Genomic DNA, 113,366 nt, shown 5'->3' on the forward strand with positions numbered 1-113,366 from the left:
TCTCTACTCTAAAAGGAAAGCTAAAGTACAAGGGTATTTTAGCTTTCCTTTTAGCTTACCTTAACTAAGTACAGTTAAACTGTACTTAGTTAAGGCCCCTGTGGTACAAACCAATAATTTTTAAGAGCTTTTTATGCCTATCATTAAAAAAAAAAAAGTAAACTGCAGCCGTTATCAACCCACTGCAGGATGGAAACCTGCAGTGGGTTGAGAGAGAGAGAGAGAAAGATTAACTAGAGTTTGCCCTTTTTGTGGAATGAAAATCCCGAGAGACGCCTAGCAGCACGTCCACACCCACCAGAAAATGTTCACCAACTGAAGATGGCGCTGAACAGAGGAATGGACGATGTTACCGCAAGAACTTATCAACAACATTGTTCTGAGTATGGACAGGCGGTGCAAAGCCTGCATCGACATTAGGGGTGGCCATATGTCCTACTGAGGACCACCTCTTCCCTTTGTTCCATCTTTGGGAGTGATGCATCTGTATCATGGCAGCCAGGGCTATGTTGCCATTTTTGAATAAAGTCCCTCTGTACCGTTTTGTTTCTGTTGTTGTGTCGGTGTTGTTTCTTTCATAATTTCTGTACCTCACGACGTTTCTTTGCTATGCGTTTCCCATATCCAGGCCACTCCTATGAGAAGCTACAGGTGAAAACCTGGCTGGTCCTTAAATTTTGCACACCAGTGTAGATTTAAATGAAAGTGCACATTCAAACAAATCAGAAATTGTCAGTAACAACTGAAGAGTGTTGGGAGAGTTATTTTACTGCTAAAAAGAAAGATGATTGGATCAAATCTATCAAGTGTGGAAAAATGACCCTACGAAACATGTATACTACGAAAGTGTATACAATACTGCTTAATTTCAACATGTGTGGAGATCGGTGGTGTCCATAGCCTTTCCCTTTATTTTTCCAGAACATTTTTGTGTGTTATAGCTTATACCATATACTTATGTGATTTGTATTTTTATATGCAAACCCATGTGTGTAGATGTATCAGGGTTGCCTGTAGTTCACTTTTATTTGGGAAATAAAGCGAATTTATATATACATATATAACTCATGTGGAAGAGAAAATAGAAATAAAAACATTTCAATAAGATTGTTGTGGAATATTCCATTAAAGGAGCGAGAATTCTCCAACAGGGTGAGGGAAAGACTCCCAAAAGCATATGTTTTTGTTTTATTTTAATTTTTGACTTTTAACGCATAGCTTTTCTTTATTATTATTATTATTATTATTATTATTATTATTATTATTATTATTATTATTAAAAACACATTATATATATAATTATAAATAATACAGTTTTTTTTTAATCGATTGTATACAGTATCTGTTTTAAGTGCGCTTGAGATTTTGGCCGCTGTGGCGCTAGTGCTACTTAAGTTTTGCAGCAGGAGTAAACAAGTTGCTGGTGAAGAATGTAAGGTGGCAATTTTGAAAAGTGTTGTTTTTAAAAAATATTACTGCATGAGAAATTAGTAATTTATATTACCTTTGTGCGCTATTAAGTTTGTATGTTTGTAATGACATGCAATGTAGTATTACATATTCATTTGTGGAAGTTTGGAACGTTTATGTAATTAAGCTGCTTACTCTGAAAAGTGAAACCAGGATCGTCTGCTCTTAGTGACTTTGGCCAAGGTCAATTCTGTTCGGTAAATACGGTGACAGTGACTTTCTGATTTAAAAATTTCTGAGTGGATCTTTAACCTTTTACCATGATATACATGGATATAAATGGAAAGAATGTTTATTTGATGCAGTATTTTTACGGAAGACAACAGGTAAGAAATTTCTTTGAGACATCATTAACTTCGGTAATTATCAAGTAGGAATTTTTAATTTTCTTTTTAACGGAAAACTTTTGTGAAACACCTACAGCTACAGTAAAATATCGTTACAACGAATACTGTTATAGCAAAATTTCACTATAACGAAAATATTTCCAGGTCCTGAACGACTTTTATTAGTGCTTTGTGATTCGCATATAAAAATTATACTAATCACAAAACTAATAATAAAATATACCTATGAAATTTGACTACTCCCAGTCGAGTTTTACATAAAAAGAACTTTATGTAAAAAAATGAGCAATACCATGAATACAGCATATTGAAAATACAGCTATGGAAAGAAGTTTAAAAAAAAAAGTTTTAAAGAACGCGGCAGAGCACTCTTTATTACGATTTCCACATTTATGAATGATTGTGCTTTAAAAAAAAGTATGTTCTCTCTCTCTCTCTCTCTCTCTCTCTCTCTCTCTCTCTCCCTGCGGTACGCAGTGGTATAGCACTAAAAAGAATAAACACACAAGGCGCAGTACTATAGCGTACCAACACATTTATACACGCACATAGGGAAAAAAAATCGGATGATATGTCTACGAGATGGCAAATTTGCATACAGGTACCTTTTCTTTTCCTTTTTTTTTTTGTCAGTAGAAATTTTCAAAATAAAAAAAAAAAAAAACGTTAAATGGAAGAAGATATCTCATCCGAAAAGCAGATGTGGAACCATAAAAGGAGGCCTGGTGTCTTTCGCTCTAGAATTTTTCCACAAGCCGTTCGGGAGCATTAGAATTAGCAAGTACTGTACCGTACTCACAGCAGGTCTGGTGAGGCCCAGCTTTTGAAGCCCCGAAGCTATAATAAGCAAGTCAGTTAACGTACGCAGTGTGTTATATTTCAGGCGTGTTAGCAAATAGTAATTCATGATTCGTAACTTTAAAAAAAGAAAAAGAAAAAAAAAAAAAAAAAACACGAGCAAAAAGCAAACGACTTTTCCTCTAATTAACGCACGGCAAAGGAACTACGATATCCACTACTTCCGCTACAACGTACAAAGAAGGCCAGTCTGTGTGATATGTGTGAGGAAAAATAAATAATTTTAAGAATTCTATTGATCCAATTTTAATGAAATTTGGGGAGTTATGACAAATCATTCCAAAAGAGCGAAATATAAAATTTCATGAAAATACATGTCCGTCTCTCCGCATATAATAACTCTACTCCCAGTCGAGTTATTACATGCGGAGAGACGGACATAGTGAAGACAAATAGGTGCTTCACATATATTTTATATGTAAAGCGCCTATTGCTAAGCCACCTAAAATGAAGATAGATGAAAACATAATAAAACACAAAAACGTGAGCCATAATTCGGTGTATATTTTTTTATTTACAAATGCTTTTCTAGCCTTTTTCGGTACAAACTCATAGAACAAACCTCCATCTGATGTTATGGCGGTGGACAGTATGAATAAATTTAAGGAAGGATTTGACAAATTATTAGAGGGGATTGATGAGGGCATAGAAGAAAGATGAGGTGGGTGGTGTTCTTCCGCATTTTGGTTGATGCTGTATAAGCTTGCTTCTTCAAGTGACCAGATCCAATGCGGGACGTCTGGGGGGAGGGAATTTTTCAAACCTCCTCGCAGAAACAGTTGCATTTTTTTTTAAATTTTTATATATAAAAAATATTTACATACAAAATATATATTAAATATATTGACTTCTTCGAACTAAACGTATAAAATAAAATATCAAACTTCTTAAAATATATATATATACACTCGTGTTCAAAGAAAGTGCAACACCCCTTAAAATTGTAATCGTCCTCCGAATAACGTAAGTATATGGCAGATTGCATCGGATAAGATTGACACGTGTCGGTGATGACGTAATATTGCATCAGCTTTATAAGCACGCTCTGCAAGAGATGTAGTTATTCCTTGCTTGTGTCAGGATGGCGAGTTACGTGCAGTTGACGCCACGAAGAAAGCATGCTATTGTTTCTTTACATGCAGAAGGATGCTCTTCCCATTATAGTGTCTTGTAATCAGTCGACAGTGAGTGCATTTCCTTCCAAACTCAAGAATACTGGTTCTGCTGATAGGAAAAAAGGAACCGGACGCAAACGAATTTACACCAAAACAGGACCGCGTTTTGAAGCGCTTATGCCTTAAAAACCGCAAAGCTTCTTCGTCTGAGCTGAAAAAAGAATGGGAAGAACATACAGGAGTGGTTCAAGTGCAGTAACAGTCAGAAGACACCTCTTCAAAAATGGACTTTTAGCCCGTCCTAAGAAAAAGTCCCTCCTCACAAAAAATGAAAAAGGCCCGATTAATTTGGTGTAAGGAGCATATAAAATGGACCACAGAGCAGTGGAAGTCAGTTATTTTCTCGGATGAGAAAAAATTCAACCTGCATGGCTCTGATGGGAGACAAACGATTCACTGTAAACGTGGTATGGTGTCTACAGTGAAATTCCCTACCAGCCGAATGATATGGGGGTGCAGTTCGTATCACCTCCAGTTTATAAAAAGTTCCTTAAATTCCAATGGATACCTGGCTATTGGAAGGCAAATTGCTGCCAACCATTAAAGACCATTTCAACCTGCCGAGTAACTGCATCAGGACGATTCTGCTTATTGTCATCGGGCGAAAAGTGTAAGTTAAGTAACTACAGAAGTGCTTCTGTTAGTTACTTTAGCTTCATTTCTGCATTAGAGGTACGACAGTAATGTGTTTACATTTGTTACAGGTGAAAAATGGTTGGAAGAATGCTCCATTACAACTTTTAGCTGGCCAGGAAACAGCTCGGACCTGAATCCTATAGAGAACTGTTGGCTTCGTGTGGAATCTGCAGTCTCCAGATTCCACTCGATGACCCTTCGTGAACTTCAGGAAGCCATAATTCGTGTTTGGAACCACGAACTATCAGTTGATTATCTTCAGAAATTGATCTTGTCAATCCATCGACGGTGTGCTGCTGTTATCAGGGTCTCTGGCCCTGATGACAATATTACTTTGCACCCGGTGAACTTTTCATTTTGTTTTCCATTTAAAATGATAAACTGAAGCAAATCGAGGGCTTCTGATAACATTTCAGCCATAATCGTCGTGTTTAAAACTGTTGTATAAAGGTTGCAAATGCTCATTTTGGAATATTTTATTACTTATCAAATATTACTTAGCTTTGCCATTAATAAATATCTTTTGTTTATATTTCTATTTGTGATGCTAGTAATTAATGTAGCATACCATCGCAAAAAAGGGTTAGAAATGTGAAATTCCTAGATGATGCACTTTCTTTGAACATCAGTGTATACAGGGTGTCTCAAAAATACACGGCATAACTTCAGGAATGAGTTCCTCATATGTAGACAATAAAAATATTTTATATCAGCATAGTTCCGGAAATGCTCGGTTCCCGAGTTATTAACCGGAATGTCTTATCTCCCGCAGGTGATTTCCTTCATCACAAGGTATTGACAGAATCTGGTGGTTTTCCATTCCGACCATGTACTCAAATCAGGAGCAAGCGGATATGCACTTTATGTACGATTTGGCGGACGGCAATGCTCTGGAGGGTCGTCGTTTGTACCACGAAAGGTTCCCAGAACGAAGATGTCCAGACAGGAAAACGTTTGAAGATATCCATCACCGCCTTTGTGAACATGGATCCATCGCCGCCTTTACACCCCGTGCTGCCGACAGAGGACGGCCAAGATCTACGACTCCTGAAGTAGAGGAGGAGATTTTGGATGCTGTGCATGCCACTCCTGGAATCAGCACACGCAGAATAGCAGTGCAACTGGCTGTTCAACGTTAGACTATTTGGAGAGTGTTGCGAGAACACCAACTGTATCCTTACCATCTGCAACGGGGTACAGGCCTTGTCACCAGCAGATTACCCTGCGGAGTAATGTTCTGCCAGTGGTTCTTGTAGCAGTGTGATACAACTCCTCACTTTCCTGCCTTAGCGATGTTCACAGATTCTTGTGGGCCACTTAAAGTCATTGGTGTATTCGACTCCGGTAGCTGATGTGGAAACTTTCCGCAATCGAATTGTGGCAGGCTGTGAGACAATACGAAACATGCCAGGAATATGGCATCGTCTTCGCGAGTCCATGAGACGTCGATGTGAGGCCTGTATTCAGGCAGAAGGTGGACATTTTGAACAATTACTATAAGGTGATGTGAACAGTTCAGTGTAGACAGACCTTCAAAACTCGGAAACCAAGCATTTCCGGAACTATGTTGTTATAAAATATTTTTATTGTCTACATATGAGGAACTCATTCCTGAAGTTATGCTGTGTATTTTTGAGACTACCTGTATATATATATATTTTTTATTATTATTATTATTTTTATTTTTTTATTTTTCACAGAAAAGCTGAAATTCAGCATACGGTAACACTCGTGTTATGCTACGTAACGAACAGAAGGTTGCGCGAAGGATGTGAACTGAGAAAAATAATTGTAATTAGAAGGAAAAAAAAAAACACTTATTAGAGTGGTCATGTTTTTAATCGATTTTCATTTTTGTTTAGTGAAAAACGGTTAGGTTTTTTCTGAGAAATAATAATAATAAAAATAATAATACATACATGTACATACTTCTTTTAATAATAAAAACAAGAGAAATATATTTTTCTGCTGAGTGAATTTTTCTTAATAATTCTTCCTTATTTGCTATTTCTTTGTAAAATTCTTCACAAGAATTAGCAAAATTGTACTTAACTTGTATTGCTTTCAGCTTTTCTACTGTCAGCTGTGTTTTTGTTGGCATCCACAGCTTATTCACTATCGAAAAAACTTTCCGTTGTATCATTGGTTCCCGGCAAACATAATACAAACGATTTGCATTATGTTTGCCATTAAGTATGGAGGCTGCATGTCCAATCCGGGACATTTTCCCCGACAGTTTACAATGCGGGGAAAATGACTGAAATCCGGGACCTCTGGTCACTTTATTCTTGCATCATTCTCCAATATTAATATTACTAAATACTAAGTGTACTAATTACTGAACCCTCATGGTTAGCATAGCAGTTATAATCATCATCCGAATCTCGTCAATAACAGGATTCGAACTCAGGGAATTTTTTACACAAGGTGGCTGACGCACCTAACCTTATTAATTAAGGAAAAATATATTTTTTTATTTAACAAAAAATTTTATTAAACAAAATTCAAGTAAAAATATATTTGAAAAGCTATCTGAGGTTCAGGCCAAATAGCTTTAATGGCTTCCAATGTCATAGGCTTTGAGAATTAGTAATCTACCTCACACATTATGAATTTGCATTAAAATCGAATTTTCCTATTAATGAACAAAAAAAAAGTTAAACATTAAATTAATATTTGAAAGTAATAGTAAGTTGTATCAATTGTACAATATTTTAAAATGCGGGGGTTTATTAAAATTTTAATCGATTCTGCAGTCTTAGAAAATATGCATTCAAAACAATTTTAAAAGAGATATTTTTAAAATAAATAAAATTTTGTCATTTTATTTATTTAATTTTTTTAGATATTAAAGACGCTGTTTAAGTAAAATAAAGCTTCTGCTACACATCAGAAAAGTACATCAGAAGCTGAACAAATGATGGTTCTTTAAAAATAATTTTCAGTGATATTCATGCATATCACTGAAAATTAACTTGAAGTTTATTGTAATGGCATTTTATTGTAACAAGGCTCAAGAAAAAGTTAAAGACGTTCTCTATTCTGAAGTTTGGATGCTTTTAACATCAAAATTGCCTAAGTTTTGATGTTAAAACCATTATATAGTTCATACCATATAATATATAGTTCATTAGTATTGTTATTAATTATCGTAATTAGTATTTAAAATAATTATGACAGGTAGATATTTGTATTATGTATTTTCCAAGTTTATTGAATTAATATGCTGCTAGTATGTTTTATCTTAAGCATTTGGCTGAACTTCCTTAGACATTCTTTATTAGAATATCAACTCTTAAATTCACATGTACAGTTAAATTTCATCATTTTAAAATATGTTAAAGATTGAATTAAATGTGTTATTAACCTTGCGGTTCATACATTAAACAAATTTCAGTTGTTTCTTTTTAAACCGAGAAGCATATTTACGAATACCGTTAAAGGTCATTACAGCTAATGTTTCTGGATGCTTAAAATTCGCATCACTTAACGATTTTTCCATATAAAATCAAATGGGAATTGGGAAGTGGGGAGGGGGGGGTATATCTGCAGGGCTCTTATTGATCGGAATGCCTTTCCGGTTTATCACATGCATTGGTAGTATCGTGTACCTTCTTGGTAATTTAAAAATATAGATATTTTATTATTAGTTCACAGTTTTTTCCACCTTCTATACTTCTCTTTTTCTCCGTAATTGGGATCTTTGCGATAGCGCATTCGCCTTTACTGTCGTTCGAATTCCGTCAGTGACACGAGGAACTTTTATAGACTTTTTCCACCCCTCAGACCTGGAAAACTCAGGGATTTGAAAATTATAAAAATCAGGGGAAAATCTTAATTATGTATCCATTTTCAGCTATTACTAATTTAATGGTCATAGAAAGAGTCATCTCGGGCCCTTAATTACTTTTTTTCAAATATTGGGAAAGACATTTTGGTCTCTTCTCAACCGATTAATATTGATTAATGAAAAGTAAAGGTTTGTAAAGTGTAGAATTTTTGCAACCAACAACAAAAGTTGAATGAGAACTGTCCTCTGAAGTATGATTTTCTTAGCGCTTCCTCCTCCTTGGAATCGCGCCAGATACTATTCTTACACGAGATTCTTATTCTTAGATCTAACGTTACGTTAGACAGAATACGAGAAGCGGTGAAGAGATCGGCACCAATGAAGTCAACTATAATAACCAAGGCTACGAAACACATATCAGTTTTTACAGTACATGCGTTTTTTCTTCCTTTTATGTTTTCTTTTCTTATGTTCCACTCCGGCTACGTCACCTCTGGCCCCAGATAAAGTTTTAATTGAACTAATTAAAATATATAACTATTTTTCTCCATTCTTCTGAGGATGTTATGTGTTTTTTTGTAATTTTAGCATATCAGGGATATAGTAGCAGTATTATATCAGTCATTCCCGATTCGTAAAACTCAACTTACGGAAGAAGACCTGTAACGTACTCTTACGTATGTCGGGGACTTCCTGTATTTTTGGATTAACCAGGAAATTGATTATCCGGGAATTATTTTTTACCATCTGTCCCGGAAAATCGAGAGTCTACTGTAATTGCATTTTTTCTGTAAGTAGAGTTCGATTATTAAAATGAAATGTTTGAATATTCGAAATATGTCAAATATTAACAATTTGAAATAAAATTTTAGAAGAATAAAGATGTAGATGGTACAGTTATGGGGAAATTGGAAGAGGGAATGATTATTATTGCTATTATTTTGTTTATTTAATTTATTTATTTTATAAAATAATTTCAAAGATTTAGGGAGAAGAATTAAGTACTCTGGAAAACTCAGAAAAATTTTAGGGAAAAACTTTTTCTGAGTTGTGTGGATCCCTAAACTTTTATCTTTTTGGCAAAGTGGCTGAGTTAGTCGGTCTCGTGTAAACGCCCCAGGCCTTAGTTTCCTTGACGCTTAACACAACATTACCGTTTTTAATCAGCATTGAACCCCATTTAACTGAAGAGGGAGACCCAAGGAAGGAAGGGAGGAGGAAGCAGAAGGCGTCTGGCCTCTAGTAGCAGATGCATGCACTTCGTTAGAAATGCTACTTAAAAAATTACTGGCCTGTTGCATACATTGCTCCATTCACTATTTGAGTAAGTAGTAGTCACATTTAGTTTCGAGACGTAGGAGGTCATCCCCGTTAGAAGTTGGTAACCCTATAAATAATGAAATATCCAGCATTCAAATTGAATAACAATTTAAACAAGCATAAACGATATTTTGCAATCAGACAGAGCAATATATGTCCCAAAATAGGTTTGTGTGTAGCATGTCTGTAAATACATTATTCCAGTTCGATCCATACGGAGGAAAAATAATTTTGTTGCATTACAAACTGGGTGGACTTTAATAGTTTAATTTTGTATAAGAAAAATCCTTAGCGGTAATTAATTTCAATGAAGAATAGAAAGACACTGTTTTTAATTGGGCATTCTTGAACTCATGTTTTTAATACACTATGTGGTTACTTATGAGGTACACCTACCAAATAGTGTGTAGGTTCCCCCCTCCACACACACACACACACACCCCAGCTCTCAGAACATTCTGGATTCATCGTGGCATGGACTCAGCAAGGCATCGAGAGCGTGCTAGGAGGTGCTGGTCTATGCTGACTTAATAGCTTCCCGCAGTTGTAAATTGGATGGTTGTGGATCTGCTGCGAAGAGCTCGTTCCACCTCATTTCATGGGTGCTCAACTGGATTAAGATCTGGTGACGGGGGAAGTCACTGCAGTAGGCCGAATTCACTCCCATGTTCCTGGAACCAGTTACGTGAAATTGTGGCCTTGTAGATGGCGCATTATGTTGTTGAAAGAACCCATTTGCAGATGGATGCAGTGCGGCCATGAAGGGATGCGCTTGGTCGGAAACAGATTCCAGATAACCTATGACATTGTCTTCCGTGGTAACTTAGTCTTCACACATTGCCATACGTCACTCGTTTGGAGAGGTTTGCGATGGCCGAAGGAATTTCTAAAGTCCTTTTCAATCGAGGTTGTAGTTAGTCACTCTCAGACGGAGGGAGTAGGGTTCTCCCCTTGAATTATTCTGGAGTTTTCAGCCCGCACAACATGGAAATCGGTCCGCGAATACATGCTCAAACCTGCATGATATGCATGCAGTGTTTGAGCGTACGCTTGGGGGCCGTTAAGATCAATATCAACTACTCGCAATTCAGTGTATGAAGATATACACCGAATTGAGAGTGGGCATATCTAATGAAATGGCTATTCAGTGTATGTCGTAACATTTTTTCAATGTTGATAGTAAATCGTACCTATGTCCATTAATTTTCATCTGGAACATTTCATACTCTAACCAAAATTCAACAAGTCCATGACTAATGTATATGACGTCATGCGGTTCAACAATATGTCGTCAATATTTATTCATAGTTCCAGAATTGAAAATAAACGTTAACAATGAATGTGCAATTGCTGATTTTAATGCTTTTCAGCCATGAGGTTGGAGTAGCGTTCTGATGTGTTTGTATGTTATACTCATTTTTGTGCTGTGTAATCAGTTTTATCTTTCGGTGAAAAGTGAAATGAGCGCTGATTTCCGAATGAGAGCCCACAAGAAGCCACAGCAGGCCCATGTTTTGAATTATTTTGCACCATCAGTAACAAAGGTAGGCAGTGTCTCTGAGAAATCTCAAAACTCCACCCTTGCTCGCATGCTTCTACGTCGCTTTGCAATTGCCAAACGAATGTTATCAAGTATCAAACACCGTTTAGAAAGAGAAACAAGTGACCACAACAAAAAGAAATTTAATGAGTTCTTTCCATCAGCTCTAGCGCATAGGATATTTCTAAGAAGTAGAGAAAGGCATCATAAGCCCCCGATAAGTATTTCCAAATCTTTCGCTGTCAAAAATGTCACTGATATTCGTAACATTACAAATGCAGAAGCTTTAAGAGAAACTAGAAACAAAACAATCGCTGCACAGTCCTCCAGACATCGTGCAAGTAGAGAATTACAAGCACGGGCAGGTAAGCCTCATAAACGGTGGCACATTACGGGCACTAAACAGATTAAAAACAAATCGCGCAGTAACAATAAAAAGCGAAAGTTTCGTCTATTAAAGAATCACGCATTTGCTGTTACAGAGATACCCATAGCGACGAGGAACCTATCCTATCTGTTTCCCGAGAAATATGGAACATCTTCCATTGAAAATCTTTCAATAAAAGTCCCAACGTTAAAACAGCATACAAATCTATCCCCCATAGTTCAAAAAACCGAAAGAACTGCAGAGGCATCCTCATACCTAGCAGAGATTCCAGATAAGAAATTAACTGCACCCTTGGAGGCAATGGAAAATATGTATCTTTCCAGTTTGAGCAAGCCAGATCAAGGCCAATCAGAGATATCTACCGCGGATTCAAACAAACGGTTGGAAATGTTAGTGAAAAGCTTTCACAGTGATACATTTAAGAATTTTATGAATAAAGAGAATGAAGAAAGTCATCCCAAAGTAGCAGAGAAGCCATTGGCTTTGTTCAGGATAGATGCCAAACATGAGGCTAGAAATGGAAGTCGCCCTGCAGAAAAAAGACCCGATGTGCTGCATCTGTTTCCGCGAAAGAGCGAGAGAACACGGGAGTCGGAAAAGACAAAAAATGCAAGTGTTTCTCTTAAAGTAAGGAATGCGGCAAACGATTACGACTTGATGATCCGTACTTACGAAACTCTTGTGGCCTGTGCATTCATTACCGTTGCTTTCTACACAATGGTCAACTCACTGATTAGGAAATTCACTAATTCTGCAAGTGCCAAAATAAACGAAGGAAATTCCACCTCTTGTAGTATACAAGAGGGTGATCAGAAATCACTAGAATCATCAACATCTCAGCTAACTGAGCCATCGTCCCCGGCGTGTCATTTGTTTGATTCAAAATCTCTGGACTCTCAGGCATCTCTGCCATCTTACGTGATAAACCTGTCCAGCCCAACTTCGGAACTCTTTGCAGATCTGTTGAAAACTGTGTGGTCCAAACCAGTAGAAGCGGATGTGAGTAACAAGTCGAATACTGAGGAAATGCAGATATTCGAGGCTCGTCGCACCTCTGTAAATCCACTGGACATTATCTTTGCTCACGTTGACGACTACAGCTCGGATTTCAGCGTGCCTCAGAACAGCAAAGGACCTTTCTCGACTATTGAGTTCTGTAAAGATTCCTCATTAACTCGAGAAGCCACCAGTGAATGCCTACATCTGGATTCAGAAAGTTCTACGAAATGAAACTTGGGTAATTTATCCATTTGAATTACTGGTGTGGAACTTTTTGAGTTATAGATCAAAGGACAATTTGCATCTTGATTGCCTTTGCTGTAAATAATCATAGTCATACTCTCATTTGTGCATTCAAGCGTAAGAATGATGCTTCATCATAACTGAAGCTATTGCGAAAACTGATAACGGGCGCTTGTTTATGTGGACTAGTGTGGACTGTAAATTTTTATGAATTTGGGAATAATTTGAATTCCAGAATCACATGCATGAGTGATTGTATTAATAAATATTCGCAGGTTATGTAGATGCTTTATAATCAAATTTCCTTTTGCATGTCACATGCTCAGCACTGCTGCTGCCATTCTTAGCGTCATTTTAAAGAAGTGTACAGTCAAAAACATATCTCCTGGAAGTATGAATATCTGCCTATTAACCTAATAATGTGTTGTGCATCCCCTTATTCGAATAATTATCTCAATCCTAGTAGAATAGGGATAATACTAACGAGATATGTTTAGACATATCCAAGTTCACCCTGAAATCTTATTATTATTATTATTATTATTATTATTATTATTATTAGCCATATGGTGCAAGGAAGCCTGAGGCTTATGCTGCACCAGCCAAAAAAAAATAAATAAAATTTTCTGAATTACCCTGAGAGAGAGAGAGAGAAGGGAATCACCAAGAAAAAGAAGAACGATGATATCCAGCTCAGGACCCTGGGTGTTTCACGCCCATACTCACCAGATGTGAGCCCCTGAGGTTATCGGCCATAGTCACGTGAACATAACATGACTAACGTGTCCCCTACCATGGCCGTCACACACTTTTCATCTTTTTATTATTATGCATTTATAAAAAAATAATTGCTAAAAGAAATTGTTCATTGATAAAATTATAGGAGGTTTGGAGCTCTGAGTACCGAAGTGAATCAACAGGCGGCATTACTTTGAATATATTACATCAAAAACTACATATTATCAAAATCAACGACACCGTCTCGCTCACAGAATACAAATCCTAAAAGCTAATGAATCTCTTAATTTCTACTGCTTTACACATTGCAAAATTGAAAGCGGTCATTGCAAACTTCATGCGAAAGCACTCGGAGTATATTGTCACTGAACTCCACAGACACTTTTCAGATGTAGTCCTAAGATACTAGATAAATTCCGGGTCGACTTAGACCTGCAGCAAGTGGATAGTGACTTTCGAATCGATACTGTCAGAAATTATACCGGTATAAGGAAAATTCTTGTGACATTTAGCCCTCGCTGTAGCATTGTAGTTATAATCACCGTCCTCCTACACTGACTGGGTGGAAAGGCCTGGATTTGAATCCCGTTAATTATATGAGGAATTTCTAAAATTAATAAATAAATAAATTTTATTGACTTTATTCACAGTTTGGCTGGGTTGATCAGTTTCAGGCGAAGGTTATGTTTTTTATTTCCTTCCCCCGGAAACTTGGGTTTTTTTTATTTATTTTATTTATTTTTTTTTATTGTCCAACAAAATTCAAACTGACCAAAAAAGTGCGCATTACAGACACAGTATATTAACGCCTCATAGCCTTAGTTGCTTTTTCACTTAGTGTGTGCGCGCGCGCACACACACACACAAAACATAGCCAACCGGGCTAGCCAGGTGAATAAAGTGCCTGCCTGGCAACCCAAAGGTCGCGGGTTCGAATCCCGCTTCGGGCTTGGATCTGAGTAAAATGCAAAACCTTTGGGAGGTGCATTATGGCCACAGAAGCTGATGTGCCAACAACTAACAAAAAAAAAAAAAAAAACCACAAAACATAACCTAATCTAACCGTGTGACAATTGCTTGTCATATGGTCAAAACAGCCCATTCTGGGTAGTTCCACATCAGGCATCCAAAGAAAAGTCTTCGTTCTACGTTTTAAAAACTTGAACTGAAATACTGTAAAGTTGCGTTTAATCAAGTCCTTAATCATTATTTTGTAAATTTGCTAAAGCGTAAAATACACTGGTGTGCAAAACTTAAGGACCAGTCAGGTTGTCACCTGTAGCGTCTCATAGGAGTGGCCGGGAGGTGCATTATGGCCACAGTGAAAAAGTGAAAAAGCACTAAGTGAAAAAGTAACTAGGGCTATGAGGCGTTAATATACTGTGTCTGTAATGCGCACTTTTTGGTCAGTATGGGTATGGGAAAAGCATACCAAACGAATCTCGTGAGGTACAGAAATTATGAAGGAAATAACACCGACACAACAACGGAAACAAAACGGTACAGAGGGACTTTATTCAAAAATGGCAACATAGCACTGGCTGCCATGATACAGATGCATCACTGCCAAAGATGGAACAAAGGTAAGAGGTGGTTCTCAGTAGGAGATATGGCCACCCCTAATGTCGATGTAAGCTTTGCACCGCCTGTCCATACTTAGAACAATGTTGTTGATAAGTTCTTGCGGTAACATCGTCCATCCCTCTGTCAGCGCCATCTTCAGCTGGTGAACATTTTCTGGTGGGTGTGGACGTGCCGCTAGGCGTCTCCCCACAGTGTACCATATGTGTTCGATGGGATTTAGATCGGTAGAACGGGCAGGCCAATCCATACGAACAATGTCCTAACTTTCCAAAAGCATATCAACAGCTGCAGTGCGATGGGGTGTGGCGTTATCATCCATAAATTCGAACTCGGGGCCAGTGGCAACTCAGAACAGACGCACATGGGGAAGGATAACCTCAGTACTGTAACCGGTGCACGTTATGCACCGGTTACAGTACCGCCTTCCAGTATCTGGAGTTATATACGTCCATCCAAGATAACGCCTTCCCAGCCGAGAGCACCTCGACCGCCATATCGATCCCTTTCAGTGATGTTTGCGGGGTGATACCGTGTACCAACCTCTCGCCATATTAGCTGACGTCCAGAATCGCTGCTGAGACTGAATCTACTCTCATCAATAAAGAGTACCTTACCCCATTGCGCTGCTGTTCAGTCCTTGTGTTCGATGCACCATTGTAAACTGTGTCTCCGATGGGCAGGTGTTAAAGGGACACAGCGTACTGGCCGTTGGGCAAACAGTCAACCTCTGTGGAGTCGCGTGGCCACAGTAAACCGCGATATCCTGCGTCCTGTGCTCCTGTGCAGCTGGTTTGCAATGGATCTCGCTGTCTGGTGTCGGTCCCTCTTGGCCTGTAGGAGTATATAGCGTTCATCATTGGACGTTGTTTTTCTTGGACGACCACCACTGTTCCTTCGAACAGCTGTACCTGTCGTTCTGAAGGCCGACGACGCACGTGCTACGGGCGATACCGAACTCTGAAACCACACTCCTTGCACTGCCGACCTTCCTCGAGCTTCCCAATTATTCGACCATGGGTAAAGTCATCCAGATGTTGTCTATTGGTCATTTCGTTGTCTGCAGCACTCTATGAAACAAATTGAACGTCTGTAACTATCGTGCTCACCTACCATTCGATAATTTGCAGATAACTGCTGAACTGCTGCTTTTATCTGTTTATGTGAGCCCTCTCATCACGATTCAAATTTTTGCATGTACACCAGCTTTCTACTGAACGGCCACAGTTATGCAAATCGCCACATTTCGTTTGATTTTGTGGTTGTAACCTTTAGAAATAGTGTTGGTCCTTAAGTTTTGCACACCAGTGTACAACATTGTTATAAATTGCTTTTTTGCGCATCTGAAGTGTAAAACCATTTATCTGCGTTCTTTTTTGGAGTAAATTTCGTTTTTATTTGTTCTGTTAACTAACACTTCACTTAGAACTGATATTGTAAGATTTCTTTGGTTCTCCGTTTTTCATTATCAACACTACAGCATATATTTACAGTAAATAAATACTATTATTGTATCCAAATGGACTCTCTTGGAAGAATTTCTGGAGTATTTTTTTTTTTTTTTAATCCAACTTTTTGTTGTTCGCTGTATTGTCGCAGGAATTTATTCTTGGGGATACCGCAAAACCTTTTCTGAAAGAAAAGGAAGCAGAGAAAACAAACAAACACCTTTTCCTACAAATAGTTTTCAAATTTCGATTCGTAATTCATTTTGGTCCTCAGCTATGGATGATAACGGAATATTACACGCGAGAAGAAGCAAAAGAGAAACGCCCTTGAGCCTCTGGTGAGAATCGAACTCACGACTCCTGGTTTACAAGACCAGTGCTCTGACCGCTGAGCTACAGAGGCAGTTATCCAGGTGGCTTTAAAAACTATTTTGTTATTCTTTCGAAATCAGCAAAAGGAAATTATAAATTAGATATAATGAATCAAAAACTTTGTGAATATGTATTGCATTCGAATTCTTTATTTGCTGCTGCTGTATGTGTAATATTGGACAGGCTTTCGTGTAATTGGACACGTATGAATAAATTTTTCTTTAGTAACTACTAATATTAAGATAGTAAATACACATTCAATTCTTGACGTTTAAGATAAGAACTTTTTATGTTAAAATATTGCTTTTTATGAAAATTGCGATGGTAACTTATTAAAATGAACTTTGTACATCTACTAGACAGCAATATTATACGATAAAGAACAGAAGATTACAGAGAGAGAGAGAGAGAGAGAGAGAGAGAGAGAGACCTTTGGAAATGTGCTGTGTGTATTTAAACGTCTGACGTAACCACGTCAACACGAAGATACAATAGTAAAACACGCGTTTCAGCTCACGTGACTTATAAATACGATAATGTTCTTGTATCTTGTAAACTCGTCTGATCCTATCAAAATTTGTTATTATTATTATACTGGTTCTTGAGTTTCTTAGAATTAAGACTAGTTCAACTTTAAGTTGGCTCTAAGATTTAAAGGGGAGGGGGGGGAATAACTATGCAAGCGGGCCGTTGGGGAAAAACGTTTTGTTATGCTGCAGGGCGACTGCATAAACCAGAGGAGTTTATAACTAGTGATTTTTACAAGAATATAATTTCCATCGTATTTCTTGGTGATTGGTTTGAACCGCGATCAACTCAAATGCGTGCATTAACGCTGAAGTACGTTGTTGTTGTTGTTGTTGTTATGGGGGTTTGATGGCGCATAAGCTGCTTTGGCTATAATGCGCCTATTCATTTATTGCAGAAATAAATGAGAAGTTTTCATAATGTCAGGAAAGGCTGAGATCAGAAATTATTAAAAACTCCAATTTGCTTCAGAAAGCTGAAAAATTCAGAAACATTTGCATTGTCACCGATTAGATTCTCCAGATTTATTGGTTTCCGAAGGTTATTAAGAAGTAGATCCACTGTGGTAGATCATCTCCTGATAGTAAATGAAGATGGGTCAGAAGTGTATGACCTATTCTTGCTCTTGAAAGGACTACTCTTCTCGTCTAGATGTACGGACACTGGACCGCCAAATTTTGGGATCCTGTTTGAACTGCAACAGCTCGTTATTAGTTTGAGAGCGCCAGATTGTTGTTAATTCTGATAGGCGTGCGACATGAATGATTTGAATCTGGAACAGGGATATTGGTTAAATCTAAGGTAGTTGGATTTTTTGCAGCTTTATCAGCCAGTTCATTACCAGAAATTCCAGAATGTGCCGGAATCCAGCAGAAGGTGGCCAGTTGGTGGCGTTCCTCAATCTGCAGTAATAATCTTCTAATTTCGTTTAGAACACGGTGAACTTTACCTGAAGAATTAAATAATGCTAAGATTGAGATGAGGGAGTCAGTGTAAATGACAAATTTTAATGAGCAGTCAGAACAGAGATTTTCTAGAGCCAGTTTAATTGCATATAATTCTGATGAGAAGATACTGAATTCAGGTGGAAAAGATGCTGAAATAGTGGTATTTCGGAACACTGTTGCAGCTCCAACATTTGAGTTCGATTTAGAGCCATCTGTATAAATTGGAGAAAAATCAATATATCTACTAGTGTGAACTTCATGAATTGTTTCACATTTGATGCTTGTAGAATATTTTTTCCCCATTGGCAGAGGTAAGTGTCACAAGGCGGTAGAGGAGGTTGGTGGTTGAGCGCACGTTACTACCTGTTGTACAGAATGAATGGAAACATCCCAAACCTGCATCAGTTCGAGAAGGCGGAGACCAGCTGGTTTTATTATGCTATGCTTATTTCTGTAGAGGTTTTCTAATGGTGGATGACTGAATTGGATGCAGGTTACAACTTTGAATTTTGACAGCATACTTCAGTAAGAGTGTTTTCCTATGTAAAGTAAGCGGGGGCTCGTGAGCGTCAATGTAGAGGCTATGTGCTGGTGATGTTCTGAAAGCCCCAAGTGCAATCCTCAAGACACTGTGCTGAACTGGATCAAGCCAGCACAAAGCACTTGCTCTTGCAGAATCATAGACAGGAACACCATAATCGAGTCGGGACCGGATTAAAGCCCTGTATAACCAAAGCAGGGAGGTGCGATCTGCACCCCAAGTTAGGGCGGATAAAGCTCTGAGTATATTTAATTTTTTTAAGCAGGATGTACGTACATTTTTAATATGGTCTAAGAAATTTAATTTGTTGTCAAGGATTAATCCGAGAAATCTGATGTTAGTAGTGATTGGGATGGAGACATTGTAAATTTGAAGTTCAGGATCCAGATGAAGTTTGCGTTGTCTACAAAAATGAATAGCAACTGTTTTCTGTTGTGAGAGTCGATAGCCGTTAAGGTTGACCCATTGTATTTTATTCAATGATATCTGAAGCTGCCTTTCAGTAGATCTCATGTTTCGGGAATGGCAGGAAATGGAAAGGTCAGCCGCATAAAGGTACGTCTCAACTGTGTTTGGAAGCTGTTTAGTGATGGAATCAATTCTAAGAGCAAAAAGAGTGGCACTCAGTACAGATCCCTGAGGAACACCTTCTTCCTGAATGAAAGTTGTAGAGAGTTAATTTTGGTATTTTACTTGAAACGATCTAGTCTGTAGAAAGTTTTGAACAAATATGGGGAGGTTGCCCTGTAGACTGAGAGAATAAAGTACACTAAGTATGCCATGACGCCAGGTGGTGTCAAAAGTCTTCTCTATATCTATAGAAACCATTACTAGATGTTTGTGTTTAACGAAGGCATTGCGAATGGCAAATTCAGCCTTGATCATGAGATCCAAGCATGACCTGTTTTGTCGAAAGCCATGTTGACTATTGCTCATTAGATGTTGTGACTCAATGATCCAGACGAGACTACTGTGGACAATTTTTTCAAGGATTTTGCTGAGGCAGCTTGACAGAGATATTGGTCTATAGCTGTGGGGGTTGGATGGATCTTTTCCAGGCTTCACGAACGCCAAAAACAATAGAGTGGTGCCAAGAAGCTGAATAAACATTTTCTAAAAAAATACAGTTGTAAAAGACCAGGAGGAGGCGCAAAGCTTTGTCATCAAGATGTTGCAGCATGACATAATAGATCCCATCTGGTCCGGCGGCACCATTATGAGCTGTTTTAATGGCATGCAAAAATTCAGACTATTGTAGAGGTTTGTTATACGGTAGAATGTGGGCAGTTTGAAAGTTAATAGAATACTGTTCTCTACTGTTTTTAATTCGCTGGAAAGATTTAGTATAAGCAGATGTTGCTGAGATTTCAGCAAACGTATTGCCCAAGGCATTAGCTATATCCGAGGGACTAGATAAATCTCGCCCATTCCAGGAGAGGACTGGAGAAGGTATTGTTGGAAACTTACCAGAAAGCTGCCTAATTTTTTTCCACATTAATTTGCTCTCTATATTTCTGTTAAATGTTGATGCAAAACGGGTCCAGGATTCTTTTTTGGTTTGCCTCTGTATGAAACGTGCTTTTGCCCTTAATTTCTTATAATTTATCAGATTGGCTGTGATTGGATATTGCCGAAACAAATTCCAGGCTTTATTTTTTTGCTTTTTTTGCTTTTGTGCATTCCTCCTTCCACCAGTAGTTATAATGCTTTCGGCCCGGGAGATTTGATAATGGTATTGTATCTTTGGCCACATTTAGGAGATGCGACGTGATGTAATTTGTCACATCATCAATAGGCTGGAGACGAATTTTTTCCTCGTCGATAGAGATTGATGACTGAAATTTTGCCCAGTTTGCTTGGGCAAATTTCCATTTCCTGCAGGGTTTAGTTAAAGAAGCCTGTGCTATCAATAACTTCATACGATTGGCAAGTGATCACTGCCCATAGGATCATTTATAACAAACCACTCTATGGTCGAGACCAGTACTGGAGTACAAATGGAGAGATCTATTGCTGACGTATGTCCAGTTGGGAGCTGAATGTGAGTGTGCAAGCCAGTATTGAGTATGGCAAGGTTTAGTGCATCTAAAAGGCTTTCATTGAGTCGACCCCGTGTATCTATTTAGAAGCGCCCCATAGGGGATCATGCCCATTAAAGTCCCCTAATATACAGAGAAGTGGAGGTATCTGTACGAAGAGGTCTTCAAATTCTTTTAAACAATAAGTATGGTTTGGCTGTAAGTAGATTGAGACTAGTGTTATTGCAATATGGAGAGTTATACGAACAGTAACAGCTTCTATTTCAGTTTTGAAGTGGGATATGCTTAGTTGGGATCTTTGAATTTATCAGGATTGCTACACCTCTTCGATAATGGCAGTAGTTCTTTATCGAAGGAGAAATTTGCGAGGTTAAGTAAGTTTCTTGAAGACAAAGAGCAACTGGAGAATACTGGTTAATAAAATCATGGATATCATCTGTGTTGCAACGAAAGCCTCTGCAGTTCCATTGTACAATGAATGCCATTATTTGTGTTTAATTGTTGGAGATGTATCTGACTGCTTTTTGAAGGTGACTGGCTTATGACGTTCCAATTTTTGTTTGTCTTTTTTTAGGAAAACTGGCCAACCAGTGTCCATTTCTTCTTCTTCGGCATGAATTTCTAAAATTGGATCTTCCTGTATAGATGTACCATCTGTGTCCATGGTTGTATCTTGAATATTTTTCATTATATTTGAATTTGTAATACATGGTGTGGTAGCACTCATTGGAGGAGGAGATTCCGCTGGTATTGTGAGAGGAGTATTATTTGCTTAGTCTGAGAGTTTGGGTTGTTGTTTACGTACATTTGGTTGTTCCTTAGAGAGGACAGTTCTAGCCCAATCTGAAATTGATTTATTAGTAGGAACTGTGACATCAGTTTTGAGTAGAGACTGTTTGGTATTTTTTAACTGCATTAGCATAGGAAATATTTTTGTTCATAGTAGTCTTCTCGCTTCTGGGTAACTGACTTTGTTCTCAACTTTGTATTTTACTATTTGTTTCTCAGTTTTCCATTTTTCACAAGTCCTGGAATAAGCAGGATGATCACCTTTGCAATTTGGACGGGTCATTTTTGTAGTCGTACAGTCACTTTGTATGTGATCCGAGGAACCACAGTTGGGGCAGACAGGAACTCCTCTGCGTACAGTTTGTGAGTGGCCATACTTTTGACATTTAAAACATCTTAAAGGATTGGGAATGTACGGGCGGATACGGCAAAGGAAATAACCTGCTTTTGCAGAGGAGGGTAAGTTGGGCGTATTGAACGTGAGAATAATGTTTCTGGTTGGTATAAGTTGATTATCTTTTTTTAGTCATTATACGTTTGGCTTGAATTACATTTTGGCCCTGCAGCTCTTGGGTTATTTCTTCCTCTGTGACATTTAACTGGTCCCAGCTGGATATGACACCCTTAGATGAATTTGCGGTTGCGTGAGGAGATATTTTTACTGGAATGCCCGCAAAGTTTGTTAACTGTAAGAGTTTCTCCGAATGCCTGTGGTTCGTAGTTTCCACTAGCAGGTCTCCTGATTGCAATCTCTTGACAGTCTTAGGAGATCCTGAAATACCTTCGAGATGTATTACGAAGGGAGACAGTTTGCTCATTGGCTGACTAGTAAGGGAGTGAAAAATTAAAAATGATGGGCAGGGTTGCTCCATCTGATTAGTCTTAGTCTTCTGGCTCTTTGGATGATCATTTTCTAAGTCGTGATTGGAGTCGGTTAATATAAATGTCTGTTCTGGAGCTCGAAGGCTCTAACGGTGGATAGTTATTTTTATCCATAATGGCTCCTTTTCGCCCTGGGGGTTTTCTCCTTACCACCCAGGTTACCGGCCCCGCCACGGGGAGGCAGGACCAGTGCCGCTTTGTGGCCAGGCCTAGAGTTAGTACAGTTAGTAAGTCTATCTAAATTAAAGAAAAAGGTGATTTCCTTCTTCTGGGCTCTCTTCTTATTCCTTATAAGAAATTAGAGCTACTTAACAGACAATTTTAATAAGTGCAAGAGAAAACAAAGGAAAACTTAGTCGCTGGGAAGAAAAACGCTCGAAAGGCCGCCGTAGCCTAGTGGTCAGGCGCGCTGGTGCATAAGTACACGTGCCTTGAGTGACCGGGGTTGAAGCCCGTGACTGCTGAATACGGTGCTGTTGCTTGTATTCTGTCTATCTTGTGAACTCCTCTGACCGTTTGGTCGTCCCGGAAAATAAACAGAAAATTTATTTATTTATTTATATACGCACAATAATCACTTGGCCACGGCAACGCTTGGCACCCGGGGCCGCAGAAGTACTAGATGCCTGTTCAATGCTTGTACAGTACTTCGTTTGCTCACTCGCTTCGTCAGTCGTTATATGTCAGCAGACTAATCAGAGTGGGATGAAATTACGAAGCAAAGACGAGTCCAACTCAAGACCACGTGCTGCGCATAGGGTTGACCCAGAAGATAAGAAATTTTGTGACAGTCTATAATGAAAGACATGCTCTCCAGCTAATTCAGAGGTGTCCAACCGCAGCCGTGTATGCAACTTACAAGTGTTATGCATCCCCCGAGTTTAAAACTAACGTGTCACAAAATATAGTTTCACATTTGACTTTTGAAAAGTCAATGTGTATGTGTGAGAGAGAGAGACCTTTGGATTTTTTTTTAATATTATTCGTTTTTCTATATTGCTTTCTCCTGGTTTATATACCTTCCTCAGAATTTATCAAAAATTTGTTTAGAAGAAATACCGCCTTTAACATTGCATATTTGGCCCCCTTTTTTTTTTTAAATATTCATTCTTATAGAACTGCAGAGATGTTCTACCATAAAAGTCGATCCTGCACATTCTGCAATGAACGAGAACATTGTTCGTCACTGCCTACAGTATTTTGGATAGCAATGATAGCTTCATAATCCTGATTTTCAGTTCATCAGTAGTCTTATGAACCTTACTTTTCGATAATTCTCAATGAACAATTGGGGAAAGAGAGAGAATGGTGTTATTGCATGGAACATTACTGTATCTAAATTGCCCCGCTGGAAATTCTCTCAAGTAGCAAGAACACTATTATATTTAAAGTTACGTCAATAATTTTACTTCATGTTGGAGTTTGTAACGATTCATCTAAAACCTCAATGGTCACCTATCAAAGACAAAACATGAAATTAATCGAGTTTGCAGTTTTGTTCAGAAATAAGAAATAACAAAGTGTGTCAGATATAAATGACCCACCTTGTATTATAAAACGTTGTGGTCAGCCAAAGAACTTTTTTTTTATATATTGTTTTATCGTTCCATGTATTAATTATTTTGCTTTTCTGTATAACATCCTTTTAGGAGCTTCTACAAATAAGTAATGCACCTTCGTTTTAAAATGGGACAGAAATTCGGATTTTTTTTTTATAAAATTTTGTTCTACTCGTATCTCTATATAGCTTACCGCATAAGTAGATACGAGGGGGATATCAAAATGTTCGTACCCTTACCTAGAAATAATAGCCCTAGAACTTCACAGGAACTTTAATCCTTTTCTATGTACTTTCCACGTATAGTAACACATTTCTCCCATCTATGGATCAGTTGGTTAATGCCTTGATCAGGAACCCATACTAGAACTTCACTCAAACGACACTAAGAATACCGGACGCCCCACCTTCCCAAAAAAAATTGAAAAAAAAAAAAAAATCGATCCTCAAACAAAAAACAGTCAGAAGAATCATCCTCAGCTAAACTTAAATGAACCACAGCATCTTACAATGGAATTGCAGATGCTTTCGTTGCAATACTGACGATATTCAATACCTAATTAACCGATATTCTCCAGTCACCTTTTGTTTACAGGAAACTTACCTAACCTCACATATTTCTCCTTCAATAAAGAACTATTGCCTTTACGAAGAGATCGAATACAACTAATGCTGCCCATGGTGGTGTGGCGATCCTAGTAAATTCAAAGATCCCAACTAAACATTTCCCACTTCAAACTGAATTAGAAGCTGTTGCTGTTCGTATAACTTTCCATATTACCATAACACTTGTCTCAATCTACTTACCGCCAAACCATACTTACTATTTAAAAGATCTTGAAGATCTCATGATACAGATACCTCCATCTCCCTGTATATTAGGGGATTTTAACGGGCACCACCCCTTATGGGGCGATCCTAAATTAGATAGACGGGGTCGACTCATTGAAAGCTTTCTAGAGGCCCAAAACCTCATCATGCTGCATACTGGTGCATCCACGCACGTACAGCTCCCAACTGGACACACCTCAGCAATAGATCTCTCAGTTTGTTTTCCAATACTGGTCCCGACCATAGAGTGGTGCGTTATAAATGATCTCATGGGCAGTGACCACTTCCCAATCGGATGCAAATTTTCGATAGCACGGACTCCTTCAAATCAACCCTGAAGAAAATGTAAATTTGTCCGCCCAAACTGGGTAAAATTTCAATCATCAATCTGTCTTGTTGAGGAAACAATCCGCCTCCATCCTACTGATAATGTGACAGATTACATCAAGGCGCATCTCCTAAAAGAGGCAAAAGACTCAATACCATTTTCAAATCCCCCGAGCCGAAAGCATTATAATAACTGGTGGAATGAGGACTGCACAAAAGCAAAGAAAGCAAAAAATAAAGCTTGGGGTTTATTTCGGCAAAGTTCAACCATAGCAAATCTTATCAATTTTAAGAAATTAAGAGCAAAAGCACGTTTCATACGAAAGCAAGCCAAGAAAGAATCCTGGACCCGTTTTGCATCAACAGAAACACTGATCCCAAAATAATATGGAAAAAAATTAGACAGCTTTCTGGTAAGTTTCCTACCATACCTTCTCCAATACTCTCCTGGAATGGGCAAGATATATCTAATCCCTTATATATAGTTAATGCTTTGGGTAATACTTTTTCTTAAATCTCAGCAGCTTCAGCTTACACTAAATCATTCCAACGAATTAAAAGCAGTAGAGAACAGCATTTCTATTAACTTCAAACTGCTCTCCTTCTTCTATATAACAAATCCCTGCAAATTCTGAACTTTTGAAGGCCATCAGAACAGCCCACGATGGTGCTGCCTGGCCAAATGGGATTTATTGTCATGCTACAACATCTTGATGACAAAGCTTTTCATCTCCTTCTGGTATATTACAACCGTATATTTTTATAAAATGCATACCCAGCCTCTTGGCATCATTCTACTGTTTTGGCGTTCCTAAAGCCTGTAAAATATCTAACTAGCCCCCATAACTATAGACCAATATCTCTTTCAAGCTGCCTCAGCAAAATTCTTGAAAAAATTGTCCACAGTAGACTCATCTGGATCATTGAGTCACAACATCTAATGAGCAATAGTCAACATGGCTTTCGACAAAACAGGTCATGCTTGGATCTCATGGTCAAGGCTGAATTTGCTATTCCTAATGCCTTCGTTAAACACGAACATCTAGTAATGATTTCCGTAGATATAGAGAAGGCTTTTGACACTACCTGGCGACATGACATACTTAGTGATCTTTACTCTCTTGGTCAACGGGGCAATCTTCCTATATTTGTGAAAATTAAATTTTCCTGCCTACTAGATCGTTTCAAGTTCGATACCAACATGCCCTTTCAGAAAGGTTCATTCAAGAAAAAGGTGTTCCACAGGGATCAGTGTTGAGTGCCACTCTTTTTGCTCTTAGAATAGATTATATCACTAAAGAACTTCCAAATACAGTAGAGACTTACTTTTGTGCAGATGTCCTTTCCATCTCCTGCCATTCCCAAAATATGAGATCTATTGAACGACAGCTTCAGATATCACTTAATAAAATACAGCAATGGGCCAGCCTTAACGGCTATCAACTCTTACTGCACAAAACAGTAGCTATCCGTTTTTGTAGACAACGCAAGCTTCATCCGGACCCTGAACTTCATATCCATAATATCTCCATCCCAATCACTAATAACATCAGATTTCTAGCATTAATCCTCGAAAAAAATTTAAATTTCTTAGATCATATTAAGATGGTACGTACTTCCTGTCTGAAAAAGCTAAACATACTCAGAGCTTTATCCGCCCAAACATGGGGTGCAGTTCGTACCTCCCTTGCTACGGTTATACAGGGCATTAATCAGAACTCGTCTTGATTATGGAGCTCCCGTCTACGATTCTGCCAGAATGAGTGCATTACGCTGGCTTGATCCAATTCAACCCAGTGCTTTGAGGATTGCATTGGCGCATTCAGAACATCGCCAGCACAGTCTCTACATTGATGCGCATGAATCTCAGAAGGAAAACACTGTTATTGAAGTATGCTGTCAAGTCATGATAAAAAGTTGTGCCTCGCATCCCATTCAGCCATACCTGTTCAATCCGCCATTAGAAGTCCTCTACAGAAATAAACCTATTGTAATAAAACCAGCTGGTCTTCGTCTTCTTGAACTGATGCAGGTTTGGAATGTTTCCATCCATTCTGTACAACAGGTAGCAACCTGCACTCAACCACCATGGGTTCCTCCTCCTATTCCGACCTGTGATACCTCTGCCAATGAGGAAAGAATATTTTGCAAACATCAAATGTCAGACAACTTCATGCAGTTCACATTGAAAGATATATTGATTTTTTCCCAATTTATACAGATGGCTATAAATCTAATTCAAAATTTGGAGCAGCTGCAGTGTTTTTGATTTCAGCATCCCTTCCATCCACTATTTCAGCATCCCTTCCATCCACTATTTCAGCATCCCTTTCATCTGAATTCAGTATATTCTCAGCTGAATTATATGCAATTAAACTAGCTTTATAAAATCTTTGTTCTGACTGATCTTTAAAATCTGTTATTTACACTGATTCCCTCAGCTTAATTATGGCATTATGTAATTCCTCAGACAAGGTTCATCCTGTTCTTGATGAAATTAGAGACTTATTACTGCAAATTGAAGAACGCCATCAATTGGTCACCTTCTGTTGGATTCCGGCACATTCTGGTATTTGGAGCAATGAACTAGCCGATAAAGCTGTAAAAAATGCAACCACCTTAGATTTAACAAATATCGCTGCTCCAGAATCAGACTATGCACCAATCATAAACGCTGCATGCCTATCAAAATGGACAAAACTATGGCACTCTCAAACTAATAATAAATTCTCAATTTAAACAGGATCCGAAAATTTGGCGCTCCAGTGTCCGTACATCAAGACAAGAAGAAGTAGTCCTTTCACGGGCAAGAATAGGTCATACCCATCTGACCTACCTTCATTTACTCACAGGAAATGATCCACCACTTTGTCCACATTGTTCTTTAAATCTGACTGTTAAACATATTCTCATTGACTGCCCCTACCATAAAGAAAACAGAACTTCAACCCTGCTATCATTGGTTAATCTTCGCAAACCATTAACGCTAGAGAATCTGATTGGTGACAAAGCAAATCTCTCCGAATTTTTTAATTTCCTCAAGGAAACTAGAGTTTTTATTTTTTTTTTTTGATTACAGATTTTTCTGACCGTACGAGAATATCTGATTTCTTTATATAATAAATGAATAGGCGCGTTACAGCCAAAGCAGCTTATGAGCCATTAAAGCCCCACAACAACAACAAATAAATAAATATGATCTTTATTGTAATAGATAATACAATATAGGTTCATAGGTACACGCAGGTACGCTAACTCTGCAAATCCCTTCACGGCACTAAGTCAGGGGTTAACAAGCATCGACAGAGATACCATCTCGCCGGAAATATAATACAAAGTACAAAGCTTAAATACGAGTAAAGGAAATTGTGTTAATAACATCAAGCAGATTATATTAACTTAAAGAAATAAAATAATAATATTAATAATACATCAGATTACAAAAAAAAAATAATAATAATAAAATAAATTAGAATAACATAAAGATAGTTTTCTTCAGTCGGGTTTTCCATGAGACTGTTGTTGAGCCGGAACGATCTCAGATCAGTTGATGGCTGTGGAAACAACGTGCGGATCTGAGATGAGACGTCTGTACTTCTTGTCCTCTGCGATTTTACACATGTCGGCATCCAGCAGTTAAACTAGATGGAGCTTCTGATAAGGGAGGAAACGATCTTCGAAGAGAGAGCAATAAGCTTGGGAGTGGACCAGGTTGGGGGATCCGCCAACTCACAATGTCCCAAATTACCACTGCTCTAGAGTACGAAGCCGTTCGACTTTTTATAATGCGAGCTATGCGGCATAGCTAAAGAAAGAGAGAGAGTATAGAATATGGAGAATTATATATACAGTATATATAATTATGCAAATTAGAAATAAAAGTGGAAAACAGGCTAGTTTAATACTGAAAGAAAAATTAGTGTGCCCTAAGCTATAAACAAAAGAGAAGCCTCAAAAAACTATAATAATAAAATAACAAAAATTACTAAAATTTTTATAACTAATTATATAAGAATACATTGAATGTACGTTATCAAAGTTTAGCACCATTAAATACATCAAAATAATAATCAGCAAAGGCTATCTGTTTTTGATTGCTACCTTGGGCCTGTGAACATACATTTATACAATCAAATTTACACTGGTGCAATCAGTGCCGAACCAAGGTATTCCGGGCGCTAGGCAGAATGATTTTTCGACGCCCTTTACTAAGGATATATTTTTTTTGTCTCATTGTTCTTCTGTTTTTTGCGCCCCTTAAAGAATGATGCCCAGGGCAAGGGTCCTGCTAACCTGTGCCTTAATCCGGCACTGGGTGCATTATGGCCTAAGGTGCTGATACATTGTGCAAACAGCAATGAAAATCAATTAGGGTCTGACTAGGATTAATTGAAATAATCTCGTGGGCCACTCTCAGTCGTCTAATATGTCTCTTTTGACGATTGCCGACCGACCCTTAAATTGTCCTCCTCCCGTTGAACGTACACTTACGTACCTATCGGTAGGCATTGAGCCATGTTGTACTCATATGCTGACCTCCTATGCCAATAAGTTGATCCATGATTTGCCTTATTCCTGGTGTCTCAGGATTGCCATCAGGATCAGACTTACCGGAAAGATATGAAATAAAAATTTAAGCGATCACGGCTTTTTATGGGGCCTCGCTAAGGACTTCGGTACAACTACTCACAGATTCAAACAAAAATGCGTTTATTTTCCCCGAGTTGGGGGGACCTTTTCTTTGAAGTCCGATCCTAATTGGCATTTCAACTGTTAGGAGGATTAATATTTTATCTTATCTTTTATTTTATTTTATCTTTGTCTTATTAAATTATATTAAAATATTCCAGTAGATTTTATATTCCAGTAGTAGTTAATATTTAATTTTTTAATTAAAATTTAATGTGTACATGTTAATATAATTTAATAAATGTCATAAGGCTTAATTTGATTTATGAAATCGCGTTACTACTGCGTACTGCTATGAGTTTAATAAGAAAAAATTAGACATCCCCCCCCCTTATCTAAACATCATTGACAGATGGAAAGAAATTTTAAGATGTCGTTTGAAAGAAATACGGCGTAAACAGGGCGAGAGAACAGCAAATGTTTATGTTCTTTAACTGCATTTTGAAATACTTCTGCACAATCAACACCAATAGAATAATGAAGAAATTAAAATTCCCATGATCAGAAATATCCCCTTTTATGCATTAATATGTGTCTGAAGAATATCTCCCACGATTCTGCTTTACACCCCCTCGAGAATTGAATCCTGCGCAATCACGGATGTCCTGCTTTTCCCAAAACTTGAAACTTTCAAGTCTTGGTAAATTTGAAACTAAACATAAAACATAAAACTAAACATTAACTGCGCTCATATTTTAGCCCTTTATGTTTCAAGCTCGACAATTAATCCGTTTTCAACAGTCTATTTTCTATTAGTAAGAGGTGTGACGTCATCACCATCAAACGTATAAAGCAAGAGGGCGTGCTTACTTCTTTCGCTCGTGTCGAATCCAGTGAAGATGAGTACCATGATTGTAATCCTGCTTGCTTTGTTTGCCTTTGTAAGTTGCGAGTCGAAGTGTGACAACGAACTATGCTTGCAAGAGCTTGTGAAATTAATGGAGAAATGGGTAGCTACTCCCGAAGTAGAAGAATTGGAACAGATGTGTGAAGAAATGTCAGTTGTGTCCTGCTACAAGGATTACAGAGACTGTCTATCGCCCTATCAGGCATTGGCTACAACATCTTACTTAGCTATGATTGCAAAACTGAATGCTGACTTGTGCTACATGAACAATTCGGTTGCGGCAAGACGCAGTTACATCTCTCATACCGAGTGCTTGAACAAAACCCTAGATGACATGCTGGAATGTGTGCTTCCCTTGGAGGATCCAAAACTGAGTATTAGCGAGTTGTCGCAGTGCTGTGCCATCATAACTACTAGTGAATGTCTAGAAAGAGTGGTTTCTCGTTCATGCGATGAAAAAATGGCAGCTTTCTTCTCTCATTATATTTATTCTACTACAGTAGAAGCTTTGGGAATTGATTGTCCAAGATCTGCATGCAGAAAGCCTAGTTCAGCAAGCTACTCTCATCCTGTACAGTTGTTTATCGTCGCAACTGGTATCGCATTGAGCACTTTCAATTTCTGAACTTTACTTTAATTTGAAAATCTAATTGACTTTTATGATTTGAATCTTCGGAGGAACTTTGAAAGACCTTTTTGGTGACTTTAAAGGTTGATTTTTAACTAAATGTTAATCTTTAGAATAGTGTAAGCTAACCTTGTCTTACTGCTTGCTATATACTTGATGAAAGTTCTTATTCTCTAACATTGTGTAAACTTTAGAGTTCGCAACGACTTAAATAAATAAAACTTCCGTTTATTGAATGAATTTTCTGTTTATGGAGTCTCTTCATGTAATTTTCTTCTAAATCCAAACACTTGAAATGTGGGGGAGATAAGAAGGGCAAGTATTGGCGATAGTGCTATAATTTGCTGCAAACTAAGAAAGTAAATTCAGTAAGTACTTTTAACTTTATTGTTAAATTCACTTAAAGCTAAGAATGTTATGGAAGATTTTAGTGTATTTCATTGCCGTACCGAAGTTTGCGAGTGAACAAAGTGCTTGAAAAATTAATACAGACTAGGTTTGGTATTAATCTGTTCACGCGACAAGTCTGGAGATGGAATAAACTGTTCTCGGGCATACCCGAAGTCTTAAGATCGCTTCTAGTAGTAAAGTGTGACACTTAAAATGCTTTAATTTGATCTAACCTAGTTAATGGTCCCTTCTATTTTGGCTAAATAGCTTGGGCCAAGGGGAGGAAAACAAAGTTCATAAAAATCTTATTTGCATTCTAACACTTAAACAATAAACTCGCCATTTAGGGCATGCAGTGAATATCTAATATTTGCACTTAAGTCTCTTGCTAGTATTATGGACCAAATAGAAAGCCTTGTAACATTTGTGCTGCCTCCACCCTTAACGTGACTTTCCTTTCACTGCATAATTTGTCCCCCTTTAACTGCTAATCTTAGGAGAGCTTTCTATTAACTAAGCGTCATTCTGGCCAGTTATGGATTGCAGAAAGATGCTGAGCGATTGTTCAATGGTACACGCTCACCCCTACTGTTGGAGTATGGTTCCTGTGATTTATTCTGAATCTACTAACCCCATGTTCATAGGCCAGTGAATAACAAGTCCCTATAAATACTCCGTACAGATATTGAGTGGAAAAGTTCTGCAATTAATCTTGTTAGCTTAATCTCCGTATTTCAGTTTAATGCAGCAAATAAGAATACGAAGATTTTTTAAAGAAGCTCAATTATAACTTACGAGTGCAAAATCTAGATTACTGTGAGTTTTCCAACAAGAAGCCTGCTCGATGTGAAATGTTAAACAGTATGAACGAACGACTGTTCGCAGTTCATGCTTATTAGCATTTCGTCTAAGTCACGTTGGCTGTACTAACGCCACTTAGGTGGCGATGAACAACTATCACAATCCATTATTACTTTCAACTGGGATGTAGCTTACTTGCGAAGCAAACTCGGTCTTTTTTTCTGAGCAGCAGAAAACTAGAATGAGAGCAGCAGAACCACTTGTATATTGTCAGCGAACGTCTTTAGTTTGAGGGGAGAATGCTTAGGAAAGCAGTATAAAACTAATGCCCAAACTATGGGGAACAATACCATTTGCGTGTACACAAGAAGTTTCTTGTGTAAACCTTTTCACTCTGATATTCAGTGTGAAATTCGTGGGCAACGCTGATATTCACACTCAGTGAATATCAACGTTGCCTACGAATTTAAAATTTTTTTGCAGAAGTGTTAACAAATCGCACTGTTTCCGAGTGTACTATAGTTTCTTGACACTTCTGCCTCGTGCGACGTTGGTATAACTGGCTCCGCAATTCCTCTTCATTTAGATTCGAGAATCTTCTCCAGTTAAGATTCTTGCCCATTTTTGAAATGGGCACTTCCAATATTTAACAATTAGTGCCGAAATAAACGTAAGTTTTAAGTTCGTAGGGAAAAAAGAACTTAATATTAAGTGATTTTTGCTCATACCTTTGCTATTAATTTCAGTTCAAAGCAGACGGTGGGAGGGGATACTTGAGACATTCCCCCTAATGTGACTATAGTGAATAACGCGCTCGATATAGTAAGTTAATATTGCCTCCATAATGAATCGTGCAATATTCATTATAGTATAGGAACAGACACTTTCAAAAACACCGAATATGATCGTTGCTAAGTGCAGTCCCCCCCTGGCAAATGTCTCTATGTGCGGAATTGTAATGTGAACATGTAACGCTTTGAGCAAAACTGTTTGGCTGAAGTAACCCAATGTGGTAAAAGACAAAACATCCCATTTGACGAATTCACTCTAATCCAATTGTCACAGGAAAAAGCAATTCAATCTTGTTGCTTCATTTGTTTCTGAATCGTATATACTGAAAGCCAGTTTTTAATTACAGGCACTCTACTTGCGTACAACTCGCAGATACGCACAAAGCTGTTGCTATGTTTGGTTATAAGAACCAATTTTGAACGCCTTCGTAATATTTTTCTAAGGCGGAGGTCACTACCATAAAATAATTAGCAGTTTCCGGTTTATTGGGCTTTTCTGTTAGGGAAATCTGCACTGGTGTTCAAAGTAGTGCATCACCCCTTAAAATTGTAATTGTCGTCCGAATAACGTAAGTATATGGCAATATTTCTTAGATTGCGTCAGATAAGATTGACACGCGTAGGTGATGACGTAATATTGCATCAGCTGTTACTTTCAGCTATATAAGCACGCTCTGCAAGAGTTGCAGTCATTCCTTGCTTGTGTCAGGATGGCGAGTTACGTGCAGTTGACGCCGCGAAGGAAGAGTGCCATAGTTGCTTTACGTGAGGAAGGATGTTCTTCCCGTCATTGCTTGTCTTGTAATCAGTCGACAGCGAGTAGATTTCTTTCCAAACACAAGAATACTGGTTCTGCTGATAGGAAAAAAGGAACCGGACGCAAACGAGTCTCTACGCCAAAACAGAAGCGCTTATGCCTTAAAAATCATAAAGCTTCTTCGTCTAAGCTGAAAGAACGGCAAGAACATACAGAAGTGGTAGCAAGTGCAGTAACACTCAGAAGACGCCTCTTCAAAAATTGACTTGTCGTCCGAAGAAGAAGCCCCTCCTCATACAAAAAATGAGAGGCCCGATTAATTTTGGTGTAAGGGGCATGTCAAATGGACCCCCGAGCAGTGGAAGTTAGTTATTTTCTCGAATGAGAAGAAATTCGACCTGCATGGCTCTGATGGGAGACAAACGATTCACTGTAGACGTCGTGAAGAATACCATCCAGACTGTATGATGTCTACAGTGAAATTCCCTACCAGCCAAATGATATGGGCGTGCATTTCGTATTAACTGCATTTTATAAACGGTTTCATAAATGCCAATGGATACCTGGCTATATTGGAAGGCAAATTGCTATTAACCATTAGAACCCATTTCAACCTGCCAAATAACTGCATCTTTCAGGACGACTCTGATTGTCATCGGGCGAAAAGTGTAAGTAGGCACTTCTGTAGCTACTTTAGTTTCATTTCTGCCTTAGAGGTTCCGACAGTAATGTGTTTACATTTGTTGCAGGTGAAAAAATGGTTGGTAGAACGGTCCATTACAACTGTTAGCTGGCCAGGAAACAGCCAGACCTGAATCCTATAGAGAACTGTTGTCATCGTGTGGAATCTGCAGTTGCCAGAAAGAAACCAAAGACCCTTCGTGAAGCCATAATTCGTGTTTGCAACCACGAACTGTCAGTTGATTATCTTCAGGAATTGATCTTATCTTGTCAATGCCTCGTTGGTGTGCTGCTGTCATCAGGGCCAGAGGAGGTTCAACTAAATATTAGTTTGCACCTGGTGAACTTTTCATTTTGTTTTCCATTTAAAATAAACTGGAGCAAATTGAGGGCTTCTGATAACATTTCAGCCATAATTGTCGTGTTTACCAAAACTGTTGTATAAAATTTGCAAATGCTCATTTTGGAATATTTTGAGAGCACCTGTCAAATATTACTTAGCTTTGCCTTAACTATTAATAAATATCTTTTGTTTATATTTGTGATGCCAGTCATTAATGTAGCATACCATCGCAAAAAGGCCTCTGGTGCCACCGTATTTTGAGGCCAAGCGATACTTGCGATTTATAGAGTGCTTTTGATAAGAGATTGAAGTTATTTCTTTTTAAGTTCCTACATTTCTATCAACAGTTTTTCTTTAAAACCAGTTCTATACTTGAAAGCCACAAGTTAGAACACAGGAAGGAAACACACCTTTATTTTCCTGTATTTCTAGTTGTACTAATTAACCAACACTTCAACCGCTTGGCCTCCGAGTGGCGGGGCCGGTAACCTGAGGGAAAATTTATCCTCCAGGGCTAAAAGGAGTAACCATGGATTCAAACGAGTATCCACCTCTAGAATCTTCAAGCTCCAGACCAGACACATCCACTGATAGTGACTGTAATCAACCGAAAAGGCTTCGGAGGGAAGCGCAGTACAACGACATGCCAAATTTTCTCGTAATATTCTCTCTCTGCCCAGCCTGTGGGCAAATTATCACCATTTGTAATACAGAGATATTTGGAATCCATTGCTAGAACACCAAAAATGGTAAAACGATTGCAATCCGGAGACCTTATTGCTCAGCCAACTCCAAACATTCCGAGTGGCTGCTGAAAACAACTACATTCGGTGGGCTGCCAGTATCTATTACTCCACACAACACCTTAAATTTCTCGAAAGGCTTCATAACCGAATGGGACCTACTTACAATATCTGAAGAGAAATTAGTTCAAGAACTTAATAATCAAAAAGTAATCGGCGCCAAACGCATAATGACTAAAAAAGATGGAAATCTCGTCCCAACTAGATCCATCATTTTAACTTTCAGTACCCCAGATTTGCCATCATCAGTAAATGCTGGCTATTTAAACTTATATTCCCAATCCCATTCGTTGTTTTAAGTGCCAGAAATATGGACATTCCCAGCAGGCATGTAGAGGTGATGCCATTTGTCCTATTTGTGGTTCCAAGGAGCATGCACAGGCAGACTGTTCAGCCTCAACGTTCAGTCTCAGTCGTTCTTATGCATCTCACACTCGAAGCACCCATTCAACAGCAGCTCAAACAGATGTATCAATACCCCCTAACATATCTCTAGTTAACTGGGTTAAAACAACACTATCAAACTCTGGAAAGGACATACCCCAAACTAAAACCAGTGAAGCAACTAACACTCCAATTAGCATTTCAGCTGGCGCTCCAGCGGTCTCGCACGATAGTGAAAAATTGAAACCTAAAGACAGCAAGAAAACCACAAACAGTATGGCAGTAGATTATGAGGAACCCATTCTAGAACTTCATGCGAATTACATTATGGATACTGGACGCCCCACCTTCTCAAAAAAAGAACGCAAAAAATGCTCCTCTTACAAAAAGCAGTCAGAAGAATCATCCTCAGTTAAACAAAAATGAGGCACAACATCATACAATGGAATTGCAGAGGACTAGTCAGTCATTCTGATGACCTAAAGGATTTACTTGCTCAGTTCAACCCCATAGGTGTATGCGTACAGGAAACTTTCTTGTCACCGCATGTTTCACCAACATTTTCAAATTATGTCATCTGCAGACAAGATAGGATTTCTGAGTCTCCTGCCCGTGCAGGTGTAGCCATTCTTATTAATTCTAACACACTGTCCAAGCACATCCAATTACAAACAACTCTAGAAGCTGTTGTTGTTGTGCTTGGATTTTTCTGGTGCAAAAGCTACAAAGGCCATATTGCACCTATCATAGTAGTTAGTACTAATTTTATTGGTTTCTATGGGAGCAGTTAGAAACGGTTATATAAACCTATTCGTTTCAGAAAGAGAAAGAATTCTGTAATGTTTGAGTTTTCGCCTATGATGTGGCTAAGTGACAATTCCTGTAAGTTTGAGAGAGAAGTGAATGAAATTAGACGGGAGTTGTTATACAAGATGCATTCCAAGAGTATGTGTTTTATTGTTAGTGGCTTGTGGCAATGTGAACACTGTGGAGGGTCATTACCTGATAACAGAAATAGATGGGTCAAATGGGTGTGGCCTATTCGGGCTCTGGCCAGGACGACCTCTTCTTGTCTGTTTGTACGAAAATTGGAGGCCCATAATTGCGGTATAGGTTTAATTTCAAGGAGTTTGTTGTGAATGTGCGTTTGCCATTGTAGTTTCCAGCGTTCCTTACATATATTACGTATATGTACTTTGTAATCCCTGAACGGGACCAGAAAATTCATTGGGGATGTGCTGGATGGATGCTTGGCAGCATCATCTGCAATTTCGTTTCCCGGTATTCCAGTATGGCCTGGGATCCAGCAGAAGACAACATTTTGCCGATGATCTCGGAGACGAATCAATTCTGATCTGATTAGCTGTAGTAGCGGATGAGTAGATGGGGAAATCTTTTGCATTGCTAATAGGGCACTTTGCGAGTCTGTGTAGATTATACTCTTTTTGATTGAGAGATGGGAAATGTTTTCCAGAGCAAGTTTTATGGCATATAATTCAGTGGTGTAACTGCTGCATTCTGTTGGAAGTGACACGGAAGTGATAGTGTCATGGAATACCACTGCTGCACCTGATCCATTCTCAGACTTTGAGCCGTCAGTATATATTTTCGCAAAGTCAGGATAACTTTGTAAATGTGCAGTGTGGAGCTGCTGGATGTTAATACCCGTTAAAGAGTGTTTTCCCTATTGGTGGAAATAATAGTCACAATACGGCAAGATGACAGACCATGGAGGAACGTGATCTGTAGATTCTTGGTGGACTTTATTGAGTTGTATATTCCAATTTTCTGCTAGTTCCATTAACCTAATACCTGCAGGCCTCGTTGCATGTGGCTTGTTTCTATAAAACATGGTGAGTGGCGGATCATTAAATATTGACCAATTAGGATGCGTCGACTGACTTTGAATCTTGGTGGCGTAGTTCAATAGTAGCATCTTTCTTCTGATGTTTAGAGGAGCTTCGTAGGCTTCTACATAGAGACTTTGCACTGGAGATGTTCTAAACGCACCTAGAGCTATTCTTAGAGCTGAATGTTGAATAGGGTTGAGACGAGATAAGACACTTTCCCTAGCAGAATCAAAGACAGGTGCGCCATAGTCCAGACGAGATCTAATTATGGATCTGTATAAGTGAAGCAAGGTGTAGCGATCTGCTCCCCAGGTTGTTGCTGATAAGGCTCTGAGTATGTTCATTTTTTTTTGGCAAGCTGTCCGGAGATGTTCAATGTGTTTTTGATAGTTTAACTTACAGTCAAAAATTAAGCCAAGTAGACGAATACTATTTGCTATTGGAATAAGATGGTTATCTAAATGGAGTTCAGGATCAGGATGCATTTTACGTATGGTACAGAAATGAATGGCAGTAGATTTCTGGCTGGATAGTCTGTAACCGTTTTGTGTCATCCAAATCTGGATCTGATTTATTGATATCTGCAATTGTCTCTCAATGTAGTTCATGTTTTAAGAGTGGCAGGAAATTGTGAGATCATCGGCATAAAGATATGAGTCTACTGTTTTCGGAATAAGTTCAGTTAAGTGATTAATTCTAATTGCAAATAGAGTGGCACTGAGAACGGACCCTTGAGGGACTCCTTCTTCCTGAGCAAAGTTTTTAGAGAGAATTCCTTGGTAACGAACTTGAAAGGATCTTTGTTCTAAGAAATTTTTGATGAAATATGGCAAATTTCCTCTCAGGCCAAGAGAATGTAGATCCTTTAAAATGCCGAAACGCCATGTGGTGTCAAAGGCTTTCTCAATATCCAGACAGACCATAACGAGATGCTCCTTTTTGATGAATGCATTTCTGATGTTTGCTTCGGCTTTAATCATAAGGTCCAATGATGATCGATTTTTTCTGAAACCAAATTGATTGTTATTGATTAAGTTTTGGGACTCAAGATACCAAGTCAGACGGTGGTGAACCATTTTTTCGAGGGTTTTGCTCAGACAGCTGGTAAGTGAAATTGGTCTGTAGTTTTGAGGAACAGAATTGTCTTTACCAGGTTTTGGGACAGCCAGAACGTAGGAATGACGCCAGGAGCTTGGGTATGTATGTTCAGTGAATATTCGATTGAGGAAGAACAGCAGTGATGACTGTGACTTTGTATTTAAATTTTTGAGCATTATATAAAATATCCCATCAGGGCCAGCAGCGCTGTTTCTTGTGTTGGTAAGAGCATGCTGGAGTTCAACCATGGTAAATGGTTGATTATATTTTAGTGCACATCTGTCAGTGAAATTCAGTTTGGATTTTTCAGTTACGCCTTTAATTTTTTGAAACGATTGGTCATAAGAAGTTGAGGAGGACAACTGGGAAAATACAGATCCTAGTGCATTTGCGATTTCTGCAGGAGTAGAGAGTTCCTGTCCATTCCAATTAATTAGTGGAGTAGATGTTGGAGGAATTTTGCCATTTAACAATTTTATCTTATTCCAGATCAGTCTGATGTCTGTATTTTTATTAACTGAGGAAGCGAATTTAATCCAAGATTCTTTTTTTGCTTTCCGTCTGATATAACGGGCTCTTGCTCTAAGTCGCTTGTAATTAATAAGATTGGAAGTGGTTGGATGTTTGTGGAATTGATTCCAAGCTTTGTTTTTCTCTTTTTTTGCATTGTTGCACTCTTCGTTCCACCAATAGTTTAATTTTCGCTTTTTCCTGACTTGGTATTGTGGAATTGCAGCAGTTGCAGCTGTTAATATTTGGTTTGTTATATGTTCAGTAACATGGTTGATAGAAGAGCACTGTATGATATGGTTGTCGAACGAGACAAGCGAGCTATATTTTATCCAGTCAGCCTTCGGAAATTTCCATTTTACTGGATTGTCTGTTGGTAATGAACGGGAAGTTTGAACTTTGCATATTATTGGGAAATGATCGCTGTTGTGAGGGTCGTTAAGAGTTACCCACTGGATACTTGGATAGAGCACTGGAGAGCAAATGGAAAGGTCTATTGCAGAGGTTGATCCGGTAGGAAAATGAACATAGGTAGGAGAGCCAGTATTTAACAACGTTAGATCCTGTCTATCTATTAACGTTTCAACAAGTTTTCCACGCCTGTCTAAGCTGGAAGAACCCCATAATGGGTGGTGAGCATTAAAGTCACCTAGTAGACAGAAGGGAACTGGTAGTTGCAACACGAGATCTTCGATTTCCTGGATAGAATATGGACGATTTGGTGGAAGATAAATTGAGACCAATGTAACGGTGATTCCAATTACTATGCGTGTGGCAACAGCTTCTAAAGAGGTTTGCAATGGAATGCATCTGGAAGGAACTCTTGAGTCCAACAGGATGGCTACTCCTCCATGAGCACTATTAGTGTCAGATCTATCTTGTCTGTAGATAGTGTAATTTTTGACTGTGGTGGAAACTTGGGGAGTCAAGTTGGTTTCCTGTAGGCACATAGCTACCGGATTGAAGCAGTGAATTAGTTCATTAATATCATCGATGTTGCTACGAAAACCTCTACAATTCCATTGAATGATGTGTTCCATTATTTGGTTTTGTTCGTGGAAGATGTATCTGACTGCTTTTTATATGTTGACTGTTTATGACGGTCCGGTTTTGGTTTTTCTCTTCGGGGAAAAGTGGGACGTCCCGATTCATTGCTGTCGTCCATATCATCTTCTGCATGTATTTCAAGCAGTTCTTCTTGACCGATAGAATCATCCGTATCCATGCTTGTTAGACCTGATACTTTCGTCTCAGCAGAATGCGGTTTTTGCAAATTTTCTGCTGCCTGATGATGCGGAAGTCTCTGGGTTGGAATTGTGAGTGGCGTGTTATTGCTTTGGTCTATTGAATTCGGTTTAGATGGATGCTGGATCAAGAGTACTGATCGTGCCCAGTCTGATATTGATATATTTGGAGAGATGGATACTTCAGTCTGACATGCTACTGATTCATGTTTGAGAGTGGTAGAAGCATAAGTGCGCTTTGGCATACTTAAGTTGATCTGTTTTTTCGCTTCTTGGTAAGAGACTTTATTTTCAATTTTATATTTTTGTATTTTTTTACCTATCTTCCATAGTTCACAGTCTTTAGAGTAGGCTGGATGTTTGCCACTACAATTAGGACACTGTGGTGTTGGAGCTTTGCATTCTGCTTGTGTGTAATTCTTGCAGCTGCAGTTTGGACATATGGCGTCTCCACGGCATGCTGTCTGAGAATGGCCGAACTTTTGACATTTAAAGCATCTGAGCGGATTTGGGATGTAAGGCCTAATGCGGCAATTCAAGTAACCTGCTTTGACAGAATCCGGTAGATTTGGCGTACTGAAAGTCAAGATTATGTTTCGCGTGGGAGTTAAGTTGCCGTCTTTTCTGATCATGATACGTTTTGCATGAGAGACATTTTGATCTTTTAGCTCCTGGACAATTTCTTCCTCAGAAACGTATAATAGATCCCATTCAGAGATCACTCCTTTGGAAGAATTTAGTGTGTTGTGTGGGGTGACCTGAATCGGTATTCCGCTTAGAGAAGTAAGTTTTAGTAGTAACTCAGAATGTCTTGAGTAACAAGTCTCTACTAGTAGATCTCCTGATTGGAGACGTTTAACCATTTTTGGTGAACCTGCAGCGTTTTCTAGGCATCTCTGGATGATGAAAGGTGAGAGCTTGCTCACAGGTTGGGATGACAAAGAGTGTATTATTAGGAAAGCTGGAGATTCCTGCTTCCTAGTGTCTTTTTTAAGTCTCTTTGAAAGAGAGAAGTCATGGTCGGTGTCATTGTCAAGTTCATGTTGAGAGCACTTTGGCTCTAAACGTGGAAATTCGCTTGTTTCCATCTTTGCTCCTTTTCGCCCCGAGGGTTGGTTTTTCCCCCAGGTTACCGGCCCCGCCACGTGGAGGCAGGAGCGGTGCCGCCAGTGACCAAGCGGTTGTTTAAGTTAGTGGATTTGGTTAGTGATATATATAAAGAATAAGAAAAGAAAGGTGGTCTAGAAGCTGTGGCAGTTCGTATTGTAGTTGGTGTTTCAGTTACCCTTGTTTCCATTTATATTCCACCAGCAATAACATTTCCTCATTCAGAACTGAACAACCTCATTAAACAACTCCCAACTCCAATTTGTCTTTTAGGTGATTTTAATGGCCACCATCCATTGTGGGTATCCACTACAATGGACGCAAGGGGCAAATTGATTGAAGAATAATTTTTGAAAAATAATGATCTAAATTTACTAAACTCTGGTTCTCCCACCTATATCCACCTACCTACAGGATCTACCTCTGAAATTGACTTATCAATCTGTTCACCGTCCATTTTTTCATTTATGATATGGTCAGTGTTAACCGATCCCTTTAATAGCGATCATTTTCCTATTATTTGCATATTACAAACAGGAGTAACTCCAAATTCTGATCAACGATCTACTTGGAAGTTTAAAAATACTAATTGGGATGGCTATTTCGCCCAAATATCTCTAGACAGGCTTTATGTTGAAAAACAGTCGATCGATGTTGTAAACACTTACATAACCAATCATATTCTGACTGCAGCTAAGGCCTCCATTCCAAAATCCACGCCATATCGAAAACACAGAAATCACTGGTGGAATACAGGTTGTTTAATTACCAAACAGAGAGAAAAAAACCGTGCTTGGAATTATTTCCCCAAGTATCCCACCACTAGTAACCTAATTTCTTTTAAAAGCAAAAGCTAGACAAGTTAGGCGGAAAGCGAAACGGGATCCATGGATTGCTTTTGCCTCAACCATCACCAAAGACACGGATACACGGGTCATCTGGAAAAGAATACGGGCATTAAATGGCAAATTTGCTCGGCTGCCCTCTCCGATACTTCATTGGAAAGGGAAAGACAGTTCTACTCCTGAAGAAGTTGCAAATGCATTAGCAGAATCATTTGCAAAAATCTCAGCTTCTGCCACCTATGCGTCCACCTTCCAGAACATCAGAGCAGGTGCAGAACGGTATAAAATCAACTTCTTCACGCGCCGCTCATTGCCGTACAACCAACCGTTTACATTGATAGAACTTCAAGAATCATTAAACAGATCTTCCAATAGCGCTGTAGGTTCAGATGGAGTTCATTACATTATGCTAAAGCATTGACTTGGAGGAGACTTGAGAACCCTATTAATTTTTTATAATCGAATCTTCTCTGAAAATGCCTATCCTTCTTCATAGCGCCATTCGTTCATCATCGCCTTACCAAAACCAGGAAAAAATCCTGTGTTGAAAATTACAGGCCAATTATCTCTTACGAGTTGCATGGGAAAATTTTTCGAAAGAATGGGTCATACTAGGCTCACTGACATCCTGGAGTCATATTTTCATTTTCATTTATTTACACACTCAAATATTATGTACAATCTCAAGAAACATATACAATAATCCATGTACAATTTTATGTACATTTTCATTCTCATATATAATTATCCTAGCATATATATTTTTTGTTCAGAATACAGTTGAGGAAACACAGTACAAAACACATGTGTGTCTTGGTATCAAGGGTGTTTGATGACTATCTTCCGATATGTTCTTCCCAAAAGTACGTTAATCTGGATCATTATGACTCCGCAGTAGAGTTTCTAGCCGCAAGTCTTTTCTTTAAAACTGCCACAAAGAACTGTTGAAATGTAGTGAAGACATCAGAATTTTCAATGAGCAAATGTACATTATTTTCTGAGAGATTATTTATTTTACTCAGCAGTACCTGTCTTTCATTCAGATATTCATTGCATTCAAAGAGAACGTGCTGTCATGTCTCATATGCACCGCAGTGACAGAAAGGGTCAGGCTTAATGCCCCTTTCAAAAAGTTTAGCCCTGAGCGACCCGTGGCTAGTCATTAAATATGATGTGGTCATGCTAGGCACAAACCATTTTGAGACTGAGGGTAATGATGCGAATTCAACATTTGAAATATATCTTCCTGTAACCCACCATGTTCACTTTGAGCCCATCTCTGCTGCCAAACCGCAGTGAGTTCCTTCCGGAGTCTTCGTTTTACATCTTTTATTCTGTTCGCAGGGTCTGTTACAATGTTAAAAATATTTACAGAAATTCCTTTTTTGAGATTGTAGATTATACCCCTGTAAGAGATATAAAGATCCAGAGGCAGGGTTCCTGCTAGAACGTGTAGAGCATTATTCGACACTCTCCTAGGAGCTTGAAGAAGACTGAGCAACACTGAACGCTGTAATGAAAGAAGTTTAGTCCTAATCTTAGTTTTTGAGACCCTCCAAAACCAAACACCTGCTGCGTACGCAGTAATCGGTAGGAAGATAGTCTTATAGTATAAAGACAATGTCTTTTTGCTAAAGCCCCATTCTTTTCGGGAAGTCCTTGCAATTCGAGCCGTGAAGTTTTTAATTTTCTCAGAAATTTTGGATACGTGAAGATGAAAGTTTAGTTTATCATCGATTGTAAGTCCCAAGTATTTGGTGCTGTATACGTAGGGGATTTGTGAACCCTTTAGGATAACTCTGGGAGGTCTGCCATAATTGAATTGCTTTCGAAAAACCATGAAATTAGTTTTTGTAGGAGAAATTTTGAGCTTATTTAGATTGGCCCAGTTGGATAAATCATCCAATATTGTTTGGATCTTTTGTTCCAAAATTGATCTCGACCTTCCAGTAACGCCGACTGCCAAGTCGTCTACATATGCAATTTTTAGGCAATCCCCATTTTCCTTTCCCCAATTTTTAGGCAATCCCCATTCCTGAAGTCAGAGAATCTCCTTCTAAATCATCAGTATGGCTTTCGAAAAAATAGATCAACCCTAGATGTGCTCATTAAATCCGAGTCTCATATCCGCAATGCCTTTGTCATGAAATAACTAGTCATGGTCAATTTAGATCTTGAAAAGGCTTTTGATACTACAGGCGTCATGGTATTATTATGGACCTTTTACCACCTGGGGCTTAGGTGCCATTTGCCGGAAATAATTCAAAATTTCCCGCAATTGCGTTCTTTTCAGGTCAGATATAAAAACGTACTCTCTACATGTCACATTCAAGAAGAGGGAGTCCCACAGGGATCAATACTTAGTCCAACACTGTTTTCAATCCGAGTGAGCAGCATGACACGTTCAAACTTATATGTATGCAAATGACCTTACCATTTCCTGTCAGTCTCAAAGTATGAATACAATCGAACGGCAGCTCCAACTTGCCATACCCAAAATAGAATCCTGGACTTCACGGAATGGCTACCGACTATCAGAAAAGAAATGCACTGTCACTCACTTTTGCAAGAAACGAGTTCTCCATCCCGAACTTGAACTACAAATAAACAATACTCCAATCCCGCTTGTTAATACCGTTAAATTTCTTGGACTACTATTAGACCGAAAACTAAATTTCCAAGCACACATCACTTATTTGAGAACTTCTTGTATAAAACATTTCAATATACTTCGATCGGTCTCGTCTATGTCATGAGGAGCTTATCGGCATACTTTGCTGCATCGTTATAGAAGTTTAATCCGTTCACGGCTAAATTATGGTTGTCCAGTGTATGACTCTGTCAGGAGCACTACTTTAAAACGGCTAAATATGATCCATCACAGTGCTCTGAGAATTTTCAGGACTTCTCCGATCCAAAGTCTATATATTGAAGCGCATGATCCCCCATTGCACCTGCGTAGGAAAACACCACTGCTCCACTACGCTGCTAAGATTCGTAGTCTACCATCGCACCCAAGTTGGGAGTATCTTTATAATCCTTCTATGAGAGCAAGCCAAATGGAAATAGACCTGCCTCGCTCAGGATCAAAGAGCTTGTTCAGACTTGGAATGTCAATATAAATGAAATTTTCCAAGACACAACTACACCTGTTGCTCCTTGGATATATGTGTCTGTCTCTGAAGATATACACTTCCTCCAGTGGGGCGAAAAATGTTATACCTCCCTGCAATATCAGACAGTTACATTCAGCTTGTGCTACTATGAACAACCATGCCTGTAAACTTTATACGGATGGTTCCAAAACTGAGAGTATGGTAGGTGCTGCGGCAGTTTTTTCTTTATGTACAAGTTCGGCCACACTACCGCTTGCTTGCAGCGTCTTCACAGTTGAATTATATGCCATTAAGTTAGCGCTTATTAAAATTATTGAGCTTTCCATCTCATCTGCCATAATTTACACAGATTCTCTCAGTGCTGTCTCTGCCATAAAGAAGAATTTCTCCTCTTCTCATCCTACATTGAAACAGATTCATTCCCAGCTATTCGCTTGCAGTGTGTCCAAGCAGTCAATCAGTTTTTGCTGGATCCCTGGCCATTCAGGCATTCCGGGAAATGAAAGTGTTGACTTTCTGCTAAACATCCTCAACCCACTCCCTCACAACATCCTCAGGTTCCTTACTGTAAGTCTGTCATACGCAAAGCGTGCTACGATAAATGGTCACAGACCTGGAAAAGTGACATCAAACTTTTATTATATCTAAAACATATTGGCTTGTACAGAAGCATATAATTTAACCTCTCTAACAACATACTTTTTGTGAATTAAGCCGAATAACAACAACAACAACAGCAACAGTACACCATTGGGTTGGCGCGGCTCTGTTTACATATATGTTTATCTCGCTATTTTTACACTCCGTGACAGTCATATAGGGTCAGAGAAGTTTATAAGGTAGAGACTCCAATAATTTGATCAATTTCGTGTTTATTCGAAAACGATGTAAGAGAAACTTTGTACCTTAACTTGATCTCAGACTACAGTCATAGCCTTAAAGATGGAAGAATGGAAAACATTTTACACCCAATGTAGGAGTCTAACCCACGACCCGAGGTTTAAGAGTCTCGTGCTCTTAAATACCGCCTTAACTATTCGGACTCTTCGATACATTTAGGAAAAAATAAAATTGCTTGTTGACATAAAACTTTGTCAATAATGTTGATATCTAACAGAAAGCGGTTTTATTTCTTCATTGACATCTGAATTTCAGATTTGTGTGGAAAGTAAACACATTATCGGTATTTACTTTGCAATTTAAATATACATTATCGGTATTTAAATTTTAAAAAAAATTTAAATAAGAAATAAAATAGAATTCTTAATTTTTGAAATAAAGTTTTAGAAAATATTTCCTGAAAGGAATGTTATTAACCGCGAGTAGTTTTTCATGTTCACGTTAGGCAATGATATCGAGACAGCGAACGCGAACAGAAACTAAATAAGAAGAATGATAGGGATAAAGAAAAAATACATATATTTTTAAAATTAATGTTAACTCAACTGAGAAAGCTATAGGGTCTCCTCATGTATTAATACGCCTTGCTACTCATAGCCGTGTTGTTCCACGTAGACGGTCACGAAAGAGAAATCACAACAGGCAATGATACCGAAACAGCGATCAGAAACAAAATAAGAATGATGGGGGAGGGGGGGGTACATATCCTCTGTTTCAACCTATGTTGACAAAACTGAGAAAGGTACAAGGTGTCGAAAGAGAGGTCGTGATGCATTGTATAATTCCTCTCTCTCTTTTTTTTTTTTTTTTGAAATACAGCTTACATTTAAAAAAATATATGAATAAGAGGATTACTTCAGTAATTTTCAAGAAATTATCTCAGACTCTACAATCAAGACGTTACTCAGACTACAATCACAACCTTAAAAATGGAGGAATCAAAAATATCTGACCGCCCAACGTGGGGCTCGAACCCACGACCCCGAGATTAAGAGTCTCGTGTTCTACCGACTGAGCTAGCCGGGCGCGTAAATGCGTTAATGGAAAAATAGAATTGCTTGTTGGTGGAAAAATTCGTTAAGGTCCAATAACGTTGATATCCAAGAGAAGGTGTTCTTTTTTTCCAGTGACATCTGAATTTTAGAAATTTCCGGAAAGTAAGCATGTTATCAGAATTTACAAGGTTTTCTTTATAAAATTTTTAAAATGGAGAAAGTTCAAGACTTTTAATATATTTTCTGAAAGGAGTATTATTAACTGCGAGTTCCTTTTCAGATTCACAACGGGCAATGATACCGAGACAGCGAACAGCGATCAGAAACAAAATAAGAAGAATGCTCGGGGGGGGGGGGGAGATACATATCCTCTATACTCTGTTTCAACCTACGTTGACAAAACTGAGAAAGGTATAAGGTATCGTTATTAATATGCCTTGCCATCCATAGCCATATTTTATCAGTGTTCTACTTTTAATTTTTTTTGCCAATACAGTATAACAAAAATATAATTTTTGATATCAATATATCAATATATTAATATACAGGGTGTCTATAAATGGTGGGAACACTTTCAATAATTTATTGCACATGGAGTAAGAGAGATACCATTTATTTATTTTTACCGTGTGAAAAAGAAAACATGAAAGTTTCCCATTTGTTACTCCCGAGGCGTGTAGTTCCATCCTTCACCGCCAGTTGGCGTTACCTGTCGTACCTCTACCACTGTAACTAGGCAACCCTACCTCGATGTGCTCCATCAATGGTTGATGCCTCAAGTTCAGGAAGATAGTGATGACTTTATTTACCAGCAAGACAGGGCCCCTCCCCACTTCCATAATGACGTTCGAGCCTTCCTTAACACCGAGCTACACAAGCGCTGGATCGGATGATGGAGAAAGGGACGAATGTTTCTTGAAATGGCCGCTGAGATCACCGGACTTAACTCCGTGTGATTTCTTCTTGTGGGGCTACATAAGGGATCATTTTATGTACTATGTCACGTCCAGGAACTAAAGCAAAGAACTGAAGAAGCTACCACCACAGTCACACAGGATATGCTGGACAGGGTATGTCATGGGTTCGATTACTTTGTGGACATTTGCCGTGTCACACGTGGTTCCCACATTGAATCGTTGTGATGTGATGTAAAAAAAACTTTTGACATTTTCTCTTTCACAGGATATGTATATGACACTGATATCTGTCCTAGTCTTTGTGCAATAAACTACTGAAAGTGTTCTCACCATTTATAAACACCCTGTACATTAAAAATATATCAATGTGAAGTTATCCCTTGTAATTTTTTTATCAGTACTAATTTTTAAAAAATGCGGGTGGCGTTGAGCGCAGTGCTGCATTCTCAATTTTATATAAGGATGGATATAAAATAAAATTAATAGGAAGAAAAGTTTCTAACTTTTATTGTGCCAGACCTTCCATAAATTTGCCTTACGTAAAAAAAATTAATAGATTAAAATTTACATAACTATTTTTTGTGCATCGGAGTTACATAAAACAGGTGTAAACTTTTTAAGTTAGGTTTTCTTTTTTTGAAACAGAATATAGATACCATTTTCTAACAGGGTAAAGTTCCACTGCGTTCAGTTACATAACTATTTGCAAGATGAGTAGCAGAAATCCCAGATTAATGTACTGTGTGGTACTGTACTCTGGTTAGTGGGAAATGAAAAAGACCTGAGGGTATTTGGCAGTCAGATGTGAAGTTCTCTGAGCAGTGCAGAGTAGTACATTATACTGTGAGCAGTACAATGGATGATTATTAGTATTAGTATTAGTATTAGTATTAGTAACGGCCGTATGGTGCAAGAAAGCCTATGGCTTATGCTGCACCAGCCAAAAAAAAAAAAAAAAAAAATCCGAACAAAACAATGATATAAACAAAAATTAAATAAATAAATAAATAATAATAATTAATAAATAAATAAAAATAATAAAATGAAATAAAAAATAAATAAAAAGGAAATTAATCCTATCATCCTATGCGCTTCCCTTACCCGAAAGTACTATCCAGATGACCTTTGAATTTCCCCAAACTGTCGGCCTCTACCACCCATGAAGGCAACTTATTCCAATAATTTATAACTCGCTGGCTAAAATAAAACTTCCTGCAGTCCAATCTAAACATTTCCCCCCGTAACTTGAATTTATGTCCCCTAGTTCTAGCATCATTTATAATCTTGAAAATTTCGTCCTCATTCATTTTACTGATGCCTCTCAGAGCCTTAAACACCTCAATCAAATCTCCTCTAAGGTGTCTAGTTTCCAAACTCTGCAACCCACATATTCGAAGTCTTTCTTCATAAGGACGCCCTTTTGCCGATCTCACCAGGCGAGTTACCCTTCTTTGCACCCTTTCAAGAAGCTCGATGTCTTTCTTTAGGTGCGGTCTCCATACTTGAACACAGTATTCCAAGTGTGGTCTAACATAAGCCTTATATAATGGGATTATCACGTCCCTATCTCTACTTGCAAAAGTTCGATAGATCATCGATAGGACACCATGGGCCTTCCTTGCAACGTGTTTACAATGCTCAGAGAATTTCATGTCTGACCGTATCGTAACACCCAAGTCCCTTTCCTCCAGTACTGGGTTTAGTTGAACTCCACCAAGTGAATAAGTTATTTTGGGATTACTGTTTCCCAGGTGTAATACCTTACACTTTGTTGGATTAAAGCACAGCTGCCATTTTTCTGACCATTCCTGAAGTCTATCTAGGTCTCTCTGAAGAAGCTCAGCTTGACAGTGATCATTAACTACTCTACCAATTTTAACATCATCTGCAAATTTAGACATCACGCCCTCTATCCCTTCATCAATGTCGTTTATGAAAATTAAAAACAACAGTGGTCCTAATACTGATCCTTGGGGAACCCCACTTCTTACATCAACCCAATCTGAGGAATAGCCATTTATCACAACCCTCTGCCTCCTGCCCTGAAGCCATCCTTCTATCCATCTAAGGATTTTCCCAGTGATTCCAACCTGTTCTAGCTTATAAAGCAACCGCTCATGTGGGACTGAGTCAAAAGCTTTGCTGAAATCTAAATAAACAATGTCGAAATTATTCCCTAAATCCAGCTCGTGAGTGACCCTTTCGAAATAGTGAACCAGATTTGTTAAACATGATTTTCCCTTTACAAAACCATGCTGAGTATCCCTGAGAATTTCAATTCGATCCAAATGATCCTGAATTCCACCCTTGATCATTGCCTCCATGATTTTCCCTACTACTGAAGTCAGACTGACAGGTCGATAATTTCCCACTTCACTTTTAGAGCCACCCTTATGTATGGGAGATACATTTGCACTTTTCCAATCCAAGGGAATCTCCCCAGAGTCTAGTGATGCTCGCATAACCAGCCTCAGTGGTTCAATGCACTCGCTTGCCGCCTCTCTCAAGATTATAGGGTATATTCCATCAACTCCAGGAGCCTTACTGGTCTGTAGGCTTGAAAGTTTTTTCATTAAATAATCTTGCGAAATTTCAATATCATTAATTACATATTTTTTAACTTCGCTCCCACAATTTCCCATTGCCACAAAAGGCTTTTCATTTGTAAATATCGATGCAAAATAACTGTTGAGTTCATCTGCAACGGCAGCTGGTGTATTTATTACTATCCCCTTTCCCTTACGTAAAGGTCCGATCTGGTTTGTCCTGCTCTTCTTGGCATTTATATATGTGAAGAATTCTTTATCCCCCCTCTTTGCTCTGTTTGCTAGTGATTTCTCATAAACTGCCTTTGCCTGTCGAACCTTTTCTGTGGCTCTATTACACATCACCTTGTAGCTGTTATAGGCTTCAGTACTTTTTATTGCTCTGTAACTTTTCCATGCCACCTTTTTCTGCTCAAGTAATGTGGCAACTTCACTATTCATCCAACTTGGAACCCTTCTCGTGGAGTATTTTTTTAATGGTATATACGCATTCAAGGCATCGGTGATTAATGTTTTAAAAGCGTACCACAGTTCAATTGTATTCATTCTCTGCGCGATATCTACCCAGTTAATAGAGGCCATGTAGTACCTTAAGGCATCATAATTATCCCAATGTACAAAGCCGGAGGCCTCATTTTAGGAAGGATGTAGATCTGCCGGGAAGGGTACAGAGAAGAGCAACGAGATTGGTGAAGGGAACAAAAGGGTAGGCTTATCAAGAAAGGCTTCAATTCTGCAAATTGCACCGTCTGGAGACTTGGCACCTGTGAGGTGATCTGATTGAAGTGTTAAGGCTTTGAATGGATTGAGCAAACCCATTGCTGATGGCATTTTTCCTCTTGAGCAGTCTACACACACGTGAGGAGGCTTAATTCAAATTGATGGTTGCAGAAATAGTTGTGAAGAAGTTTTCTTCAACCAACGGATGGTTCATTGTTGAAACAAACTTCTGTCTGTTGTTATGGAAGTCGGTAGTTTGAATTAATTAGCGGAATAACCAGACAAACTATTGGAGCGATGGATAGGAGGTATGGGAATGACGGGGGTTTTTTTTGTGTTTTTTTTTTAATAATGCCGTATAAGCTTGCTGTCTTCCATCATTTGCCGCTACTACTATTAATACTAAGTTTTTGAATGACCAGTGTTTTTACAGCTGAATTAGGAGACGTTTCCTTATGGTGGTATTATCTAATACTTTGTGTAGTCCTCACAATTCAAAATCTTCATGAATCGAAAGGCTTACCATTCATCAACTGTAGGACTCTTAGCTCTTTGAAATGAAGAAAAGATCAAAATTCTTACTGTATTTCTCGAAACTGAAATTATTCAACCGCGAGCTGCTTTTCACATTCACAACGAGCTATGATAATGAGACAAGGAATAATAAAAGAATAATTGGGGAAAAATAAAAAAGAAGCCCCTAGTGAGAATTGAACTCACGACCCCTGGTTTACAAGACCAGTGCTCTAACCACTGAGCTATAGAGGCACTTACGTTATTTTATTTCCTGATTTCCCCTCAAAAGATATGAGTCAGTTAATCCTTCATTCGGCTTTGATATTTAAATAAGATTATTTCTGTTTTTGGTATGATTTCTGAGTCTGATATTTTGGTATAATTTCAGAGCCTAATAGCGATGGCATACCTAGAGTCAACAAAACAGAATAAATAGCAATAAAAAGTAAATAGAAAAAAACAGGTTGAACAATTGTAATTTTGTTGAAGTTTTAACTTTGATTTTAAAGCACGCCATGCGCATGATGTCATTGGACTCATCGCTTATAAACGATGCGAGGATGTATTGTTTGTATCCTTACATTCTTTCATTTAAAAGTATCGCCCACTGAATCTTTCATTTAAGAATCATTTAACGACAGTTTTTGTTGTTAATTGTTCGTCGCTAGTAGAGGAATGAAAAAATGCCGCCCCTCGAATGGGAAAGGTTCGTCACCCTGTATGTAGGAATGTAAATTGAAATAGTGAACAGGTGAACCTTTTTTTTTCTAACAAAATTTCTGACATAAGTAAGATCATGTGGAAAAAAGTGCGGACAGCACATCTGATACAATCTGCGAGTTCAGCCTAAACCAATGGCCGCGGGACAACCGATTAATCCCCCTCTGGAATCCATTTCTTTCGTTTGTATTTTTCTTTCAAATATATACTGAATGGCCATTATATTAGGTACGCACCGAAAGATAGGGAATCGTCCACTACATCAGAGACGGTGTCAAATGTCCGTACCAGACTATACGTATAAAGTTGGGTAATGAGGGCGCGTGCGTGTGCGCGCGCACAATTCAGCCAGCGAATCTGCCAACAGCGCGATCTGACTGATATTGAGCGTGGTATGAATAATCAGCGCCAGACTAGACGATGCAATTAACCTGAACGCTACGGCTGTACTCTCAGGATGTTCTCGAAAATACTATGTATTTTACGAGAATTGTGTCAAAAATGGTCCAACAGTTATAAAGCATCCACCAACAGCAGTTGTGTAGCTGGAGACAACTTGTAAATAGGAGAGAGCAGTGAAAGGAAGAAATAATCGTCCAATATAACAGACGGCTACAATTGGTCAACAGCGGTGTGCGAATGAGTATACAGTATATCCTTTCTCACACCGCTGGGATGGGTATAGCAGCCGATGATCTCAGTAGATTTCGCTCTTATGAGCTAAACACTCAAAGCGGAACGTTACCTTTGTTATAGAATCTAGTGATTTTACTGCTGGGGGATTTTCATCCCTCAAACAGTGAGAGCTGCTGATGGTTTCTCCTTCTGCAAACCACCAAACTGCTGTGGCACCTATCGCTACTAGCTGTTGGGTGAATTCGTATCTTTGGCGCGCCAAAGATACGAGATCTAGGTATACTAGGTCCACCCAACAGCCACTGGAGGATTGGCCATTCTGGCGCAACTTCATCCCCCATACTATCTTTAATATTGATGTACTGTAATTGCTTATACGTATAATTCATAATGATTAGAATCAAATATGAATTAATAAAATCGGTATTTGTAAAAAGTTCGAGAAGTGGCTTGAAAAGCTTTCGAATCAGTCCATGAAATCAGACAAAAATTGTAGAATTTATCAGATAAGAGATTTTTAACGATTAACAACCGTATAGCAGGTTTAATTGATCATCAGAAACCACTACATCAGTGGTTAATGATGCACTGGAATTATAAACCACTGATTGAGAATTCGATTCTCACTGGAGACTTTTTTTTTTTATACTCAGTTTTCTGTTTGGTGTTCGCACTATCGACATACTGCATGTTGTGAACCTGAATTCCAACTGTAAAACAAATCGTATATTGCTGCTTTTCGCAAAGCAAATTTTAAGGAATAATTTTTATCATTTTAATTGTTTAGACCTGTTCTAGTACAATCCATTATTAAGGAATCAGATTTATGGGAAAAAGTATAGCGTTCTATAATACCACTGATTTTTAATGAGAAGTATAAAAATATATATATATACAGACGAAAAGGGGATTCAAACCCATGCGGGAACCCCTATGTCCGTGTCCATAACCAGTCAGTCACCTTGCCGTCCTTCTTTCTTTCCTTTCTCCGAGGTTGGCAGAAATAAGCCTAAAAAGAACACCTATCATAATCTTTTGTAAGTTTCCAAAGATGCTGCAAAAGAATTCATTATGGCACCCTTTACTACGCTTCCACTTTTTTCATTGATTATGCGTTTTCTTTTTTTTCTTTTTTTTTTTAAGTTATCTCTGGGGTACCCACATTTTTGACTGCATTGTACAGTAGTTTTGATTGCATTGTACTGAAGAGAGAGACAGTGTGGAAGGTTTTAAGAAACTTGGGGACGGAGGAACATCTTGCGGAGAGAATTGAGAATGTGTACACCAACAGAGTGAGCAAAGTAAGAACAGTGATGGGGTTGACGAGAGTTTTGAAATAACGTCAGATTTGAGGCAAGAAGGCGTCCTGTCACCACTGCTATTTATAGCTATCATGAATGATGTGCAATGTAGAGTGGCGTAACAACTTGGACAAGACCAGATGAAAGTCATGCTCTTCGCAAATGACCTCTGCATATGGGGAAGAGAGCAGGGAACAAGTGCAACGGCAAGTTGATATGTTGGCTAATATGGCCAATGAATTTGGACTGGTTTTCAATCAGCAGAAGAGTGAAGTAATGGTTTTAAAGAGGAGTGGCGAGCCTGAAAGATATTACAAAGAGATGAAGAAATAAGTATAAGGATACAAGCGGGCGGGAATTTCTATAAGCAGACAAGAGATCTGATCAGGAACAGGAACATACCACTGAAGTGTAAGAAGGCTATATATCACGCCTATTACGTGCCATTTCTGACGTATGCATCTGAAACTTGGACTATGAGGGAAAAGGATGAAAGCAGAATGCAGGGGGCAGAAATGAGATTTGTGAGGAGCATAGCCGGAAACACAAGACACGACAAAATCAGGAATGATGCGATTAGGCTGAGAATTCAGGTTGAAAAACTCCAGAATAGGATGGAGAGGTTAAATTTCAACGAAATTACACTTGTTCAACAGGTTTTTTTATTTATTATTATTTTAAAACTATTTATTCTGTTTTGTTGTCAGTCTCAGAAGTCTAAACAGAAATATTTTTAAATGAATATGGAAGAGAAGGATGAAGGGTTAACTGTCTGATATCTTTTGAGGGCAAATCAGATAGAAAGAACAAGAACGTCAGCGCCTCTATAGCTCAGTGGTTAGAGCACTGGTCTTGTAAACCAGGGGTCGTGAGTTCAATTCTCACTCTCACTAGGGGCTGTGATTTTTTTTTTTCTTTTATTTATTGATTTTTTTTTTTTTCCCATTATTCCTCTGTTTGCTGTTCGTTATCTCAATATCACTGCACGTTATGAATCTGAAAAGCAACTCGCAGTTAATCATTTTCATTTTCACGATAAATATAAAAATTTTGAACTTTTCTCGATTTCAAAAAATCAAAGAAATACTTTGGAAAGTACCGACCAGTGTTTACTTTCCACACAAACCTGAAATTTAAATACCTGTAAAGAAATAGAACACTCTTCCTCTTGGACATCAACATTATTGGATTATAAATTTATTGGACTAAATTTTCTGACAACAGAGTACTTCTGAAAATATCTCGCAGCGCCCGGCTAGCTCAGTCGGTAGAGCACGAGACTCTTAATCTCGGGGTCGTGGGTTCGAGCCCCACGTTGGGCGGTAGAAAAGTATTTATTATTTTTTTTTTTTCCTTTCACTGGAGAGGCAGGACAGTAGTCTTGAAAAGGAAAATTGTAATTAGCATTACACAATCTTCCCAGTGGAATTTTATTCTGTTAGAAAATTTTAGCTATATTCTGTTTCACAGAAGAAACCTAACTTAACAAGTTTACACGTGTTTTATGTAACTTCGACACACGTTCTGGGACAATAAACATTAGAAATGTTTTTCCTATTAATTGTATTTTATATCCGTCCTTACGTAAAAGTGAGGTCACTACCGTGATTGATGTCTTTCTCATTTAATTGGGCGAGAATGCAGCACTGCGTTCAAAACCACCCGTCATTTTTTTTTTATTTAGCACACCTTTTCAGTATTCATAAAAAATTACAAGTGAAAACTCCGCATTAATATATTTTTAATATATATATTAATACATATAAATTTATATCAAAAATTATATTTTTGTTATATTGGCAAAAAAATTGCAAAACACTCATAAAATATGGCTATAGATGGCAAGGTATATTAATAATGACACCTGAGGACAACCTTTCTTAATTGTGTCAGCAAAGGTTGAAACAGAGTATACAGGATATGTCTCGCCCCCCCCCCCCAGCGATCATTCTTCTTATTTTGTTTCTGATCGCTGTTTGCTTTCTCAGTATCTGAAAAGGAACTCGCAGTTAATAATACTCCTTCAGAAAATATATTAGAAGTCTGAAACTTTCTTCATTTTAAAAAATTTATAAAGAAAACCTTGGAAAGGAATTACCGATAATTAGCATTAGCATTATTAGAAGCATATAATGCAAGAAAGCAAGCTTATATAGCATCAGTCAAAAAAAAAATCCTGCCCATTTTACCAATCCATTCACTCCAAATGTTTGTCTAGTTCTGCCTTGAACTTATTTAAGTTGTGACCTCCACTACAACAAATGGAAGTTTGTTCCAATAATCAACCACCCGCTAGCTAAAGGCAAATTTCCGCACATCTCTTCTACAGCTGTTTTTCCTCAATTTGAATTTATATCTCCTCGGATGAGTAATCTGAGCAAGAGGAAGAATCCCATCAGCATTGAGCTTGCTAAAACCATTCAAGACCTTATATAACTCAATTAAATCACCTCGCAGGTGTGCCTAGTCTCCAGTCACTGCAATCTGCAGAACTTAAGCCTTTCTTGGTATCAGCAACCCTTTGTTCCACTCACCAATTTCGTTGTCTTTCTCTGTACTTGTTCCAGCAACTCTACATCCTTCCTAATATGAGGCCTCCAGACCTGTATGCGGTATTCAAGGTGTGTCCCCTTGTATAAGGCAATGGTCAGGCCATTGCCTTATACAAGGGGACAATCACCTCCTTATGCCCGTTAGAAACATTCCTGTATATCATTGACAAGACACCATGCGCTACACTTGCAGCCTGTCTGCAAGTATAGCGCATGGTGTTCACTGCACAGAAAACTTCATATCTGACTGCACAATTACCCCCAGGTCCTTTTTATTCTCCACTACCCTGAGTGTAGTACCACCGAGTTGGTACGTAACTCTGGGGTTGCTACTACCCATATGCAGTACTTTACACATGTCAATATTAAACTTCTCAGCCCATATGCTCAACTTTTCCAGATCCTGTTGCAGTAGTGTACTATCATTACTGTTATTAACAACACTGCCAACCTTCGTAACGTCTACAAACTTAGACATTAACCCTGATAAATACAGAAAACAACAATGGGCCCAACACCGAACCCACGCGGACTCCACTAATAACATTACTCTACGAAGAGAAGTGCCCATTGATTACCACTCTCTGTCTACTCCAAATCCATCGTAGCAGCTTGCCGTTAATGCCGTTCCGCTCCAATTTGTACAGTAGCCTTCCATGTACAACCGTATCAAAAGCTTTCCTAAAATCCAAGTATATGATATCAAAATTATTTTTTGCATCTAGCTGCTTTGTGACCACATCACAGTATTCAATCAGATTTGTCTGACAGGACTTCCCCTTAAAAAACCCATGCTGTGTCCGAATTATAACTGCAGTCTTGTCTAGATGATTCTGCAATGCTGCTTTAACCAGTGACTCCGTTATTTTCTCTGGAATATAAGATTAACTAACAGGTCTGTAATTACTTGTGTCACCCTTTGATCCCTCCCCCTTTGGGAATTGGGGACACATTTGCACATCTCAAGTGCATGGGGTCCTCCCCTGAATCCAGGGATTCTCTATAATTATGGCTAATGGTTTGCTTACTTCCTTCAGTATAACTGGATAGATCCCATCCACCCTAGGTGCCTTTCTTATGTCCAATTTCAACAATTTCTCCTCCACTTTGCTTTCAGTTATTACAAAGTCACTTAGTTCCCTGCCAGAGGTTGCTAAGCTTCTAGCCTCCACTTCCCTACAGACTTCCTCATGTGTGATGCAAAATGTGTGAATGTAGATGCAAAATACTCATTCAATTTGTCAGCTACCTCAGCAGGTTGATAATCTGAAATTCAAATGTCAGTGAAAAAATAGAAGAGCTCTTTCTCTTAGATTTTGGACCTTAACGTTATTGGACCTTAACGAAGCTTTTGGCCAACAAGCAATTCTAGTTTTCCTTTAACGCATTCACGGGTCTAGCTTGCTCATTCGGTAGAGCACAAGACTCTTACCCTTGGGGTGGTGGGTTCGACCCCCACGTTGGGCGTTAAACTTTTCCATTCCTCCAATTTTAAGGTTGTGCTTGTAGTCTGAGATCAAGTTAAGGTTCAAAGTTGACTTTTCTTCTCCACACTTCCGTGAATATCATTGTGCTGCCCATACAGTTCAATTATAAAGTGCTTTTTCTCTTTGGAAAGGTGTCAACAAAACGACATTTCGTCCGTGGTTTATGAATGTACTCTATAAGTTTTTTGACACTTCTGGCTCGTGCGATCTTGATCTGACTGAATCGGTAATTCCTCTCTTCTCTTAGATACATGGTGTAAGAGTGGTTAATGAACCACTCTTACACCATGAGTTTATTAATTATACTACTCTTACACCATGGTTAAAATTATGGTTATTATTTAGATCCAATATAGTTTAGGGAAGGACGCTACGTGGTTGTTTACAACCCCTATAAATGTCCCTTATACCTTTCCGAAATTTCTCGCCGTCTCCTCACTATTCTGTGGTACACCACCATACCAAATTTTGTCCCGCTTCATCGTAAGATGCACGAGCTACACCACGTTTTCTACGTGCTCTGTTAATTTTGCCGAGCAGTGTATTTACTAACGCGCCTGAAATGTACTGCACCGCATACATTAATTAAGTTATTTTTATTATGATAACAAAGGTTACTTGTATAAAATACTATTCTAGTGAATGGGTTAAAGAGAATATGTTCACACGCAGTAATCATAATATAAATTAAGCCGAACACCACATTCGTGAAATGAAAATACAAGCGCACACAGAAGTACCAAATACACACGTCGAACAGAAATTTGTGGCCAAAAAACTTTGCAATTTATTTAAAGCGGAATCGCACAAAACTACTGTGCCGAAAGGTGGGAAATACTGAAATAAGAAATAAATTCACCACAATTGAAATATAAGCTAATTTTTTGACAGGCGGGGTAGAAAGAACCACCGTATGTTGCGGTCATCCTTTCGTGACATTACAACGAAAGAGTAGCGCTAAGAAAAAATGAGAAAAGAAAGAAATCAAGCTGGTAAATTTTCCTTTAGGTTACCAAGGTTACTGAACACGATGTATATTTTTAAAATACGGTTTATATTTAAACATTTTTAAAATTTATTTCCTAGTTTAGTTTGCACGCTGGTGTTTGCATAATGTCGTCTCATATCAATATTTGAACAAATTTCTGTTCTACGTGTATAATTGATTTATCTTCTTTACTTTATAAATACCCCGTGTCAGCCATATAGAGTCAGAAGAGTTTAAAAGGCAGAGACGCAAAGAATTTTATCACATTTCGCGCGTATTCGAACACGATAAATTTGTACCTTAACTCGGATTCGATCTCAACCTTAAAAAAATGGAGGAATGAAAAAATTCAACCGCCCAACGTGGGGCTCGAACCCACGACCCCGAGATTAAGAGTCTCGTGCTCTACCGACTGAGCTAGCCGGGCGCGTGAATTGCTTTATGGGAAAAATCAAATTGTTTGTCATCCAATAACGTTGGTATCTAAGATTTTTTTCGCTGTTATCTGAACTTCATATTTCTGCGAAAAATAAACACATTATCGGTATTTACTTTGCAATGTCTTCTTTATAAAATTTTTAAAATAAAGGAAAGTTCAAGAATTCTAATTTTGTGAAGGGGTATTATTAAGTGCGAGATCATTTTCAGATTTACAACAGGCAATGATACTGAGACAGCGAATAGCAATCATAAACAAAATAAGAAGAATGATGGGGGAGGGGATTCAAATCCTCTATGCCAGGGGCACCCAAACTGTGTGCGGCGGCGCCCTGGGTCGCCGGGGATACTTTAAATTTTCGAGGGAAAGACAGTGATACGTGACTTCTGTCGGACACCGCGCGAACTACTAGCTCGATGTAGCTCACAGTTTCAACATTATCGCAGTTTCAATTTTATTAAGTTGTTTGGACCTATCGTTGTTAATATGCCGTGCCGTCCACTGCCATATTTTATCAGTGTTTTGCTTTTAATTTATTTGCCGATATAACAAAAATATAATTTTTGATATAAATTCAAGGCAATACGTATTAATTTTTAATACTTAATATATATTAAACTTTATATATATTACTTTAATATATATTACTTTAATATATATTAAAAATATCTCATTGTGAAGTTTTCACTTGTAATTTTTATCAGTACTAAATAAAAAAAAAATCACGAGTGGTTTTGAACGCAGTGCTGCTTTCTCTCTCCAGAAAGACATCAATCACGGATGGTGACCTCAATTTCACGTAAGGACGGATATAAAATACAATTAATACGAAAAACATTTCTAACGTTTATTGTTCCAGACCTTCCATAAGTTAGCCTCACATAAAGAATTAATTAATTCAAATTTACATAACGGTTAAGTGCTATTAATATCATTAACCTATTTTTATGCGTCACGGTTACCTGAAACAGGTATAAACTGGTTAAGTTTTCTTCTGTGAAACAGAAAATAGCTACAATTGTCTAACGGGATCAAGTCCCATTGCGTTCAGTTACACACAAGTTCGTATACAAAGACAGTAATGGTAGTAATTAAGGTATGCCACTACACCAAGATTACAAAAATTAGGCAGATGTGCTGAGAAATGGCAATTGAAGTTTAACATGGGTAGCATTAATCCCAGATTAACATACCAACTGTGTGGTACTGCTTTTGGAGGCTTGAAGTGGTGAAACCTGTGTTTAGTCATCAGAGCAAAGTTTCCGGCATCCCCTCCCTCCTTCCCCATCTCCTTCAACCCATTCACGGTACTAAGTACTGTAGGTCTTGATATCTTTCGTGTTTGGAGTCTTCATAAAAAAAAAAAAAATTAGGGTAGTGGAAAATGAAAAACACCTGGGGGTGAGCAGTACAGACAGAGACTGCTAGGAGAGCTCATGGGACGTTGTCGGTGATATACAGGAATTTTACTAGCAGTTGATTATCCAATTGTACAAGGCAATGGTTAGCCTGCATGTTGAGCACTACATAGAGACCCGGAGGCCTCATTTTAGAAAGGATCTATATCTGCTGGAACGGGTACAGAGAAGGGCAACGAGATTGGTGAAGGGAACACAAGGGTACTGTACTCATACTTAGTAAGAACTCAAACTACCCACTTCCACAATAGATGGAAGTTTGTTCCAACAATAAATCATCTCTCCTGCAACCATCCTTATCCAATTTGAATTTATGTTCTCTCATGTGTGTAGTTTGATCATGAGGAAGGATTCCATCATTGAGCGTGCTGAATCCATTCAAAGACTTAGACAGCTCAATTAGACAGTTTGAATAAATTCAAGGAAGAAATAGATAAACTGGAGTGGATGGACAGGCAACGTGAAATTATGTTGTTTTTTTTGCTGATGCTGTATTATAAGCTTGCTTTTTTACATCATTTGCCACTGATACTAATAATAATACTAAAATTTTGAATGGCTAATTTTCTTGCACCTGGATTGGGAAAGGCACCCCATCTCTCCACCACACTCTCGACTGATTCAATACGCATGTACGCTTTCTTTTGGTGGTATTGTTTAATACTTGGTGTAGTCCTCCCAGTTCAAGATTTCGTGTGTCGAGGGACTAACGTCGTGTTCTGTGATGACTTGTGACCGTCATCTTCACATTTTGCTGGTCAAAAAGCGAAATTCATAAACAATAAAGAAAACACCTTTTGTTCTTTACAATCACGAAAACGCAAGGTGAAATCATAACTATAATTACTTTGTTACGCCGTTAATTGTAATTGTAATTTTAATTATAATTATTATTTACAATTTCTAAAATACATCCTTCGATGTGTAGATGAAGATGTGCTGTTTTCCTCATCTTATTGATGGGCAGAGAAAAGCACCCGGCATTTGTTTACTTGCATCAACTGTCATCAAATTCAGATACGCGTGCACTTCTACGAAGTTTCATATTACAAAATAAACATTTGAAAAGCAACTCACGTTTACAGTTCGAGTTTCACTAACATATTATTATTATTATTATTATTATTGAATTATCTGTTTTCTGTTCGTTCTATCGACATCATTGCCTATTATGAGCCTGACTTTCAACTCTAAAAACAAATGACACATTGCTGTTGTTAATTAATTAATAGGGCAAAGCAATTAATAATGATAATGAGAAGAGGAAAGATGGTATGTATTCCTTGCAATTGGCAGTAACGAACTTATTGGTGCATACATCTTCACAATAGCGAGAGAATTAAATACAATTGCTTTCGTGAACTATTTAACGCAACACCTTAAAAAGTCCGAGACATCTCTCTCTCTATGTGAGATCCATATAATGACATCATTCAGATGTTAGAAAGTGGTTTACGCTATTTACTTGTTCGTCACCCTGACTAAAGAATAAGAAGCAGATGTCATGTTTCGACTTCGATGAAGAATTTTCTCCCCGTTTCAATTTAATGGCTTAGATCTATCTGGTGTAATCCTTATTAGGGAATCAGATTCTGGAAAAAATCATAGTTCAGTACCAATGCTTTTTAATGGGAAGCATAAAAACAAAAACGACGAGGATGGGATTCAAACCCATGCGGGTATAACCCAATGGATTAGCAATCCATCGCCTTAACCGCTCGGCCACCTCGTCTCCGATTCTTTCGTTTCTTTCTCCCTACGGAGATTGGTAGAAATCAGCCCAAACACAAAACCTATCATCTGAAACAGGTAACAGAAGAACTAATCAATAAATATCAGAACTTGCAATTTTGAAGGCACTCAACACGCTGCTACTTTTCTGCAATTATTTCCTATCATTACCACTACAAGCATTGGCAAATTACTGTTATCATTTACGGTAAAACTCCGTTATTAAACGAATAATGTTTTAACAAAACCGTCACTGTGATGAAAATATTTCTAGGTCTCAGCCAACTTCCCTTTAAGTCTCGTTTGAACAAAATAGTTTTGACGAAAAAGTAAATATATTCAATTATTTTTAAGTCCACTTATGCATAAAATTGTACTGGTTTTCAAAGAAAACAAAACTTTATTGGAAAATTATGAATGGAAAAGTGTAGTACATATCGTAAATAACGCGAAGGAACGAAGGAGAAGGAAAGAAAAAAAATAGACGTTTCAAAGGGTTCCCTTTGAAACGTCTATTTATTTTCTTGAAGGGAAAAAAAATGGATGTTTTGAAAGATGCGACAAAAGAATTCATTATGTTTAGGCAACAAATTCCATATTGTTGATTGATCGTGCTTTTCTTTCTTTTTTTTTACCCTGTAGTATTCACAGATTGAATTGCGCTAAAGTTGAGTTTTCTTAAAAAATATTGCTTAATGCTTGACTTTCGAACAAAGTTCCAATCATGGCCTGCATGTCTCACGACGTCAGAAAACTTAACATATTTAAACAGGAGACAGGTACTGCAATCAAAATACCATTCCTAATCCCACGTAGTAATTTGTTTTCTATCTTCCGTAGGACATTATTTTTTCGTTGTAGAATTTTAGTAGTTATTTCAGAATATATCAACATTTGACCTTGAAAGTAGGTGACTTCAATCCCACAGCTTTTCCACACCTGAATATTTGGTAACGATTTTTTATGAATACCGGAAATACAAAAGGTATCAAACCTTATAGTACTTAGTACCAGCTTGGGTTGAAGGAGATGGAGAGGGAGGGGATGCCGGAAACTTTGCTCTGTGACTAAACATGGGTTTCACCACTTCAAGCCTGCAATAAGCAAAGTGGTGGTATTGCACCGGTTGATGAGAACCATCTACCACCCTGCTCATATCTCTGAAAGATAACGAAAGTCTTCTGTCACATTTGTCTAGAACGTAATCAGGAAAAGACATATCTTCTGTCAGAGCAACAGCAACTAGAGTGCTAATCCCAACACCTACTTCACTGAGTGCAAAAAATATATTGTAACTATTTTCCTATTTATATTTTCACTATTAGTTATTTCTGAGGCGTTTGATCCCTGTATATTTTTGTACCAACCGACAGCCTGTTATTTGGAATTCGGGAAACACGCTAAATACTGCCTAATGAGCACTTCTTTTGAAATCCAAATGAATTTTGGCAAGGTTTAGCTCGTGAACAGCAAGTTCCGGACAAATTTCCATTAATTTGGTCTACATTTCAGCGTATGTATCTTTTCTTGACAACTGGTGAAAAGACAAGTGTGCGACTGGTGAAAAAAACAGTTGGGAATAAAGAAAAGGTGTCATCTGCAAAAACAACCGTTCCATTTATTAAAATCTCCATATTTTCTTTAGTGGTAAATATGGACACACTTTACTTACAACGCTTATAAGAAAACCTTTCTCCAGTGCGGCTAACAAACCGATTTTGTCTGTCATTATGGTCTCTGTATGGTCTCCAGTTTCACCATACAGAGTGGCGCTGTGATCGGTCTCGTGAGTACAGCACACGGATAGTTCAAAATGGTGGATGTTACAGATGTACGTATCAAGCAAAGAGTGATGGTTGAATTTCTGACAAAGGAAGAAGTGACGCCTATCGAAATCCATACGCGTCTTAAAAAATGTTTATGGTGACAATACTGTACATGTGATTACAGTTAGACGTTCGGTAAGACACTTTAAGAGTGGGGAAAGCGAGAGGGTAGGGGTATTCGTGAATCTCGCGGCAGTACCCGGAATTTATTGTTTTGCTACTGAATGTGTTCATATCTTACGATAATTACGAGTATTTTCTTTATCAGTAGTATCATTACATTTGAACATTCTGTTAGTGCACTGAAATACGTATTAAACTTTCGTAATGTTTTGCGTTCACTAAATTTATAATTTTATTTAAGAATGTGACATTTACCTCTTTCCGTTTCGAAGATGCCAATTTTAATTTCCATAACTACAGTTGGGAGATATTGCGTCAACCGGAAAACAACTCAACTTCGAACAGAGAAAGAAAATACTGCTTGTTTCGGTAACCCCCACAACCGTTGAAGATATTGTGATTTAGTTCTCAGCACGTGCTAGTCATTTTAATACTGATTGTTATTAAAAAGGGTGTGGTGACCAATCGTGCATCGTAATTCGAATTTCGTGCACCAAAAGATTTGAAGAGTGTGCTATGCAACAGCAGCCATTGAAAGGCAAGACTGTGTAATGCTAATTACAATCTTCCTTTTCACGACTACTGTCCTGCCTCACAAGTGAATGTTAAAAAACATTTTACCGCCCAACGTGGGGCTCGAACCCACGACCCCGAGATTAAGAGTCTCGTGCTCTACCGACTGAGCTAGCCGGGCGCTGGAGTGGACTTTCAGAACTCCCCTGTTGTCGGAAAACTTAATTATACTCCTATAATGTTGATGTCCAAGAGGAAGACTTCTATTTCTTTACAAGTATATAAATTCCAGGTTCGTGTGGAAAGTAAATACATTATTGGTGGGTACTCTCCAAGGTATTTCTTTTCGATCTCGTCCGAGGAGATACTTTCGATCTCTTCGCTCATTTCGTAAACCCCGACCAAAATCACCTACAATGTCAATACCTTTCCTTTGCCGATTTTAGCATTAAATCTCCCACGATGATATTTACTTCATTGTTTTTTAGTGTTACTTGTGATGTCTTTCAACAGAATTCTTCAATAACATCAACCACTCTTATCCGCTGCAGGTGCATAAATTTGTATCACATTAATATTAATTGGTTATCCTGCAGTTGTAACACAAGGATGCGATCCTAGTATGGAATAAAATTGGCTACTGATTTCTACAGTGAATCGTGGATCCAAAATGGTATGAGAATCATAATTCCCACACCATTTTGGTGGGTATTGTCTCCTGTCCCAGAATAGTATAAGACAGTACTGTCAGAATGGCAAATTCCTGAATTAGTCCATCTGGTCTCACTTAAATCGAGAATTTCTACTCCACGACGTTTTATTCCCATAGTTCCCCAGCTTCATATAAGGTTCCATGTTCCTATTTTTCCTAACGAAAGTTTTTGCCACCCGGGGATTCTTAGCACCCCTGTCTGTTTAAGACACGCCGAAGATTCGGGGCCATCTCTCTAGCCATGGCGATTGTTCTTGAGACGTATAGTGCAGTAGTTTCCCCTTGCTTTCTGCACTGCAGTACCTCCATCCGTTGGTTCGACTACACCTGAACTAATCCGAAAACGAGCCGAGTTGAAGTTCACTTCTCCGCCTACGTCCCGGTAGGTGATTACTGCTGCCCTCTACCAGATAATTTTATTTTGGAATTTTCTTCTCCCAGTAGGACTTATGGCGGTTCTAACTTGTCATGGTTGTAAGACTTGGGAACTTTTTAGGAGCGGATTAAGGTCGGTTGAGGCCCCGGGTGCAGAAGAAAATATTGGGCACCTTAAAAAAAGAGAGAGACAGGGAAAATAAAAATACATGTTAACCATTTTTTTAAATAAATAAAAAATATTATGTACTATTAATGTTTTATTTCCAATAAAATTTGAATATAATATATGTATAATATAATTAGTATTAGTAACGGCCGCATGGTGCAAGAAAGCCTATGGCTTATGCTGCACCAGCCAAAAAAAAAAAAAATAATAATAATAATAAAAATAAAAATAATAAAAATATAAAAAAATAAAAAATAAAAAATAAAAATAATAAAAATATAAAAAAATAAAAAATAAAAAATAAAAAATAAAAATAATAAAAATAATAAAATTAATAAATAATAATAATTAAAAAAATAATAATCACAAAGTTTTGAACTAATAGTTGAACATATTAGTTCAACTGTTAGTTCAACTAATATGTTCAACTAATTGGTTGGGGTTTTGCGTGGGCCCTTCAGAAGTCGGGGCCCAGGGCGCGCGCCCGGTGCGCCCGCCGTTAAATCCGCCTCTGGAACTTTTCATTCACGTCTTGATAGCGCCACCTTATTGGGTATTCGCAGCTAACTTCCAAATCTCCATATCCGAAGGCCATTCCACTATCCACCACCTGTGGATGCGCCCGGTGCCCTGAGCCCAGGCCTCAGGTGTGTTTCTTCTTCTGTAATTTTTTGAAATGAAGAAACGTTCACCCTTAATATTTATCGTATAACTGAAAATTATTAACTGTTAGTATCTTAAGTATTGAGACAACGAACAGCAATCAGAAGAATAATGGGGAAAAAAAAAACCCACAATAATAATTTACAAAAAGAAAAAATTTACAGCCCCCAGTGAGAATTGAACTCACGACCCCTGGTTTACAAGACCAGTGCTCTAACCACTGAGCTATGGAGGCATTGATGTGCTCCTTCTTTCTATCTGATTTCCCCTCAAAAGATATCAAACCCTTTATCCGTCTCTTCCATATTTACGGTTTTTAAAAATATTTCTGTTTTGGTATGACTTCTGAGACTGACAACAAAACAGAATAAATAGTTTTAAGATAATAATAATAATAATAATAATACAATGGTTGAACAAGTGTAATTTTGTCGAAGTTTAATTTTGATTACAAAACGTACCATGCGCATGATGTCATGTGACATAGCTTATAAACCATGCGAGGATGTGTTGTTTATATCCTTATATTCTTTGTCGTTTATTGTTCGTCGCTAGTAGATGAATAAAAAAATGCCCGCCCATCGAATGGGAAAGGGTCGTCTCCCTATATGCGGAAATGTTACTTGAAATAGTGAACACACAAGAAAACTAAATCAGAGCCGACATGTCCATACCAGACTATATAAAGTTGATAATGAAGGCGCGTGTGTGTGTTTTGGTTTCATTTTGTCTCTGTCCTCCCTCTCAGTACAAAAAAGAATTGCAATGTACGTAGGCACACCGATGGGGGCTAATGCCCCTCCCAAGAACGACTTTTTTTCTTATATTATATAATTCTACTCTCATGTGTTGATGCTTCTTTTTAAAGCGAAATTGATATCATTAACAGACGTCAACAGTCATGCGTTGTTTGCTTGTTTTATCTTTTTCGCAGGTGTCACCTCGAAATTACAAAACTTTAACACAACAACAACAACAACAACAAAAAACGATAAATGAGTTCCTGTTTCTTTAGTGTTATAAATGTTTGATAAAGGATTGCCACTGATGAGATCATAGGCGAGGTTTGGCGAAATGTAAGGTCTGCTATCCCTTTTAATGTTGTAACGAACTAGGTGGAATTGGGTATTCTTTACTCCAGCTTTGTTTCTAGGTTCTGTCCCATTTTGTGATTATGTTGTTGAGAAGTTGTTAAAAACATATGCTACAACTTCATAGCACAGAAGACTACTACGAACTGAGTGTGGTTCGAATTCCTTAGGTTTTTAAATCGTTTTTCAAATAATTTTTTTCTCAATAATAACGCATTTGCGCAGAAAAAGGCGAGAAAAACATTTGTTAAATAAAAATGTCTTGCACCCTACTTTCTTTTCATGGATTTTTTTTTATTATGGCTGGAGGCCATGAATTAAAAAAGAAATTAGGCCTCTCTGGATCTTTCAGCGTGCCTGCTCCTTAAATATGTATTGCCACTGCGTCTATGGACACAATGTGTGCCTTGAACATAAGTGGGCGCAATTTCTGCATTGAACATGAGTGGAGTGGGTTATACTATATGATAGACACATAGACACACATAGAAGAATTTATAAGATAGAGACTACAAGAATTTGGTCATATTTCGCGTGCATTCGAACACTATGTATGAGCAACTTGCACAACTCCATATACACGGAATGAGAGAGAGAGAGAGAGAGAGAGAGAGAGAGAGAGAGAGAGAGAGAGAGAGCAAAAATCTCCCAACGCAGGGCGGGGGTTGTGGGTTCGACCTCTACGTTGGGCGGCTAAAAGTCTCTTGCTGTACAGACTGAGCTAGTCGATGTTATTTTCCAAGCTTTTGTTTTTAAAATAAATACGGTTCAAGACTCTTATACGTTTTTGTTTTTAAAATAAAGAAAGTTCAAAACCCTTGAGAACAGCAATCAGAAACATGAGTAGAGTGATGGAACAAAAAATAAACACGGATGGCTTCCAGCGAGGATTGAATTCATGCCGCTTCATTTAGAATGACCAGTGTTCCTACCACTGAGCTATAGCGGTACTCATGCCTGAGTAGTTCCAGTTTTCCCTCATTGGCCTGTTAAACCTTGTCTGCCTTGTGCATAGAGAATTGTGTATGATTTGAGAGACTGATAGCAGTGGTGTAGCTGTTTTTCTGACTCTAGCTACACCACTGATAGCAGTGGTGTAGCTAGAGTCAGAAAAACAGATTGAATAGACTGAAAAAAAAAAAAAAAACGAAACAAAAAAGAAACTGGCTGAACAACTCTGATTTTGTCAAATTTTAATTTTGATTAAAAACCATTAAAAACCATACTGCATGACTTTATAGGAAGTAAAACTGCTTATAAATAATGCGAGGACGTATTGTTTTATATTTTTCAAATAAAATCACTCTTTCATTTAATTATAGTCAGGTGGTATTAGTGAAACCCTCTCACCTCTAAAACTGATAAAAAAAAAGGAGGTTTTTCCCCTTTCATTGAAGACACAAACAAAATAAAATAGTAATCATAATCGTAATAAAAAAGAACTTATTGGTGCATACGTCTTCACAATAGCGAGAGAATTAAATACAATCGCTTTCGTGAACTATTTAACGCAACACCTTAAAAAGTCCGAGACATCTCTCTATGTGAAATCCATATAATGACATCATTCAGATGATAGAAAGTGGCTTACTTGTTCGTCACCCTGACTAAAGAATAAGAAGCAGATGTCATGTTTCGACTTCAATGAAGAATTTTGTCCCCGTTTCAATTTAATGGCTTAGACCTATCTGGTATAATCCTTATTAGGGAATCAGATTCTGGAAAAAATCATAGTTCAGTACCAATGCTTTTTAATGGGAAGCATAAAAACAAAAACGACGAGGATGGGATTCGAACCCATGCGGGTATAACCCAATGGATTAGCAATCCATCGCCTTAACCACTCGGCCACCTCGTCTCCGATTCTTTCGTTTCTTTCTCCTTACAGAGATTGGCAGAAATCAGCCCAAACACAAAACCTATCATCTGAAATGGGTAACAGAAGAACCAATCAATAAATATCAGAACTTGCAATTTTGAAGGCACTCAACACGCTGCTACTTTTCTGCAAGTATTTCCTGTCATTACCACTACAAGCATTTGCAAATTACTGTTATCATTTACGGTAAAACTCAATGTTTTAACAAAAACTTCACTGTGATGAAAATATTTCTTGGTCTTAGCCAACTTCCCTTTAAGTCTCGTTTGAACAAAATAGTTTTGACGAAAAAGTAAATACATTCAATTAGTTTTAAGTCCACTTATGCATAAAATTGTACTGGTTTTCAAAGAAAATAAAACTTTATTGGAAAATTATGAATGGAAAAGTGTAGTCCATATCGTAAATAACGCGAAGAAAGAAAAGAAAGAAAAAAAAAAAAAATAGACGTTTCAAAGGGTTCCGCTTGAAGGGGAAAAAAAATGGATGTTTTGAAAGATGCGACAAAAGAATTCATTATGTTTAGGCAACAAATTCCAAATTCCAAATTCCATATGGAATCAACAAATTTCATATTGTTGATTGATCGTGCTTTTCTTTCTTTTTTTTTTTTTACCCTGTGGTATTCACAGTTTCAATTGCGCTAAAGTTGATTTTCTTAAAAGATATTGCTTAATGCTCGACTTTCGAACAAAGTGTCAATCATGGCCTGCATGTCTCACGACGTCAGAAAACTTAACATATTTAACCAGGAGACAGGTACTGCAATCAAAATACCATTCCTAATCCCACGTAGTAATTTGTTTTCTATCTTCCGTAGGATATTATTTTTTCGTTGTAGAATTTTAGTAGTTATTTCAGAATATATCAACATTTGACCTTCAAAGTAGGTGACTTCAATCCCACAGCTTTTCCACACCTGAATATTTGGTAACGATTTTTTATGAAAACCAGAAACACAAAAGGTATCAAAAACTTATAGTACTTAGTACCAGCATGGGTTGAAGGAGATGGAGAGGGAGGGGATGCCGGAAACTTTGCTCTGGTGACTAAACATGGGTTTCACCACTTCAAGCCTGCAATAAGCAAAGTGGTGGTATTGCACCGGTTGATGAGAACCATCTACCACCCTGCTCATATCTCTGAAAGATAACGAAAGTCTTCTGTCACATTTGTCTAGAACGTAATCAGGAAAAGACATATTTTCTGTCAGAGCAACAGCAACTAGAGTGCTAATCCCAACACCTACTTCATGAAAAGATAAAACACTTAGTGCAAAAAATATATTGTAACTATTTTCCTATTTATATTTTCACTATTAGTTATTTCTGAGGCGTTTGATCCCTGTATATTTTTGTACCAACCGACAGCCTGTTATTTGGAATTCGGGAAACACGCTAAATACTGCCTAATGAGCACTTGTTTTGAAATGCAAGTGAATTTTAGCAAGGTTTAGCTCGTGAACAGCAAGTTCCGGACAAATTTCCATTAATTTGGTCTACATTTCAGCGTATGTATCTTTTCTTGACAACTGGTGAAAAGACAAGTGTGCGACTGGTGAAAAAAACAGTTGGGAATAAAGAAAAGGTGTCATCTGCAAAAACAACCGTTCCATTTATTAAAATCTCCATATTTTCTTTAGTGGTAAATATGGACACACTTTACTTACAACGCTTATAAGAAAACTTTTCTCCAGTGCAGCTAACAAACCGATTTTGTCTGTCATTATGGTCTCTGTATGGTCTCCAGTTTCACCATACAGAGTGGCGCTGTGATCGGTCTCGTGAGTCCAGCACACGGATAGTTCAAAATGGTGGATGTTACAGATGTACGTATCAAGCAAAGAGTGATGGTTGAATTTCTGACAAAGGAAGAAGTGACGCCTATCGAAATCCATACGCGTCTTAAAAAATGTTTATGGTGACTATACTGCAGATGTGATTACTGTTAGACGTTCGGTAAGACACTTTAAGAGTGGGGAAAGCGAGAGGGTAGGGGTATTCGTGAATCTCGCGACAGTACCCTGAATTTATTGTTTTGCTACTGAATGTGTTCATATCTTAAGATAATTACGATGTATTTTCTTTATCAGTAGTATAATTACATTTGAACATTCTGTTAGTGCACTGAAATACGTATTAAACTTTCGTAATGTTTTGCGTTCACTAAATTTATAATTTTATATAAGAATGTGACGTTTACCTCTTTCCGTTTCAAAGATGCCAATTTTAATTTCCATAACTACAGTTGGGAGATATTGCATCAACCAGAAAACAACTGAACTTGGAACAGAGAAAGAACATACTGCTTGTTTCGATAACCCCCACAACCGTTGAAGATATTGTGATTTAGTTCTCAGCACGTGCTAGTCATTTTAATACTGATTCTTATTAAAAAGGGTGTGGTGACCAATCACGTTGCAGTCTTCTTCTCGGCGTAGTGCCCAATTGTGTTATGACTTTATAGATATTAATTCGAATTTCGTGCACCAAAAGATTTGAAGAGTGTGCTATGCAACAGCAGCCATTGAAAGGCAAGACTGTGTAATGCTAATTACAATCTTCCTTTTCACGACTACTGTCCTGCCTCACAAGTGAATGTAAAAAAAACATCGTACCGCCCAACGTGGGGCTCGAACCCACAACCCCGAGATTAAGAGTCTCGTGCTTTACCGACTGAGCTAGCCGGGCGCTGGAGTGCATTTCCATAACTCCCCTGTTGTCGGAAAACTTAGTTATACTCCTATAATGTTGATGTCCAAGAGGAAGACTGTTCTATTTCTTTACAGGTATCTAAATTCCAGGTTCGTGTGGAAAGTAAATACATTACTGGTGGGTACTCTCCAATGTATTTCTTTTCGATCTCGTGCGAGGAGATCCTTCCGATCTCTTCGCTCATTTCGTAAACCCCGACCAAAATCACGTACAATGTCAATACCTTTCCTTTGCCGATTTTAGCATTAAGTCTCCCACGATGATATTTACTTCATCGTTTTTTAGTGTTACTTGTGATGTCTTTCAACAGAATTCTTCAATAACATCAACCAACCACTCTTATCCGCTGCAGGTGCATAAATTTGTATCACATTAATATTAATGTGATATTTCCATAGTTCCCCAGCTTCATATAAGGTTTTAACGTTCCATGTTCCTATTTTTCCTAACGAAAGTTTTTGCCATCCAGGGATTCTTAGCACCCCTGTCTATTTAAGACACGTCGAGGATTCGGGGCCATCTCTCTCTCTCTCGATGTACTAGCCATGGCGATTGTTCTTGAGAAGTATAGTGCAGTAGTTTCCCCTTGCTTTCTGCACTGCAGTACCTCCATCCGTTGGTTCGACTACACCTGAACTGATCCGAAAACGAGCCGAATTGAAGTCCACTTCTCCGCCTACGTCCCGGTAGGTGATTACTGCTGCCCTCTACCAGATAATTTTATTTTGGAATTTTCTTCTCCCAGTAGGACTTATGGCGGTTCTAACTTGTCATGGTGTCGTTCTAAGACTTGGGAAATTTTCATTCACGTCTTGATAGCGCCATCTTATTGGGTATTCGCAGCTAACTTCCAAATCTCCATATCCGAAGGCCACTCCACTATCCACCACCTGTGGATGCGCCCGGTGCCCTGAGCCCAGGCTGTTGTTGTTGTTGTTTAAGGGTTTTAAGACACAAGGGCATCAATGGCCAAGATGTGTCTTTCCAAGTTTTTAATGTAAATCAAACATTTTTTCAGATTTGTTTATCAAATCTGATTTGCCGAATAAAATTAAATAATTCACCTATATTCGCAGAGCTGTCTAAGATCTGTTGAAGAGTAACTTGATTCTGGTTATTGCATAAACTCTGAAAACAAAGCAATCTGGAATTTCTGAATCGAGGGCATACCAAAAGAATGTGTTTTACTGTAAGTTGAACTTGGCATTGAAAACAGAGTGGGGGATTTTTGTTTGCCAATAGATGAAAATGAGTAAGATGAGTATGGCCAATTCTCAATCTGGCAAGTATTACTTCTTCTCTGCGACTCTCTCTGATGCTTGAGTTCCATATTTCTGGATTAGGTTTTATTTCATGTAGTTTATTGTTGACTTCATTTTTCCATATTTGGGCCCATTCATTTTCACTTTCTCTAATAACGATTTGACTAAAATCAGTGTGTGGTACTAGCTTTGTTCTGTTTGGCAGTTCTGATGCTGACTTAGCTACAATGTCTGCTTTTTCATTGCCTTCTATTCCGCAGTGTCCTGGGATCCAGCAAAGAGTTATTTCAGAGTGTTTCTTTTGACAAAGGTTGATTAAAAACTCAATTTCTTGTAGAAGAGGGTGACGAGAATGTCGTTTACCCTGTATGGCTGAAATAGCACTTAGTGAGTCCGAGTATATTAAAACAGAGAGGGATGACTGTTGACATATTTCACTTAATGCAAGCTGTATAGCATACAGTTCTGCAGATAGAATGCTGCACTCAACTGGAAGGGATTTTGAAATTACATGCGAAGGGAACACGGTTGCTGCACCTACATGTGATTGGGTTTTAGATCCATCTGTATAGATTATTAGTTTTCCAGTGTGTTGCGAAGTATGGTTGGCATGCAACTGTCGGATATTACATAGTGGAATGGTATTTTTTGGGCACTGAGCGAAGTAAAGATCAATGTTTATATGATGTCTATTCCATGGAGGTAAAGGCATATTTGCACTTTCCGCAATTTTATTGAGATCGAGTTTCCACTTTTTTATTAGTTCTTGAAGACGAATTCCAGCAGGTCTGGGTTCATTAGGTTTGGATTCATATAGTGTTGACCATAAAGGTTGGTTGAGATATACCCAACAAGGGTGAGTTGGAAAGCTTCTTATTTTGGCAGCGTATTGGCAGAGTAGGCGTTGTCTTCTAAGATAAAGCGGAGGGTCGTGTGCTTCTATATACAAGCTTTGAACTGGCGAGGTTCTGAAGGCGCCTAGTGCTGATCGAAGGGCACTGTGTTGAATGGTGTTCACGGACCGTAAGATGCTGTTTTTTGCTGATGCATATACTATGGCTCCATAGTCTAATCGTGACCGGATTAGAGAACGATATAAATTCAGCAATGACTGTCTGTCAGCACCCCAAGATGTTGAGGATACTGCACGAAGGATGTTTAGTTTCTGGAGGCACGTAGTTCGTAGATAGGTCACATGTTTACGGAAATTTAATTTGGTGTCTAAATTCAGACCCAATAATCTTATGCAGTCTGTCATCGGTATTTCTCTGCCTTTCAGTTTTAATACAGGTTCCGGATGAAGCGATCGTAATTTACAGAAGTGTATTGCTGCTGTTTTCCCCTCGGTTAATTGATAGCCGTTGCTTTCTGTCCAAGTTTCAATTTTGTTTATTGCTATCTGTAGTTGTCTTTCAATGGTAGCCATATTCGATGATTGACAGGAAATAGCAAGATCATCTGCATACATATAAACTTCTACCGTGGCTGGGATGTCTCTTATAATGCTACTGGTACGTAATGCAAAGAGTGTGGCACTTAAAATCGATCCCTGAGGGACTCCTTCTTCCTGTGTGTGAATTTTGGACAGCTCATTCTGGAATCTTACTTGAAAGGTCCTGAGGTGAAGAAAATTCTGAATGAATCTAGGCAGGTTACCTCTCAGTCCAAGTTTGTATAAGTCTTGGAGAATTCCATATCTCCAGGTTGTATCGAATGCTTTGGTAATATCGAACGTTATCATTACCATGTGCTGTTTCTTAAGAAAAGCATTTCGAATATGAGCTTCAACCTTGATGTGGACATCAGTTGTACACCTGTTACGGCGGAAACCAAATTGATGGCATGATATAGCATTTTGATCTTCAACAATCCAGACAAGTCTCTTATGAACCATCTTTTCTATTATCTTTCCTAAACAGCTTGTCAAAGATATAGGACGATAACTATTGGGGGAGGAAGCATCTTTCCCAGGTTTCGTTATGGCTATTACAACTGACTGATGCCATGTATCAGGATAAACATTCTCCTCAAAGATTCTGTTGTAAAATTTCAGTAGTGAAGATTTCGAGTTTGAGTTGAGGTGTCGAATCATTATGTAGAAAATGCCATCTGGTCCAGCAGAACTATTTCTAGAATTCTGGAGAGCTTCATTAAGTTCATTCATTGTGAACGGAAGGTTATAAGAATGAGATTGTTTTGTAACAAAGTTAATTTTATATTTTTCCATGGACATTTTTTTGCGTCTAAATGAGTCTTCATAAGATTGAGATGATGAAGTGACTGCAAATGTTTCTGCTAAAGCCTCTGCAATATCAGTTGGAGAGGAAATATCTGTTCCTTTCCAGGACAGGATTGGGGCTTTGGTCTGTTGATACTTTCCACTGAGGATACGGATCTTTCTCCAAATTATTCTGGGGTCAGTGTTTCTGGAGATGGTAGAACTGAATCGAATCCACGCATCCTGTTTAGCTTTCCTACGAATTCGGCGTGCTTCAGCTTTCAGCCGTTTATAATTTATAAGATTCTCCATTGTAGCATTTCGGCGAAAAATGTTCCAAGCTTTGTTTTGTTTCCTTTTGGCAAGAAAGCAGTCCCTTGTCCACCAACTATTATACCTTTGTTTTGTAATGTTAACTTTAGGTATTGCACTGTCAGCAGCTCCAAGTAATTCTTCTACTATGTGTCTATTGGCGTTATTAAATGATGCAGTAAGAATCAATTGGTTATCAAACTGCACTGTTTTCGAAAACTTCTCCCAGTTAGCTCGGTGAAAATTCCACGTAATTCTTTGGTTAGATGTATAGTTTGTATCCGTCTGTATTTTGCAAATTATAGGAAAGTGATCACTATTGTGAAGGTCAGTTAATACTTTCCAATCAACACTAGGATACAAGGACGAGGAACATATAGATGGTTATCAAGTAGAGTTTCGATCATCCTCCCTCTACGATCCATGTTCGGGGAACCCCACAAAGGATGATGAGCATTTAGATCACCTAGAAAGCATATAGGTTGGGGTAGTTGATTAAGTAAATTATCAAGTTCTGCAGTGGAACATGGTACGTTTGGTGGAATATAAATGGAGACAAGAGTGAGATTAATCCCAAGGACAATACGAACGGCTATTGCTTCTAGATTAGTGGAAAGCTGAACGGGTTTCGATGGTACATTACTACGAACTAATATTGCTACTCCTCCTCTTGCTGGAGAATCAGAACATCTGTCACGTCTATATAGTGTATACCGTGAGAAGTGTGGGCTATAATTTGATGATAAATAAGTTTCCTGTAGACAAATACATGCAGGATCATGCTGGTGCATTAGGTATTTTAATTCGTCAAGATTGCTTCTTAGTCCTCTACAATTCCATTGAATAATTTTCTGCATTACTTGGGTTTAGGTTAGATGGATTGGTCTGATCGTTTGTTTTTCCCTCGATCCTGTTTATATTTCTCTCGTTTTGAAAACACTGGGCGAGTGATATCCATCTCATCATCAGCATGAAGCATGAGAACAGCATCATCATTGTCTAATTTCTCATCGATTTCCATGGTTCGTTCAGTTGGTTTGTTTTGTGTACGATGAACATCTTTCTCTTTTAATAATGTACCTGAGTTTGGAATGTCTTGTTGTGGCTTGGATGGCTTTGTATTAGTAGAATTTGATGGACTCTTTGTCTTTGTTGCTGTTAGTGTCTCACCCTCCGCAAGGATGGATCTAGCCCATTGAATCAGAGATAATTTAGGAGGAATAGTAATATAAGTCTGTGTAGAAAATTCTTTAGTGTTTTTGACTGCATTGGAGTATGTTTTGGCAGGCATCACATTTAATATCTGTTTACGTGCCTCTTGGTAAGATACATTTTTCTCTACCTTGTACTTCATTATTTTCTTTCCCGTTTTCCATAATTCGCAAGTTGTAGAATATGCGGGGTGAGTACCCTGGCAATTGGGACACTTTGGCGTTGCAGCTGTACATTCAGTTTGGGAATGGTCTGATGAGCCACACAGGGGACAGATTGCTTTACCTTGGCATGCTGTTTGAGAATGGCCATACTTCTGGCATTTAAAGCATCTAAGTGGATTTGGTATATAGGGTCGGATCTTACAGGAAAGGTAGCCAGCTTTTACTGATTCTGGGAGATTCGGACTGCTGAAGGTAAGGATAACATTTCTTGTGGGTGTAAGGACACCATCTTGTTTGGCCATAATTCTCTTAGCTCCGACAACACGTTGTGCTTTAAGTTCTTCGGCAATTTCTTCCTCAGAAACATTAAGGAGGTCCCATTCCGAGATGACTCCCTTTGAGGTGTTTAAAGTTCTGTGAGGGGTTACCGAAATGGGAAGGCCTCCGAAGGCCGTTTGCTTCAGGAGTTGTCCAGAATGACTGGGATTGGAAGTCTCTATAAGAAGATCTCCTGAGCGAAGGCGTTTGACAATTTTGGGAGTACCTGCTACAGCCTCTATGCTTTTCTGCACAAGAAATGGCGATAAGCTACTAAGAGGTTTCGTTGATAACGAGTGTACAATTAGAAAAGCAGGTAGGTCATGTGAAGAATCATCTTTTTTGATTCTTTTTGCTTGAGATGACTCAAGTTCATGCGAGCACGTAGGCTCTACAGTCGGTGATATTAATGGATCCATAATTGCTCCTTTTCGCCCTGAGTATTATATTAATACTCAGACTACCAGCCCCGCCACGTGGAGGCAGGAGCGGTGCCACCAGTGACCAAGCGATATGAGATTAGTGGTTAGTTTGTTAGAGAAATGGGTTATATATATATATAAAAAAGAAAGGCGTATTTCCTTCCTTGATACTAAGCTTAGTTCTTTATTTAGAAAAAGCCAAAATTAAATAACTTGAAATAAAGAAGGGTTTAACAATCTCTACAATCTATCACTTAGAGAAAAGACGCTTTCAAATCACTTTGGAAATATCGCTATGATCACTCGCTTGGCACTCGGGGCCGAGCCCAGGCCTCAGGTGTGTTTCTTCTTCTGTAATTTTTTGAAATGAAGAAACGTTCACTCTTAATATTTATCGTATAACTGAAAATTATTAACTGTTAGTATCTTAAGTATTGAGACAACGAACAGCAATCAGAAGAATAATGGGGAAAAAAAAAAAAAACCCCACAATAATAATTTACAAAAAGAAAAAATTTACAGCCCCGAGTGAGAATTGAACTCACGACCCCTGGTTTACAAGACCAGTGCTCTAACCACTGAGCTATGGAGGCATTGATGTGCTCCTTCTTTCTATCTGATTTCCCCTCAAAAGATATCAAACATTAACCCTTTATCCGTCTCTTCCATATTTATTTAGAAATATTTCTGTTTTGGTATGACTTCTGAGACTGACAACAAAACAGAATAAATAGTTTTAAAATAATAATAATAAGAAGAAAACGGTTGAACAAGTGTAAATTTTGTTGGAAGTTTAATTTTGATTACAAAAAGTGCCATGCGCATGATGTCATGTGCCATAGCTTATGAACCATGCGAGGATGTGTTGTTTATATCCTTATATTCTTTGTCGTTTATTGTTCGTCGCTAGTAGATGAATAAAAAAATGCCCGCCCATCGAATGGGAAAGGGTCGTCTCCCTATATGTACACACAAGAAAACTAAATCAGAGCCGACATGTCCATACCAGACTATATAAAGTTGATAATGAAGGCGCGTGTGTGTGTTTTGGTTTCATTTTGTCGCTGTCCTCCCTCTCAGTACAAAAAAGAATTGCAATGTACGTAGGCACACCGATGGGGGGTAACGCCCCACCCAAGAACAACTTTTTTTCATATATTATATAATTCTACTCTCATGTGTTGATGCTTCTTTTTAAAGCAAAATTGATATCATTAACAGACGTCAACAGTCATGCGTTGTTTGCTTGTTTTATCTTTTTCGCAGGTGTCACATCGAAATTACAAAACTTTAACACAACAACAACAACAACAACAAAAAACAATAAATTACTTCCTCTTTCTTTAGCGTTATAAATGTTTGATAAAGGATAGCCACTTATGATGCCATCATAGGCGAGGTTTGGCGAAATGTAAGGTCTGCTATCCCTTTTAATGTTGTAAGGAACTAGGTGGAATTGGGTATTCTTTTGCTCCAGCTTTGTTTCTAGGTTCTGTCGCATTTTGTGATTATGTTGTTGAGAAGTTGTTAAAAACATATGCTACAACTTCATTGCACAGAAGACTACTACGAACTGAGTGTGGTTCGAATTCCTTAGGTTTTTAAATCGTTTTTCAAATAAAGTTCAAAAGCCTTGAGAACAGCAATCAGAAACATGAATAGAGTGATGGAACAAAAAATAAACACGGATGGTTCCAGCGAGGATTGAATTCATGCCGCTTCATTTAGAATGACCAGTGTTCCTACCACTCAGCTATAGCGGTACTCATGCGTGAGTAGTTCCAGTTTTCCCTCATTGGCCTGTTAAACCTTGTCTGCCTTGTGCATAGAGAATTGTGTATGATTTGAGAGATTGATAGCAGTGAATCTAGAGTCAGAAAAACAGATTGAATAGATTGAAAAAAAAAAGGAAACAGAAAAGTTGGTTGAACAACTCTGATTTTGTCAAAGTTTAATTTTGATTAAAAAGCATGCCATACCACATGACTTTATAGGAAGCAAAGCTTATAAATAATGCGAGGACGTATTGTTTTATATTTTTCAAATAAAATCAGTCTTTCCTTTAATTATAGTCAGGTGGTATTAGTGAAACCCTCTCACCTCTAAAACTGATAAAAAAAGGACGTTTTTCCCCTTTCATTGAAGACACAAACAAAATAAAATAGTAATCATAATCGTAATAAAAAAGAACTTATTGGTGCATACGTCGTCACAATAGCGAGAGAATTAAATACAATCGCTTTCGTGAACTATTTAACGCAACACCTTAAAAAGTCCGAGACATCTCTCTATGTGAAATCCATATAATGACATCATTCAGATGATAGAAAGTGGCTTACGCTATTTACTTATTCGTCACCCTGACTAAAGAATAAGACGCAGATGTCATGTTTCGACTTCAATGAAGAATTTTGTCCCCGTTTCAATTTAATGGCTTAGACCTATCTGGTATAATCCTTATTAGGGAATCAGATTCTGGAAAAAATCATAGTTCAGTACCAATGCTTTTTAATGGGAAGCATAAAAACAAAAACGACGAGGATGGGATTCGAACCCATGCGGGTATAACCCAATGGATTAGCAATCCATCGCCTTAACCACTCGGCCACCTCGTCTCCGATTCTTTCGTTTCTTTCTCCCTACGGAAATTGGTAGAAATCAGCCCAAACACAAAACCTATCATCTGAAACAGGTAACAGAAGAACCAATCAATAAATATCAGAACTTGCAATTTTGAAGGCACTCAACACGCTGCTACTTTTCTGCAAGTATTTCCTGTCATTACCACTACAAGCATTTGCAAATTACTGTTATCATTTACGGTAAAACTCGATGTTTTAACAAAAACTTCACTGTGATGAAAATATTTCTTGGTATTAGCCAACTTCCCTTTAAGTCTCGTTTGAACAAAATAGTTTTGACGAAAAAGTAAATACATTCAATTAGTTTTAAGTCCACTTATGCATAAAATTGTACTGGTTTTCAAAGAAAATAAAACTTTATTGGAAAATTATGAATGGAAAAGTGTAGTCCATATCGTAAATAACGCGAAGAAAGAAAAGAAAGAAAAAAAAAAAAAAAAATAGACGTTTCAAAGGGTTCCGCTTGAAGGGGAAAAAAAATGGATGTTTTGAAAGATGCGACAAAAGAATTCATTATGTTTAGGCAACAAATTCCAAATTCCATATGGAATCAACAAAATCCATATTGTTGATTGATCGTGCTTTTTTTCTTTTCTTTTTTTACCCTGTGGGTATTCACAGTTTCAATTGCGCTAAAGTTGATTTTCTTAAAAGATATTGCTTAATGCTCGACTTTCGAACAAAGTGTCAATCATGGCCTGCATGTCTCACGACGTCAGAAAACTTAACATATTTAACCAGGAGACAGGTACTGCAATCAAAATACCATTCCTAATCCCACGTAGTAATTTGTTTTCTATCTTCCGTAGGACATTATTTTTTCGTTGTAGAATTTTAGTAGTTATTTCAGGATATATCAACATTTGACCTTCAAAGTAGGTGACTTCAATCCCACAGCTTTTCCACACCTGAATATTTGGTAACGATTTTTTATGAAAACCAGAAACACAAAAGGAATCAAAACTTATAGTACTTAGTACCAGCATGGGTTGAAGGAGATGGAGAGGGAGGGGATGCCGGAAACTTTGCTCTGGTGACTAAACATGGGTTTCACCACTTCAAGCCTGCAATAAGCAAAGTGGTGGTATTTCACCGGTTGATGAGAACCATCTACCACCCTGCTCATATCTCTGAAAGATAACGAAAGTCTTCTGTCACATTTGTCTAGAACGTAATCAGGAAAAGACATATCTTCTGTCAGAGCAACAGCAACTAGAGTGCTAATCCCAACACCTACTTCATGAAAAGATAAAACACTTAGTGCAAAAAATATATTGTAACTATTTTCCTATTTATATTTTCACTATTAGTTATTTCTGAGGCGTTTGATCCCTGTATATTTTTGTACCAACCGATAGCCTGTTATTTGGAATTCGGGAAACACGCTAAATACTGCCTAATGAGCACTTCTTTTGAAATCCAAATGAATTTTAGCAAGGTTTAGCTCATGAACAGCAAGTTCTGGACAAATTTCCATTAATTTGGTCTACATTTCAGCGTATGTATCTTTTCCTGACAACTGGTGAAAAGACAAGTGTGCAACTGGTGAAAAAAAAAGTTGGGAATAAAGAAAAGGTGTCATCTGCAAAAACAACCGTTCCATTTATTAAAATCTCCATATTTTCTTTAGTAGTAAATATGGACACACTTTACTTACAACGCTTATAAGAAAACTTTTCTCCAGTGCAGCTAACAAACCGATTTTGTCTGTCATTATGGTCTCTGTATGGTCTCCAGTTTCACCATACAGAGTGGCGCTGTGATCGGTCTCGTGAGTACAGCACGCGGATAGTTCAAAATGGTGGATGTTACAGATGTACGTATCAAGCAAAGAGTGATGGTTGAATTTCTGACAAAGGAAGAAGTGACGCCTATCGAAATCCATACGCGTCTTAAAAAATGTTTATGGTGACAATACTGCAGATGGAATTACAGTTAGACGTTCGGTAAGACACTTTAAGAGTGGGGAAAGCGAGAGTGTAGGGGTATTCGTGAATCTCGCGGCAGTACCCGGAATTTATTGTTTTGCTACTGAATGTGTTCATATCTTACGATAATTACGATGTATTTTCTTTATCAGTAGTATAATTACATTTGAACATTCTGTTAGTGCACTGAAATACGTATTAAACTTTCGTAATGTTTTGCGTTCACTAAATTTATAATTTTATTTAAGAATGTGACATTTACCTCTTTCCGTTTCGAAGATGCCAATTTTAATTTCCATAACTACAGTTGGGAGATATTGCGTCAACCAGAAAACAACTGAACTTCGAACAGAGAAAGAAAATACTGCTTGTTTCGGTAACCCCCACAACCGTTGAAGATATTGTGATTTAGTTCTCAGCACGTGCTAGTCATTTTAATACTGATTGTTATTAAAAAGGGTGTGGTGACCAATCGTGCATCGTAATTCGAATTTCGTGCACCAAAAGATTTGAAGAGTGTGCTATGCAACAGCAGCCATTGAAAGGCAAGACTGTGTAATGCTAATTACAATCTTCCTTTTCACGACTACTGTCCTGCCTCACAAGTGAATGTTAAAAAACATTCTACCGCCCAACGTGGGGCTCGAACCCACGACCCCGAGATTAAGAGTCTCGTGCTCTACCGACTGAGCTAGCCGGGCGCTGGAGTGGACTTTCAGAACTCCCCTGTTGTCGGAAAACTTAGTTATACTCCTATAATGTTGATGTCCAAGAGGAAGACTGTTCTATTTCTTTACAAGTATATAAATTCCAGGTTCGTGTGGAAAGTAAATACATTATTGGTGGGTACTCTCCAAGGTATTTCTTTTCGATCTCGTCCGAGGAGATACTTTCGATCTCTTCGCTCATTTCGTAAACCCCGACCAAAATCACCTACAATGTCAATACCTTTCCTTTGCCGATTTTAGCATTAAATCTCCCACGATGATATTTACTTCATTGTTTTTTAGTGTTACTTGTGATGTCTTTCAACAGAATTCTTCAATAACATCAACCACTCTTATCCGCTGCAGGTGCATAAATTTGTATCACATTAATATTAATTGGTTATCCTGCAGTTGTAACACAAGGATGCGATCCTAGTATGGAATAAAATTGGCTACTGATTTCTACAGTGAATCGTGGATCCAAAATGGTATGGGAATCATAATTCCCACACCATTTTGGTGGGTATTGTCTCCTGTCCCAGAATAGTATAAGACAGTACTGTCAGAATGGCAAATTCCTGAATTAGTCCATCTGGTCTCACTTAAATCGAGAATTTCTACTCCACGACGTTTTATTCCCATAGTTCCCCAGCTTCATATAAGGTTCCATGTTCCTATTTTTCCTAACGAAAGTTTTTGCCATCCAGGGATTCTTAGCACCCCTGTCTGTTTAAGACACGTCGAGGATTCGGGGCCATCTCTCTCTCTCGATGTACTAGCCATGGCGATTGTTCTTGAGAAGTATAGTGCAGTAGTTTCCCCTTGCTTTCTGCACTGCAGTACCTCCATTCGTTGATTCGACTACACCTGAACTAATCCGAAAACGAGCCGAGTTGAAGTTCACTTCTCCGCCTACGTCCCGGTAGGTGATTACTGCTGCCCTCTACCAGATAATTTTATTTTGGAATTTTCTTCTCCCAGTAGGACTTATGGCGGTTCTAACTTGTTATGGTTGTAAGACTTGGGAACTTTTCATTCACGTCTTGATAGCGCCATCTTATTGGGTATTCGCAGCTAACTTCCAAATCTCCATATCCGAAGGTCATTCCACTATCCACCACCTGTGGATGCGCCCGGTGCCCTGAGCCCAGGCCTCAGGTGTGTTTCTTCTTTAATTTTTTGAAATGAAGAAACGTTCACTCTTAATATTTATCGTATAACTGAAAATTATTAACTGTTAGTATCTTAAGTATTGAGACAACGAACAGCAATCAGAAGAAAAATGGGGGGAAAAAAAAAAAAAAAAAACCACAATAATAATAAAAGCAAAGAAAGAAAAAAATTTACAGCCCTTAGTGAGAATTGAACTCACGACCCCTGGTTTACAAGACCAGTGCTCTAACCACTGAGCTATAGAGGCGTTGATGTGCTCCTTCTTTCTATCTGATTTCTCCTCAAAAGATATCAGACATTAACCCTTCATCCGTCTCTTCCATATTTACGGTTTTTAAAAATATTTCTGTTTTGGTATGACTTCTGAGACTGACAACAAAACAGAATAAATAGTTCTAAAATAATAATAATAAGAAGAAAACGGTTGAACAAGTGTAAATTTTGTTGGAAGTTTAATTTTGATTACAAAAAGTGCCATGCGCATGATGTCATGTGACATAGCTTATAAACCATGCGAGGATGTGTTGTTTATATCCTTATATTCTTTGTCGTTTATTGTTCGTCGCTAGTAGATGAATAAAAAAATGCCCGCCCATCGAATGGGAAAGGGTCGTCTCCCTATATGCGGAATGTTACTTGAAATAGTGAACCCACCGAATATAAGAAAATAAAGTTAGGGCCGTCATGTCCATACCAGACTATATAAAGTTGATAATGAAAGCGCGTGTGTGTGTTTTGATTTCATTTTGTCTCTGTCCTCCCTCTCAGTACAAAAAAGAATTGCAATGTACATAGGCACACCGATGGGGGCTAATGCCCCTCCCAAGAACAACTTTTTTTCTTATATTATATAATTCTACTCTCATGTGTTGATGCTTCTTTTTAAAGCAATTTTGATAGCATTAACAGCCGTCAATAGTCATGCGTTGTTTGCTTGTTTTATCTTTTTCGCAGGTGTCACCTCGAAATTATAAAACTTTAACACAACAACAACAACAAAAAACGATAAATTAGTTCCTGTTTCTTTAGCGTTATAGATGTTTGATAAAGGATTGCCACTGATGAGATCATAGGCGAGGTTTGGCGAAATGTAAGGTCTGCTATCCCTTTTAATGTTGTAACGAACTAGGTGGAATTGGGTATTCTTTACTCCAGCTTTGTTTCTAGGTTCTGTCGCATTTTGTGATTATGTTGTTGAGAAGTTGTTAAAAACATATGCTACAACTTCATTGCACAGAAGACTACTACGAACTGAGTGTGGTTCGAATTCCTTAGGTTTTTAAATCGTTTTTCAAATAATTTTTTTCTCAATAATAACGCATTTGCGCAGAAAAAGGCGAGAAAAACATTTGTTAAATAAAAATGTCTTGCACCCTACTTTGTTTTCATGGATTTTTTTTTATTATGGCTGGAGGCCATGAATTAAAAAAGAAATTAGGCCTCTCTGGATCTTTCAGCGTGCCTGCTCCTTAAATATGTATTGCCACTGCGTCTATGGACACAATGTGTGCCTTGAACATAAGTGGGCGCAATTTCTGCATTGAACATGAGTGGAGTGGGTTATACTATATGATAGACACATAGACACACATAGAAGAATTTATAAGATAGAGACTACAAGAATTTTGTCATATTTCGCGTGCATTCGAACACTATGTATGAGCAGCTTTCACAACTCCATATACACGGAATGAGAGAGAGAGAGAGAGAGAGCAAAAATCTCCCAACGCAGGGGGGGGGGGTTGTGGGTTCGACCTCTACGTTGGGCGGTTAAAAAGTCTCTTGCTCTACGGACTGAGCTAGTCGATGTTACTTTCCAAGCTTTTGTTTTTAAAATAAATACGGTTCAAGACTCTTATACGTTTTTGTTTTTAAAATAAAGAAAGTTCAAAACCCTTGAGAACAGCAATCAGAAACATGAGTAGAGTGATGGAACAAAAAATAAACACGGATGGCTTCCAGCGAGGATTGAATTCATGCCGCTTCATTTAGAATGACCAGTGTTCCTACCACTGAGCTATAGCGGTACTCATGCGTGAGTAGTTCCAGTTTTCCCTCATTGGCCTGTTAAACCTTGTCTGCCTTGTGCATAGAGAATTGTGTATGATTTGAGAGATTGATAGCAGTGAATCTAGAGTCAGAAAAACAGATTGAATAGATTGAAAAAAAAAAAGGAAACAAAAAAGAAACTGGTTGAACAACTCTGATTTTGTCAAAGTTTAATTTTGATTAAAAAGCATGCCATACCACATGACTTTATAGGAAGCAAAGCTTATAAATAATGCGAGAACGTATTGTTTTATATTTTTCAAATAAAATCAGTCTTTCCTTTAATTATAGTCAGGTGCTATTAGTGAAACCCTCTCACCTCTAAAACTGATAAAAAAAGGACGTTTTTCCCCTTTCATTGAAGACACAAACAAAATAAAATAGTAATCATAATCGTAATAAAAAAGAATCATTCATATTTAAATATGTTTCCTAAGTCATTGTTATTAGATATAAAATCTCTTGAAGGGGAAAAACAATTTTCATTTTTCAAAGCTCAGAAAAAACCCACCAACCCGGCGAAGGAGTTCTTAATCCAGAGTCTCCGAGTTAGAACCCACAGTTGGCAACACCATGCACGGTTCGCAGTTGCCTCTTGAATGCCAAAAAAGGATGCTTCAATGAAGACAGGTGCTGAAAGTGCAAAGTTTAAATTTTGCATTGTGTCAGTTATTGTGAACGATCGTGGTTGCGAAGTGGTTACTCATTAACGTGGCATGTCTTGTATTAAAAAGTGAATAATAAAAGTTTCACTATCTAAAGAAATTGAGCCGCCTAACCCGAAAATCGAACCCCACGACCACGCTATTTAGAATCCCATGCACGAAAAACTTCACTCTTCTTCACTGTCTTGTAATTTTAAATTTAATAAAAAATAAAATAAAATAAATAATAATAATAATAATAAAAGGGGCACGCGGCCCAGTGGTTACGACACTGGACTGACCCGGGTCCGAGTACCGCCTTGGCGGAAGCGAACGCGGCTCCATCACGCTGGGAGACCGGTATAATAATAGTAATAAATTAGAATAATAATAAATAAATTAATAGTATTTAAAAATTAATAAAATAAATAAACATCGCGAAAGTTGCTCCGAGGTGGAGCGAGTGGCGCTGTCCCCCGTATGGCTACCACAAGAGAAGGGCAAGACCATCCAGCCCTCTACCTACCCCAAGGTCGGAGTGGCGGCTAAGGCAGATTGTGGCGCCATCTCGCGTCAATCCCAAGAACTACCACTGGACATAAGCCGAAGCTAAACAGGTCCCCCCTCCATAGATGGATGATGTCACAGAGAAATATTAATCATACTGCATCGAGTGTGGCGCAGGATAAAGTCACTCGCGTTCAACCCTTAGGCAGAGGGGTCGGTTCGAAAAATCAGAGACGGTCTCCCGAGGAAGACAGTGGAGCGAGTGGCGCTGTCCCCCGTATGGCTACCACAAGAGAAGGGCAAGACCATCCAGCCCCACTAACTGGAAGTGCTTCCTGCGCAACTGCGCTAGTGACCACCCATGACCACGCATGAAGTGGAGCATCGAAATGAATACATACATCATGCAAGCATACTACGAAATAACGAAGCTGGAAACCGATATGACAACTTACAAGGCAAGACTACATACCAAGTGGCTGGAACGATTCCCAGATATTCAGGTCACCGAATAGCGAACAGCGGACGAATAGAGAGAAAATTTCGTTTCTGCGCATTCGCTACATTATCCATTCATTCCTCCAACCAGATTGGCAACAAAAATAATATCCAATAATAATATCTACAATATACAGTATACGGGTAGCCTATGCGATATGTAGGGGGAAAAAATAATAATAATATAAAATAATAAATAACTAGGGGCCTTTTCCCCCTGCTCGCTTTGCTCACCAACCCCTGTGCACGCTTTTCTACGTAATATGTAGAGGTAGACGGAGCAAATCAAATCTTTTCTACGTAAAAGACACACCTGTCGAAACGCACTGATCGATATCTAATCTAATATATAAAAGAAAATAAAAAGTGTAAGAAAAAACTATAAAAAGTAAAATTGTGTGAATGTCGACTGAATTACATTCAATTATTAATTGGATGTCCTATTTTAGCCTCTTCACCGGACAGACCGATGGCTATTCAGGCCCTCAGGGGCCTCACGGTTATCCAAGCTGACACCACGTTGTAGCTTTTCCTAGCTGGCATGGTGTGGGATGCTCATAATGCGGGCATTAGGGTAACCCCCAGTGTGGGACAGAGATGCAAAAAGCAGGCTCCATAGGAATCTCTTTCCCTATGTTCTTTTATTCCTGCCACCTGGGGTGGTTGAGTCTCCTTTTAGAGGGAGTGGATGTGTGGAATTGTTTTTTTTTTTTTTTTTGGCTGATGCTACATAAGCTCATACGCTTGCATCACATAACTCCATTGCTGTTACTATTTCAATTTACTTCGGCTTCAATTTACGTCAGTAATCTATTATCAGAGCAACAAAAAAATACATATATATTACTTCGACGAGGATGGGATTCGAACCCACGCGGGGAAACCCCAATGGATTAGCAGTCCATCGCCTTAACCACTCGGCCACCTCGTCTACTTCAATTCTTCTTTCTAACTGCAAAATTTTGTTAAAAAAAGGAATAAAAATAAAAACGTTTAATGGTATACATTCGAAGCTCTTTATAGCAACCCTCTTTTTAACGTCCCACACGTTATAACGTCCTATATGGTTGGTACCGGCCAATTTCTCATTAAACTAATGCTATTTTGTGAACAATTGATATAACGCTCTTCCGATATAACGATCGTTTCCTCATCTAGTTATATAGAGCTTCGACTGTAATTCTCCGTATTTTCCCTGCTGTTCTATATGCCCATGTTATTTTAGGATATAGTTTTGGAAATTCCTAACAAAATTAATTAAATATATATATTTAAGATTAAAGTGATTAACTTTTATAACATAATTAGCCACTATCGCCATATTGTATATGTTGCTTTAATCTTAAATCAGTATTATTGTTCATTATTATACAGTAGAGTTTCAGAATAACGGCACCTTCGGGGATTCAAGGTGCCGTTATTTCGATTTATCTATAAAGTTTTATCTTTAATTTATTTAATGCAGAAATAATGAGGCTAAATAAGAAATACAAAAATTAAGAATGTAATTTTATTAACTGCACATGAAAAACAAACGTGTTGACGATCCAATGTTACATTCTGCCATTAACGCACTCCTGCTTATGCTGCGTTCTATTTTCTTTATTATATCAAGTTTAGTCTGCGCACAGTGATGTCGTCACTGTCATCTCCACACCGGGTGGAAAAGGCCCAGGTTCGAATCCAGTCGATGACGTGAGGAACTTTTATGGGCTATTTTCACTCCATGGCTGAGTTAGTCGGTCTCAGGCGTGCAATGTTTCCCCCCCTCACCACCAGAAACGGGTTTTTCGTCCAACAAAACAAGCAAATCGACCAGAGAACACACGCAATTTACAGACATTATAAATATGATATGGGCACATAAAAGAAATTATCGGTGGCCCTAATATAATAGTTAGGTACCTTTGGAGGGGAGATTTTTGATCGGGTGTTTCATCACCTCTTTAGAGATAGAAATAGAGCTTAATTTGTTGATGGACGGCATACATTCTTTTAATTCTGGGCAAGAATTTGTTTCGTTGTTGAAGCGAGTTATGTGTTCCAACCGGCAGTTAAAATTGAAATCTGACTGTAATGAGTGGATATTTTGAGGTATATTGTACAGTTTTTTTTTAATCCTATTAGATGTGAACTGTTGGATTTCTTTCCTCTTTAGTTTGTTAAACTTATTACTGTGAGCTAAGAAATTTAGATAGTCATTTTCCGAGTTAGATTTTTTAAACTTCCGTAAAGTCTTTTGTTTTAATTTGAAACGGGAATAAAGTTGTGATGTCCACCAAACATTTGAGTTGAAAGAGGGAGCGGTGATTTTTGAGATCGAGGTCAACCAGGTCGAGAAGAAAGTGTATGCCAATTCTGTAGGACAGTTGGCCACAGTGTCCCAGGGGTACAGGCTTAGGAGCTCCAGACTGATGTCCTACTTCAAATGTTTGAAGTTAAAGGATCTCTTTTGTAGACTGGGTTCTTATCAGACTGGGATGGAATGTTAAAGGACAGTTGTTTTGAAATCGAATCATGGTCAGATTCAAATGCAATCGATAGTGGGAGATCAGATGACATAGCAGCGTTAGAGAAGAATTGGTCGAGTGTGTTGTTACCTCTGGTAGGCACTGAAATTAAAGCTTTCAAGCTGTGATGTTACAAATTTAGACAGATTACTAGATGGTAGCGGTAAATTAAAGTCTCCACCAATAATAACGGAGTTGTTTTTTGAGATTTTAGTGATAGTCCAGTTTACAAATTCATAAAATCTTTCCCTGGAGGACTTAGATAGTTAGTATAGACAGGACTTAGGCATATAGACAGAGATGATGTGATGTCCAGGAAATTATTTGTCAGATTAGTTCCGACAGGGCCGTGCCGAGCCATTTTATTACCCGAGGCAAGAATGAAAAATTGCGCTCTATTATTAATCATGGCAACGTTGGAAATTGTTTAATCTTTCTTTTGGCGCCCCCTCGTTTGCCTCACCCTCGGCACGGCTCTGGGTTCCAATGTAGATGATGCCGCCGCAGCGTTGTAGTTGGCGATGGAGGGGATAATGAAATCTTCTTGTTCAGAAGTTCAGGTTTCCGTGAGTAGGTCGAGATCGTACAATTTAGACAGGGTTGTGGTTTCCAGAGTGGTGATTTTATTCCGGATATTTCTTATGTTCTGCAGAAGAGTTTTAACCTGCAGAGGCGGTTTATTTAATTGGATTTCTCTTAGGTACGTTTCCCTGGATTTTTGCATAACTTTCCTCTGCTTTCTGTAGTCCACCGTGATGTTATTCGTCTTAACTGTTTTAGTTGGGTTTGCATACAGATTCCGGGGTGTAATTCTCACATGTATTCCGTTACATTCAGCCTCGCCATTTGCTGTTGTCGAGCGAAGCAACGAGACCCTTTGATTCACAGAGTAGTAAGATATCTTATTACTCTGTGCTTTGATTTATTGCCGGAACATTATCGCCTATCGAAGGAGTGCACGATTTAAATAATAATAAATTTTCTGTTTATACTCCGGGACGACCAAACGGTCAGAGGAGTTCACAAGATAGAATACAAGAAACAGCACCGTATTCAGCAGTCACGGGTTTGAACCCCGGTCACTCAAGGCACGTGTACGTATGCACCCGCGCGCCTGACCACTAGGCTACGGCGGCCTTTAAAATAAATTTTCTGTTTATACTCCGGGACGACCAAACGGTCAGAGGAGTTCAAAGATAGACAGAATACAAGAAACAGCACCGTATTCAGTAGTCACGGGCTTGAACCCCGGTTACTCAAGGCACGTGTACTTATGCACCCGCGCGCCTGACCACTAGGCTACGGCTTAATGCTGTTGTTACGGTTTCTTCTTTTTCCGGCTTTTTTGCCTCTGGGGCGTTTAATGATTCCGAACAAAATGCGCTTAATAAATACAGGAGGCTGGAGCCAGTAGTTCTTCTTCAGCTCTAAGAAGGTTGATTTTGAGTATGAGATTTCCATTGAGAAATACACTTTGTGAGTTAGGTGTATTTAGTGTCAGACGGCACCAGAGGTTTCCCCCATCTCCGTGTTGCTTTCATAGTGGGTGTACCAGTTTGCTGGAAATGCCAGAGGTTTAAAAGTGTATGGATATTGTATATGTGTAGTGTCATGTACCGTTGTTCATCTGGTCGTTTAGCTGCTGGACCCTTACTGAGGCCCAACGTTGCCCCACTTTCGCCCCGTGGAGGCAGACCAGGAACCCAGTAGTTTTAGTTTCACTCTGGCAGGTCCTGCCACCTAATTTCCTGACATTTCAGAGGCTAGGACCTATAAAAAAAAAAAAAAAAATTCTATAGAGTCCCAAAGGAAGGTCTTGTATCTGGGTGAGAGCCAGTTTCGTTGAGTCCAAGGATGGTTAGTTTAGTCGTGGTGCCTGTTCTTGATCCCTGTAGATAGCAATAAGTGTCCTCCTTTGGGTGAACAGTCCCTGGGCGAATTTAGTGTAAAGTGTAAAGTGTGTTTAGGGTCCAACGGCACCAGGGGTTTCCCCCATCTCCGCGTAGTTTACATTGTGGGTGAACCAGTTGACTGGAAAAGCCAGAGATTTAAAAGTGTATGGACTTTGTATATATTTGATGCCTTGTACCGTTGTTCATCTGGTCATTTAGCCGCCAGACCCCTACTGAGGCCCGACGTTGTCCCACTTTAGCCCCGTGGAGGCAGACCAGGTACTCACTAGTATATAGTTCACTCTGGCAGGTCCTGGGCGAATTTAGCGAGAGGGACGTTTTGGCAGAGCTGTTGTCAGTTTATGAGCTTGGTGTGTATTTCCAAGCAAGATTTGTTAGCATACAGAGGCCGCCGTAGCCTAGTGGTCTGGCGCGCGGGTGCATAAGTACACGCGCCTCGAGTGCATAAGTACACGCGCCTCGAGTGACCGGGGTTCAAGCCCGTGACTACCGAATATAGTGCTGTTTCTTGTATTCTCTATCTTGTGAACTCCTTTGGTCGTCCCGGACCATAAACAGAAAATTTATTTATTATTTATATACGTTAGACCTAGCGCTACCGCGTGGCGCGAAGCAATTAGGCTTAGACGTTGGGTATGAGTATTACTTTATGTTTAAAAAACAGTTACATCGACGGCACGTAACAAGGACAAAGAACCCTTTTGGCTGCACACTTCGATATGATTAGAATTTAAATATTTATATTTAAATTCTAATCATATCGAAAACATGAACACTATGAGACACCACACATAAAAAAGACAGCCATATCAAACTAGCGCCACCACACACAATATCCTATGGTAAAATTATAGAAATTGCTTTTCTTGTGAAAGTACATTAACAACAATAAATACTCTACAATCAGTGTAATTTTTAATATAGCATAAAGGGAAGGTCCAATAACGACATTACCTTCATTTATGAATTACTTTCGAAAGGACTGTCTTTTTAGAAATCAGAAAATGCTGTATTTTCCAATTCTGATCCGGAAAACGAACAAACAATCTGATCCGGAAATTTTTTTCGAGGAAGAGGACAAAGTTGTATTGCTTCCTTTTTTTTTTTTTTTTATTTAATAAACTCGGTATTTCTTTTATTTCATTTAGCGAGGTCTATTTACTTAGGTTTAGCAAGGTCTATTTACTTCGAAAACACTTTTCTCTTATTCTGTTGATTAGTATAAAAAATAATGATATTGGAAACTATCAAATGACGTTGTATCAGTACTGGATACAATAACGCCACTTTCGTAAAGTATACAGAAATAAGAAAAACTGACATCATAAAGTAAGTGAAAAATATTTAGTTTTTATTAAAAGAATGTAAACAAATACTTGTGTATCTTCTTGAACCTTAATAATTCGAGAAACACGGTCCTCGCACTTGTCAAATGAATGTACGCGACATTTTCTCTTGCGTCATCGTACCCATCCCCTTTTCCAAGACCCCCCCCACCCCGAAGCAGGTCTTGGGAAGGTCTTCTGTCATTAAAATTGTCGTGGATAATAAATTTCTCTCCACGTGAAAGTACGTTTCAATATTATCATTTTCTCATTCTGATTTCAGTTTAACAAATATTTGACAAAATTCTTTATTGGTTCTAAGTGATAACAACGATATAAGGCCAATTAGCTCAACAATCCTGCTCATTGTGATGACGTTTCGAACTGACTTTGGGATTCATTTTCAGGTCTAAGAAAAAGAAAAGAAACTAAGAGATAGTTTCTTTTCTTTTCTAGTCAGATTCTGTAAATAATGAAGAAAATGTTTAGATAATTTTTTAATTAGATCTGATTGTTTGTATCTTTATTAAAAGAGCTGGATTTCACTGATAGCACGTGACAATAAATAAATGAAATACCGAGTTTATTAAATTAAAAAAAAAAAAAAAAAGGAAGCAATACAACTTTGTCCTCTTCCTCGAAAAAAAATTTCCGGATCAGATTGTTTGTTCGTTTTCCGGATCAGAATCAAAGTTCATCACCTTAGGAGCACTCGCTTGGAACCCGAAACCCCAGAGGAGGGAGAACTGAAATCAGAATGAGAAAATAATAAAATCCTAAAGAAAATAATCATTATTATGTAAGACCAAACGAAAGACAAAAAGGGCGGGGGGGGGGGGGTTAAAATTCGGTTATTACATATTAAAATTAGTGAAAAAGGATAATTCTTTATTTCATTGTTATTTCATTGTCTGAAGCAGCTAAATAATAAAAGTTAATTTTGCTCGCTATGATTCCCCTACGTTACTGTTACCAGCCTTCGAATCAGGTCGAAATGTGGAAAGAATCTGTAGAAACAATAGCAGCAGACTGCCAGATAGTCAGATATGGATTAATGATTAACTGGCTGATGCCTTTTGGTAGGTGAACAGAGAAGAGCTCGCGTGCAGGGCCTCTATAGCTCAGTGGTTAGAGCACTGGTCTTGTAAACCAGGGGTCGTGAGTTCGATCCTCACTAGGGGCTTTGTTTCTTTTTCTTTCTCCCTGTCTGTTCTGATTACTCTATTACGTTTCTGTTTGCTGTCTGGTCGGGGTTAATTACATATTTTTCAGGGTGTTAAGCTTTCTTTATTTCTCAAACAAAAGAAAAACCTTGAAAAGTACAATCGGTACCACAAAATCTAAATATTTAGATATCAGTGAAGAAATAAAACACTCATTGGTACTCTTGAATATCAATGTTATAGGCTGATATAATAATGGAAAGCTCAGGCGACTCTGTGGCGGTAATAACCAGAGTTTCTAGCCCTCATTGCTTCCTGGCCTACCTCCACAAGGTGGTGACGGACAACATGGAGTTCCATCAGGGGCCCACCGCCAAACGGTCAGAAGAACACACACACACACACATTTTTTTTTAACTCCCTATATTTCTTTTACTTTCCCCAAATTTTCTACGGGTCAGCATGGACATTTGAGCAACCACTGGAACCTAAGATTGATACCCAAATGAGAGAATGAGAAAATAAAATAATTTTTTTAAAAAATCGTTATGTCAACTTGAAAAACAAAATTACATATATTTTTTTAACGTAAAAGTGAGTTATTGCGAGTTAAAGCTTTTAAAGAATTATTTAAATAATAATAATAATATATCATGATTATATCTTTGTCTAAGGGTCCAAATAAAGAAAAGTTAATTTGCACCTTGCGATCAGCCGATGAAACTAAACAGAAAAGAAACAGTTTTTCTTTGATCAACTGGTATTTTTGCGCTGGCTTGGTGTATTATTATTAGTAGTAATAATTAATTAATTCGCGTATACCGCGGTATTTGTAATAAACAGGTTCCAATGAACATGGAAAGGATATTGGTTTGATATACTGTACATTGTATTTAAATAAAAATTTAAAAAACTGTTTCCGCCCGGGTATCTTGCGCGTGTGAAGCGCACGTGATAACCATTACACCACGGAAGCTTTCCCGCTATCGTTTGTTTTGCTCGGATTACGTGTCTCAAATAAAAAAAATTGGCAGGCATCTAATTGCTGCTGAATTGTTGATCAGAGATGTACAGTATGATAGCATTACTGAAGAAATTACCTCTTTTTCCATTAATAACTTTGTTTATACAATTGGCTTTCTTCCATGTTCTATTTTAAAGATAAAAGCAAGTTGTATTTTAAAGATAAAATAATTTACTTGATAAATTTCCAAGTAAAAAGTCAGGAATAGGAAATTAAGGGCAACCAGGAATTTCTGGTGCAACATTTGATAGTACGTTATGTAATTTTTGTGTCAGCGAATAAGCTTGAACCTGCAACCTTCCCACAAAATACATAATAATAAATAAATAAGTGAAGTGAAAAAAAAAAAAAAAAAATGTTACAAACACTGAATTATAAAGTAAATAGAAAACAAAAACCTTCTTTAGTGTTTCCGCCCGGGATCGAACCGGGGACCTTGCGCGTGTAAAGCGCACGTGATAACCACTACACCACGGAAACAACGTGGGAGCTTTTTCTTTTCTGCAGACGTGAACTAACCAGACGTAGAAATGCAACGTGGTAACGTAGAAATGCAGTTTGCTGTGCTGTCCTTGTCAACTTAAAATTAATTATTACTACAGTATATGATTCCAATGTACATACGCCAAGTCTTATTATTTAACACTTAACACCGCTAAGGAAATTACTTTTGAAATTATAAACTTTTATTTTAACTTCATGTTTTACATTTTATTTCTTTCTTTTTTTCTTTTCTTTTCTTTCTTTTTTTTTTTTTTTTTTTTTTCAGACAATCGGCATGAATATTTCATGCAAAGATTTTGTCTTGGAAATGCCTTCACTTTAGCCTTCCTTCAATAATGGTAATACAGTAATTAATTAAACAAGTAATTAACTATTACGTAGGTAATGTAGGCTTTGCGTTACATTTCAGGTGCGTCCGATTAACAAATCAATAAATATTTATTTGACTATTAGGGGAGGCTGGGCAGATTATGTGGATAGTGTTTATTTATTTATTATTATTTTTTTTTTCGTTTGTTTGTTTTTTTGGCTAATGGTGTATTATAAGTTTGCTTCCTTGCATCAGTCACTATTATTACTAATACCCGGTGGTGAGCTGTGAATGTTTTAACAATGGGCTCGCTTTTTGATCGGTCACGGAAGTGACGTCATCCGCGGTTTCCACCAGAGGCGCTTCCCACGCTCCCACTACTAGTAGTGTAATTAGTGCGTGTGACGCATTTTTCGTGACTGATCGGTATGATATCTCGAGTCAGGAGCAGTTCGGGGGAGGGTGGACAGATGGGCTTGTTACCCCCTTAACCATGCAAATAAGTGTATGTGTATAAGGTCTACTAAAAAAAAAAAAAACGTAAAACCTCGTCGTCATGCCTCCCTTTACAATGATACCTCAATACGATAGTGTCTGGAGTTCTTTTTAGAATTTTTGAATAGTATGACGTCACAATCATACTTCCTGAAGTTACTACTGCAGTAAGTATGATTGCAACAATAAAAGTATTTGTTATATGACTGCGAAAATACAACTGTTTATCATATGACTGCAACAATACAAGTATTTGTCATATAACAGTAACAATACAAATATTGTCAACAATTTCTTTTTTCGTCTCCCATTTTCGTTACATTCCATTGTTAGGTTTCCCTAACAGCTGCGTATGTCGCTTCAACTACAAGATCTGTACTTCAATCGACGCTGTTTTCCAGAGATATTTAGATATGTTGCAATCTCAAGTATACACATAAATCCGTTGTATCTTGTCTTCCAGAAATTATGAAAATTTCCGAATGTTCAGTAAAATATTTACATTACAAAAGCTCTTTTATTTCGTAATCAATATACCTAAAAGAAAAATACCTAAAAGAAATGCGAAGGATTTTCACATAAACCATCTACCGCGCCTGCTCGGCACATGCGAAACTTTTTTATTCGTCGTTTTTTTAACACTCGGAAAATATAATGGATGCATTTTTTTATGATAGAATTTTAATATTGCGAATAAAAAATAACACGAAATATTTCCCATATCACAAATAATATAAAAACTATTACAAAACATTTCACAATATTTTTTCACAAATATTACATAAAAAATTATTACACAAATATTCAAGAAACATTTATTCTAAAAATTGTCATATACAATTTACTTCTTTATTAATATTTATTGTCGATCTGCTTTGATCAATAGCTGAGCGATGATTACAGAGGAATGATTTGACAAACGATCCGGATCAAATTGAAGCAATGGTTTTCCATTTAGATGTATGGTCATCATAATCTGCAACGTGTTTAATTGTCAACATTATTTATTCATTCATTCACTCAATATTATTCATTACGCTGAAAGCTCACTCAGCGTCAGCGCTGCCAATCGCAATGGTTTCAAAGATATTTCTGGCTTTTTTAATTGAAAAGGAAATTTCGCTCGATTTTAAAGATAAATATTTGTCAAATATTTGTATTAAAGATAAACTGTCTTCGACAAAATCTCTAAAATCATTAATTTTTATTTCATATTTTATTATAAAACTTAAATTTCTTATTCGGTTTTCACCGTCTTGTAACCGAGACGAAAGTTCTTTCAAATTCACGATTTCGGTAGCATATGTTTAAAATTTCTTTGAATGGTATCATTATTTTCTTTATTTAATTTAAAATCACTCTGTTGCATTGATAACTTATCCTTTAAGCGCTAGTTTTTTGGAGATTGGTGATAGTTTCTTTTTTTAATTATTGCCTGTATGCCATTATATTTTAGAATTTTTTAAATTGTTCTAAAAAATGCTCGACAAAGTTTCAAAATCTTTCGTACATTTCATCTTCGTAAAGTTTATATAATATTTTAGTTGCCTCAAATCCCACCCCCTCTACGTTGCTACTCTCACTAGTTCTTTGAATACAGTGAAAAATGTCGGAATCACACGGATATTCAGCTACTGTGACCATGTAATCATAGATAGGAGAAATTCAGTGGAAGGCAAGGATCACACTTCTCCGAAAAACATACACTCGTTTGCCAGAGTAAAGGGGAACCACAACACAGGTTGACCAGAGGCTATAATCCGTGTCGAGAATCGTCTTAATCCTCTGACTGGCTATGGAAAGTATATTGACTAGCGCGACTTCTCGGTATATGACTGTATAGGTTTTACGGACGCCACTAACATTGTGAAATGGTAATCTCTTTCACCCTTAATTCTCACTTTCTAATTACCTAAATTGCCTAAAGGCCAGAGGTGAGAACAATTCATACACAATTGTCTCTTCTGTGCCCATAATTGTCTGTGAGAAAAATTCACGTATGCTAGTGTTATTATTAGCATTTATTTTTTTTGTTTGTAGCTTTAATCAAGGGAGGGGGACTCCTCCCATACATTTAAAAGTGGTTACACTGTATACATCTTTTCTCCTCTTCTTCTTCCCCTGAACTTATTTAAGTTTCGGAATAAGCAATTGTCAACTTTAGGTGATCGTTTGGAATCCCAGACACGAGAGGAGAGGAAAATGCAAATGAGAATGAGAACAAAAAACATCCGTCTTATATCAGCTTGTAAAAAGTTAAATCACATTAATTTCCTAAGTTAAGGGTTAAATTTAATTATTAAGGTTAAAGTAAAAATTATAATTTCTTGTCTCGTGATTATTATTATCTTGGCTAAAGGAGGCCCAATAATAAAAGTTAATTTTCGCCTCCTACACCACCATTATAAGTCTCCTAAATCAGACCAAAGGACGAAAAAAATTCGCTAGAAATAAAGGCAGTCAAGGACTGATTAACTGTTTGATATCTTCTGCAGAATAAGTGGAAAATAAATCCGGCATGGTGCCTCTATAGCTCAGTGGTTAGAGCACTGGTCTTGTAAACCAGGGGTCGTGAGTTCAATTCTCACTGGAGGCTGTGATTTTCTTTAAATTTAATTTTTATTATTATCATCTATTTAATACCAGAAACTTACTTTTTTTCTCTTGCAAAAGAAGAAAATCGATTAGACAATACACAAAACAAAATGATTCAAACAGTCATAAACTAAAAACAGTCCCGATTACAGAAAAATGGTCCAAATCATGTGATTACAATATTTACTTTACTGCAGAGTGCGAAAACATTGCAAAAAAAAAATAGTCCTAATCTTTGTAGGTATCTTCTAATGTTTGAGGTCCTTGTTTTATTTTTATTTCGAAATTCTACGAAGCAAGTTACGTTTCATTGAAATTTCGTCAAAATTTTATTGCGGCGCTCTTTTTTATCGTTCTGCGTTGCCACTGCGGCAACAAATCCAAATGAATCATCAATTTATCGTACCTGTAAATTCACTACTCCAATATCGGTTTGTAAGTTTTTCTTTCTTTCTTCTTTAATCTTTATTTGCTAAAAAAATTCAGAAAAATCGTGAAAAAACCCAGATGGAGCTAGTAGTCGAGTTTCACTTGAAGCGGCTTGATATATTTTTGGTGTTATGACAGAATTGGAACCTTCCTAATCGAGTGTCGAGAAACAAATGTACAGGAGCTTTCGGATGGGATGAATGGGGGTTTCCCTCAAAGATTATTTTATTTTATTTATTTTAATTTTATATGGTAACAGTCATTCTGCTATTAAAACTCCCTAAAGACCCGGATGGCAATAAATTTCAGCGAAAATAATAATAATTAAATGCGAATTTGGACGGTATGTCGAATGTCGATGGTGATTCGAATGAAAATGAGATTTCGATTATACTAATGTTTCCGCTGAATGATAGGGCACGTTGCTCTTGTATGCACGGGGAAATGGATGGCAGCATTAGAGATAATATGGCGTTCACAGTGACTGTCCCGTACAAGATAGCCTCGCGAAAGTAGCCCACAGAGAATGGCACCTCACCTCAGAAGTTCATGGGCATGTGGGAAAGGTGTATGTCGACAAATGAATATATAACCCCTGCGAATGTTCGAACTGGCAGTCGCTACTGTGAAGGGAAAAAAAATTGGAGGATGACCTTCGCTCAGGACACTCTGATACAGTTTTCAAAAAGAAAAAAAAGTTGTCTTGGTAGAAATTATCATGGCGGATAGATATACGACAGTTGATGATGTGCCGGCAACTTGGAGCTCACTCAAAGGCCTGCCTAGAAAATGTTTTTCAATTTCGGGTTGTTTGAGCAAGTTGCGTCTGCGCGGGAAGCACAGTGGTATCGTCACCGTCTACCCCAGACGGAGTGGAAAAGGCCCGGATTCGAATCCCGTCGATGACGCGAGGAACTTTAATGGGCTTTTTTCACTCCGTGGCTGAGTTAGTCGGTCTCAGGCGTAGATAGCAAGGTTTCCCCTACCCCAGAAACTGGGGTTTTTCTTCCAGCAAACAGACAAATCGACAAGAGAACACACGCAATTAAGAGACATAAGACACAGCATGGCAGATGAATTTAATTATTCGGGTGGCTTAAATATAATAGTTTGTTTGTTAGTAGTCTCCATACACTACTGTTATCAGCCTTCGAAATCAGATCGAAATGTAAAAAGAATCTGTAGAAATAACAGCAGACTGCCAGATTGCTAGACATGGATAAATGATTAACTGGCTGATGATGTTTAGTAGGTGATCAGAGAGCGCTTCTTTAGCATTACCTCTATAGCTCGGTAGCTAAGAGCATAGCTCGTGAGTTCTCTCATCGCTAGAAGCTATTTTTTTTTTCCTCTCTTTTTTTTTTTTTCTTTCTCTCTGTTCAGAGCTGTTTTTAGAACTCTAGAGCCCCCCCCCCCTCCGGAGAATTTACAAATGTGGTCCCCATTCAATTTAAATTTTGTTTGGGTCTCTCTTAGTCGCATTCCTAACCCTACGTATTAAAAGAGCTACTGGAAACTTTTTGCAGCACGACTTTCGAAAATCCGTTTCATTTTAAGATGTTATCTGATGTAAATGACCAACAGGACGTAAAATCCAAGTAAAATACTATATTGGTGAAGACTGATGGGTTATTATATGACAAATAATAAAAACCAGTACGGTGGCCAACTGCAATAACGCTGACGATGATGCGGCGAATCTACATAATAAAATTCACCGAGCGATAAATTTGTTGACCGGCAGCGGACCTATAAAGATCCGTGACGTCACTTTGTATGCGAGAAGCTTTGCACAGAGCGTGGCGGACATTTAAAAGTTATAATTATATGATATAATTACAATTATATAATATATATATATATATAATTATTAATTTATAATCATAAGCGAGAATTAAATTTGTTAACTTTTTCTAAATATTAATATGATCGGCACTTTAAACTATTTAAAGAAAGCCAAAACATATTCGTATATAATTATGTTCCGCGTTTGACCGCAACGTGCTTTCGACCGCAACATAACATATAGGACAGAGGGTCTTTTAAAAAAAAATTATTTAAGATCAATAACTGAGGCCCCCAGTAGGCCGAGGCCCCTGGCGTCCGCCGGGTGCGCCCATGCGTTAAAACGGCCCTGTCTCTGTTCTAATTATTACATTTCTGCTTGCTTGCTTGCTGTCTGATCAGAGTTAACAGTACTATCACACAAAACTTGAAACTTTAAATGTCACTGAACAGATAAAATTCTTTCTCATGAATATCAACGTTTTAAGCTTGTTATACTTAATTAGTTTCTCTTAAATAAGGAATGAATATTTTTCAAATGAGGTGTGCAAGTGCCTGGCTAGCTGAGTCAGCAGAACAACAGTTTTGGTGTCGCGCGTTCAAGCCACATTGCGGTTGACAGAATACAGTATTTCCTTTTTTACCCTTTTTTATTTTTTTGTTCTTTTCATGGAACAAACCATTACGCATGCTGTTAATTCGAATCCGCGTGAAAACGAAATATGGTGAACTGCTTGCAGTCGCTATTTTATAAACTTCTTTTACGCTGTGTGCTGATAGTCAAAGACAGGGGTGTGAAACCTTTATAAATGGCGACCCAAATAATCTCTGTGTGAGGTACACGCTGGCCTTTTTTTTTAACTTTCCACGATTTTTAGGATTATTAAAATGGTATATAATGAAAAAAATTGTCATAAACAGTTTTAAGTTATTTATTGTAATATTTATACATACACGTAATGTAATTAAACAATTTTATGTTATTTATTATAATATTTATACATACCCGTACATTATTTTATTAATAGAAAAAAACGAAATACAAATTCAAGACAAAATTTCAAAAATACAATTATAATACAAATACAATTCCAGTAACAAAATTTTCAATATTTTGTTTTTATAATATTTAATGATTTGATACTGTTTATTTTTATCAGTGAATCGATATTTGTTGTAGCAATGCGCAGAGTATTTTCTAAATTTACGTCAGAAATCTCATTAATTCAAAAATATATATAATAAAAACGGCGAGCCATTTATTATATATATTTTGAAAATGACCGCGGGCCGAAGATTGTCCACTCTTGGTCAAGGAGTATAACGAGAAGTGGTTTTCCGAACCCTCGCTTTAGCTGTGGTAAAAATTCTGAACAGATTAACAATGAAGAGTATTTTACAGCAATCTTTGTTAACACAATAAACAAAAAATAACATTATACTGACAGAATTGGTTCGCAATTTTTTTAGTTGCCTGCGGCGAAACTCCAACGGATTAGCAGTCTAAGGCCTTAACAACTCGGCCACTGTAAGAAGCTTGTGTTCCTTAAATACGGAATTTGCAGATATAAATCAAAATAATAATAATAAATAAATAAATATGCTTTTATTATGCAGGCAGTCTGTTGGCGTTTGTCAGTTTCGCATTCCTGCATTTTTCTTCATGACGAATGGCTAATGAATAGGCTAATGTTTTGTACACAGGCCAATGTTGATGCATTGTCCTGTTTAGTATCAGGTGCACTGAGTCCCCATCATCTTCAAAATAGGATTGAAAATTCTACTGCTCATATTCGCAGTAGAATTTTCAATTTAAAGTATGCAAATCAGAGCATACTTTAAAAGGAATTGGAAAAAAACCAAAAAAAACCCTGTTCTTATCGATTAATCTTATGGGTAGCTTCACTACCGGCACGTGACAATAATTAAATGAAAAATTGTAGATAGTAACCTTGTTATGTAATTGCATTTAGGAAGGAAGATAAAGGCATGTGCATGCGCGTGTTTTATGATTAAAATTAAACTGCTGTACTTCTCCTCCTCCACACTTTTTTTTTTTTAACTATAGCAGACTCTCGATTAACCGGGATCGGATTAACCGGGACACTTCAAGACTCCAAATAAAAATTTAAAAAAAATTAACTAAAAATCAAAAAATTCAAGTAATAAATTGGGAGATCAGTGTACCTATTTTATTACCTTGCAATGCCCGCTGTCCTCACACCCGCCTCTCAAAAAAAAAAAAATAAATAAATAATAATAATAAAAAAGACCAAATGTTTAGTTTATTTTAGTGCGTCGCGTCAATTGTTGTGTTCCGTTGCAGCGCAAAAAGAAAAATTTTGTTTTCTTATTTATGTCAGAAATGTAGGAATTTTTGTATAATATATTTTTTTTTTTTGTTTTTGTTTTGTTTAGAAATCGCGAAAATGATGGGTAAACGCAAAAGAGTTGCGTTTTCATAATGTTGGTGACCAAACCATACGCAACATCGTAAAAAATAAAGGGAAGCTATTAGATATAAAATCGACATCGTAAAAAATATATAGGAAATCTATTAGGCTTAAAATCGACATCGCAAAAATTAAGGGACGCATTGTATTGGATACGCGAGTGGTGCGTGGTAAGTTTTTTCGTTTTTTATCTATCGCCATATTTTTTACGTAGGTTGCTGAACATTTTTCGATACAGTAAGTCCCCGACTTACGCAACTATGGATTTACGTAAATTTTTTTTCGCTCAAATTTTTTTTTTTTTTTTTTTTTTTTTTGGGATTGTAAAATTTAAAACAAAAATAATAAATAAATAAAATAAGCAATCAATAACGACGATCACGGCACGTACAAATTGCTCAAGTGAGATACGGAGTAACAAGCAAAAAAATAGGAAAGAAGAGAAGATTCTTACAATTTATTTCTGTTTTTTTTTTTTTTTTTTTTTTTATGACAAGATTTCAGTGAAGGGGACACATTTCACCATAATAACGTAAAAACCCCACACAATTCCAGCTATCGGTATTATCGCAAATGCAATTAGATCGAGTTTACTACCAGTTTATAATTAGATGCACGAACAGAAAAGCCCAGTAACCCGGAATGTGCAAATTGTTTAAATGCAGTGACCACCAGAAATGTGCTTTAGTAAAATATGAGTTCGCGTGAGGTGATAATAGTGTGTTTCCCCCTTAACCTTGTGAAGTTCTTTTCAGAAAATTTCATTTTGACCGTTATCATGGTGCCGATTAAGAGAATAAGTGACAGCGGTACTAGTAAATCTACTAAGAAAAGGAAAGCCACCGATTTGGATCAGAAAATTAAACTAATAAGGATGTAGGAAATGGTCAAACATTAACAAGTATCGCTCGGAATTCAGATTTGTTAATAATAATATAGTAGCAATGTTATTAGTCATTCCTGAGTTACGTAAAACTCGACGAAGTAAGAAGTCCTGGAACGTATCTCTTACGTATGTCGGGGACTGTTGTATTTTTGGATTAACCGGCATTTGGGCAACCGCTGAAACCCAAGATTGGTAGAGCGGGAGTGGGGAAAGAAAAGACTTTAAAATTTTTTCTCCTTTATGGGGTTTTCCCGTTCCGTGATGGGTACTGATACCAAGTGCATGGGGCGGTTGGTTTAGTCCTGTTACTATTATTATTGTTATTATTACTGTTTGTCGCGGAACTCTCTTACTGTCCTACAGGTGTTCAGGATCGCGGCTTTCTGGCTGGGAGGCCTATTGCTGCTAGGTTTTTATGGAGGCTCTTTCGCACCATGCCGGTGGTTGACACGGTGATCGGGATGATCATTACTTGTTCCATATGCCACATATCTTTCACTTCCTGTCTTAGGTCTGAGTACTTCCTGATCTTTTTCTCGGAGGTTGCTGGTGTTGGGCGCCGCTATTCGGTCAGGTGTCTAAGACTTTCACGCACCCATTAATCAAGGGTCTGATCTGATTTGATCTTTTCTTCTTTATATTCTCATGGTGAAAGAAAAACTCCTTGTTTCCGCTCTTTCTTCTCTTAGATAGCGAGTTGTCATAATCAGTGTACCTATTGGCTTTTGCCAGCCTAACCTCTGTGGTACTGTTACAAATTTGGTAGCTGTTATAAGCTTCAGTACTTTTTATCATTCTGTAACTTTCCCATGCCAACTTTTCTTCTCTATTAAACTGGCGAGGTCATTATTCATCCATAGCGGAATTCTCCTCTTGTTGTACTTTCTTAACAACACATAGTTATTCAAGGCTTCTGTGAATATAGCTTTAAATTTATCTATAATTAATAATGTATTCGCGCTTTGTAAGCTATTTCTCCATTTGGCAGAGGCCATGTAGCATATTAAGCTGTCACAATTAAAACCCATTCCTTTGTCTTTATCAGCTGCTACCCCTCTCTCTCTCTCTCTCTCTCTCTCTCCCGTTCATCCAACTTATAACTCTTTGATCACTCCTTGACAATGGTTCCTGTACTGCTAGCCTTATAATGTTGTCTGGTTCGTGGTAATGGTCTAGTCTAGAATATTCTTGCCCCTAGTACTTTCCCTAACATGTTGATCTCAAGTATGCCTCAACATGAGGCATCATCCATGGTCAACCATTTTGATTGGTAAGACAATGGCTCTTTGATAATATTTTTGCTTCCACATGTGAAATTAGACCATTCCTGGACACAGCTTTCTAATCCAACGCCCTGCTGTCCCATTCACACAAAAAATTAAAGGAATTTTGTTTAACCCGATGTTGACCCACAAGTCTGGTTATCACTACAAAATATACACTCATAAGCAAGAATCAATAATGCCGTTCGAAAATCTGGCGGTGGTCGTTATTTCACCTACCACCGCAAGATTTTCGAACGGCACCCACTTTAACAACCATATGAAATCAGCTGACGGGTACGTGGTGGCAGACCTGGAGGTATAGTTGTTTCGTCTTTGATTTCACCATTCAAATTTTCTTTAAGTGTAAGGAATAGGCAACTTATTCCCATAGTGTAATAGTACTGGTTTTATCCCCCTACACCCTCCCCATGGGTGAGCCTATGCAGAACGCAAACAATCAGTTTTTGGAGGTTTCTGGATCCAGAATTTTTTTCTGGATCCGTCTATGGCTCCAGGTGCAGCAGAAAGAATCGGAATTATGGATACATGTACGACCCGAATTATCTGAAAATAAAATCTTACGTTAATAATAATAATTGTTATTGTACTTTTTCTCCTTTGGGGTACTGCACCAAGTGCATGTGGTGATTGGTTGTGTCCGGTTATTATTATTATTATTATTATTATTATTATTATTATAGTGTTAGTCGAGGGAACTCTCTTACTATCATACGGGTGTTCAGGATCTCGGCTTTCTGTTATTATTATTATAATTTTATAGTTAATTTCTTGTTAAATGTGTTAATGAGAAATTAACTATAAAAATACCTACAACATTTCTTTCATTACTAGAAAATGCATTCGCGATATGCTTGTTCTTGTTAATTTTTATTAATATAATTATTTCCGTTTCAGACATAGCTCCTTAAACCTTTCAGAATCGGAAACATGTTTATATGACTATTTTTTCTTATTTTTGAATCCTAGAGTGACCTAGACTCCTAGAGTGATCAAGTGACTGAGGAGTTGACTGTGTGGAATGCTACGATCGATCATGTTCGATCGGATTTAAGTCTAGTGATCATGCGGGCCACTGCAGAATAGTGTTAATTGTAAAATATTCAGGACCGTATTAAGACTATTAAGCTTCCAACAAAAAATATCGGCCCTGGCACTCCCAGAGATGTAAATGTCCGTTCCCAAAAAACATGAAAGGTGTTTCACTTTTGAAAACTGGTCTTAGATGCGTTCGCTTCTATGTTAACAAGGCCCTATCTGTATTTTACACAGAAATGACCACAGTAATTATTCACTGTATATGGGTTTGACAAAAAAAAAAAAAAAAAAATGTTTCCGCCCGGGATCGAACCGGGGACCTTGCGCGTGTGAGGCGCACGTGATAACCACTACACCACGGAAACATACGTCTGGTCTTTTGAATTTCCCAATTACATGGTCGCTAATAAAAAATTGAAAGGTTTCTGTACCTCACCTGTTAGTCAAAAATATATAGTATGACAGCTTACTGAATAAATTATATATATCTCCATTGGTGATTTTTTTCATACAATTGGCTTTCTTACATATCCTTGAATCTGTTGTTTTAAAGGTGAAATATTTTACTTGATAAATTTGTTTTTATTCTGGAGATGGCCACGGCTAGAGGTATTATAGCATCAATTATTATTATATGATTTTTTTTAAATTATGGAATATTCAAATGAAGATTTATTTATATATGGTGGTAGGAAATTAAGGGCAACCACGATTTTCTGGTTGCACTTAATTTCTGATGCAACATTTGATAGTAGGTTTTGCAATTTTTGTGTCGGTGAACCAAATTGGACTCGCAACCTTCGACAAACAACATAATAATTAACATAAAGTAAAATATATATATTTTACTTTATGTTAATTTACTTAATATATATTTCGATCAGAGGCGCTATAAAATAAATAAATAGAATTAAAAAAAAAAAAAAACCCTTTAGTGTTCCCGCCCGGGATCGAACCGGGGACCTTGCGCGTGTAAAGCGCATGTGATAACCACTACACCACGGAAACAACGATATCTTTTCTTACTATCCGGTGGATGTGATCTAATAAATTTTCTATTTATACTGAGGAAATAGAGCTTAAGGCTTAAGCCAGTGGTTTTCAATCGAGGTGCCGTGTAATTTGGATTTAAGTTACTTAAAAGTTATTATTATTATTATTATTTTGAAATTTATATATTTATTTCATTATAAAAAGGTACAATATAAAGGATACAGTACAATATTCATTGTACCGTATCTTTTTAATTTTGCGGTGATCTATAATTGATCTTTATTTAGTACCACTATATGAAGAATAAAATTATTATATAGGTATATATATCAAAAGGTCGAAAACCACTGTACGTATTAGGTATTTCTTTTGGCCTAGGGGTGCCCTGAAAAAATTACTGGACATTAAGGGCGCCGTGAAAGGTTGGGAACCTCTGACTTAAGCTATTAGAGCAAGTGGGATAACGCCTCGACGAACGACCACACATTCAGAGGAGTTCACAAGCTAGAGGAATACATGAAATAGCACCGTATTTAGCAGATCACAACCTTGAATTCCAGTCACTCAAAATGGGAGTACTTATGCACCCTCACGCCTGACCATTCAGCTACATCATAATGCGAAGTTCGCTAATCTGCCCTTGGCATAACCTTAAAATTAATTATTATTATCTCTCTATACATTAAAAAGGTTTTCCTCCTAGTGATATTTATTCGAGCCAATGGAAGAAGAGGGCAATTACGTCACTACAAATGCAATTAATTATTGACAACTGTCTCCATAACGTTCACCAACCTCGTGGACTTAAGTCGATTAAAAACATAACCCTCCCTATAAGTGTTTTATTATTGTTATTATTTTCATTCTAATTGCAACTATTTATTCTCAGTTCACGTCCTTCACGTAGCCATTCCCTGTAACTCGTCACGATTCATGTAAGGGAGGAGCAATCACGTCCTTCAGTTCGTAGTCCACGCACAGCGGCTAGCATTCACGTCTTTCACTTTGACAGAAGCAATCATATCCTCCACTTCGACTGTCCGTCTGCCCAGGTGTACCGGATATTAAATTTGAGCCGCAAATGGTCTTGCACTGGACTATCGTACAACGATTTGTCTTGCAAACGAATTGACGTGATCGCTACTATGGCAACTATCCAGAAACTGCACAGTGAACCGATTAAGAACCTATCATACAGTCAGCATCTATCTCCTTGCCATTTTCATGTTTTAGGAAGACTGAAAAATGATCTAGCAGAACTTCCATTCCAATCGGTTGGGATATAAGAGAACTCTGCCTTGTTTGTAAAGCAATGGTACCAACTACAAGGACTTTTATGAGCAAGGTATAAAAAATCTGGTGTGCAGACTTTTCTGGTGTGGATTAATACCTAAATGTAGTGGAGTTTTTTTGGAAAACAAAGTAGCGCCTATATAATATGTTCGAGTTAAAAATAATTCTCGTTTTAATTTTAATAAAAGACGTAATGGAATGGACACTTACATATTAATCACAAAGAACACAAAATCCAATGTTACAACTTTCTCTAATGGTTCCAGTCACCGCTTAGAAACAAATGTTATCTTGGCAGACAACATCATCTCGGGGTGGGATAAATGTGTGACAGTTGATGGCCAAATGATTAAAATGTTTAGGCCCTGGAAAAAAAGTTTTGATCTTTCTTATCCTTCCTCTTTCCCTAACTGGAATGATTGGTAATTAAGGCAGAGATAATACAATGAGGCTCCTGCAGTGGGCTTTGAATCTGTTGTCCTGTCATCCGTGTTCTGAACTTTTGGAAGGAGAATATGTACGCCCTAAAAGTTTTGCCTGAGACGGTTATCTCATTGGTTTATATAGCGTCTCTGCCCAGCTGGCAAAGACTTGCGATGAAGGCTAATACAGTATATACAAGTGCGAGAGTTTATCTCCAGTAGATACAAGTGCAATGAGTTTACCTGTACATTTGTTTATCATCAATTACTTGTATAGCCAAGCCACAAAAGGTTAGATTTGTTAACAATTTTTAAGAAAGAGGATCTGTAATCGCACTGTTGAATCACTCTTTTGCAGTAAGGAATCCAAGGGGGGGGGGAGAGAAAAAAAAAAAAAAAAACATCGTCGACGAGGATGGGATTCGAACCCACGCGGGGAAACCCCAATGGATTAGCAGTCCATCGCCTTAACCACTCGGCCACCTCGTCAGCTCGCCCGTGAGTTCTTTTTCCTATGTACACAGTTTATAGAAATGAACAACATACTTTTATTGTCATTCTTTGCACGCAAACACTCTGTTAGTGAAATTTTGCGTGTCTATATTTCTTCCCACAGTAAATGGTTTTAGATTCATAGTTGGCTCCCTATGTGTTGTGTGAACACTTAAAGCAGTGTTTTCCAATTTTTTTTTGAAGCCGACACACTTATCAAAAATAATTCGACACA

The 113,366-nt window shown here is 37.9% G+C and overlaps 22 non-coding genes across 22 annotated transcripts; 4 read left to right on the forward strand and 18 right to left on the reverse strand.

Annotated features, from left to right (window-relative positions):
- Nucleotides 1-16,863: 16,863 nt before the first annotated feature.
- TRNAT-UGU (transfer RNA threonine (anticodon UGU)) lies at nucleotides 16,864-16,936 on the reverse strand. Its single transcript has one exon. It is a non-coding gene; the product is annotated as a tRNA-Thr (tRNA).
- A 31,148-nt stretch (nucleotides 16,937-48,084) lies between these two features.
- TRNAK-CUU (transfer RNA lysine (anticodon CUU)) lies at nucleotides 48,085-48,157 on the reverse strand. Its single transcript has one exon. It is a non-coding gene; the product is annotated as a tRNA-Lys (tRNA).
- Nucleotides 48,158-53,004: 4,847 nt separating this feature from the next.
- TRNAT-UGU (transfer RNA threonine (anticodon UGU)) lies at nucleotides 53,005-53,077 on the reverse strand. The gene has a single exon. It is a non-coding gene; the product is annotated as a tRNA-Thr (tRNA).
- A 3,225-nt stretch (nucleotides 53,078-56,302) lies between these two features.
- TRNAT-UGU (transfer RNA threonine (anticodon UGU)) lies at nucleotides 56,303-56,381 on the forward strand. The gene has a single exon. It is a non-coding gene; the product is annotated as a tRNA-Thr (tRNA).
- Nucleotides 56,382-56,731: 350 nt separating this feature from the next.
- On the forward strand, nucleotides 56,732-56,804 carry TRNAK-CUU (transfer RNA lysine (anticodon CUU)). The gene has a single exon. It is a non-coding gene; the product is annotated as a tRNA-Lys (tRNA).
- Nucleotides 56,805-60,863: 4,059 nt separating this feature from the next.
- On the reverse strand, nucleotides 60,864-60,936 carry TRNAK-CUU (transfer RNA lysine (anticodon CUU)). The gene has a single exon. It is a non-coding gene; the product is annotated as a tRNA-Lys (tRNA).
- A 3,080-nt stretch (nucleotides 60,937-64,016) lies between these two features.
- Nucleotides 64,017-64,098, reverse strand: TRNAS-GCU (transfer RNA serine (anticodon GCU)). Its single transcript has one exon. It is a non-coding gene; the product is annotated as a tRNA-Ser (tRNA).
- Nucleotides 64,099-66,667: 2,569 nt separating this feature from the next.
- TRNAK-CUU (transfer RNA lysine (anticodon CUU)) lies at nucleotides 66,668-66,740 on the reverse strand. Its single transcript has one exon. It is a non-coding gene; the product is annotated as a tRNA-Lys (tRNA).
- Nucleotides 66,741-68,640: 1,900 nt separating this feature from the next.
- Nucleotides 68,641-68,713, reverse strand: TRNAT-UGU (transfer RNA threonine (anticodon UGU)). Its single transcript has one exon. It is a non-coding gene; the product is annotated as a tRNA-Thr (tRNA).
- Nucleotides 68,714-71,345: 2,632 nt separating this feature from the next.
- Nucleotides 71,346-71,427, reverse strand: TRNAS-GCU (transfer RNA serine (anticodon GCU)). The gene has a single exon. It is a non-coding gene; the product is annotated as a tRNA-Ser (tRNA).
- A 2,638-nt stretch (nucleotides 71,428-74,065) lies between these two features.
- Nucleotides 74,066-74,138, reverse strand: TRNAK-CUU (transfer RNA lysine (anticodon CUU)). Its single transcript has one exon. It is a non-coding gene; the product is annotated as a tRNA-Lys (tRNA).
- A 6,452-nt stretch (nucleotides 74,139-80,590) lies between these two features.
- On the reverse strand, nucleotides 80,591-80,663 carry TRNAT-UGU (transfer RNA threonine (anticodon UGU)). The gene has a single exon. It is a non-coding gene; the product is annotated as a tRNA-Thr (tRNA).
- A 1,940-nt stretch (nucleotides 80,664-82,603) lies between these two features.
- Nucleotides 82,604-82,685, reverse strand: TRNAS-GCU (transfer RNA serine (anticodon GCU)). Its single transcript has one exon. It is a non-coding gene; the product is annotated as a tRNA-Ser (tRNA).
- A 2,583-nt stretch (nucleotides 82,686-85,268) lies between these two features.
- On the reverse strand, nucleotides 85,269-85,341 carry TRNAK-CUU (transfer RNA lysine (anticodon CUU)). Its single transcript has one exon. It is a non-coding gene; the product is annotated as a tRNA-Lys (tRNA).
- Nucleotides 85,342-86,694: 1,353 nt separating this feature from the next.
- TRNAT-UGU (transfer RNA threonine (anticodon UGU)) lies at nucleotides 86,695-86,767 on the reverse strand. Its single transcript has one exon. It is a non-coding gene; the product is annotated as a tRNA-Thr (tRNA).
- A 4,300-nt stretch (nucleotides 86,768-91,067) lies between these two features.
- TRNAS-GCU (transfer RNA serine (anticodon GCU)) lies at nucleotides 91,068-91,149 on the reverse strand. Its single transcript has one exon. It is a non-coding gene; the product is annotated as a tRNA-Ser (tRNA).
- A 5,927-nt stretch (nucleotides 91,150-97,076) lies between these two features.
- Nucleotides 97,077-97,149, forward strand: TRNAT-UGU (transfer RNA threonine (anticodon UGU)). The gene has a single exon. It is a non-coding gene; the product is annotated as a tRNA-Thr (tRNA).
- A 1,411-nt stretch (nucleotides 97,150-98,560) lies between these two features.
- Nucleotides 98,561-98,633, reverse strand: TRNAV-UAC (transfer RNA valine (anticodon UAC)). The gene has a single exon. It is a non-coding gene; the product is annotated as a tRNA-Val (tRNA).
- Nucleotides 98,634-101,985: 3,352 nt separating this feature from the next.
- TRNAT-UGU (transfer RNA threonine (anticodon UGU)) lies at nucleotides 101,986-102,058 on the forward strand. Its single transcript has one exon. It is a non-coding gene; the product is annotated as a tRNA-Thr (tRNA).
- An 8,165-nt stretch (nucleotides 102,059-110,223) lies between these two features.
- On the reverse strand, nucleotides 110,224-110,296 carry TRNAV-CAC (transfer RNA valine (anticodon CAC)). The gene has a single exon. It is a non-coding gene; the product is annotated as a tRNA-Val (tRNA).
- A 570-nt stretch (nucleotides 110,297-110,866) lies between these two features.
- TRNAV-UAC (transfer RNA valine (anticodon UAC)) lies at nucleotides 110,867-110,939 on the reverse strand. The gene has a single exon. It is a non-coding gene; the product is annotated as a tRNA-Val (tRNA).
- A 2,107-nt stretch (nucleotides 110,940-113,046) lies between these two features.
- On the reverse strand, nucleotides 113,047-113,128 carry TRNAS-GCU (transfer RNA serine (anticodon GCU)). The gene has a single exon. It is a non-coding gene; the product is annotated as a tRNA-Ser (tRNA).
- Nucleotides 113,129-113,366: the final 238 nt, after the last annotated feature.

This window comes from Mastigoproctus giganteus, chromosome 3 (genome assembly GCF_048544385.1).
Source record: "Mastigoproctus giganteus isolate SK-2022 chromosome 3, ASM4854438v1, whole genome shotgun sequence".
Lineage (NCBI taxonomy): Eukaryota > Metazoa > Arthropoda > Arachnida > Uropygi > Thelyphonidae > Mastigoproctus > Mastigoproctus giganteus.